The sequence below is a fragment of the Cuculus canorus genome, chromosome 1 (assembly GCF_017976375.1).
Source record: "Cuculus canorus isolate bCucCan1 chromosome 1, bCucCan1.pri, whole genome shotgun sequence".
Taxonomy (NCBI): Eukaryota; Metazoa; Chordata; class Aves; order Cuculiformes; family Cuculidae; genus Cuculus; species Cuculus canorus.
Window position 1 is genome coordinate 125438204 of NC_071401.1, and position 120625 is coordinate 125558828.

The 120625-nt window shown below is 47.9% G+C and overlaps 5 protein-coding genes across 33 annotated transcripts; all 5 read right to left on the reverse strand.

The window, feature by feature from the left end:
• Nucleotides 1–7864: 7864 nt before the first annotated feature.
• On the reverse strand, nucleotides 7865–18549 carry LPAR5 (lysophosphatidic acid receptor 5). 5 transcript variants are annotated; one of them, XM_054075888.1, is made up of 4 exons: nucleotides 18113–18253; nucleotides 16618–16715; nucleotides 14926–15082; nucleotides 7865–9725 (listed from the first exon to the last, which is right to left on the reverse strand). In XM_054075888.1, the coding sequence occupies exon 4, from the start codon at nucleotides 9422–9424 to the stop codon at nucleotides 8312–8314; it is 1113 nt and encodes a 370-aa protein (XP_053931863.1). In that variant the 5' UTR covers nucleotides 9425–9725; nucleotides 14926–15082; nucleotides 16618–16715; nucleotides 18113–18253; the 3' UTR covers nucleotides 7865–8311. The 5 variants fall into 5 exon arrangements, with proteins under 5 accessions (XP_053931863.1, XP_053931878.1, XP_053931892.1 ...); XM_054075903.1 differs by lacking the exon at nucleotides 14926–15082 and having other exon boundaries at nucleotides 18113–18549; XM_054075917.1 differs by lacking the exon at nucleotides 18113–18253 and having other exon boundaries at nucleotides 16618–18028.
• A 116-nt stretch (nucleotides 18550–18665) lies between these two features.
• ACRBP (acrosin binding protein) lies at nucleotides 18666–32555 on the reverse strand. 2 transcript variants are annotated; one of them, XM_054075948.1, is made up of 3 exons: nucleotides 32416–32555; nucleotides 31170–31378; nucleotides 18666–21236 (listed from the first exon to the last, which is right to left on the reverse strand). In XM_054075948.1, the coding sequence occupies exons 1-3, from the start codon at nucleotides 32436–32438 to the stop codon at nucleotides 21172–21174; spliced, it is 297 nt and encodes a 98-aa protein (XP_053931923.1). In that variant the 5' UTR covers nucleotides 32439–32555; the 3' UTR covers nucleotides 18666–21171. The 2 variants fall into 2 exon arrangements, with proteins under 2 accessions (XP_053931923.1, XP_053931917.1); XM_054075942.1 differs by lacking the exon at nucleotides 18666–21236 and adding an exon at nucleotides 21255–23356.
• On the reverse strand, nucleotides 31440–47159 carry ING4 (inhibitor of growth family member 4). Its single transcript, XM_054075929.1, has 8 exons — nucleotides 46880–47159; nucleotides 35232–35303; nucleotides 34707–34873; nucleotides 34400–34514; nucleotides 33982–34090; nucleotides 33524–33671; nucleotides 33065–33126; nucleotides 31440–32848 (listed from the first exon to the last, which is right to left on the reverse strand). The coding sequence occupies exons 1-8, from the start codon at nucleotides 46914–46916 to the stop codon at nucleotides 32809–32811; spliced, it is 750 nt and encodes a 249-aa protein (XP_053931904.1). The 5' UTR covers nucleotides 46917–47159; the 3' UTR covers nucleotides 31440–32808.
• Nucleotides 47160–47269: 110 nt separating this feature from the next.
• Nucleotides 47270–80589, reverse strand: ZNF384 (zinc finger protein 384). Of its 19 annotated transcripts, none has more exons than XM_054075759.1 (12): nucleotides 80405–80589; nucleotides 79940–79988; nucleotides 78983–79136; nucleotides 78708–78897; nucleotides 76028–76094; nucleotides 75640–75880; nucleotides 74978–75308; nucleotides 61211–61435; nucleotides 60377–60559; nucleotides 59478–59556; nucleotides 58496–58654; nucleotides 47274–58331 (listed from the first exon to the last, which is right to left on the reverse strand). In XM_054075759.1, exons 4-12 carry the CDS (start codon nucleotides 78758–78760, stop codon nucleotides 58056–58058), a joined length of 1614 nt encoding a protein of 537 aa, XP_053931734.1. In that variant the 5' UTR covers nucleotides 78761–78897; nucleotides 78983–79136; nucleotides 79940–79988; nucleotides 80405–80589; the 3' UTR covers nucleotides 47274–58055. The 19 variants fall into 19 exon arrangements, with proteins under 19 accessions (XP_053931849.1, XP_053931734.1, XP_053931737.1 ...); XM_054075762.1 differs by lacking the exon at nucleotides 80405–80589 and adding an exon at nucleotides 80118–80291 and having other exon boundaries at nucleotides 78983–79073; XM_054075751.1 differs by lacking the exon at nucleotides 80405–80589 and adding an exon at nucleotides 80118–80291.
• A 22392-nt stretch (nucleotides 80590–102981) lies between these two features.
• On the reverse strand, nucleotides 102982–116832 carry PIANP (PILR alpha associated neural protein). Of its 6 annotated transcripts, none has more exons than XM_054056471.1 (7): nucleotides 116583–116832; nucleotides 115776–115906; nucleotides 108935–109003; nucleotides 108220–108785; nucleotides 107983–108064; nucleotides 107502–107729; nucleotides 102982–107371 (listed from the first exon to the last, which is right to left on the reverse strand). In XM_054056471.1, exons 3-7 carry the CDS (start codon nucleotides 108949–108951, stop codon nucleotides 107350–107352), a joined length of 915 nt encoding a protein of 304 aa, XP_053912446.1. In that variant the 5' UTR covers nucleotides 108952–109003; nucleotides 115776–115906; nucleotides 116583–116832; the 3' UTR covers nucleotides 102982–107349. The 6 variants fall into 6 exon arrangements, with proteins under 6 accessions (XP_053912446.1, XP_053912448.1, XP_053912447.1 ...); XM_054056473.1 differs by having other exon boundaries at nucleotides 116538–116832; XM_054056472.1 differs by lacking the exon at nucleotides 116583–116832 and adding an exon at nucleotides 116193–116319.
• Between the last annotated feature and the right edge of the window lie 3793 nt (nucleotides 116833–120625).

Genomic DNA, 120625 nt, shown 5'->3' on the forward strand with positions numbered 1-120625 from the left:
CTTCCTAGGTGGGGAACAAAGAAGAGACTTTGTGGAGAAAGCAATCTGTCATTGCGTAACCAAGGACAACCGTGACACCTATGCACAAAGAGCCCACAAGGAGAAAACTAAGTCCGGCATTTCTGAACCCAAAGTGCAGATCTCCGAAACCTTTGTTTGGTGAGTGTTTCCATTTATCGCAGCAGTCCCTAGATGTGCCAGTTCAGCATTTGCCAGGCTCTGACCAGACAACACCCTTACAGAAGACACTGGCCCATGTGATAAGCGAGATTACTTTCAAATGCTTTTATTGTTGTTGTTTCTCTTATTCTTCATCTTGTACTGGGGTGTTCTCTCCTAACAACAGAATTAACTCACGTTCTCTCCTGACAACAGACCTAACTCCCTTTCTCCTCCGCTCCTGGGGAAGAAGCGCTCACCTTTACTTCCTTCTGGTTTACAACTTCTTCCCATAATTTCTTTTAAATTGCTTTATCCCAGAGGCTGAGGGCAGGACAGCAAGGGACAGTGCTGTGCCCTGCTGCACGGTAATGCAGGGCAATCATCCTTGGTGGCTGCAATCCCAGGAACGACCCTTCCTACCTGCAGCCATGAACAACCCGTGGACACCTCGAACCCCCTGCCAGGGCAGTGGTGAGTGATCCCAGTCCACCACCGCTACTGTGCCCTGCATGGCTCAACCAGGTGCAGCGGGTGCCGCGCTGTCCCCAGGGCCTCCCGGTGCTGCAGGGTGCTGGGAGTTGATGATCTGGGGACATGCAGGGGGAACCTCGCCTGGTGGAAAAGGACCTGGTGGTGGAGGCAGTAAGAAGGCTCACTAGGGTCCAATACATCTGAAGGGTGATGCATATTTCCAAAGGTGAATGAAGGTGTCCCATACTCTGTGCCACTGCAGGACAGGAAGAACGTAGGTCAGAAAAATAACTGGCTCAGAGTCCCTAGTCTGGCAGAAAAGGACCTGGGGGTGCTGGTCCACAGTGGGCTGAACAGGAGCCAGCAGTGGCTCAGGTGGCCAAGAAGGCCAATGGCATCTTGGCTTGTATCAGAGAGAGCATGGCCAGCAGGACCAGGGAAGTGATTGTGCCACTGTACTCAGCCCTGGTGAGGCCACACCTCGAATACTGTGTTCAGTTTTAGGCTTCTCACTACAAGAAAGACACTGAGGGGCTGGAGTGTGTCCAGAGAAGAGTGATGAAACTGGTGAAGGGTCTGGAGAGCAAGTGTTATGAGGAGTAGCTGAGGGGACTGGGGTTGTTTAGCCTGGAGAAAAGGAGGCTGAGTGCAGACCTTATTGCTCTCTACAACTACCTGAAAGGAGGGTGTAGAGAGGTGGGTGCTGGTCTCTTCTCCCAAGTGACAGGGGACAGGACAAAGAGGAATGGCCTTAAGCTGTGCCAAGGGACTTTCAAATTGAATATTAGAAAAAAAACATTTACTGGAGGAGTGGTGAAACATTGGAACAGGCTGCCCAGGGAGGTGGTGGAGTTGCCATCCCTGGAGGTATTTAAGAGATGGCCAGGTGAGGTGCTCAGGGATCTGGTTTAGTTGTGGACAGGTATGGCTGGACTCGATCTCCAAACCCTTTTCCAACCAACTGATTCCATGACTCTGACCCACAGTGGAGCTGTTGGCCATGGGAAGCTGGGCAGAAGCGTCAGCCCCTCTGCCCTCTGGCAGAGCCCTAAGGTGAGCGACTGCAGCCCATCCTGCCTACTGGGCACCGAGGACGTTTCTCCCTCTGTACCCACTGCCAACACCTGTCTGTGCTCCCATGTATGGTCACTGAAGGACACAGAGGTGTGATCACAGAGACGTAGTTCGGGATTGAGAAATTCCTTTTTGTGTTTCAGATAAAAAACTCAGCCAACCCAAAGGAGGAAGCATGCAGTAATGTCGGTCAAAATTAAATCTTTCATCTGAAAGTATTAATTTGGTGAGAGCATGCCCCCACACCCCGGCCCTGTTTCAGGTAGCCCTGGCTGTGGCTGATTCCGTGTGTTTGACCCACGCAGGCTCCCTTGGGCTCCTAGGAGGACAAAGAGTCATAGAATGGTTTGCATTGAAAAGGACCTTAAATATTATCCGTTCCAAGCTCCCTGCCACAGGAGGGACACTCCCCACTGGATCAGGTTGCTCAAAGCAAGATATTTAAAAGATGGCTAGATGAAGTGCTTAGGGATCTGATTTAGTAGTGGGCAGGTATGGTTGGACTTGATGATCTCGAAGGTCTTTTCCAACTTACGGATTCTATGATTCTTATCCACCAGCACCCCCACGTTCTTCTCCTCAGGACTGCTCTCAGTCATGTCCCTCATCCTGTATTGAAACCGTGGATTGCCCTGACCCAGATGTAGGACCTTGCACTTGGCCTTGTTGAAGCTCATGGGGTTCACAGAAGAAGAGCCTGAGACCCTACAGGTATCCCCCTGAAGCTGGGACAGGCTGTTCCAGGTGCCACACCGTGCTCAGGGTTTGCTCCTGTCATCCAAGTCCATTCCTCATGCTGTGACAGGCTGCTGTCTAGCTCAGTGATGTCTGCACTGCTTTTCTCATTTCTCTTCCCCCCCCTTTCTGGTCTTTTCTTTTTTAACCCCCAAAGTCAGAACAGCTCTTTCATAATCACTTTGTGGTGAAAATTTTCATCCTTTCTCTCCATCCCTTGCCCTCCTGGAGAAAAGTACTTTCTTGTTCCCTTGTATTTTAGGGTCTGAAGTGCAGAGTAAGTGTCTGTGCTTCAGAAGGTGGTTTTGCAGGGCAGGGAGGTTTTACAGCTAGCATGGAAGAATAGATCACCATTCCCTTGTCACTGTTACTACCTGAGTGGAATATGTTAAAGCAGGGATAGCTACATCTGCTTTAGCACATCCAGGCTCTCAAATATCCTCAAACAGAATTAGCAGGTTCTTCATTGATATTATGCTATTTCTCCTTCTTTTCTTTAGGAGCCCTTAGAGACACCATCCCAGTGTGTAAGGTGCTATGCAAACCAAGCAAAAAATGACCGATGCCCAAAGACCTCTTTGAGTGTAAGAACGGAGACAGCAGATGACATGGAAAGGTGGGGAACTGCAAAGAAACCCTGAGACGATTTTCGTCAGCAAGATGAACCATGGTATCAGCCCAGTGGCAGCCTGGCCTCTGCTGAGATTCTGTTAGCATTGCAGAACACAAGAGTTTGAAAGAAAGGCTCCAAAAGGAATTCAGCTTCGACTGATTGCTCTCAGCCACAGGATCGAGGACTTTAGTTGCGGCTGGAAGGTAGGCAGGGTGCACAAAGCATAATCCAAGTGAGAGCAGCTCTTAAAAAAGAGAATGATAATGAAGAAGCTGAAAAAGGTTTGAGACACCAGATCAGCATCCAAAACACAAGGTCAGAGAATCACACGATTCTTTAGGTTGGAAGGACCTCTGGAGGACGTGTGTTGTAATGCCCAGCGACTAAGGGAGAGCAAGAGAGAGGGGTAACCCCCCGAGTTCAAAGCAGGCACGGCTTAGGTTGCTCAGGGTATTTGTAATACGCAAGGCACGTTTCATTGGACAGATACATCGAGTGGTGGGAGTCATACAGCCAGTACATGGTGGAAGGAACACAAACGGTAAGAAAAACAATTTGAAGGTTGTGTCTGGCTTATGCTAGGACTTCTGAGACATCTCATCAAGCTGACTTACAGAATCCAGTGCATCAATGGGCTTCTAGAAAGTGTAAAATACATTTAAACTCATGATTAATAGTCACAACAGCATTATTCTATATCATCCAAATAAGGAACCATTTCCAGAAGTGACTGGCTTGTCTGTTCTGGAAATCCAAAGACTTGAAATCCTAATGTATTTCTGCATTTTTGCAGCTACCCTGTCCAGTCCATATAGAATAAGCATTCTGTGCTCCTTTACCATTTTTCTGACCTTTCACTTGTTTAATCTTACTTGATAAGAAGACATTTGTTTAATGTTCATATCTGTGAATGACAAGAAGTGCAGGGGAGCAATGAAAGGCATTTTTCGCCCCTGACATACCTAGCAAGAATACTAATTCAAGGGTTACCATGGTAGGATGTAGAGGGTCATTTATGTGGCCTTTCAATACTTAAAAGAGTCTTATAAGAAAGATAGGTAAAAATTTTTTAGCAGGACCTGTAGCAATAGGGCAAGGGGTAATGGTTTTAAACTAAAAGAAGAAAAGTTTAGATTAGATATTAGGAAGAAATTTTTCACTCTGAGAGTGGTGAAACATGGCAACAGGTTGCCCAGAGAGGTGGCGGATGCGCCATCACTGGAGCTATTCAAGGTCAGGCTGGACGGGGCTCTGGGCAACCTGTTTGAGTTGATGATGGCCCTGTTCACTGCAGGGCAGGTTGGACTGGATGACCTGTAAAGGTCCCTTCCGACCCAAACCATTCTATAATTCTATGATTCCATGATTCTATGATTTATACAAATTGAAAAGGCTCTGGTGAGTTATATTCCCATTTAACTTTCCTTTCCTGAATACCACTGCTTCATATAGTTTGTTCTTGTTGCTTTAAAAACATGCTTTGAAATTATTCTGTTTTGTAGCAATTGGTATTGTGTCACAAGCTCTTTTTAAATCAATGAGGTGGACACCACTATACCCTAGGACTTTCAGATTTGTTTGCTTTGCTTTTTTATACTTATTAAAGAGAAGCAAGGTAGCATGAGTGACTCATTTAACTGAGAGGCAGTATATGCATGTTCTCTTCTTTATGACCATGGGAAGGAATTGAAAAATCAGGCTGACAAAGGCAAAAATACAGAAGCAGAGGACCTAGCTAACGCTAATTCTCTGTGATAGATGTGAAAAACATCCCAAATCCCCTCCAGAATCCAAAACATTTAAATCCTTAAAAATGAAACAAAACTGATGAGAAATGAAAAGTATTTAAAACCCAATGGACAAAATGGCCCACACTGGGCACACTGTTGTCTCTGTATAACAGTTAAAAAAAGCCTCCATAAACTCAAAGTCAGGAAATTCTCTGCTGTGTGTGACATGGCCAGCAGCCCCCTTTATTGTTAAACCGGTTGATGAGATTCCTTAAGAGAGAGGGTTTTCAGTCATTGATAATTTTGCCGAAATATTTGAGTTAAAATTTCCTCTGCTGGAGGTGGGATATGTATAAAATGTTACAGCTAAAAAAGTTCCCTACCATTTTCAGGAATGGAACTATAAGAAAAGATGATGTTCTTTTGGGGAAGTTCTGTGTAGTGCTTGGGTGTATGTGTGTGTCTATACTGTATCTTTGGCAGAGGAGCAGCCTCCTCCAAAGGAGTGGCATCTACCACCTGACATTGCCTTCCTACTTGGCAGACTTGTCAAGAGAAGATAAACCCAGACTTTGCTCACAATGACCCTTGAAAAGCACAAGAGGTGACAGCCGTGACTTGCAACAGGGGAGATTCTGGCTGAGCATTGGGAAAACCCTCCCCCCGGAGCATGTTTCAGCACTGGCATGGGTGCCCCGAGAGGCCGAGGAACCTTCATACTTGGACGTACTCAGAAGACACCTGAACAAGGCCCTGGGAAACATGAACTAGTTCAGGGTCCTGAGTGCATCCTCCCTGCTTCCGGCACTATGTGAGCTTGGGGTGAAGTCAGAGCGCAAGTGAGGGCTGCCCCTTCCCTCTGGTAACTTCGGGAGAGTTTCCAGAAAGTTCTGCTGGAAGCCTCAGCCAGGGCAGAGCTCCTCCTCAGAAACTACTTCTAAGCTGGTGGTCTTGACCTTGGCTCCTGCTTCATCAGTCTTATCTGTGCCTGACCATGCACTGTGTTGATCTAGACCCATGGACAGGCTTTGTGGCTTGACCTCAGACCTGCCTTGTCATGATGGACTTGTCTGGCAATCACTGGACTGTGGCTCACCCTCATTACTGTCTCCAGACCTGATCCTGATGCTGACTTGACTTCTTGGTTTGACCTTGGAACTGCCTCACCATCACAGGCTTGTCTGATGATCTGCATTTTCAGCTGAACCTGGCTATCATCACCATACCCGCCTTGCTGACCTTGCTCAGGTGCTGTGGGACAAGGCATTTTCCTTTGCCTGCCTTGTTACCATGCCTGGCTCTGAGCTGCTCTTCCTTTAGGGAGCAGCCAGCCCTTGCTGCCCCAAACAACATGGTGTGAGCAGGGAATTGGGGTAGAGACCTCCAGAGGTCCCTTACCACTCAAATCTTTCTGAGAAAGGGGATGGAGATGGCTTCCCTGGGGCACATGTCTCCCAAGGCAGCCCATGCATAGAATGACTAGGTTGAAAACGTCCTTCGAGATCATCGAGTCCAACCGCACCTGTCCACTACTAAACCAGATCCCTAAGCACTTCATCTGCCCATCTTTTAAACACCTCCAGGGATAGGGACTGAACCACCTCCCTGGGCGGCCTCTGCCAGTGCTTGATAACCTTTTCAGTGGAGAATTTTTTCCTAATGTCCAATCCAAACCTCCCCTGGTACAACTCAAGGCCATTCCCTCTTGTCCTATCACTTGTTACTTGGGAGAAGAGACCAGCACCCACCTCTCTATGACTTCCCTTCAGGCAGCTATAGACAGTGATAAGGTCTCCCCTCAGCCTCCTCTTCCCCAGGCTAAAGAACCCAAGTTCCCTCAGCTGCTCCTCATAATACTTGTTCTCCAGCCCCTTCACCAGCCTCGTTGTCCTTCTCTGGACATGCTCCAGGACCTCAATGTCTTCCTTGTAATGACCGGCCCAAAACTGAACACAGCATTTGAGGTGTGGCCTCACCAGTGCTGAGTCCAGGGGCAGAATCACTTCCCTGGTCCTGCTGGCCATGCTGTTTCTGATACAAGCCAGGATGCTATTGGCCTTCTTGGCCACCTAGGCAACTTGCTGGCTCGTGTTCAGCCCACTGTGGACCAGTATCCCCAGATCCTTTTCTGCCAGGCAGCTTTCCAGCCACTCTTCCCCAAGCCTGTAGCACTGCATGGGGTTGTCGTGGCCCAAGTGCAGGACTTGGCCTTGTTGGACCTCAGCCCATTGGTCTCAGGCCATCAATCCAGCTTGTCCAGATCCTTCTGTAGAGCCTCTCTATTCTCTAGCAGATCCACACTTCCTCCCAGCTTGGTGTCATTTGCGAACCTACTAAGGGTACATTCAATCCCTTCATCCAGGTCATTCATAAAGATATTGAACAGAACTAGACCCAGCACTGAGCTCTGGGGACACCATTTGTGACCAGAATGTCTCTGTGGAGTGGCTCAGCATCTACGGGTCAGACCATCTACAGGTCTTCTCAAAGACCTGCTTCTACAGTTATGTTTAGTAAAAGAGAAGATCTTCAAAGGAGACTGGGAAGATGGTTTTAAAACCCTGTCTCTCCTAAACTGTATTGTAACACAAACCCATGATGCAGTGCAGTCCATCTATTCCTGCAACACTCATGAGGTAGCAACTTGTAATAAGATTAATCACTAATGTAGAAGCCTAAGAACCAGGCCTGTACTCTGAACAGTGTTTCTTATCACTTTCCCTCACCATTCCTTTAATGTTTCCCCAAAAAAGTCAAATATACCATAATGGACCCACCCTGGGATAGTCTGTCTGCTGGAACCACAGAATCCTGGTGACTAGCAGAAGTGAATAACTGGGGTTTCTGGCACTGCCTGTGTACAGCTGGGTATCTCACTTCTGGGGAGATATACAGGGCTTTCACAGACAGTGCAGGCTGAAAAGGGATGTATAAATAGTGCAAGCAAATTATTTCAGTGCAGCCTCATTCTGCGACATCACTTCTATTTAACAATGAAAAACACTCAGACCTGAAGTCAATCACCCTGTGGCCAAATGCAAAGCACTAAGGTCAATATGAGCTTCGGAAACGATGACAGTATCAGTATCCTCTTTTTTTCTGGGGCCATTATGAATGCCAGAGGCATTTTCAAGCATGCTTGTGTTTCTCAAACTGTTTCGCTTTAGGCAAATGTATAGCCATTACGCTGCATTATGTGTGTGTGTGTGTGCGCGCCCGTGCGCACACGTGTGTACAGCTACACAAGCACCTTTGATGTACCTCCTACCACGTTTGTTTTGTGTCCTTATTCCCCACTATGTTTCCTGTACCAAAAGAGTCAGGTGGGACCATGTCACCAAAGAATCTCTGTTTATTCAAAACATACTTGCCAACCTTTCATCCTTCAGTTTTGTATCACTGCATTCACCCACCTACAGTCTGCTGTGCTCCTTCAAACGGTTTGCTGAGTTCCCCTCAGCTGCTTTGCACATTGTTGCTGTAATTATTGAATGGGTGACTCAGCAACAGTACGACCTTTCCATGGTTATATTTCCGAGTCCTCAATAGGGCCATTCAAAAATACTGCTGTAGGAAGTGACGGCAAAGATTCATTGGGACGAATGAAGTTTTCAGCTGGGAACCGTTTTACTTTTGAGGCAGTATGGACTTGAGTTGACTTATTGTTGACAACTTGATTCTTAAGCATTCCTATATCGGAGTCCCAGGCTTGTCCCCGACGCAGTTTCTTAAAGGTGTTACGGAAACCCTCAGTACTAAAGTAGTAGATCAAGGGGTCCAGCGTGCAGTTCATGCTGGCTAACAGCATTGTCGTAATTAACACTTGGCGCACGGATGTCTGTGTTTCTTGCTCAACTTTCACCACCTGGGCCTTTATCATCCCATAAACTGCCAGGGTGGTGTTGTAGGGGACAAAGCAGATGATAAAGATGACCAGATTGACCACCAGGAGACGGACAGTCTTCTGCTGTCGCAGAGTCTTTGTCTGGCTGTCCTGGCAGAGCTCCTGAAAGATTCGTGTTGAGCAGTATGTCACACAACTGAGAGGCAAGAGAAACCCTAAGATTTCAGCCAGGACAACTAGAGGGAAAAGGTTATTCTGCCACATGTTGTCACTAAAGCTTTCAAAGCACAGATAAATCGTTTTATTCTGTACCTCACATTGGTTTTGCTTGTGGACCATGGCTGTGGGGATGGAGCCCATGAAGATCACAACCCAGACAATCAAGCAAAGGATCTTGGCCACCTTGGGGCGCCGCAGATGCCGCCAGCGAAGTGGGTGAACAATGGCAACATAACGATCCAGGTTGATGCACATAAGGAAGAGGCAGCTACCATACATGTTGATCTGGAAGACAGAGCCAGAGACCTGGCACAGGGTGTTACCAAAGAGCCAGTGGTGGTTGGAATAGTAGTAGATTCGAAGTGGCAGAGAGAGCGTGAAGGTAAGGTCGCTCACGGCCAGGTTCAACATGTAGATCATCACTACTGACTTCAGACGCAGGTACCGGATGAATATCCACAGGGCCATCACGTTCAGCAACAAACCTGTGATGAATATCAGGGTGTAGCCAGGCAGGAGGAGCTGGTGGTTGACTCTGTAATCCTTGCATGTCTGAGATACGTTGGGAGCTGACATGCCCAGTAGGGGTCGGGGAAGGGTCTTGTTGAGACAGCTGAGCCTGCTGGTGGACTAAGGAGGCACAAAGCAAAGCACTGAGAGATGTCATTCCCCTCTAGGAAGCCACATGCAGGCCATTCCCTTCATCTGCAGCTTGGAAGTAGATGGGTACATCTCTCTCCTGGCTGGTGTTGCTTTGGATTGCTCGTCAGTGGTTGGCTGGCAGGGATGGTAACATAGTCAGCAATTCTTTCCAGTGGTTATTGGGATGCTGATGCAATGGAAGGTCATCGACAGTTGTTGAATGTCAGCACAATTCCTGGTCAGAGTGGAAGAGCAAGACAGGAGAGTTAGAGGGAAATATTTTCAAAGGCAAAATCCCTCCATGACGTATTCTGCTGCAAGAACTCACAAAGAAACCAAATGACTAAGAAAAATGGACAGTAGGAAAGTGAGTAATTACGTGGCAGAAGAAGCCAGAGCTCAGCGAAGGTAATTGCTGTACAGAATCATTTATCCCTCAGCCTCAGAAAATGTATGTTGCTTTGATCACTGCTGAAAGCACATGTATCCAAGAAAGGGACAGCACAAGGGCACACAGGGAAAGTAGTGAAGCCAGCTCCAGAAACAGTGAGAGAGAGAAAGAGGGAGAGAGAGAAAGAAAAAGAAAACAGGAAGCATTTTGACAGAAAAATGCTGACTAGAAGGAACTTAAAGAAAATCCCCATGTAATATTGTTTTATGTCAGAGAAGCAGGACTTTGTACATCCATTGCAGATAAAAATAATTATACTACAGTCAGACTTTACTCCACCCTAGCTCCTTCTCCTATGTGAAACAACCCACATAAACTTCAGTTCCACCTAGCTCGAGTTCCTTATGTTGCTTATATTTTCACAGTTCCTTTGGACTGGGTGTCCTCAGATTGTTTTTCCTGCTTATAGCACCATAAAGCATGAAGCAGCCCATGTCCCACAAACACAGAGCAGCACAGCCAGGAAAAGGAGCACACAGTAACGAAGAGCGAGCCATGGGATTCATGTGGGCAAACATACCTGAGACTCCAAAGCAGTGTGAGGCTAGTGCCCACTCTAGATAATAATGGTAGCACTGCCCTGCCAAACATTGTTCGACTGTGCTATGGAAGGCTACCAAAATGGTGTGGGGGCTGGAGAACTTGACCCATGAGGAGATGCTGAGGGAACTGTGCATGTTCCCATGACTTCAGGAGACATAACAGCATCTTGCTAATACCTGCAAGGTGATTACTGGAAGAGGGCAGAGTTAGCTGTCCACAGTGGGGCATGGCACCAAAAGAAGTGTGACCAGCAGGGCAAGGGAGGTGATTCTGCTCCTCTAACGTTCTATGGTGCGACCTTGCCTGGAGTACTGCGTTCAGTTCTGGAGTCCTCAGTACAGGAAGGACACAGAGCTGTTAGGGTGAGTCCAGAGGAGGCCATGAAGATGATCAGAGGGCTGGAGCACCTCTCATACGAGGAGAGACTGAGACAGTTGAGGTTGTTCAGCCTGGAGAAGAGAAGGTTCTGGAGAGACCTTAGAGCAGCTTCCAGTAATGAAAGGGGACTTCAGGAAAGCTGGGGAGGAGCTCTGTATCAGGGAGTGCAGGGACAGCATGAGGAGGAATGGTTTTTAAGCTGAAAGAGGGGAGATTTAGATTAGATATTAGGAATAATTTTTTTTTTCCTATGAGGTTGCAGAGGCATAGGAACTGGTTGCCCAGAGAAGTCGTGGCTTCTTGACCATTCCTGGAGGTGTTTAAGGCAAAGCTGGATGCAGCCTTGGGCAGCCTGATCTAGTGGGAGGTGTCCCTCCTATGGCAGGGTGGTTGAAACTGGAAGGACTTTAAGGTCCCTTCCAGGTCCCTTCCAATACAAACCATTCTATGATTCTATGATGATGTAAATTGAAGGAGTAGATATTCAGACTGAGTAGAGGGAAAAATATTTTCAGACATTGCAATGGGTTTCCCCAAGAGGCTGTGGAGTTTACATCCTTGGGGGTTTTCAAGATGAGACTCTATGAAATACTGAGTAACCTCATCTGATCTGATAGCTGACCCTGCTTTGAGAAGGAGCTTGGGCTAGGGACTCCCTTAATTACTCTATGATCCTTAAGCTAGGCATCCACTCTCAAAGCTATCACAGGGGAGTAGGGGTTGGTAAGTATGACAGAATTCCCCATAGCTGTTGCAGGGATTAGATAGAGAATTCCTCACAGAGCCCACATAGAGTGTGATTTACTTCAAAAGCAAAGTAGGATTTTCAGTCCAGAGGAAATTTTTACGTAAGGTGAATATTACTGTAAGAGGAAGCCGCTCAGCAACTTGATAGGTATGACAAGCATGTCAGACCTTCTGGATGGCATAGTGGGGCAATGCACACATCTAGAGGGAGGATCTACAAAAGATAGAAGTGTGTGGTGGCCTCATAGGGAAGAAAAGATTATTTCTGGCAGCAATATGTTAATGGAAGTGGAGGTCCAATACAAGACAGTAGAGAGCTATCAGTTTGCCCATCCTTTTGTGTTATTGAGCAGGTTCACCACCAAGACAAGTTTCTTAGAGGAACTTCCACTGCTTCATCAAGATATAGCTCAGTAGCTTTCACCCTTCTTTGAAAATGATGGAAAAAACCTTTATGTGAAGACTTGCAGAAGTTTAAAGTACATGATAATACAACAAGACAAAGCAAACATGCAAGAATATTTCTGGATTCCAATGAAATGATTAGATGCTTCAAAAAAATCTCAAGGAAGATATGCCAACTTTTGGTAGAGCCAAGGGCTTGCAATGACTGTAGACTGAACAGACTGGTGAGACCTTCATTTTGACTGAGACAAAGTGAGTGAGACCTAGACTCTGTGAGAGACCATGCCATGCACTAATAGAAGTGCCCAGACAGGCCAAGTGTCAGGTGAAGGTGACTTGACTCCACAGACAAGCTATTTTTATCAAGAGGTATTAATAGAATCATAGAAACATTAAGGTTGGAAAAGTCCTCTAAGATCATCCAGTCCAACCGACTCCACCATGCCTACTAAACCATGCCCTGAAGTGCCACATGTACACATTTTACTAATACCTCCAGGGAATGAGACTCCACCACTTCCCTGGGCAGCCTGTGCCAATGCTTCACCACTCTTTTGGTAAATAGTTTTTTCCTCATATCCCATCTAAATATCCCTTGTCGCTACTTGGGGCCATTTCCTCTCATCCTATCACTTGTTACTTAGGAGAAGATGAGGTATTTCAATAAACAGGTTTTGAGAATATAATATGTAAGTATGGTCCATACTGTGTTAGAACAGTGGTCTATCTACAACTAGTATTCTGTCTCAAATGCTGGATGTTGGAAAAAATAGCATGTGAACAGTGCAAACGTGGTTACGTTCCCTCAAGCTCTCTTCCTGCTTCCAGCATATTGTAGCCCACTTAGCTATAAGTGACCTATTTGTATTCAGTAGTCCTCAGGGAATTTTTCTTTCCTGATTTTTTTCCAGTTGCTTTTTGAGTCCATGTAAAAGTTACCATCTACAACCCCCAGTGCCAGGAGTGCCAAGGAGCTCCACAGTTTGATTGTACCTCAGATGAAGAACCACTTCCTTGTACTCGTTTCTGAACCACCACCCGCTAGATTCAGTTCTTAGCTTTAGTAGTGGAAGAGATGGTGGAAAAAAACATTGCTATTCACCTTCACCTTATCAAAGATGATTTTATAACCATGTTCCCCCTAGATAACACTTAGTTTTGGAGGGGGGAAGCTAAATGATGCTTATCTTCATAGCTGTTCCTCACAGAGGAACGATTCTGTGCTTTTAAACATCCTTGTTGCTCTTCTCAGAACCTTTACACTTCTGTGAGCTCTGTAGTGGGGTCCGCAAGATGCACACAGTGTTGATGATGTGGGTGCACTGAGCTGAGTTGGCGTAGATCTTATTTGCAAGGGGTAATGGTCATCTCGGATTGTTTTTTTTCATCACTTCGCTAGATGAAATTTCAGCTGCTATTTTAAGGCAAATCACTCACACTTCTCTTAATCTCTGCAGTTCTTCACAGCCAACCCTCATCTTTTATGACTTGAATAATTTTATGCCTTCAACAGATTTGTGACTTCCTTATTCACCCCTCATGAATAAGTCAAACAGTCCAAGCCTCAGCACTGGTGTCTTAGAACTCCACCGAGAAAACCAGCCACCCACCCTTATTCTCTGTTGTATCTTTTAGGCACCTTTATATCCAGGTACGAACATTTTCTCTAAATTTGTTTCTCTAAATTTGTTTCTCTAATTTGTTTCTCTAAATTTGTTTAAGTTGGCAAGAGCCCTTTTGAAAGCTTTTTGGAAATCTATGTGGGCCACTGTTCACGTGCTTGTTGGTTCCTTCAAAGAATTGTGAGGCACAGCATCCCTTTATAAAATCTACGATAACTCTTCCCTGGTAATTAGATGTGACTCCATGCCATTTGATTTTTTTCCTCTGTTGTTGCTTCTACTAATCTCTGCAGCACAGTCATGAAGCTCCCTGGCCTGAAACCCCCCAAGAGCCTTTTCTCAAATTGTGTCTCCTAGTGAGCAAGTAGCTTTAAGCAAACAAATAGTTTTAAGACAATGTTTCTATACCACAGTTAGTCAGTTCTTCCACTATTCAGCTGTTTTCAGACCTCTGGGGTAAGAGCCACGTGGTTTCAGATACTGCTTAGTTCATCTTGCTACTCCCTGACTGTTCCTACCACCGTTTTGATCAGAGGCAGTGCTTTGATGATCTTCCCCATAAAGAAAGCTTTTCTGCCATGAACACCAGTGCAAGAAATCAGTTTAGTTTTTTACCCACCATCACCTTTTCTTTTGTTCTGTATACCTTACATAGCAGCTCTTCATCTTTCCAGACACCAGACAGCAGAGTTAGTTCTAAACTGGCAGCAAAGAGATCACTGAGACCGGAAAATAGGTTTTTTTTTTTTTTGTGGGGATTTTTTTTTTCTTTTGTGTGGTTGGAAACACAGACACAAGAATCCACTACAGTGGTGTTATTGAAGCTAAGCTGATAGTCTCAAATTCAAGATAACAGATACTGTAATAAAGATCTCAGAGACCTGAAACGAGATGTGTAGATGCATGATTTTTGGTAAAATGAAGCTTTGGGAACAGAACGTTTCTCTGCAGAGCTCTGGAGGAACTGTCCCTCACTGAAAAGGAAAGCTATGGGTAAAGCAAGCTGGTAGCAGAGAGGTGGAAGAGCTGAAACTGGTTGGATTATCCTTGTTGGTTAATGTCTGAAAGCCACCGGCTGTGTTCCTTGAGGCTGCCTCTAAAAGAACATCAAGTACTTATTGCTTCAAACAAAAGCTGCTGAAAGGTCTCAAGTCATCAGCTGTGCAAGGAGGCAATTGTACCGTAACTGAACAATCCTGCTCACGATGAGATGCTGTCTTAGAATCTTGGAGGAACTTTCTGTTTGGTGGCTGGCCTCCACCCAGAAGGTGGAGGAAGCATCTTCTTACCTCTCAGTGAAGATGAGCCCCTGGAGATCATCTGCTTAGACCATGGCCATTTCCCCGGCAAGGACAGAAAAGAGCAACTCAAACTACAGATGCTACCTGGGCAGAGAGTTCTTTCTGTTTTCAGGTGGAAAATGAATTTGTTGCCAGTAGTCTTGCTCTGGGAAGGGGAACAAGGGGAAAGACATAGACATGACATGCACACGTGCACACACACACACACAATGAGCAACTGTTGAGGGGTTGGAGGAGATGCTGACATGGGAAGGTAGAGGAAATACCGAGGAGGGAGGAAGAAACGCTGGTATAGGTGTGAGATAGGGACGACAGAGGAGAGGAGAGGAGAGGAGAGGAGAGGAGAGGAGAGGAGAGGAGAGGAGAGGAGAGGAGAGGAGAGGAGAGGAGAGGAGAGGAGAGGAGAGGAGAGGAGAGGAGAGGAGAGGAGAGGGAGAGGGTGTGATGCTGGGAGATGGGCAGACCCCCAAAAAACCATTTGAAAACAAACACACCATCCTCCCCTTCCAGACACTCCCTCCTGTGGCCACCTCAATTGGATAACAGCCATGTGCCTCCTCCAATGGCTCAGGAGCAGCATAGGGCTCTGGCTGGCATGAGATGAGCAGGAGGTTGGACACAAGGTGGGCACCTCTCGCTAGAGGCAGCAAACCAGCTGCTGGGCAAGAAGTCCCCCCCAGGACATGCAAAATCCGTAGGGATTTTGGGTTTTTCTTATATGGGGTGGGAAATCCTAACTGTCGTTGCATACAAGGGCTGGAGCAGGAAGGCATGGCCCGAGATGTGTGCCTGGCATCTTGCTGCCTGGTGCTAGGTGTCTTTTCTCGTGACATTATCTCACCCATAGTCACTGCCTTTTAGCACCACAAAAATGACAAAGGAGCACACTGTGGAGGGACTCAGGCTTATAGATGGGGCTGGGAAATGAGTTGGAAAAAAAAAGCTAAGCATGCCACAGGGCCAGTGTTTCCAAGAGTGACTTGTCATTTGAACCCTGGAGTGCTTTAGGGCTGCCCTGAGGATGCAGGCACAGAACGCAGCACTGGGGTGCTGAGCAGTTACCAGCTTGTTTAGTAAATCAAGAGGAAATGACAGAGAGTTCACCAAACCTCAATCCCCTTCCCCCCCTCAACTTCGTTTTAGAAATTGAAGGTATATTTTTTCATAAGTGTGTATTCTTTTTGCCTGCTTTAGGTGATATTTAAGCCCCACTTTTCACTTTTTTCTAAGCAAGAGATTAGATTATTGTGATGATTAGAACTGTGAGACGTTGAAGACTTAGGATGGCTTGTTTTAAATGAGAGATACACAACACCAAACCTGAGCTCTCCGTATTTAACTCAAGAAGTCTGATCACACTGCTACTGCCTATTCCCTAGACGTGTCACCCCCTTCATCTCCTGAGGGCCCCATGGAAGAGAACTTCCACTGTGGGCACGTTGGCAAGTAAGTTCCACAGGCTACCCATGCTTTTAGTATCACAAGATCCCAAAGAAAGCCTCCCTTTCAATAAACACTGAGATTTCCCTTGCATCTCTAGGTTCACTAGGCAACAGAAGAGGCGTAGAGACTTGCCCAGTGCCCTGCCGTCAGGTTTGTCAGCATATACGCAGCAGTTCACAGGGACCAGTGCCCAATCTACCCGGATCATTCTGCTCTCCACGTTTCCAGCTTGCTTACCTCTCTGCTGGTGAAGAGCCGAGAGTGCAGGCAGGCTTGCTGGCTTGTGATTGCTGTAGCTGCAGAGGTCTCAATTCAGGCACCAAAACTGCAAGCAGCTTGAATCAAAACAGAAGCAGGCAGGCTCTTTGGCTACTTGTTCATCAAAATCACAGCCATCCCCTACTGTGCCATGGCTGGTCCTACGTCTGTCACGCTGCTATTGTCTCCCCTCCTTTCTCACTTCCTGATGCACTTCTGACTGGCCACAAAGCCTGAACTTTGCTATCCAAAGCTGATAAGCTAAAACACATCCTATGAAAGCAAACGTAATCATGAATGAAGCACCACCCAGGTGTCCTTGCAACTGAGGAGACCTGCCCTGGGTCATAGTGCCAAGCATTTTCTCATCTTTGCTCCCACGCTAACTCAGCCACCCTGAGGACTGACAGGGGAAAATTAAAAGATTCCCCTCCCCAACATACTGCCAAATAGAAGGTAGAAGTGAAATACGGGAAGTGAGAGCAAAGTTGATTTAACCACTAGTCAGTAAAAAGACCCTGAGTTCTCTCAATCCCATGAGCTTGGGCACGTTGGGGTTGAGCCCCTTTCCAGAACCCTGGTTGCTCAATGCTGGTGTGTGGCAGGGACCCAAAAAGAAGTGAACTCTGAAGAGGTGTCTATGCCCATAGCAGGCAAAGGCGTATTTGCCACACCAAAGTCTGCAGGAGGCATGACACTAAGAAAGTGCAAGAGCTGATTTAGCAGGACATCTGTGACATAGCACCATCAAGTGTAGCTGGGAAGGAATCTGTCCTTCTGCAGAGCCCATCTGGCACTCGGTTGCTTCAAGTCCTATTCCTACTTTGCCTGTCCCAGCACACCTGGAAGAAGACATGGGTCATGGGCGCACTCCTAATCCTATCATCTTCCTTCCCCAGGAGCAGCTGCTCCGAGAAGAAGGTGCCATGACTGTGGGTTCCCTGCAGGGCTCCTTTGCCTGCTGGCTGTTGCTGGTGGTGGTTGACTTTCTCACTCCCTGCCTCCCTTGTTCTGCCATCACTGCCTCTTCATTCAGGGAGTGACACGCCAAGGGACACATGTTTCCACTGCTCATAAATCCTTGGAGGGTACAGTAGTACCTGACCACTGATCTCACCCTGATTCTTTTTAGTTCCTCTCTTTTTTTCAGTTAGACACCTTTTTTTCACTTCCTAGTTGTTGGGATCTTTGTTCTCACAGCTTTTTGTATCTCTTCAGTTCCTGTCAAGGCTCTGGTACTGATAAAGACTTGCAGATACATCATGAGGATGTCCTCCCTTTGCAAAAGGAATCTGACACCATCTGTGGGAGCTCTCCCCTCCCCTGTGGCCCCCGCTCCCGCACACATGTGCGCACACCTGGCTGAGCTGTCCTGGCTTTAACGCGTGTGTCAGAAGAGGAGGACGCAGTGGCACTTAACTTAGCCCTCAAGCCCGTGCTGCCCCACATCCCTCACCCAGCCAGGTTCACTCACCTCACCGGGTCTTGGTGCACCAGCCCGTGAAGTCCATCTACCCTGTGCCCCGTCGGACTCGCGCCTCTGCCCCTTACTGTCCCTTGGAGGCTCAGCTGGTGGGGAAGAGCAGAGCAACCCCTGGCATTTCCTCACCACTGTCTGAGTCGACAGCAGGTAAGACCAGATTACCGGGGTGTGTGTTGGAGGCTACACCCTGATGCTGCAGATCCCAACACGCCTGCCGCCCCGGAGCGCTGACTCCAGAAAGCAGGAGCAAAGACACAGCAGCAGGAGGGATGCAGGGAGCTGAGAAGGCAAGGAGAGAGGTGGAAAGCTTGTTGCAGCAGAGGGGCTGCTCAGGTTTGAAAGGATAAATCCCAGTGCTTTTCAGACCTCTTCGTGCTAGGAAAAGTGGAAGAGGACTGCAAAGGGATTAACACACATCCAAGGCCGTGGTGGAAAAACCATAGCAGCGCCAGAGCAGCTGTATTTCACTTTCTGAATGATTTAGACAGGAAAAGCAGAAACCAAATTGTCTGATGGCTGTACAGCAGAGACCATGATTCTGACACTGATGACATGAGATCCCTCTGATGAATGGCTGCCCCAGAGCCATCCAGAGCTCTCCCACGACGCTGCCCGTGTGGTAGGTAGGGAACAGCATCAAGTGGACACACTTGCAGGGCATCCTGCCAGGCTTCTGCAGGCCACCAAGTCTTCAATGCTGGCAGGCTCAGTGGAGCAGCCCATGGTCATTGCTCAGAGCAGGGACTGCTCATGCTTTGCAGTACTGTGCCAGAGCTGCTGTGAGAGTGGTTGTTTGGCAGAAGCAGTAGGAGGTCACGGAAGCACGGCTGCTGCACTGTGGCTGAAGGCAGAGTTTTGCTGAGGACAGGTTGGAGACAGTGTGGCTGTATGTGGTGCTGATCTGCAGGCAGCACATCCTTACCGTGACCTGGCTGCAAGTATGCTTTGCACTTGTAATATCTGGATTGGAAAGGTCACCTGAGGAGGTGCTGTCTCCCAAGAAAAGAGACAGATGTGTGAGAAAAGGGTGGAAGAAGGAAGCTGGGCAACCCAAAGGCTGCACATTAGGAGGGGCATCTCTGGGAGCATGAAGGGAGAGGGACGGTGAAACTGAAAAGGTACAGACCAGGATGGGAAGCAGGAATGTCCCATTTGGCACAGAGAAGAGGCGGCATATCTCCTTCTGTGCCCCATTTCTTCTCTAAAATAAATCTATAGAGCCCTAGTGCCACATAGACATGGCCTTGGCTCTAGCCCATCTGTGACTGTATCTCTTCCCCTACCCCACAGGTACCTGTCAACACAGAGCAAACTTCAGACCAAATACACATGCTTTTACAACTATTAATGTTGTGGCTAAACCTCTTCCTTATTCAGCCAGGTTTGGCTTTTTGGTCCCATCTGGACTGTTCTGGGTACCAGCACTGCAGACTGGTGGATCTTCTCTCCCATCCTGCCACCAGCCCAGCCCTTTGGAGTAACAACTCAAATTAAACCTTTTGCTCTGAGGCCACAGCCCATTTTTGTTGTGGGTCAGGGAAAAAGGATCTGCCTATGCCCCTCAAACAACACTAAATAGATTTTGCATTTGTTTTTATAGGAGGAACAATACAGTGATCTATGAGCAGGGCCTCTCTGGCTCCCAGAGACAAGATGGCAGGGTCTTCCCTGACAATCTTCTCCGTGTGAGAGTCTTAGCCTCTGACTTCCCCCAGTATGGTTTCCCTTTCACTTCCTTTGAGGGCTGCTGACTTCTCTCCCTCAATGGGACACTCAGCCCAGGAACTGAGGGTGCCAAAGCTGAGGGTGCTGAGACAGAAGAACCCCGCAGAACATCTCTCTTGCTGGCTCCAGGCCTTGGGAACTGCAGCAGTGGGTGAATATCCTGATGTTGATTTCTCCTGAGAGTCTCCATCTGAATGCATCCTTCCTGCAGGCGGTCACAGCCGCTTTCTCCCTCACTTGTGTCCCATCAGTGCCTTCCATCTCTGCAGACTGGTGCATTTCTCACCCTGCTGCAGGCACACAGGAGTCTGCTTTCATCTATGCCATCTCTGCTGCTGGTGTTGCCTTTGCCGTGACGCATGCCTGCAGCCACGGGGAGCTGGTGAAGTGTGACTGCAACCATAAGATCCAAGGAGTCGGCCCTGAAGGTGAAGGAGGAGGCCGGTGGCAGGGAGCAGGTGGTAGGGGAGAAGCTCCATGGGGGAGACTCTCACCAGGGAAGGAGACACCTCCCTTCTCCACAGCCCCCAGACCCTTGGGAACTCCTCTCAGGGCTTCATCATTTCATGGCTGCTTTCCCTGTGTGGTTTTCCAACGGTTGGGCTGCTCTGACAACCTGTCTTATGGGGCTGCCTTTTCTCAAGCCTTCATAGACAACCCTGAGAGGAGTTGTGGCATCTCCTCCAGCCAAGAGCTCATGAACCTGCACACCAACGAGGCTGTGAGGGAAAGGTAAGGGCAGGAACAAGGGCTAGGAAGCCAGGCTGGCTTCAGGAACTTCTCCTTGGCTAAGTGGAGCTGGGTCCAGCTTCCTTACCGCCGGGAGCAGTCTGGGGTAGCCACAGGTTCCTGGACCATGGTTTCCCAGAGTGGATCTGCATCCTGCTGCCTTTCCTGGCCCAGCACTGTGCCACTCTCACCGAGCTGGTTCATTGCCCTCTCAGAGTGGGGTCCCAGCCCCCACTACCCACTTTTGTGCAGAGTCTTCTTTTCCTCACAGACACCTGCTGTGATTTACCTCACTTGGCCTTTTCTTCAAAGGAAATTAGTTTCTACACAGGTTTTCTGCTCTGGAGGGCTTCCCTGCCCCTCCAGCCCCTCCTATCAGGCACCATCTTCTTCAGAGGCTGCTGTCAGATCTGGTCCCTTGACCATCCTCTGGCTCTGGGTGGATCTGTTCCCCTCACCACAACCCCGTGGGTCAGAGCAGATTCCTGTCTCTTCCTCTGCCTCAGGGAATTCTCTGGCAGACAATATAAAAGCTGGACCCTCTTGCAGTGACTTTGGAGTCGTTGCCTATGAGTGGATAAGCTGCGCAGGACCTCTCAGTTGTCAGGAGAAGGTTCACCAAAATCCACTCTGCAAGAGGGGCTCCCCAGCGACAGCAGATCTGGATTATGACAACAGGGCTATTAGTGATGGGTCTTTCTTAATTACTATACTTCTTCTCCTGTTGTAATGATTAGACACATTGCATTTGAAGCTGTTCTTGTCAACTTGTTAATCACCATTAATCACATTACCTTTCTTGGTTTAATAAGAGAAGTAAAACGTAATTACACAGAGTATTGGAGAGTTTGGGCCTTTCGTGCTGATTGCACTCTGTGCTTTGCCCACTCTGGTAAAACAGACGCTGCTCCTTTGGCTGGAGAAAATGTTTTGAGGAGGACTCCCAGTGGCTGCCAAGGCGAAATGCTGCTGAGTGAGGCTCCTGCCATGGTGTGCTGCTGATACTGGTGCAGAGCAGGTACTCCAAGGGTGACATCTGGCCCTGAGGAGCTGGCTGGCCAGCAGGGGGTCTGGGAAGAGCTGCCCAAGTCTCTCCAGGCTCTTTGCCCCACCACAGCCCCTGAGAGCCTGCCCCAGAGCCCAGCGCATCCCACACATCCTCCTGCTCTTGCCCTCCAGCCTGTTCACCACAGGATGTGGAACTCCTGGTGCCACAGCAGCACCTGCTCCTCTCCCTCCTTCTCACTCAGACCCTGGGACATCTCATTTCTCTGGCAGCTACATCGAGTCACCTGCAAGGAGAGCCTGAGTTCATAGGACCACTGCCCATCCTGCCCCCAAGGAAAGAGGATCCTCGTGATGGATGGCATCCGGAGGCCGGGATGATGGTGGCACCAGAGGGAAGAAGGGAGAACCAGCTGTGCAGAGGGAGGGAGAGCATGACAACTGTACTGTGCGTTTCCCAAGATCCATGGGCTAGAACTCTGTCATGCTCTGGTGGGTTTGGGTATTGTTAGTGCCTACAAAGCACCCAGGAGATGGGGAAGATCCTCCCCTGCAGGGAGATACAGGGATTCCCCTGTGGGAGGGAGGCTCCTCATTGCTCCTCTATCTCGCTGTCAGTGGCTGTCTCTGCTGCCCTCCCTTACAGTGTCTGTGCAAATCCCACTGCCTCAACTCCACACCAGCTGAACCTGGGTCACTCTTTGTCACCATCCCCCACAAATCCCCCAGTTCTGTCCTACTGGAGGGACAAGCAAGTGGGCCAGTGAGTCCTGCAGGGACCCAGGGCTGGCTGCGAAGGGACTGGCCGTGGAGGAGAAGGCTGTGTAAAGGGCAGTGCAGGCTGCTTCTCACCCTCTGATTGTAGATGCTCTGCTGGAGACACTGGTGGTTCTTAAAGGTGCAGTACCTGGGGTACTGAACTCTGTTCGAGTTGCAGATCTGGGGAGATGGGAATGAAGGCCAGAGAAAGAAGAAGAGAAGGGTGGGAGCATCTCCTGGGCACACACCTGCCTTGAGGCATCTCCTTCTTGGAAGGTGTTGCACTCTGCCTTCAGCCAGAGGGACACACAAGGATCCTCACAGCCCCAGTTTGCTATCCGGCTGCACCAGTGCTCCACCCTTAATTCTCCATGCCAGTGACCTGCAAGGGCTATGAGGAGCTGGTCTGCGAAGGGATAAAGAGAACCATGCTTCTCCCTGCCCTGGCCCACCACGCAACCCAGGCTCCTCCTCAGAGGTGAGCAGGACATGCAACATACTTAGTACCTTCTTGCCTGCAGCCTGGAGCTGGGCTGTGACCTGAGGGCTGATGTAGTCAGTGAAGCTGCCTGAATCACACTGAACACGGTGCAGGTTTTTATTGTTGTGACACTGCTCCATCTTCAGTGAGCAGAAAGCAGAGTGAGAGCTCATGTGCATGTAACGCCGCTCGAGGTGGATGCAGTGAGGAGGTCAGGGTGGGAAAAGGAGACTGAGGAGCTCCCATATCCCTGGCTTGGAGCTTGACTCCCTGGTCACCCAGGTCAGTTTTTGCCAAGAGGTGGCACCTGAAAGGACAGTGCTGACAAGCTCTGCCCATTCAAGCATTGTGCTCAGCACTGCAGGGAGCCCTGCATACAGCGGGCTCAAAGGTGATCATCAGCATCTTTACTGAATCTCCAAACCCAAAGATTCTTTTTTCCATCTCCTTCCAGGCCTTTATGACTGCTGATGCGAGACAGGTTTCCTTCATCACTGCAGAGCACAGGACCATCACTGCCTTGTTGTTCTTCAAGGCTAAAAGATTGACAGACAAGGAGCGGGAGGAAATCAAGCCTCATCTCTTGTCATCAGCTGAAGAGATAGACCTTTAGTTAAAAACTGGAAGTGAGGAAAAAAACCTCAAAGCACAGCAAGAAACCCTTCCCAAAGAAACTTCGGACTCTTTGCCAAACTGTGGGAATCCATAGAGCCTTTATGAGCCTGTGTAACACACAGCCTACAGAGGTGTGTGTGCATTCAGTGACTGGATGAGGAGCACAGCTTGAGGACCTTGCCCAGGGGCCCTGCAGGATCTGCTGCCTAGTTTTGTCCATCTGAGGGCACAGCAATGAGACGTTTGTTAGAGGTCTGCTGGGTGTTGACCATGGGGCAGACCCGCTTGGGTCTAGAGCATGGAACTTATTAACCTCCCTCCTGCTTGAGCCGAGAGATTTGACAGAAAGGCAAAAAATTGGTAACAATGAATGAACTGTTCATTCAGCACAACAGGAGAAGCCAGAGGTGGAAAATGTAAGGACAGTGGGATAAGGACAATAAGAATATTTTGCATCTCTTAGAAACAGTAGAAATCGTAGACATGGCACAGGAATATTATTACGCTGAGATGGTGTCAACTATCAGCAATGATGCAAGAGAGGTCGAAATGCTGATTAAATGTTTGTATCCTGTGGCTGGAAACAAAACCAGTGATAAGGAAACAAACGTTGGTCTGGCAGAATGTAAGAAGAAGATAAGAGCAGCAATTGCTTATGGTAAAAGGCTGTTCAAACCCATGCACTGGTTAAGCTGTGTGGAGGAGTTTTCCTCAGAGTAGTGAAACTTCTTGGAGACCTTCAGATTAGAATTAAAAAAAATAAGAAGACGTGGAGAACCTGGTGGAAGGAAGAGAAGATGAGATTTCCTAAGGCCTGGAAAACTTTCACCTAAAGCAAGAAGCTAATCAAGCTTTAATTAGCTGAGCAAAGACACTAGTGGGTGGCCTCTCAGTCAGTCAGACCTTTGATCAAGGTGAGGATCAGCTGGAAGGCTCTCTTTTTCAGCAGATAAAAGTGTGCTGCCTTTTGGTGACTCGAATTCGGGGTGAGATCATTCAAAGCTGAAATTAGCTGCATATGCCTGACACGAAGGGTATTTAGCATGGGAGCAGCTCATGAGGTGGTTTCTCCACAGCTTGGAGACTTCAAAAAGACACCTCAAATTTCTCTCAGGAGAAGGACCTGTAGGTAAGCCACACAATATTATTTTCCTTTGGGGCTCACCAAGCATGGCTCCACGTCCTGCGCTGCGCAGGAAGGCTGGGGTGAGTGATCAGAAGAGCTGCCAGGCTTGAAGGCTACGAGAGATCAACCTCCCTGCTGTGAGGCTCTTGCGTTGACATGGGTTGTGAAGAAATCAAGCTGTAAGGAATGGCTGGTGTTCACACCTCCCTGGCCATGGGAGAGGCAGACACCATATGCACAGGAACATGCAGACGCCTGGCATTTGCATTGGGTTTAGGTGCACGCTCACAAAGGAGAATATGGGTGAGTGTTAGGGCTACTAATAGGAAGCAGCTCTGTGCACCTCATTAAAAGATCCCTGGGCACTGCCACACACCACAGATGGAGGAGCTCACAGCACGTACACTGCACTCACAGTGGGTCAGAAACAAGTGATTCTGTACCCAAACAGTTCATGTTAACCAGCAGCAAATGAGTATGCCACGATCTCTGAAGGCACCTCTCTCCCTAAGATATTGCAAGAGAACCTGGAAAATCTTAGTGACAGAAAATGTAATGAGTGCTAGATTGTTTTTAAAGACATTACAGTCCAACTTGTTTTATGACAGTGTGGCAGATGCTGCTCTAGCAGGCATCAAGGCAAGTGAAGATGCTCTCTCAACTGTCCTGTACTGTGCTGTGGACAGGCTGAAAATGGTATCCTGTGGGTACAGACCTGTGAACAAATGACTGTGGTGCCAGCCCAGAGCACATCAACCACATTCACTGAAACACCAAGGAGAGCTGAAAACTGTCAGAGGAATCTAAGGGCCAAGATGATCAATTGCTCAAAGGCAAAAAGAAAGAACTTCAGATAAAAGCCTATCTTGCTTTAGCATCTCAAGACACAGAGCGACACATACAGAGCCTGCTTCTGTGGTGTCTCTGAAGAGTGCTGCTTAACAACATTCAGCTCTCTTTCAAGGTAATGACAAGGACTTGGGCCATTACCTTTCAGCTGCTGAACCTCCCTGACTTTGCTGGCTGTGTGAGGTGGAGAGAATACCTGAGGCAAGCAAACAAGAAGATAAGGAGCAAAGAGCAGCTTTCCAGCACTTTGTAATTTCTGTTTTAGCAGAGTTGCTGCAGGAATCTAAAACCACTAAGGAAAAAGCCATTCTTAACAACTTCAGAAAGAAAAGGAGATCTTGGCCTGCATGCCAAGAAGGGAGGCAACAGGGAACTCAATGCAGGAGCCACTGGGAGAACAGGAACGTAATGCCTGCCCAAGGGCCTGGAGGCACCAAGTGTGAGACAGGTTGCGTTTTGGAAACATATCTCTCCTGCTGACCTGCATGATATCGCTGCTCTTTTTATACCTCTGTCCCCTAGGACACTGAGAGCCCCCTGCTTTGAGAGTCCCAAAAGCCTGGGAGCATTTGAACTTCTTCTAGCCTGGTGGAGAGTAGACAACCTGCCATGTCACGACCACCCTTTCACAACTCGCCACACACAGAAGCAATATGGAGACACCAAACTGGGTCCTGGTCTTACCGAGCAGCCAAAAGACAGGCATCTGCCCCATCTCTAAGGGACAGCCAGTTCCTGAAAGCCTTGAGGATCATCAGGGGAATGGGTCCCAGCCCACACCACCAGACCAGGGCAAAAGCTAAGAAGTAATGATCCTTCAAAAAGAGTGTTGGTTTTTTTCCTTTCTGCTGACGGTATTTTTCATGAAGGATCTGGGCTTAAAGTTAAAAGTATTGGAGACGAAGTGTGTAAGCACCACAAGGACTGTTTGGAGGGGCAAAACAGGAGCAGGAGGGTGAAGCTGCTGGGAGAGCTTGGCTCAGCCTGGCTGATGAAGCTGGGCTCTCGTGAGCCATGAGCATCCGCATGCAAATACCAACAGGACAAGGTCTGTATCCAGGACAGCCTTGATGCTGAAGGAGGTGCAGGGGTCATAGCAGACAAACAAAGCAACAGCGGGAAGCCTTGGAAAAAAAGGTCAAATACAAGTCTTGTGTGCAAAGAGAAGGGCAGGGAAAGGAAGGGAGGCCGATCTCCTCCTGCACAGCCAAATGCTGAAACCCATTGCTGAACGGTACACCCAGAGCTGGAGCATGTGGATATTTGAAAGGGATACCGAAAACTGCCACACAAAATGAGTGATGCATGGGCTTACTCTTTAACTTCTTTCAAGACAGAATTAGGGTATATAGCGAACTTTGAGCAGAAGAAATACTGGGAAATAAGTAGCTCTTTAACTGTGGGGCAGAAAGAACTGTAAGGGCTAAAAATTGAAAATATAAGAGACGTTTTTTTCCCTGTTCGCAGAAAGGCCACAAAAACATGCTGCCAATTCTTCACTGTGTCCCTCTCTAAAGGTTACAGCTAGCTTCATCAGGTACTACAAAAGCTGGTAGAGCAATCAGAGCAGCTGCCACAAACAGGGCTGAGCGAGAAGAGGTGGACATCCGTCTGGACTTGAGACCATAGGGAAGGCACTCAGCCCTGCATTCAATGCCTGTCACAATCACACACCCCTTCTGTTAAACCAGATGCTGCCTGGCACCTGCGCACACTGGCCAGTGCCACCCAGCACCGCTCCTCTCGCTGGAATGGAAATGCCTCAAAGCATTTTGCACCTTTTTAAGGTCATACTTTGAAGTCCCTCTGAGAGGAGGCAGGATGTGGTGAGCAGCAAAGCCGACAGGCGTGGTCTATCTTGCCTTTTTATCCTCACTTGAGTTTAAGCTTTGCTCAACATGATTGATGGGGCTCGGCTGCCAGGTTACAGACAAACAGTCAGCATTAGTGTCTTGGAGAACTCTGCAGTAGAATAGTGAGTGTCACCTGCAATCATAGCAGTCTCTCAAGAATCCCAACAGAACTAAATCAGAGCAAGGCTCAACTTCAGAGGCAGGGAAAATGAACAGATCCCCAATGAAATGTCACGTACAGAACACCAGGAAAAATTTGCCAGGCAGTAAAAGCTTCCTACAATATTAGGAAGGAGGATGACATAAGCTACAGCCTTGCAAGAGAACATTCACAGCTTTAACAACACGATGCAATGCGTTTTTCCACACCATGCTGAAGGGGGATCTCTGGCTCAACAGGAGTATTGTGCAGTGTTTTCAATAGAAACCACAGATGTGCAGTCATGCACTAAACCTGAGCATTTACAGGAATGTCACTGGCCACGGGCAGAGTGAAACCAAAATGACTTCTCCATGACGACCACATCTAGATATTAGGTTTTTCATTGCTGGCAAGCAAAAGAATCTTTGCATCTCACTCAAAGCAAGTGGTCCTCAGCCACAAAGTGCTAAAGGATCAAGAAGTAAATTTGAGTGAAACCAGAATGATTCCTTTGCAAGTCTGTTCTGTTTGGGCTCACCAGTTCCAGCTGCCTGAGCAGGGAGGTGAATGGATCCTGGCAGCTGAGCTGAGAAGAGCTCAAGATGCTCAACAAGCTCCTAGAGCATCCCTAGGCCAGAGGAAATAAGAACAGAATGGAAAAGGATTGCAGCAGTCTGGACTGTCACAGGGCCCTGTGCAGAACTGCTGTGCAGCTGCTCTCAAAGCCAGAATGGAGAACCAGAAACCCCTTAGAGAGGGCAACACAGAGACCCAGAGTGCAGAGAGGTGCATGTACTTGAAGAGAAATAGCTGTTCTGCAGAGCTTGGAGCAAAGCTCTGTGCTCCCAGCTCTGTTCCCTAGCCAAAGCTTGCTTTTGCTTTACCTGGGTGCTGATGGAGCACCCCTTGGAGCTCTCCTCAGGTCAGATTGTTTGAAGAAACATCTGCCTCACCTTGCATGCAGAGAGGCAAGGAGCACAGCAAGACACACGTTTACTCCAGCATCTAAGGAGCTGTGTTTGCAAGGAAGCTAGTTCTGCAATGTCATCCAGGCTCCCCGGAGACATGAGCTGGGAGGATGGAGAAGCACAGAGGCGGTTGCACACTGCAGATGGTCACAGTGCGGGGACACACATGCATGGGATAAAGCCCTGCTTGCAGCTAAGGCCCAGCCTAAACGCACTGTGCTCACAGTGCAAGGACAGCAACGCTGCCAGGTGCCAGCAGTGCTGGGTCCCCTCTCTCCCTGCTCCACCCGTGCTGCAGCAGGGGGGGTCTGAGGGGCTCCCTGGGTGCAATAAGTTTAGGTATCTGACCAATTGGCCTGAGTGCAATAAGATATGGGGACATCTCAGATGGCTGTTTACAGAGTGGCTGATACAGAGCCTATCCCAGCGTTCCTGTAGCCCCCTTTCAGTACTGGAAGGCTGCTATAAGATCTCCTCAGAACCTTCTCTTCTCCAGGCTGAACAGCCTCAATTCTCTCAGCCTGTCCTTGTACGGGATGTGTTCCAGCCCTCTGGTCATCTTCATGGCCTCCTCCGGACTCGCTCTCACACATCCATGTCCTTCTTGTGCTGAGGACTCCAGAAGTGAACGCAGTACTCCAGGTGAGGTCTCACCAGAGCTTGGAAGAGGAGCATAGAGCAGAGTTGACAGGCAGAAGGGAAAGTGAAAGCTGTCTGCCCTCAAGTGGAGATCACAGCCTTATGCTATGATAGCTCCTCATTCCAGGAGACACATTCACTTTCCCTCCAAACCACCCAGCTGCTCAGTTTGTCCTTCTGTCCTTTATCACTCTGCTATCTTCCCTTTTAGAGAGACCCAAAACCTTGTCTTTCCAGGATCTGACGAGGACTCGTTATTAGTCCTCAAAAGGTTAAAAAAAAAGGCAGGTAGTGATGCAATGAGTTAAAAGATGACCAGCCCAGGCCTAGGAACACTAGAGAAAACAACCCCTTGAGAGCAAAATAATTTGATTTCAGCCATGGAGGGGATGGAAAAAAGTCCACAGGACCAAGATGCTGCTGGCAAAGCCTGTGCCTGTCCAACATAGTGCACCGTAGTCTGAACAAGCACAGGTGACCTTCCCAGCTCAAAAGCTGCAGCTCTTCCCGCAGTGAGAGCTGGGTAGCTGAGGTCATGCACAAGAGCCAAAAACCCTGGGAGACTTGGAGAGGGGGCTAATCTTGTCCTCCCTCTGCTCTGTGGGTGATATCAGAGACAGCCTTTTGTGCAGACCAAACGGGTCAAGTGCTGGCTGAGCTGGAGTAGGTTAGAACTGGAATTGCACTGTTCTCCTGGTAGCTGCCCGAGTACCATCTTTTACACTGTGCACACTTTTTCTTTTGTGCTGAGGAAAGGGATTCACCAGCAAAAGTGGAATTTGGGGGATCCACCAGGATCCCAGCCCAGAATGCCCAGCTTGTAGGGAACAAGCCAGACCCCAACTCTGTCCTTTGGGGATGGGCTATGAAATGCCTGTGAGGGGGGAACTCAGCTGCTGCACCGGACTGGGAGCTGCAGCATTTTACTGCCCCACACAGTCACTGCTTGCAAAGGAGCATCGCTGCCGTGCGGCAGGGGAGGACGCCCAATGACATTCAGCGTTAGCCTGGCTCTCCCAGGCCAGGACTTCATGCCAGCAGCGCATATCAGGCCAGGCCTGGAGTATGACAGCTTGCTGTGTCCTGTCACAAACCATTCCTTGGATACAGCAACTTTCTAATTTTTGGGTGGTGGGAGAAGAAAAGACCATTTTCATTCCAGCACCTGGGAACTTTGACACAGATAAAGTTTCCTGTGGGCTCTCTCTGCTGCTCTCTTGAGTAACACATTTTTGTATGAAAAAAATGTTCCTACTTTTTTTCCTCTGCAGAAAAACACAACAGGAGTTCTCCCAAGTTTTTCAGCTGCACCGATATAACTGTGCCACTTATGTTCTCTGATGCAGGGGTAAAGGGGAAGCAGGACTGCAGAGATTTAAAGGGTGCTGTTACTATGGTGCTTTCTGAACTAGGATGTTTCTTGGCCCCTCAAATGTTAAGACACTTAAAAAGCATCTTATCAACTCAAGGTTTCCTAAAGACCCATGAGAGACCACAAGCTAAGCTGCTGCGTTTGCCCTCAGATCAAGCTGGAAAAAGCTGCGCAGATTCTAAGATAAACTATAGGGAAGAGGTGATGAGCTTCAAAAAACTGCGGCCAGATTTTTTCTGCTGCCATCCCACCAAGGGAGCTGTGAAGAAACTGAAGAACTGAGGGAAGGGCCTCTGAAGTTGCCGTGGCTTTCAGCCCATTGCCTATGAAGAGAGGCTAGGGCAGCTATGCTTGTTCAGCTGAGTGAAGAGGAGATGGGGATGTCAGTTAACAGCAGCGCACTGGGAACTGAAGGAAAGCTACAAGCTGACAAAGTCAAACTCTTCTTGGCAGTGCCAGACAACACAAGAGGGAAAACGGTGCAAATTCCTGCTTAGGAGGTTGGGATTTGCCATTAGGAAAAGCTTCTTGTCTCCAGGAAAGCGGTGCAGCACATGAAGGGATGTCCAGCAAGGCCGCAAATGCAAACTGCCTTTGCACAAAGCCATGGTGCTACCGCAGGGAGTGTCTTGCTCCAAACCAAACTTCTGGCTAGAGACCCAAAAACAACCCATGCCACCACCATCCCTGTAATCCTGTGGCATTTCAGGGCAGAGAAACAGTCAGCTCTGCTCCAGCGGGGGTGATGGCTATCTGTGCCATTGAAGGTGGGGTGATGCCCTTACCTTTGGGGACAACGTTGTGGTTCTCCTCCTGGTCCAGCTGCAGGATGGCAGGATTGAAGCAGCCGTGTGTCTGGCGCAACTGGCAGGACACTTCTGCCTTCCGGGGGGGCCACAGGCTGATGAAGAAGGTCATGTACTCCCTGTCAGACATGGGCTGCCCGGAGCAGGGGCCACCGATGCAGCAACAGAACTGAGCAAGGTCAGCAACCCTGTGGGAAAAGGCAGGCTGTGCTTAACCTTCTGGAATGGGGCAGAACACGGGGTGGAAATCAAAGAGTATCTGGCAGGGCAGCCTGCTCTGGTCTGTGGGTGCTGAGCAGGGAACCAGGATAAGCCGGCCCTAGGTCTCCCTCCACCCCCCCTGCTTACGGGGCCCTAGGAGAACCAGGAGCAAGAAAGGTGGAAAAGAATGAAAACAAAGGAAAAAAAAAATTAAGAAATAAGAAAAAAGGCTGATCAAGATGGTCTCGTATTCACTGTCTGACAGGGGATTCTGCTCCTCATCTTAGAGCTGATGAAGTAAATGATCCAACAAAAATGTGAATGAATATCCACCCTCTCACAGAGCCATGCCTGAAGGGGCAAAGATTTTTCACAGCCGCTAGAAAGCCTAGTAACCTTTTGCAAGATTATTAGGTATATTTGAAGCCTGGCTTGGGCAGAATGTCACTTACTAACACTGTTCAGGACCGATACATGAAAAAGCTGCACCACATCCATCATGTTGATTAAAAGCAGAGCTGAGAAAGAAAGAATAACTAGAGACCAATTGCCACATTTTGCTTCCGAGGTGACACTGAGACAAGTAGATCATCTGTTTCAATGAACTTTATTTAATTCCTTATTATACAAGGGGGATCTGAATCCCCAAACTTTCCATCATCAACATAATGGAGAAGCCCCGCTGCACAAAAGGAAGGGAGAATTTGAGCCAGAAGAGAGGCTAGATCCATCCATCTCTCCCCACGTGGCCAGAAATTCTTCCTCCTTCACACAGGGTGCTTCCCAGACCAGCACGTTTACCCCAGGAATAAGAGAGACAAGCTAGCTCTAAACACTCCTCCCTCCTCCTCTTCTCCCCAACAAAAGAGGTTTCTCAATGTCAGTAGTGGAATGGTTACAGACAGGGAGTACGTTAGGGTTTCACTCTCTCAACCAACCCTATAGATTAAGAAGTGGCCTGGTTACTCCCTCTCTCCTGAAAATGATCCAGGAAAACCAAAGCCCTAAAATGGTGAAGACTTACCTCCTTTCCTTCCCCCATGCCATAGCCTTGTTCTCTAAGCAGAGAGTAGGCAATGAACTCAGTGGAAGCTGAAGGAAAGCCAAGGAAAATCAGGGGCTACCTGAATCCCTGGGAATCTGGTGGCTACCCTGGTGCCCTCATTCATTCCCTTTGAGGTTCAGAGACCTGTTTGGAATAGTACATAGAGAGGGTCTCCCTTAGGGATTCGGAAACAACCAGGGATACGGGACACACGGGAACCGCTGTGAGGTTACACACCATTCCAGGGATGGCCCAAATCACAAACAGGGCAAGACTCCCCCCCAGCCAAGGGCCCAAGGGCTGGGGGAGCTGGAACGAGGCCCTGGCAGGGAGAGGAGAGCTCCTGTAGCAGTACTGAGGCCTCACGGGATTTTACTTCTTCTTCCTCTCCTGGGAACAGCGAGGGCAGAACCTGGTAGAAAGGGAAGCAAAACGCCAGCATTTATGGCATGATATGAACGATGAACATACAGTACCAAAGGGGCTTGACTAAGGTCCCAGACAAATCCTTAGTTCAAATTTTCCTTTTTAACGGGTCTTCTAAGTCTGTATATACAGTACTCTTCCTTCTGCCACTCAGAATCTCCCCTCTCCAAAGGCCAATGGGCCCTCCAGGTTGTTCACTCACCATTTTCCTCTTGGCTTTGTTGTCAGACCCACGCAGGCAAAATGAAACCATTCAATGGAACACTGTGGGGATGGACAGCAGTAAGTTAAGAGCAGTTTTCTTTGGAAATCATTGTTTCTGGGCTACCAAAGTTACTCAACATTTCATCAGAAATTCCTAAATCCCAAGCAGCAATCGGGGAAAAAAAATTCACACCAAATCTATACATTGTCAGCAAGAACTTCCCTTCTCCCTTGCTAAGTGTAGGGGCAAGAAAACAATATGTCATTTTAAGGAAAACCCTGAGGAAAAATGCACTTAACAAGCCCTAGCAAGCCACCCCTCTGCCCTTGTAAACTCTGAGGTAAGCCCTCTTGTCACTTCTTGCTGCATCATGCCCCACCCAAGCAGGACAAAATCTTTTGTGTGAGACCCTCCCCACTCCCTCCTCCATCATTTCTATCACATGCAGGTTCTTACATCTGGGTTGTCACAGCCAATCATCTCCCCATAGGAAACCTGGTGGCACAGGCAATAAGTAGGCTCATTGGGGTCCACGGGCATATCCAACACATCCGAAGGGTGCACATTTCCAAAGGTGACCGAAGGCATCCCATACTCTGTGCTACTGCAGGACAGAAATAAGATGGTCAGCAAAATAACTCGCTCCAAGTCCTTTCATGGGTCCCAAGACAATGCACATGTTTGCCAGAGACAGATGCTTCTCCTTTTTTAGGCACACCTCCCTCCAATGAAGTGACTTGCTTTCCCCTGAAAGAATTAAAGGGTTTCCTTCCTCTTGCATCCCAAGGAGGGACGGAGGACACACCGTCTGGTCTGGGTGGGGATCAGATCCTTTGCAGGACAGGCTGGCTAGGCCTCTCTTGGTCTGATCTGCAGTGATGCTCTCCACTCCCGCAAACCTCTTAACCACTTACGTGCGGACAAGCTTCAATTTCTTTTGGGCAGTTTTTGGCGCCTCCTCATCAGAGTTCTTCCCTTTAGAGCGAGCACGGGCTGCTTTCTTCTCTTTTTGGGCTCGGCCCTCTGGCAAGAAGAGAAAAAGGTGTTCCATCTGTCACTCCATCAAAACAGACACCTGAGATACCTCTTCAGCACTACAATACTTCGGAGTGTATACTGGCTTTGGGCCATTCACCCCATCTTAATGTTATCTAGCGGCCTTGAATTTGCTCACACAAGAAGAGTCCAGGTCACCATTCTTTTACCTGTCCTTCAGATTCCAGCGTAACAGTCTTTGATCTGTACCACTCCAGTGCCTGCCTTCATCCCCACCACTTCCACAGTCACTTGTTTGCCTGCTGTATCAATCTGCAGCCCAGTAGCGGTACTCACTCTTCTTGCCCTTGCTGGAAGAACTGTCGTAGTCACTCGACTCTATCTGCTTCTCCTTCAGGTCTGCTTCAAAGCGAGCGAGATCTGTGTCCAGACGCCGGATGTGCTTATCGACCTGCAAAGACAAGAGTGACCAGGAGTTACCACAGAACAGAGCCCGGGAGGACAAAGAGGACAGGGCATGGGACTCGCTAAGAGCTGAGAAGCAAGAGTGGGTAGGGCCTAAAAAGAGAGATCAGGGCCTTTCAGGATGGAAGGCTACAGTTCAGCCTTCCATATGACAAGCACTGGACACTTCCCTTCATACCATCTCGTAGGTCTGCATAGCCAGCTGAACCTTGTCGTCCCCAAACTCCTTGCACTTCCCATAGGCTTCCTGGATTTGCTTCAGAAGCCCCAGTTTCTCCTCTGAAGACAAGGTCCGTGCGTTGCTGATATACTCCGTGGCCAACTTATCGATCTCTGATTTGAGGTCTGAAACAAGTTTACCATTAAATACATAAATACACATGTATGCACACACACACACTACAGTGACCTCCAGCTGCTCCCTGTCTCTCTTAACTCTTTCCCTTGCAGCTCTTCCTTCACCTCCCTCATTTTCTTTCCCATGGCAAGAGGAACAGTCCTTGCCCTTCTCCTATGGAGGCGTAATGGGATGGCTGCCCCTCTTCTCAGTGGATGTACTCACAAATGGACTACAGTGACTTTCATCAAGAGAGGCTGAAGGGTCAGAGCAGCTGTAGGGCTTCCTCCCCTGCCCTGAGATCCCCAGGATAAAGGCAAAGGAAAGAAAACCTGTTCAAGCTGCAAAACTATCTCTAATCCTCACCTTCTGTCCTCTGATCCAGATCTCGCATGAGCTGGAAGTTTCTCTGCAGTTCAAATGGCAGGTTCTCAATACCTGCAGGGACAGGAGGACACATGGTGAAGTCAGGGTCTTGTCCACAATGCCAAGGCAAGAACAAAGCTAACCAATACCAATCCACACAGCACGCCAGACATTCTCAACGTCCCTTCCTGCTGCACATTAGCATGCTTCCTCTTGTCAACTCCAAAGGAGAGAGACTATAAAACCATGATATCTTTAAGGCAGGAGCACAGTTCTGTAACACAGAGCAGTTAACAGAAAACTGCTGCCAGGCAGAAAGATCTACGTCAAGAAAGTAGAAACACAAACTCTGTAATGAAGCCAGTCATCATAATACAACATATCCATCCAGGAGGTCCTTTCAGTAATGAGAAAAGAACAGTACAACAGCAGGTAGATAATGCCATTTAGTTATTTCTATGCAAGGGTGTCAAAATTAAAGTTGATCAAATACTAATTCACTGAAATGCGAGTCCATTTTAGTGCATCCATTTTACAGATCAGGGTCAGGAGATGCTATGCAGAGCCAAAAAACAAGGCTGAGACAGGACAGGGAGCAGGGAACAGCAGCCTTAACCCCTGCCACATGCTCCTTGTTCTGCCTTCGACAGCATACCCTCAGTGTGGTCTGTCTAGCACCTGGAAGGATGCTATACTTTGTGAATAGTAAATGGCTGGAGGGCTCTGATGAGCAATGTGATGTTGACAGCCAATTCATTTTCAGTGTACTCTGCTACTCAACCCTTGGGCATCACCAGATGCTCAACTGACAAAGCTGAGGAAAATGGTTCTCCTTCATCCATGCCTGTCTAATCAAACCAAGATCCAGTGTCACTGCATCAACCTGAAGGCTGGGCTTGACTACTGTCACCTTTATAACTAATAAAAAAAAATACCTCTCTTGTCAAGGTGGGGGAAAAACTCTTCACAAACATGTCTGCTTCCTGAGCTCACTAAAACACAGAGAGCGTAATTGAAGGTGTGCCCCCCGCCCATCAGCAAAACTGTCCAAGACATCAGTTCCGGCAGCCACCCCTGTTTTCACAGCCACATATTCCTGCAGCAGAGACATTCCCTGAAAAGCACTCAGCCAGCAGGGAAGGGCTGCAGACGAGAGGCAGGTTTTACCAAGCACTACACATGGGCCATGAGATTCATTCCTGTAAGAGGCAAAGACAACTGTAGGCCTCAGTGTGCTTAGGTGCTGCTCCTTCACCGTATGTTTCCCCCGAAGAGAACACAGTAAGTTACACACAGCTTCCTCATAAGTAATCGAGCTATGGCTTCAATGGATTGCTGTTGCCATTTTTAACTTCAATATCTGAGAAACGCTCAGATCACGGGTGTCCTTCAGTACCCGGACATGTAATCACATGGCACACATTCATTGCTCCTCTGTGTTCAAGGACAGGTAACGGTGCAAAGCCAAATTCTCAAAAAACCAGTAAGCAGCAAAATTAAGGCTGTCTGCACATTCCTGAATCTGACCCTTCCGTGCTGGTCTGGGAGGACAGACTTCTCACAAGGCCCAAGCACCCAATGACCAGATTACATCCTCAAGCTCAAAAAACATGTCAAGAAGACAATGGGGGCACAATGCTGACACCTGTCATTGCTCACAAAGGGAACTTGCAGCAGGAATGAAATCCAGCTTGGGAATCTCAAGAACAGGACCACTTCCTGCAGTCCCCAGTCTTGTCAACTCCAAGCCTTTCAATTTGCACAGCAAATGAAACATGGGTCACACTGCAGTGTGCCACTTTTCATTTCTCTCCAAAGCATCTTCTGAAGCAGACAAGACAGGTATCCTCTAGAGGAGAGCAGCATCTGTTCTTCTGCTGCACGCACTATGTCCAAGTTACACTGAGTTTATCAGTCCTGGAAGATCATGACTCCTAAATTCTTGTCTTTGTACTTTTAAAAAAAGATTAAAGTAATTTCTTTTTCTTTTCTAAAAAAGGAAAGTCGGTAAGAGTACAAATTCCACCAGGTACAGTCAGTCTTCCCTCAGCAGGGCTAGAAACCTTTTAGATAAAGCGAGCACCTGAGCCAGCACAAAAGCCAGTAGGACGCTATTCTCTTGGCAGAACAACTCCATACTAGGCTATGGCCATGACTGAAAGCAATGTTCTAGCAGCAGGAGAAACTTGGGCAAGGGTTTGCTTCTACTCCAGAACCTGAAAGGGACCATCCTCTCATTTTTACTGTCATCACTGTAAAAATCTGCTGCCATCCATCAGTAATGCCATTGCATGCCTTGTCTGGAAAGCCTCTGTCTTTGTCCCTGCCTGCCTGGTCCGTGCCATCTGTGCTTCAGGGACTTGCTCTTCCCAGGGCCTCCTCCTCCCAGTGCCAGCCCCTCAGCCAGGCCAGTGGCTCCCCTGCCTGGCTACCGGTCTCCACACGTGCAGAGCTCTCTGCTCCCAGCAGCTCTCGTCAGTGTGGAGAGAGGGTTAACAGAAAGCACAACAACATAAAGCTGGAGCTAAGCAAGTTTTAACTGAGCAATAAACTACCTGTGTGGTCTATAGTTTAATCGAACCGTGCAGAAGTGTTCTACTGTCTGCAGTCTAGCTCAAAAAAGCTCTCATCTACCTTTAAAACAAAACAAAGTGATGCTCTTGCATCGCAGTGGGGAGAACACTTGCTGAAAGTGCTCAGACTGGGCTGTGCTGGCTATCGGGCAAAACCATCCTAACAGTCCCATTGAGTAAAATCATCTCAGGTTCAAGTTTCTGTTTCCTCATTCCTACAAACAAAACACTTTCCCTCAGCTTTTCTAAAATCATTGGCATAATTTATTTAATTTCATGTTATTTCTATGATTTCATTTCCTCATGAATTTCTCCTTTTCCCTTTACAATTTGTTTGCCCTTTCTTCTTATTGCCAGATGCACCCGAGCCTTCCATAACTGAACACTGTCTATTGTAACATATCCAAATAACTCCAACTCTGAAATGATCACAGGAAAGGAAAAACTCCCCACAGGCACCTTGGCACCAGAGAAGAGGGCAGCGAAGGGCAGCCACTCTGTCCCAGAAAGGCAACAATCTGACAAGAGAATAAAGAAAAGCCAGGGCCTCTTTCAACGCAAACGGTGTAGGGGCAAGAGAGGAAGAGGAGGATGGTAAAGATTACAGTGAAGCAAGTGCAAGCAAGGCCAGCAGCTTGCCCTACAGCATGGGCTGCCACTAATGCAACTAAATTCATCTGTGCAGCCCCACTGTGCCCCGTCCATTCCTGTCGCAGTACGATTACCCTGTACAGCATCGGAGGTGGGTCTCTCACTGAGCTTTTCCTACCCTTTCCTTTTATTGCCTTGTTTTCCTTTCTTATCATAAGTCCAAAGCCTCTATACCTACCTTTGGTTTTCCTTTCCTATATCCTTACCCTTTCACTAACCCCATTCCTCTTTCACCTCTCCCATTCTCCTCTTTCCTTCCCCATTCATTCTTCTGCAGCCACCCATAACTGTGCCATCTTGTCCTTCAAGAACCACCCACTCCCACTCTCCAAAAGTCAGAATCCACCACCTCACTCTTTCCCCTCCAATTCTTATTTTATTTCTTTCACATGGGGTGTCATGTGTGGGCAGCTGCTATTTAAACTTCAGCTGCTTAACTCCGATGTTAACTCAGACACACGCACACACACACACACAGAGCAAGTCTACAAAGCCTGGTGACTTTCCCTATGCTTCCTTTCCCCACAGCACGTCACTTACCTGTGCCAAACAATGTGTTTGTACCATGACAATGTCCAGGTTGCTAAAAAAGAAGTCCATTGCACCAAGCACTATCCAAATGCATGGAGCCTTTCCCGAGACATCTCTTGATCCACCGTGTTCAGATTCATTTATTTATCAGTTTAAATTTATTGGAAAATGTGAAAATACATTTGGAAACCTAATGACAGTCACTTTATTGAATAGCACAGATTTCAGCACTTTGTGAACACCACATTGCTGAAGAAAATATAAAAAACCCACGCTTGTGCCAGGGACTGATACAATGCGAGGGGGAGTTCTCTGGCCCCCGAGATAGGAAATTGGCTGGGATCTTGCGGGGGAAGCACACGGGACTTACCAGTACTCCGCAATTCTCATAATTCTGAAGTCTACTGCAGGACAACTGGCTGACAGCAACCTTCAAGAGCTTCCTTGCTACCTCATTAGGCAGAAGAATGTCTTTTCTATCCCTCCATCTCTTCTTTTAGAGGCTATGACCCATTCAACTGCTGTTTCTACTCTCCTCTGTGTTCTTGGCTAATTATTTATCTTCCTATGCAGTTTAATGAAATTAGTGCCCGAGCAGCATATACACCTTTCTCTCTAATTCACAGATGGCTCAGCTCTACGGCAATTTACACATCCTAACCCGTAACGTTATCCTGATGACAGCTCTGTAAGGGACAGCAGTACCTACATTTAAACAGACATGGTACTCGGGTGCATGGTAGGCTGCTTCAGCCATGGGCACCCAGGAACCCTGTGGCCATGCCCTACACCCCAGGCTCTGGGCCAGCGCACTGCACACCAGTCCACCCAAGCGCATTGGCTGCAGGCACTGTCCAAAGAAACAGATGGCAGTCAGCAACATAGGCCATGCAACAGACACAGAAACTTAATGCTTCCGCAAAGAGTGCCCCCTTTTCACAGGGAGGGGCTCTTTGTTTTTTTAGTTTTTACATTAGTTCAATGGTACAGGATTGGCAGCCAAGACAGCAGGAGATGTTGTAAAGTTTCAGAAGAAGGATCTTTATTGCTGTCTTGAAGGTCAACCTTAATTTCAGAAGCTTGGAGGATTTGGAAGACTGATGTGTCAGATGAGACTCACACCACTCCAGGCTTTTCCAGCCTGTCACAGATCTCCAAAGGCAAGGACCACCACCAAAAAGATCACAGGGCTGTTTCCCACAACGGTCACATCAGATTTCTGTTGGGTCAGTGAAGAAAGGCAGAGAAAACACAGCGTGCTTTGTCTCGGAAAGCCATCTTGTATCACCTCTGATAAAAACACAAGTCAACAACAAAATCAATTATAAATAAACCGATCCTTAACAATAATAAATGTATCAGCTTAGTGTGGGCTGCGCCAGGAGCTTTCACACAGAAACAAATGATGCCTATGAATCACCAAGTCCTCTCCCCTGCATGAGATCTTCCATAATTTTCCATAGATTATGTGTGCTGCACCTGTGATGCAACTGATCTGATGTCTCAGAAAGGTTGAAGGCATCTTTCACTACCTTGAAACGGTGCTTAATGTAGAAGCAGTTTATTAAGAGATCTGCATATCTGAAGTAGGATGCGAGAAACTGCAGGGGTAAGAAGAGGAGAGGAGAAGATATGAGTAATGACAGTAGGTAAAGGGAGAGATAAAAGAACTGCTGGGGAATCTGCAGTGCACCCAGGTAGTAACAAGACTGGGAAGGAATGAAGGGCTAGCCTACAACAAGGTCTGACATCACACCCATGGCCTGCAGGAGTGCTAAGACAGCAATACGCATCACACCCTCATTTGATGAAGCTGCACAGAGGAAACCCCAGTCAGATACTCTGAAAGAATAATCTTGTTTTACTGGGTTAACCAAGGTTATTGAGGAATGAGAGGACATTCTCTTGTCACTTGTAGGAGAAAGACGATGACTTTCAACAGGGTGCATGGTGTTCCTCTTGCTCTGTGCTTACTCTGGTGTACGTTTTTGAGTATTGACAAGTCCCGAGCTGGTGTGCCTCTGTGCCTACTGACCCAGCAAACAGAAGGAGCAAAGAAAACTTGATGCCTCCCTAATCAGTACAAAAAAGGAGAAAAACTCAAAAGAAAATGACTAAACAGTACCATGTTAACTTACCAGCTGAGGACTCCTCATCTAAGCCTACTGTCTCCAAGACAATGGAATGAATATCAAGCAGCCATCCGAGTACACAGGCCAGCGACATCCTTCTGCCTCTCAAGCTCACCAAGGTTCCTAGCCCTCTGCCTACCACTCTCCAAAGTGTTTACATCTAATTTACACCAAACGTTGGCAGAATCTCGTTCCTCAGAGGTATGCAGTGGGAAGAGATGGAAACACTTTTTATTGCTTTCTTACCATTCCTCACCAACTTTTGATGGTGACTTTTATGCAGTAACAGACCAATTCAACCATATGGAAATTTGAACGCAGGTAGGTGAGCAGAGATGCCATTTCACAATACATCCTGCCACCAGAGAGCTGAGAGGGGGGGTACAGGCTTCGGTCCTCTTGCCGTAAAAGATAAATTTGTGCGCTAGCACTAAGGATACTTACTTTATTCTCATACCCACTGGGTGGGTAAACAGGGGAGCACTGACGGCAGAAGATACACATGGTTGCACAGCAGCTCTGTCTACTATAAAGACAACCTCTGCACTCATGGCACATTCACACAGAAACAGAGAATGGTAGAAAACTATTTGGGACTGCTTTCTGAATGTGTGTGCTTCAACAATGCCCTTTACAAAGAAGCTGTGCAACCCTTCAAACGTTCTAAACATGAAGAAAAGGCAGCATTTGCATCTCATCTTCTGGAAAATCTGTATCAGTCACCCTTTCTTTCTCCCTTTCAGTCTCCACTACAGTATTCCTAACACAGTATGAGAGTAAATATCGAGCCAAGCACAGTCACTCAAGTTTGAGCAAGCACAAACTCCTCTAAAGAGTCTTCATGCACATTCAATCTCCTTATCACAAAACGCTACAGTTTCCTCTTTCTTATTCTTCCTCTGCCCCTCTCCACATCTCAAATTCCTTCGCACCCATAGTTTTTCCTATGCTAAAGCCTCACTGCTCTCTTGCCAGGAGGGAAAACACTTCAGTATCTTGCTCTCTCCACTCAGAAGTGGGCATAAAATGGTTTAGAGACCATAAACAGGGCAGTATTTGAAGAAATGGAAATCTTTCATGCTTAACTTCAGCTGCTGAAGAGAACGGAGGGAAGAGCCATGCTCAAACAAAAATACCCAGGAAGAGGAGAACCGGAACAAGAAACATTCCTCTTTTCCCTCCTTCCCTGAATCCTTAGGCTCAGTATATGACATCCAACACAAAAACCAAGACTAATCCTGTAGCTCAGGAACTACAGAGTACCTGAGTGGCATGGAAGAGACAAAGACATGGCTACAGATTAGGCTCTAACCTGTCACAGTGAGACAAGGCTCAACTCAATCGCTTCAACCAGTATGAATAGATGTGTGTTCAAATATAGTAGACATTTTCTTACCCTCGGTCAGAAAGTGTCAGTCTGCAAGAGTGACCACCGAGTTCACATCAAGACAATGTGCCAGCCCACAATGCTTTGTCTGTGGAGCATTTTTTAGCTAACAACAACATCACTGTGCTTGAGCACCCACCCTGTTCACCAGACCCAGCTCCCTCTTCCCAAAGATCAAGTCGGTGCTCAAAGGAACCCATTTTTATGTTGGCAGAAGATGTGAAAGCAAAAACAACAGGGATCCTCAAGAGCCTTTCAGAAAATGTTCTGTGGAATGGCTTTGAACGTTGGCAGCATCATATGCAGCTGTTTCTCAGCTCAGAAGGGAACCATTTTGAAGATATCTGCAAATTGATTTTCTTAATCTGATAAACAAAAAGAGGAACAGGCACTGTTCTAGGGTTTTCTGTGTCAGACCTTGTAGTCATGGAAGGGGCAGCTTCAGCAGGATGGACGAAGGAAGGTGGTTGGAGGAGACAAGGTACGAAGTCTCTCTGTCAGGATGGTCAGCACAGAAGGAATGTGTGCATTTTTCTGCTGCAAAAAAAACATCTGCAAGGAGCATAACACATTTCAGACAAGCATACTTTCAATTAACAGCTCAGAGCAAAAGCCAGGGCATGGCTAATCCTAGGTCTAAACTCAGTTTCAAATTACAGCAAGGCCTTGAAAGCTACTGTAACACCAGACCTAAGCAACTGCCAGACAACTTTTACTAAAAGAACCGTGGTTAACTTGGCTACTCCATGAAAATCTCCTGGAAGAGAACTTCAGACATCCAAAGCAGAGGACTCGGGATTTATGAACTGAAACAACTGAAGGTGCATGTACAGCTCAGCCATTTTAAGACATCGTTTTTAATTACCTGACCGCATGAGAATTTTGTACAAAGTGTTTCTCATTCCTAGTGACTGAGCAGTGAGTCCAAGTTTCATTTTGTTCTCTTTGCTCAATACAAAGTCCCTCAAACGCAATCCAAACCTTAATCTGAAAATCACCTTGGCAATCAGCTTTTCGAGGTGTTCATTATTGGGACAGTAGAATGCTTTATCACAGTGGTGCTGTGGAGTAGCCTGCTTCCCTTACCAATAAAATGAAGGTCAAGGGATTTACTGAGGCACAGGGACTAAAGGCAAGGTGGCCAGCCTTGCACCTCTTGAAACAAATGCACCTCTTGAAACGCCTCAAAATGGTACAAAGCCAGACTTTTCAGAGTTACCTGTTCAAAGCAGACTTCAGCAAAGAGCATTCCACACATCTGCTCCTCTTGCTATAAATTTGCACTCACAATTTGAGGGAAGCACAATCTATGGAAGGAGAAACTGTAAAAACCGCGACCCCCAAAACAAACACAAACCTCCAAGTCACTTTGTCAGAGTGGTATTCAGCTGCCCCAGGCACAAGGCCACCTTTTCTCCTCCTACAATCTTCAATTCATTCATCAAACACCTTCCTTTCTTGAAGTATTTGAAGAGGTCCTATGAAAAACTGCCCTCTTTCATCATACACTCCTCACACATTCCCTGAGCAGATCCAGCCAGCAAACCATAGGAAAGAGAATCTCTGTGGGAGGAAAGAAAAATTCAGCTGAAACCCATGTCTGCATTAGCGCTAACACACTAAAAGAATTCCATTCCAAGAAGTAAATGTAAATATTAGACATTTTTAGAAGAGCTGGCCAAAGCTTCTAGATTATTTATTTGTATCAATTTTCAGGAAGTTCTGAAACATTGGAGAACTACTTTAAAACTGAATGGAATGTTTCTAAAATACTAAAACAATGTAAAAACGGGGGAAAGGGGTGAGATAGAAACTGAAAGCTGTCAGCTAGGCAGGAAAAGAAATAGAACAGCTGACCTGAGATGATCTCAAAGAATTAAACAAAGGTAGAATAAGAAAAGCTAGAATAAGAAGCTAGAATCAGAAAAGCTGCAAACATAACATCTATTTAAAGTACTTTCAATGACTACATAAGGCTTTAGAATGCATTGCAGAGAACCCCCAGCAGTGGCTGCATCGCTCAGGCCAATCACACACAGTTCTTAATCCAACGGAGGAGAAGTTAATCCATTGGAAGCGAGATACAGACTAGAAGAACAAGAACAGAATGAACAATTTGGCAGCAAGAGCCAGCAAGATAACTTTTCCATCAAGTCTTATGGAGGGCCATACGTTTAGGAACAAGCAATACAGGTGATGGATAAAGGACGCTGGATGATATTCTAAGAAAAAGAAAGACTATATCATATCGATATCACGGTATCAGTTACCCAAGTGTGAGCTCCCAGATGAAACAGCCAACAACAGCCAGCAGGGATAAGGGCAGACCCAACAGAATGATAACCTGGCCTCTTTATTAAGTACTGCAAAGACAACTGGTTACTAAACAGCTGTATACATTGTCACATAGTCAGAAGTTCCAGTAGGATGTCACAAGATCAAAGCAAGCTTGGAGAAGAACAGCAGAAGCCAATTAGAAAAGTCAAAAATATGTTATCACACGCAATTTTTTAATCAATTACCATTTACACAGGGCAAAAACTTTTAATAAGGGCACATTTCAGTGTGGCAGGTAAAAGGTGTTATAGATGCAACGAGTAAATACCAGAACTGTGAAAATTAACCATAGACAAAAGTCAGAAAACCAGGGCAGGAAAGCCTATCAGCAAACTAACTTACTGAAGACCAAGATCGATGCTCTTTGACTGGAAGCGTTAACATGCGTACAACGTGCTTTTCTGAATGAAACTCTAGATTAAGCGCAGCAAGTGTCTTACAATTGACCAGCAAAGGGCAGTAAAGGAGACCTTACTGCTCTCTACAACTACCTGAAAGGAGGTTGTGGAGAGGAGGGAGCTGGCCTCTTCTCCCAAGTGACAGGGGACAGGACAAGGGGGAATGGCCTCTCAGGCTGGACATCAGGAAAAAAATTTTCACGGAAAGGGTCACTGGGCAGGCTGGAACAGGACATCAGACAAAAATGAAAAAGGCCTTAAAGAGCTCCACGAGTATGCAGAAAAAGGCTACACTACCACAGCAAAGACAGCTTTGTTCTTCTTTTAGCCAGATGTTTTTAAAGTACATTACTTCTTTTAAAGCAAGACACCTTAAAAATGACAGTCTACACCACTATCCACCTTCAACAGGATAAGAATCTCCGATTCAACCGCAGGACCACACAGTTGAGGAAGAAAATAAGCATGTCATTTTCTCTGCATGCTTCTACTAGAGGGGAAGAGAAGAACTCCAGGAGGTTCATCGATTTTAGCTGACAGTGACAACATGATCCACAAGTATTTCCCTTTGTTGGGAGCACTCTCGAGCCACCAAGCTCATCCGCAGCTTCCTTTCTCTCCCACTTGGTATCTCCCACACCTCTCCACACTCAGTGCGGCATCTTTTTCATCTTTGCCTCCCGGCTGCAAATCCCAGCCTTTCAATCCTTTATCTCCGCACTGCAGCTCTTACTCAGGACTGCGCTCTCACAGTAGGAAAACGCCACATCTTCCCTGCAACTTACTCCTTGCCCATCTGCCTCTTTCCCCTCCTGGTCAGCGCTCTTCCTCCCAACTCCTGCCAATTGCTGCTGAGGACCCTCAGTCAACTGCAGTCCTCCACAACAGAAAGAGAAAAGCAGAACATACATCTTTGCTCAACAATCCTTACTCCTAGAACTCGCTGCCCAAGCAGGTGGTTGAGTCACTATCATTGGAGGTATTCAAAGGACAGATAGATGAGGTACTTAAGGATATGGTTTAGTTGCAGATGGGTATGGTTGGACTCTATGATCTCAGAGGTCTTTTCCAAACCCGTGATTCTATGACTCTCTCTAACAGCCTGCCTCTTTACCCAACTCTTCTTCCTGGCTTTTGCACTGTCCTTCCTCACGCCGCCCCGATCTTTGCCTCTCACTTCCAACTTCTTTTTCGCTTTCACTGGAATTTATTATGCCTCTCCTCCATTTAATTCACAAGAAGTGACAAAAGGAGCACTGCAGACACAAGGAACGAGACTCTTTGTCTCCCCATCAGCTCTGTGCTGCAAGAACCATAGCATAGCGAAATTTCCCGAGAACCCCACTCCGGTCTTCCCAGGCCTATGCAAACAGGTAGCAAGAGGTTTAACCGGGCCAGGTACCGCACCGACGGGAAAACCACGTTGGTCCCAGCACAGGCTGCCGAATGCCAGCCCCGTAGCGATTCCTGCGGGAGTAACTCCTCGGATCGGCCCGCGGGGCAGCCAAATCCCCGCCCCGAGCCTCGTTCCCCCTGGTCCTCAAGGGCCGCTGCTCTCACCGCGCTCCCATCGGGCCCCTGGGAGCGCTCCCGCCAGCCCGGGCAGCGGCAGAACTCGCCCCGCCTCGGCCCCCCTTACTGTCCAGGTAGTGCTCCAGGTACATCCCCGCCGCCATCTTGGACCCCGCACCACCCCGGGAGCCGCTTTCGCCCGGCGGGGCCACCGCTTCCGCCCAGCCTTGCAGCCGCTTCCGGCCCCGCCGTGCCACCGCTTCCGCCCGGCCTTGCAGCCGCTTCCGGCACCGCCGTGCCACCGCTTCCGCCCGGCCGTGCAGTCGCTCCCGGCCCCACCGCCAGGCTGGGCTCTGCGCAGCCGTCGTGGCCGCTTCGCCCTCTGCGCCTGAGGTATCGCAGAGTGGTTTGGGTCGGAGGGGACCTACCAGCCCATCCAGTTCCACCCCCTGGACTCCTCCCACTGGATCAGGTTGCGCAAAGCCTCATCCAACCTGGTCTTCACCTCCAGGGATGGGGCAGCCATGACTTCTCTGGGCAACCGGTGCCAGTGCCTCACCACCCTCATCGTGGAGAATTTCTTCCTGTTATCTAAATCCTTCCCCTTCCCCCTCATCTTAACCCTGCACGCCCTGAAAAAAAGTCCCTCCCCAGCTTTCCTGTAGCCCCTTTCAGTTCTAGAAAGCCATTATAAGGTCTCTCTAGAGCTTTCTCTTCTCCAGGCTGAACAAGCCCAACTCTCTCAGCCTGTCCTCACACGGGAGGTGCTGTAGCCTTCAGATCATCTTTGCAGCCGTCTTCATCTCTATGAGCTGTGGGGTCTCTCCTGGTCTCGAGAGTTCCAGCAGCTCAGGTGGGCGCTGCTGTTGGGCAGCCCAGGTGAGGCAGGGCTGATGGTTTGTTACACTCTGTTCTCCCCTTTGCCATGGCATTTGCCAGTACCGCATGGTTCCTGTTGTGGTAAATGGGCTGTCCTGGCTGTAAAGTGATTTGGGTACAAACATGACACCTAACAACCCCAAACCTCAAAGATGAACTTGAGTGTGCGCCCATGCTCTCTTTGCTCCATCTTGCCAGACCCGCTTTCATGACCACAGAGCAGGAATCGCTACTAGGTCACAGACCTTGCTACAGAACTCAGGAACCCTTCCCCAGCACTTCCTTCGCCAGCGATCACACCTAACACAGTATGGTGCTGTGCTGGGCTGAGAGCGAGAAGTCACACCATGGGATTATGAAGGAACTGAGATAAAATGATCTTATTTCTTTTGGTCCTCACAGTCTATAACATTCAGGATTGTTGTTTCAAGAGGTCAGCATTAATTTACCATCGCATGCTGTTTAGGAGGCACTGGCTTTGTTTGGCAAATGTTTCATTTGCCTTTCTCCTGCTCACTCATCTATGTTACTCCGTTTTTTTCCTGACAGCCTGCATAAGGATAGTTATTGCTCAGGACTGCTTGCTGCTGGATTCTGGCCATGAGGAGAAGCAACCAGACTTTCTTTTCTTTCCTCCCAAAGATCCACCAAGGCACCATGCCTTTATTTATATGGATATACTCGGATTAAGAGTCTTCCAGCAGTCTGCAATGTAAGGCTGAGAAGCTGTTATAAAACAAATTGCAGCTGCTTGAGCTATTGACCATCTTGCTGTGACTCTATCTGATTAATTCAGAGAACAGACTGTGTTCTGCAGTGTTGTTGAAGATACAGTGTTTTCCAGTCCTATTCCTATAATCATTTAAGTTATTCATGACATATTTTTAATTATACAAAACACGTTTCTTATGCTATTCAGTTCCTGTGTGAAGCAGCTGCCTTTGGTTAGCTGAACATTATTCTGGAGCCTCACTTTGTTTTTACACTACTGCAAAATTCTCATATAAATTACTGTATGCTCTTAATTAAGGAGTTAAGGACGTGGCTGTTGCATAAAAAAAATCTGCTGCCTGTGTCCTGTCCCAGTGCTAAACCAGAACCCCCACCTATGCCCGGCATGGAGCCACCAGGCTGACTGGAGCTGAAGTTAAGCAGCAGGTGGGCTTAGACATGAATGGTTGGGTTAAGAGCCAGCCTGGGAATCCCACCTGATCCTCCACGCCAAGGTTTGGGGGATGTCAAAACACCAGAGCACTGAAATGGAAAGACAGGCTTCCTCCGGCCTCGTTGCTGCTGCTGATACAAAAGACAGGGAAAAGAAAAGACACATGCCTAAAATCTAAATGGAAAGCCTTAAGAAAGTGTATGAATGTATCTTTAACTTCCTGACCTGCCACTGTGAAGTTGCAAAACAAAGAGGAGAGGCCATTTTGTGGACCTCTGTGGTCTCACAGCAGTGGAAACTCTTCCAGTCCAGCAAAGACGAGCTCCTGAGCTCTGAATCTAGAAAATTTTGCTGTCTCTCTATTTGTGCTCTTTACAAAGCTGAGGCACTGAGGTTCACGGAGAAGTGCATCGCTCTTTGTTCCAGATGCAGCCTTGGGCGCAGATGGAGTGTTACCACGGCAGTTCTTTGCTGAGAGGTGTGATACTTTTTAGAGTAAACACTTCTGCGAGTAGAAGTCCTAGCATGGGCACAGGTGATTTCACAGGAAGATGCTTCCCCAACTGTAATATGCTGTAGGGGTACACGACTATTTACGTCTACCACCCACCCAGCTGCATATATTGGTATGCAGGTAACTGTTGTAACAAAGCCACATCTCTCACCCCAGTGGTTATCACACATCACCCCTAACTTTGTCACTTCAATCACAACCTGCTGTTAAAACTGGTAAATGCCTCCTGGTTAGATGAAGGACCTGAGTGATGACTGTGTGGACTGCTCAGAACACCTGGGCATCTCACAAAGGGAAGGTGAAGAGCCTCCTGAAGTAATCTAGAGTAGTGGTGGTTCTCAACCTTTATTGATCTACGGATGTCTGTATTTTCCCTTGGAAATGTAAACATCTGCATACCAAATTTAAGCCTCCAGCTTTTCAGTTCCCTTACAGACCTCCTAAATGTTGTCCAAGGACCACAAGGTGAAGGCCAGTGCTTGAAAGGGATCCTTATGCATATCCTAGGAGCAGGCCTATGACTTCAGAGCCCTGTTTGGTTCCCTTTTTGCTGTCAAAGTACACATTCAGCTCTCCTCACTCTTTAACATTCTCAGTTCAGAGGTCCCTGCTCTGCATTTCCTTCGCTTCAGGAATTACTGAATGCACCCACATTTCATTCTCGCAAACATCAAACAACTGATCTGCAGCACTTGCCGCCAGGGTGGTTAATCAGCTTTACAAATGAAAGCAGATGCCAAAGGCCCCACATTATAGCTGTGTCTATATTCCAAAACCATAGCCTAATTAGTAGCAAAACTAGGCATAGACTCTAGTTCTTTGGTGTCACGATTTCTTTTCTTGCAGGTTTTTTTTTCCATTCATTACATAGACGCTACATGAAATTGAAATGTTTGTTGGACCAAGTTACTACATCTCTCTATTACTTTGGTGTTCTGCTATACAGAAACAAGAAATCATGCACACAAATTTAATCTGTTGTACCTGAAATGAGGACTGAACAGGTACCTATCTTGTAGTTGAGAAAATGTACAGAGCAATTTCATTCTACGTTCTGAAACTGCACTACTAAACTGGGGCAGCCTTCAGGTACTTTACCTGCAAAATATTAGAAGAAAATCCTAAACATGATATATATTCTTTAGTTGATATAAAGATGATAAAATAATCAATAAAAATATAGAAGACAGGCAGAATCTCATAATCATATTCTCTACTAGGAAGGAAGTTGGATGATGTAAACAAAACTGTGAAGTAATAAAATATTACCTATTGCCAATGAGATCTAGGAAGATGTTCAGTTCTACCCATTAAATAAAACATCTTAGAAGTTGCATAGCTAGAAACTCACAATCAATAACTTTAGAAGAATTATCTGGCAAGCAGATGGAAGCAATGGGCTTTGTTTTCCAAACAACTTTGGAGCTGTGAATGCCTTCCAGAAGAGCGGCAAATACTTTTAATTAAGAAGTATTTGAAAAGGAAATGGGATCATCCAGGTTGGTGTAAGCCAGTTAACCGAACACTGTTTGGCAAAATCACATTTTTGATATGAGTTGCACTCACCTAATAGAAGAAACATCATGTGATTTGTTTTAATTTAAAGAAAAAGATCTTAATAGAAGAACTACATATCCTTGTATAGCAATGTAAGTTTGCTGGCTCAAGACAGCCATCTTGTACGTAGCAAGATTTATAAGAGAACACCACGCAGCGTGCTCCTTCATAAAGGAAAAAGAAAGGCAATAGATAGATAGATACTTACATGATGGAGCCAAGCGTTCGTGTGAGACACCTAAAACAACTCTAATTTAACTGTTTGGAAAGATGAACACAGTGGCTTGTCTGTAATTACAAAAGAAAAATATCTTATAGCAGAAGACTTCAATGTGCTGAACAAAGGCATAACAAGACCCTACAGATTAAAAAAAAAAAAAAAAAAAAAAAGCAGTAAAATAGAATGACAGCCTTAGTGGCAGTGATAACCAACAAAAAAACTCTATAAAGGGACGTGGCTGATTAATCATAAGGCTTTAAATTATGAGTCTTTAATCTTTCTTGAAGATTTAACTGAATTATAGACCAGCAATACTATCATTAGTCACAGCTGAGATTCAGTTATCGTTTGTGGGTGACTTAAATTATTTCCAGCCCATGTGGTATTTCCTTTTAAAGCAACAATAATTTGCAAAATCCAGCCAAGAACAGACAACTGATTCCGTAAAGAAGAAGTGCTACTGCCTTCCAGCCAAGATACAAGATGCAACCTAATCATCTGGTTTGTGACCACCTGAGGAACCTGAACATATGTAAGCCGATGGGACGTGATGAGATGCACCCCAGAGTCCTGAGGGAATGGGCTGATGGGGTGCCCAAGCCACCCTCCATGATATTTGAAAAGTCATGGCAGTCAGGAGAAGTCCCTGGTGACTGGAAGAAAGGCAACACTGTCTTCATTTTTAAGAAGAGTAGAAGAGATTACCCTGGGAAGTACCGACCTGTCAGCCTCACCTCTGTGCCTGGGAAGATCATGGAACAGATCCTCCTAGAAGCTATGCTAAAGCACATGGAGGACGGGGAGGTGATTAATGGCAGCCAGCATGGCTTCACCAGGGGCAAGTCCTGCCCGACCCACCTAGCGGCTTTCTATGATGGGGTAAACACAGCAGTGGACATGGGAAAACCAACGGATGTGATCTATCTGGACTTCTGTAAATCCTTTGACATGGTCCCCCACAACATCCTTCTCTCTAAATTGGAGAGATATGGATTTGATGGGTGGGCAGTACAGTGGATAAGAAATTGGTTGGATGGTTGCATTCAGAAAGCAGTTGTCAATTGCTCAATGTCCAGATGGAGATCAGTGACAAGTGGTGTCCCTCAGGGGTCCATACTGGGACCAGTGCTGTTTAATATCTTCATTAATGATGTAGACCCTCAGTTAGTTTGCAGATGACAGCAAGCCAAGTGTTGCAGTTGTTACATCAGAAGGATGGGATATCATCCAGAGGGACCTGGACAGGCTGGAGAAGTGGGCCTGTGCAAACCTCATGAGGTTCAACAAGGCCAAGTGCAACGTCCCACACCTGGGTCGGGGCAATCCCTAGTTTCAATAGAGGATGAGGATGATGTGATTGGGGGTGCTGGTCGACGAGAAGCTCGACGTGAGCCGGCAATGTGCGCTCGCAGCCCAGAAGGTCCTGGGCTGCATCAAAAGAAGCATGGCCAGCAGGGTGAGGAGGTGATTCACCCCCTCTGCTCTGCTCTTGTGAGACCTCACATGGAGGATTATGTCCAGTTCTGGAATCCCCAATGTAAGGAGGATATGGAACTGTTGAAACAGATCCAAAGCAGGGCTACCAAGATGTTCAGAGGGCTGGAGCACCTTCCATACAAGGACAGGCTGAGCGAGTTGGGGTTCTTCAGCCTGGAGAAGGCTCTGAGGAGACCTTATAGTGACCTTCCAGCACCTGAAGGGGCTACAGGAAAGCTGGGGAGGGGCTTTTTACAAGCCTGTGGAGTGACAGGATGAGGGGGAATGGCTTTAAATTGAAAGAGGAAAAATTTAGACTAGAAATTAGAAAGAAATTCTTCATTATGAAGGTGGTGAGGCACTGGAACAGGTTGCCCTGGGAAGTTGTGGCTGCCCTATCTCTGAAGAGTTCAAGGCCAGGTTGGACGGGGCCTAGCCTAGTAGGAGGTGTCCTTGCCCATGGCAGGGTGGTTGGAAGTGGATGATCTTTTAGGTCTCTTCCAACCCAAACCATTCTATGATTCTAATATGCAACTCCAGAGCCATTGTCAAGTCTTCCTGTACAGAAACAAATGGATTGGCATTACAAAGAAAATGCAAGGTCAAGGGATTCAGAGGGCTAAAGAGGAAGGAGAATGGGATCTTGTTAGAGAATCTTCCACTCTGTAAGTGGGAGTTAAACCGTTGTTAAAGCTTGAGTACACAAAGCTGAAAAAATGCAGAATGTGGAACCTGAGGCTTCATCTCAACAGGGAAGAATTTTTTATAGACCTTACATTTTGCATCCCACAGGTAGCAATAATGCTTTTTAAACCACCTGAAGCACCTTAAATATGTTAAACAGCCCTGGGAGTCCAAAGAGGAAGACCTAATCCAACTACAAGTAAGTGATAAAGATAATGAGAGTAAGGTATCATCAATTATTTCTATACCAGCAATAAGACTCTGAGTAAACAGAGAAATAAGAAATTCTCACTAAGAAGTGAAAAAAGACACCTGGAATAAAGTGGCATTTCTGAAACTTGATGGGAAAGTCCCTTAGTAAAAAATCATTAGCTTCTTCCTGAGCATCAGTTAAAAGCTCTAGGAGCAGCAGGAAACTGCACAAACACAAACAATAACACCTTGATATAACTGATAACACAGGAATTGTACAGCCTTAAATCCATATGGATCTCTATGCTAAGTAATCAGATTCCAAAAAGGGGAAGGAGAGCAGGTATTAGAAACCAGGGAGCAGGAAAGGCGATTTCAAGGACCTGAACATATAAAATTAAGAACCACTGCAAGGAATTCTAACTTGTAAGACATTCCCCAGGAAATTCAACCAGTTGGCAAAACATCTTTCCAACATCCAAAACTCTAGCTTTCTTAATACAAGACACTGCACAGAAAAAAAGACAAATTTTCAGACTTCAAGGTGATGCATACAAGACAGGATAATAACTTCAGTGAAACTGCCACATTTTGCCCTGTTCATATGGAATATGGGCATCCAGAGAAGAACCACAGGTAGTTACAAACCTGTGCTGTGTCTGTGCTAATTTCCAAGGTGAGCAAAACTATGAAGTGAGAAAAAAGAAAGAAGGCAGAAAAACGTGAATGAAACTCTGCTGTAAGAAAAATGTACTATGTGGCCGAAAAAGCCCTAATTCCACAAGCAAGAACGAGGAAAACTTTTGGTAAGAGCCCATCTTGGGTTCAGTGAGAAGTCTGTGAGCAAGAATAAACAATTAACTCCCCCACCCGAAAGGTAACACATGGAAAAAAGCAAGGCCAGACAGCAATTGACATAAATTAGACATTATAAAATAGAAAAAATTGGCAAGGAAAGCTTTGTGGCTGGCAAAAATACTGGTAATAGGAAAGGGATTTGGGATCTTTAATTCCTTTCTTTAAAGGAAAAGGAATTGTTAAATTTTTAAACAAAAAAATAAACAAGAAATCCTACAGCCAGATAATAGTACTGCTAGATAAGAACGGTGAACATGCTATTGACACAGAACTGGGGCAATCAGTCAAATACTTCCAGTTCCACATTCAGAAAGAAACACGATGCAGTAGTTGTATGAAAATACCAAATTCTATCCAGTACCTTAGTATCAGAGGAGATCAGACAGTGTCAGTGAGGAATGTGTACTCTTAAGTCAGCAAAGAAACAAGAGTCCTGAAAGAGTTCACTAATGAGCACCCTAGCCCACCGATTCCAATTTTAATTAAACTTGGGATATTAGAGAAATACCTTACAACATTCATGACAGTATTCCCAAAAGGCAAGCAAAGTGACTTGATGTCAAAATTATGGAAAAGCTGTAGAGATGACAAATTAATGAATGCCAAATAAAGCCTATACGCCAAAGGGGTTTATGAAATATTGATTTTGTAGGAAAAAAAATGAAAGAAAGCCCCAAATCTTAAATTTCATTCTTAGATGACATCATTATACATTAAGTTTAACAAAAGGGACTGCATAGGTGCAACATACTTAAAATTTTTGTAAGGCATTGACCTGGCACCATGAGTCAAAAAGATTTACCGTACATAATCACATCCTAAGAGGATTAAGAAATGCCTTGACTGCATGTCTTAAAAAGAAGCTAATAAAAAGTTGCACTGCATGATGCTTTTCAAGTGTAAGTCAGATGCAATATAACATTTTCAGCCTGGGTCTATAAGTAAAAAATAACAACTGAAACAGTTTGTGGGTGACAAAACTGGGAAAGCAGCAAGTAACATGGACAGTCAGAAAAGCCAGGTCCATTCACACAAACTGGACTTCAATACAGCCTCCCGTTAAGTATGCAGGAAATAAGAACTCAGACCACACCTAAAGAAAGGGGAAACACCACTGTGGGAAGCTGAGACCTGGGATGATTGATCTAGGGCTCAAACCAGACAAGCAGCTGATGTGAGCTCCCGTATAATGCTGCAAAGAAAGGGCGATGGCAATCTTCTGCAGGCTTAAGGCAAAGGGCTGGGGGACCATGTCCACAGCACCCGGGCTTGAACACTCAATTCCAAAAACTGGACAAGATGTAGAAAGAAAACACAAGAATAACTCATGGGCTGGAGGAAGTTCCTTACGGTGGAAGATTTAAGGAGTTCCATCTATTTACTTTGTCAAACAGTGGACCGAGAAGGGATATTACAGTGTTTAAATACCAGTCCAGGGGAAAATGCCCCACTGTGCTCTCTAAATGAGCAGCATGGATGGATCCAGAACCAGTAACTGGAAACCAAAGGCAAACAGATCCAAAAGAGAAATCAGGCTAAATATTTAAACAGTGAGAACACAAAGGCCTTGCAGCAGGCTACCCATGAAAGGGATTCTCTGCGTCCCAGTGCCTCAGAATCAAGCCAATGCATTTTGTGAACACATACTTCAAATACACCTTAGTTCTTGGGGCTCAATACAAGACAAATGGGTTGAAATGACACCTGTGAAATGCAAGAGTCAAGTCAGACAGCTTCTGCTAGCCTAACTTATGAATCTACAAAACACCCCGCCTGTTCACAGCCAACCTTGGTGACTAAACGCAGAGAAAAAGGCTTCTCCACAGGCGCAGAGCACAGAGGGCAGAGGTGATCCTTGTGAACCGCAAGGCTGCCCAAAGGCTGAGATGCGCTACCCTGATGCCCGCCTGGCCACTCGGGACTCACAGCAGGAAGATGCTCATGCAGTGGTCTGGTGCAGGGGGAAGGAACACACGTCACAGGGGCAGGGTGCTCACAGCAGCACCTTCAAGAGCCTTTTATACCAATTTATTTCTATACAGGGTGTTTTTTTAAAAAAAAAAAAAAAAAAAAAAAAAGAAGCCCCAATTAGTTGTTCATATAGAAGTCTGGGATTCTATAGGCTTCGGGAGGATGATTGATTTTAAATCCCAACAACACATGCTTTCTCCCTCGCCTTCTCATTCTCTTCCGAGTCAGCCTCCATGATGCAAAGAAACTAACAAGTGACGCACAAGACTAGTAGTCATGTGGACCAATAAAAAAAATAAAAGGGAAGGAGAATTGAAGACGAAGAGAAAGGGAAAAACAAACAAAGATTGAAAATAAAAATTCGCCAGGATAATGCGTTTTATAAACACAGAGATAGAAACAGTTACAGCAAGGACAGAGCGGGCTAGGGGTGGGAATAGATATTTATATATATATATATATAAATTCAAGGGGCCTTCAGTTTATTCTTGTTGGCTCCCCCTTCTCATTAGATTGGTCTCTCTCTGGGGATCTTCATCCCCTTCTCTCCACTGTCCACCTTTTGGGGATTCTCTCCCAAGATCAGGGTCCAGAATAGGCCACCACTGCCATGTGAGTCCAGCCCGTCTTGGCAAGAGGGAGCCTGGGAGAGTACTCTGATGGGAGGCAGGCAGGAGAAGCTAGCCTTTCCCTGCCTCCTGCCGGCTCCTTGAAAAGACTGGTCTATTCCTCCTCCTCCTTCCCTTTGGGAAACTGGGAGCAGGATGGGCATGTGAGAGTCAGAACTGCTGTCGTTCCCACTTTTCAGGAAACGGAGTAGAGAGAAGGGTGATGATAATTTTGGCAGTCTCTTACCCTCCCTCCAGTTGCTTTTTGGTTTGTTGTTGATGCCTGCAGGCTTTTTTTTGAGGGGGGGAAGCAGGAGGGAGAGGAGGAGGATTACAAGCTGCTAGGACATCATCCACAACGGCCAGGAAGAGCAATGAGCAGGAATCCACATTCCTATGGGGCCTTGGCCATCACACTGCTCAGACAGCTCGGAGAGAGGCAGCAGCCAGTTCAGACCAACTCCTCTCTATTGCTCTCCACCAGGGGACGAGAAAGTGTGCAATACTCCACAGCCCTCAGGCAGCGTAGGCACCTGTGCGGCCCAGAGAACACACCTCACCCCTCCCCTCTGCCACTGGTCTCACCTTCCACTGGGGAGAAGGAGGTTTCTCCCATCTAGTCCTTGGGGCAGGACGAGCGACCCCTCCTCCCTTTCACAAGCAGAAGGGACAGGAATGGGTATTTATCTCTTAGACACTCAAGGAAATCCTCAGAGAACCCCATCCAGCTGTGAACCCTGCCACATTCTTCTGTAGCCTGCTGAGAACATGTGTCCGAGCCCCTGTACGTACAAGGACTGTCTCTCCATCCTATCCACCATGCATGTCTCAACATGTATCCCCCCCTTCATACTCATCTTACAGCGAGAGAAGGCAAAATGGGGGCCTTTCTTTGGGTTTCAAAGGAGGGGCTCTTGCATGAGGAATTCATCCCAGCACAGGAAGGGGCTCTTGCACAAGGAAGCATCCTCCTACCAGGCAGGCTGTTGCACAGAAGGAGCACCCCCTTGAGACAGGCTGTTGTTCAAGGGGCTGCCATGAACAGGGTTACACGGCCAGAAGAGGCTGTTGCAGGAGGAGAGGCCAGAGACTGTTGCACAAGGAGGGCCGCCGCACAAGCGGTGCCCCTGGGCGCAGGCTATGCACAAGAGGCTTTCTGCTCCCTGGGCTGAGGTCTCTCTAGGAGCTGGAGAGGTGCTCCACTTGGATGGCGCTGGTGCTGACAGTGAGGCAGATGTCCTTATGATGCTCTGAAGTCTTGTAAGGAGTCAGGTCAAAGGAGCACTGGGGGGGTGGGTTGGGTTGGTTAGTGTCTCCAGAAGGGCCCCCTGCTGCCCCCCCGCCCTGCGGCTGGAAGTGCTGCTGCTGCTGAGAGGCCTGGGCTTGCGCCTGAACCACCTGCTGCTGTGGGTCAGGGATGTTGTGTTTCCGCATGTGCTTCATCAGGTACGTCTCCTGCAACAGGAAGAACGGCGTGAGAGGAGGGGACGACGCTCACAAAAGCACCAGCTAACAGGGAAGCACAGAACAGCTCGGGGGCTACTCTTGTTGGATCTAAAGGAACTACTCCCTGGGAAGCGTGTCCACCTCTGCTACCCCCCAGGGCAGCCAACACTCACCGAGGTGTAGGCCCGGCTGCAGATGGAGCAGGTGTAGACCTTGGCGTGTTTCACCGTGTGTGTAGCCAGGTGTACCTCCAATGAGGCGGCATCCGTGTACGCACGGTGGCAGTTGTGGCACTTGAAAGGTTTGTCTTTGTTGTGCTGCCGTCTGTGGGACTGCGAGGGGCGGCAACGTCGTGGAGGGAAGGAAGCAAGTATTAATAATGGAGGTTTTCCCTCTGGCATCTCTTTCCAGCCAGGCTCCAAACTCCCCAGGCCTCTGTCTGCTGAGGGAGTTTGGAGCCTGGCTCCTAGTATAAGGGACAGACCTTCTCCCTTCAGCCCACTGGTTCTTCCCTACAGAAGCCCTTTTTTCTCAGGCACACTATGTATTTGAAGAGCAGTCTCCAAACTCTCCACAAACCCCATCTTAGTCTTCACGCAACACCTTTTGTCTTTTCCTCTTCTCTTCTGCCTCGTTATACATTTGCTCCCTGCGTCCATCACTGCCTTTCAGGGCAGGATCTGCTTTAACTGCTCACAAGCATTTACAGCTCTTTGCCATTTGGCCTACCCTACAGTTCCCCTCCTCCAAGACACTGCAACAGAACACACCACCTCTGCTTCCCTAAATCCCTTCTCTTATGCCCATTCAGATAACCAGACTTCATTCTGTGAGTGACATCTAGCAAAATTCTTGCTCCAGCTAAGTTAGAAAACTGCAGAACAGATGGGAGAAACTTGACCAAGGTCTCACTGCTTTCAAGTCAATTTACAGTTCTACAGAATGTGATTGTTTACATGACTTCTTTAAGTCGTTGGTGCCCCTGAAGCCAGGAATCTCTCCCCAGCCCAGGGCTTCAACAGCTTTTCTGTATTCTTTCCTCCCAGCTGCTCCCATTTCTGTGTCTCCTCCATCACAGGCAAGCAGTCTCTCCTCTCCACTTGACAGCCACCCTCACCACCCCCACTGCTGAGCAGGACAAGCCCAGCCCCTTACCTGCAGGTTGGAAAGCTGGGTGAAAGCCTTTTCACACCCAGGGTGAGCGCATTTGTAGGGTCGGTCCCCGGTGTGGATACTGTTTGAGGAGGAAGAGCACAAACGGGAGGCAGTGAGCAGGCAAGCAGGGCAGACTGCCAGGGCCTGATGCTGTGATCAAATCTCACAGCCACTCAAGAGAGCAGAGAAGAGGATGATGTTGCCTCCAGATGCTGTTCTATCTGGGCAAAGAGAGCTCTGCCCAGCTCTTGAGTCCAGGTAGAAGTCAGAGAAGATAAGCAGTGAATCAGATTTTAGAGAGTGACTAGGACTAAGGAGCGAGAGCTTATGAATGCCCGTCCAGCTTGGCATGTGGGCCACCTGATAATGGTTGGGAAGGGCTCTGGAGAACCAGGCTCCCGGCTCCATGCTCAGGAGTCCCATATGACAAAGTTTGTTCTCCTTCCACAGTACTAAGAAAACAGCTCTGCTCCTTCTCAGGACACTCTTCAACACTTCTCCTTTTACATTATCAGGCTGAGATCACCTACAGTGTTCATCTGTCCCTGTCCCCCTGCAATGCCAGGAGAAGCTTCCACACACTCAGTCCAACCCCCATGGTGCCAGGCTGGGATCCCCTACGGCCAATGCCTCTCTCTCTACCGCTCTCTCTCTCTGTGCCCCCCACGGTGCAAGACCAAGGATCCCCAGGGACAGCACGTGCCCACCTCAGCCCTGACGTGGTCAGTGTCTCCTGCGCAGCCTCCACTCCGTCCACTCTGGTGGGTCACCTCCTTCTGTGGGTGCAGCCGGCCGCATCCCCCGCCCGCCCCCCGCATGCTTGGCGCGCGTGCTCCACAGGTGCATGCCGGCAGCGCGGGGGGGCCAGGGCCAGGCCCCCAGCCTCCTCTGGCCCTTACCGTGTGTGCTGCTGCAGGTGGGAGAGCTGGCGGAAGGCCTTCTGGCAGTAGCGGCAGGTGTAGGGCTTGGCCCCCGAGTGGATGCGGAGGTGCTGGGCCAGGTAGGATGTGTTGGCGAAGCTCTTGGAGCAGTGAGGACACTTGTGCGGCTTGACAATCGCCGTGTGGAGCTTGGAGTGGATCCTGCCGAAGAGGAGGAGGAGCAGCAGCAGTTGGACACGACCGCCATCTGGCTAGTGCTGATGGAATGAGGGCACAAAGGGGGTGGGACAGCACCACGCTATCTGCTACACAGAGGAACTCCAAACACGGCAGGAGCTCACTTGGTCTTAAACTGTGCTCCCCTTGGATTCAAGAGACCATGGTCTGTCTGCACCGGGGGAGGATCCAGAGAGAGGAACTATAGAGTTCAGACTGAGGGGCATTGGCAGAGCTGTGTGTGGGAAGCCTACGGCTGAAAGAGCAGGGGGCCTGCAAGCCCGGACTGAGACGTTTGGCAGAACTATGCTAGGGTAACAAGGAACAGTCCTCCTACGCCCACTTTACTCTCACTCTGACATAGCCAGTCCTACCTTCTGTCAGAAAACATCGCTCCATTGCAGACGCCCCTCAGGGTGAGCAGTGCTAACCTCTGCACACACCCAGCCCCTCACAACAAGTGACAAGTCTCATACGTCAGATAACACCGCTACCGGTTTGTAATGTACAAGATCTGACCAGCCTGTGGAAAACAGCAAGGTCTCCCCAGGCAGTTGCCCACTGAGGGTTCTCACAGCATGCTGGGATGACGGCAACATGCAGTGCGGAGGGCCCCCAGCCTCCTCTGGCCCTTACCGTGTGTGCTGCTGCAGGTGGGAGAGCTGGCGGAAGGCCTTCTGGCAGTAGCTGCACGTGTAGGGCTTGGCCCCTGAGTGGATGCGAATGTGCTGGGCCAGGTAGGAGCTGTTGGCGAAGCTCTTGGAGCAGTGAGGACACTTGTGTGGCTTTGTCTCCGTATGGGACTTGGAGTGGATCTGCATCTCCGACTTGGAGTAGAAGGTCAGCGAACACATCCGGCACCTAGGACCGGGGCGAGGGGAAGAGACAGTGTCACACCGGGGCAAGCCCCAATATGTATCAGCTCTAACTGGGATGGGGTCTTCCATGATGAGTGACCAAGGGACGTTTTCTCACTCTGTGGAGGTTTCACCCGGGACACTGTGCTCGGCTGCGAGTGCTCCAGCCCCGGGGGGACAAACTTAAGCTAGGAACTCGCAAAAGAGACCAAACAATACCTTGCAGCCAAACAAATAAAGGTCTTGGAAGAGTCAAAGAGGTTAATTTATAAGGCTTACAAGGGAGACAGGGCAGCCCTTTGGAACTTTTCCAACAGTAATCTGAAAGGGGCAGGAATAATAATTCCCAGACAAAAAACCACTTTGTTCATCTATGATTTATTTCAGTCAAAAAGGCTGGAAAACCTCTAAATCCCAGGTTAAGGTTCATCTTCGTAATAAAGTTAATTCCATGTACTGCAAAGTCTGCAAAAGCAGTTATGACCAAACCCATTTAACTCTGCTCCCATTTTTGGAGAAGACAAGTACTTGAGTATTTAGAATACAAATTGCTGAAAATAACAACAGTGCTGCTTTCCTAGCAGGTCTCACAAAGATGCTCTGCATCTCAAGTGTGGTATTTCACTGGTCTAATGGGCTTTCATAATTTCTACCTTACTGATGTGATGCAAAATGTTTTGTCTAGGAGTTTGGACCCATCTGTTCCCATAATGATCAGAAATGTATTTGGTAACACACAGACTCTTTGAACAGGAAGCAGCAGTTGGCATCTATCTGCTACGGATGCTGCTGTTAAAAACTGTTCCTCCATTGTGACACCAGGCTGTTAAGAGAAGCTTGCACTGTTATACAAATCAAGATGGTAAAAGCTTTTTTGTAGTTGACAATTTGACAAAGATAGAGGTGGCACCTGACTTTCTTGACTTTTTTTTTATTTTTTAAATGTGTGCCAACCAAGGGGCAGAGTTCAGGTTTCTCTGAACTTAAGTTTTTCCATCTGCAGACTTCTAAATTAAACAAGACAAAATTGAACCTGCACTTGGAACTTCCAGGGTCACATTTGAGAGAAAAAATGCTACGCAGAAGAAATCAGTCTAACGTGAATTCAACCTTCACAGCAGGTTGACTTATGTTTTTGTCTGGGAATTTCCTTAACTTTTACAAGTGTTTACAAATCCACTCAGTGACAAAACTCTCTGCAGGTATTACCAGCCACAGAGAGTTGAGCCTGCTCTTCCCTATATCCATCTCCTCCCAGGAGGATACTTCATTGCATCTACTACTGTGACTACTGATGTTGGAGCCAGGACCTTTACGAGTGTGCAGTCCGATTAGCGTGTGTAATGTAGGCAATATTTATCCAGTACCTACCTTAACTTCCACAGGCCCTTCCAAGACACATTGTGATTTTAAGCTGTTTAACTGGAAGCAACGCCTCCCTAGCAAGTGCTCCACCACACACCTGCCGTAACATTTTTTTCCTCTCCGCCTTTGTTCTTTTACATTCATTATCATCTCTAACAGTTGTTTCCTACCTTCATCTTTCTCTTAATCCACTTTAATTGCACACCTTAACAGAACACACAAGCTAATCACATCTTTACATAAATCCCGCCTCATATACACAACGATCCCTTCTGGAATCAACAAACAGAAGCAATTTGGCTGTTTATCCCAAGCTCTATTAGAGATAGGAGCAGTAAAAAGGAACATCAGATTCATCTTTTTTTAGAAAGCAGCTCTTGGTTTATAAACCCAGCTATCTCCAAACACTTGTGCAGTTTGTTCCAGACTTTCAGCTAGACTTGAATATAGCACATGCATTTTGCACTTATCAAGTCGTACTTACAGGATGAGGATTCTATCTTTGAAAGCAGCAATGCTAGAAAGAACTTTGAGGTGAATACTGAACTGAATAATACCTCTGAGTTGCCAAGTCCAGTTCCCAGCTAATTCAAGTGATTATGACATAATCTCATGCATGGCTTCTATCAAGAAACTCCTCAGCAGGTGCTTACTTCCATTAACTTCAGTTAAACTCTGTTGCACAATATCAGCCCTCTGGTAAGGAACCATTCAATTGAGAACAAGCTCCCAGTACAATGCTATGTTAATATGGCTTACGAAACCAAAGGGGAATAGTGGGCATCATTTTTGTAAACAGGTGCGACTGTTCTTGCAACAGCACATGTAATTCTGAAGTCCACATAGTCAATGATTACTGAAAAACTCAGACACATTCAGCAAACTTAAAGAACGACGGCATGTGGAAAATCAGCTTCACAGTAAGAGATTCACTGAGCTCAGTCTACCTAGGTTTGGAGAAAAGCTTGGTCAATACCCGTATAAACTGATGCAGGGAGAGCAATATCAGTTACAAGGGGCCGGTTTATGAGCAAAGAAAGGTAGAACGAGAAACAGTAACTGAGAGTAGTAGTTAAAAAAAAATTGAAGAAGAAATAGAATCTTTCCAATCATGGGAATAATGCAACTTTGGAACAATGCTGGGAGGCTACAAAACGGTCTCAATCACTTGGCCCCTACAACCTTACAAGGAGCGGCTGAGGGAACTTTAGTCTGGAGAAGAGGAGGCTGAGGGGACACCTTATGGCTCTCTATGCCTGCCTGGAAGGAGGTTTTAGAGACGTGGGTGTTGGTCTCTTCTCCCAAGTCATAGGTGATAGGACAAGAGGGAATGCCCTTAAGCTGCATCAGGGGAAGTTTAGATTGGACATTAGGAAAAATTTCTTCACAGAAAGGGTCATTAAGCACTGGCGCAGGCTGCCCAGGGAGGTGGTTGAGTCCCTATCCCTGGAGATATTTAAAAGGCAGTTGGATAAAGTGCTTAGGGATATGATTTAGTATTGGACACATATGGTTGGATTTGATGATCTTGGAGGTCTTTTCCAACCTAATGATTCTATGATACAATCAGCATCTTGAGAATCCAGCTCCTGTTCTGGAATTAATATCTTTCTAAAAGTTTTCCTCTAGTTTAAATACAATGATGGGTACTAATCTCTTCTGTGCATTACTGTATTTTAAGCAACTTATTCCATTCTGAAAAATTAATGAACTTTGTCATCAAGTCTAAGTAGTCCCATACATTAAATGTGTAGTGCCATAAAGCTGTCTATGTCATTTTCCTTCACTTATTTGCTTTGTCATGTATCTGCCTTTAGGTCAGAAATTCCCTAGAATAAACTTTAATAAAGAGAAACAGACTTAACATAATTTCCATTTTCAAAATAAAATTATCAAAAAGGTATTTCAAAACTCTACGGCACTTGCATAAAACCAGGAAATAAATAGCATAAACACCCTTTCATAGAATCATTAGAATAGTTTGGGTTGGGAGGGACCTTAAGGATCATTCAGTTCCAACTCCCCTGCCATAGGCAGGGACACATTCCACTGGATCAGGCTGCCCAAGGCCCATCCAACCTGGCTTTCAACACCTCCAGGGATGGGGCAGCCACAACTTCCCCGGGCAACCTGTGCCAGTGCCTCACCACTCTCATTGTGAAGAGATTCCTCCTTATGTCTAGTCTGAATCTGCCCCTCTCCAGTTGATACCCATTGCCCCTTGTCCTATCACTGCAAGCCTTTGTAAACAGTCCCTCTCCAGCTTTCCTGTAGCCCCTTCAGGAACTGGAAGGTCACTACAAGGTCTCCTCTGAGCCTTCTCTTCTCCAAGCTGAACAAGCCTGTCCTCATATGGGAGGTGCTCCAGCCCTCTGAACATCTTTGTAGCCCTCCTCTGGACCCGTTCCAACAGCCTCATCTCCTTCTTATGTTGAGGATTCCACAACTGGACACAATACTCCAAATGAGGCCTGACAAGGGAGGAAGAGGGGCAGAATCACCTCCTTCAACGTGCTGGCCATGCTACTTTTGATGCAGCCCAGGACACGGTTGGCCTTCTGGGCTGTGAGCGCACATTACCAGCTCATGTCAAGCTTCTCGTTGACCAGCACCCCCAAGTCCTTCTCTGCAGGGCTGCTCTCACACCATTCCCTCATCCTGAACTGAAATCATGGATTGCCCCCATCCAGGTGCAGGACGTTGCACTTGGCCTTGTTGAACCTCATGGGGTTCTCACAGGCCCACTTCTCCAGCCTGTCCAGGTACCTCTGTATGATATCCTGTCCTTCCACTGTGGCAACTGCACCACTCCACTTGGTGTCATCTGCAAACTTTCCCCAAAAGTCAAACCACTCTTCTCTGAATTTAGCAGCTATAGACATTCCAGTGTTGTTTTTCAAACAACATTTAAAAAGAAAGTCTTGCAAGGACCTATTTTCTTATCATCTAATCAGCACTAGCCCTGAAAGGGCATGAATGCGATGTAGCATTAAGAAATTCATGAGTCTCATAAGTTGACAAAAGCCCCAGAATACAGCAGAAAGCTACATGTCAGAGTTTCCTATTGTGTGCTATCAGGCATTTTCAAGAGAACAAATGATCCATTTAATTAAGGGCTTCACATTCTGCCTCAGACAACATCAAATATTAAAGGGGAAGACGCAATCAGCCCTCTAGTGGGCAAATATGGATTAAAAGGAAATGTCTTATCTCTGTGGGTAATGAGAACATCACATCTGACACTAACAGCGTTTCAGTATTCTACTCCAGTGAAATTCTTCTGGCTGGCAAGAGGAAAAGTTGGGGGTGCTAGTTGCTAAGCATAAGCAAAACACTATATAAAATAATTGATTTTTTTCCTCTTTTTAATATCCATTTTTCATCTTTTCTCCCCATTGTACTTCTAAACTACCATTACTTCCACTGTATTCTTTCTGGGAGCAAATAACAGAAATTACTGCAGCATTCCTATTGATGATGGGACACAACATCCCTACCGCTGCTTGTTATGGCTCTGCAAATTTAGACAGCCTAGGAGAACGTAGTCTTAATAACACAAGGGTGTACCCCTTCATATAAATAGTTAACAGCTAATTTAGTACCCAGTCATATGCCAGAGATCGAAAGTAACCCCTTTCAGTGCTTATAATCCTTTGTTTTTACAGGGAATCTACAGGGAAATAAAGAAAAACATTCAGAGAACATTCACGTTAGACAGAAACACCCTCAAAAATCATGAAATGCCAATAAAAGGTGGATGCACAATTCTAATTATGCTCCTACATGAAAGTCATCATGATGAGTCATGAACAAAATGATGCTTATAGGAACTAGACTACAACTCTGGCACACAGTGCCATGTTTTTTTTCACTTTCCATAGAATGTTCTCCCTCATTCATACCTCAAACACTGTTATGATATAAAAGCGAACCTGAAATACCAGCTCATAGTAAAATTTGCCTAATATGGATTAACAGTATTTTTCAATCAAGTGCTCAATTAATCAGTATCACAGTTGTGAAAACTATACAAGCTTTTATACATCTTTGAGAACTCAAATTCCTAGTATCTACAGAGATTAGTCTTAGAAGTTAATTGAGCCCTTGCTCCTTCTGTTAGGCTACAAATGCCAGTTAGACCACAAATTAATAAAAAAAAAAAAATCAAATCAAGAATGTCTGAAGTTAAACTGGATGATAAGAGCAAGCTTAGGCTGCCAGAGCCAGGCACTCACTTCAGCGAGGAAAGAGATGGAGTGCTTTTGCAATGCAGGGTTAATGGAGTAACTAATGCAAGCATAGCATGATAATCGATGCACAGCTCACAATAATCACTAATTTAACCCTCTCGTTTCCCCTTTTTTTTTAAAAAGCTGAATTTAAACATTTTCTTGCTAACATTTTGTAAGAAGCAGAGGAAAGGAGATAGAACATTGAAGACGCAAATCTAGAAAACTCAGATAAGACCTAAATAAAATCAGCCAGTATGAAAATGCCAAGTGAAAGCATACGAACTGTATCTCTCCTTTGGCACTTCTACACCCAGCATCAACTCCTACTCAAAAGTCACCATTACAATTCCATTTACCAGTTTACACTACCAGCATGCATACTACCAAATCTATCAGATATGCTCAGAGATATAGTCAAATAATTTCTGCAGTGCTTCAGTCACACAGTGGCTTGATAAGGCTACAGAAAATCAAACTCTCCTTGCACGGCAGCAAGTGTTTGCAAATGCTCTCATCACACAGCACTTTTCTAGTTTTCAGGTTTCTGGGGGTATTCCTGCATTTTATCCATTTTTCTAAATGATCTTTTAAAAATACCAGACCTAGAATTTTGTGGTATTTCAGTATGCTTCACAAGTTGCCTGACTTCTTTTCAGTGAGTCCAGCATTTATGCCTTCAACAGTTGCATTTACCCTCTTCTGTCACAGCCTCACACTGGGAGCTCACTTGACATCACTTAATTCCTAAAAGTCTTAGTCGTAGTCATTGCTTTCCAGGATACCGTTTCCCCACATTCCTTATCTTTAGATAAAAGACATTCAGTAGTATGCATCGGGACAGTTCTGTCAGATTTTGCTTTCCACTGTGCCCAAACACCAAGGCCTCAGTCCCTGACTGCTGGAGAAGTCACACAAAAGGCTAAGTTGTGCATTGGGCTGCATGAAAATAGATTTTGTATGAACAGTTCCAGTTTATCAATCACAGAATGCTTTCATATTATTTTAAGCTATCCACCAGCATTGCTTCTAACTGTGAGTGATCAGCCATGACTTTCTGTTGACCTCCAAATCATTGAACAGCAGGCCTAAGACCTTCTCTACCAATTTCTGAAATCAGCCATCATTAGCAAAAAGACCAGCAAAACAATGAAACCTAACAAGGGGGTTTCCTGGTATATCGATAATGTGCAAAAGCTAAAATTAAATGAACACAAAAGGCTGATGAGAAAGCACTAGCAAATTTGGAAGTGCCACAATTAAGGTCATCTATGTCACCATAATTTGGCTCCGCAATGCAGGTGCTTTCCAATACAGCCTTATTGACTGTTCCCACAGAATTGCATCTTTATTATGTTGCAGACAGATACTTAACAAGCAAGTGCTCAGTTTTTCCATCACCCTGTATACAGCCTCAAGCCTCGTCAACCACAGGCAATTCCAACTTCATGAAGCAGAATCACTCATCTGTTTTACCCACTACAGAAGTATCAGTGCTCCATAATAACTCACAGAATCACCAGGTTGGAAAAGACCTCTTGGATCATCGAGTCCAACCATAGCTATCTGCCACTAAACCTTAAGTACCTTGTCTACCCATCTTTTAAATACCTCCAGGGATGCGGACTCAATCATTTCCCTGGGCAGCCTCTACAGTGCCTGATGACCCTTTTCGTGAAAAATTTTTCCCCATGTCCAATCTGAACCTCTCCTGGCACAGCTTGAGGCTATTCCCCTTTGTCCTATCACTTGTCACTTGGGAGAAGAGACCAGCACTCACCTCTCTACAACCTCCTTTGAGGTAGTTGTAGGCAGTGATAAAGTCTCCCCTCAGCATCCTCTTCTCCAGGCTAAACCACCTCAGGTCCCTCAGCTACTCCTCATAACACTTGCTCATCTATCTCTATCCCCACAAAGTCCCTGCTTTATTTTTTCTAAGGGAGGAGAGTGACAAAAGACAAAGGAGTGAAATACAGTAAGACAGCTGTACCCCCTAATTCCAAGTGGTTAAACTGTTACCTGTGACTCCTTCTTAAAAGGAAACAATCATACTATACACATTCCAAGCACAGCTCCTACAGATTTTTATGCTATAGCTATGTCATGTGATGGTTGTGCAAAGCAATACAGGGTCTGACATGTAGCAGATGACTACTCAATGATACTTAAGAAGAGATGATGGTTTTGGGAACACCAAATGTTAATTATTTCAAGATAACTGTCTGTGGTCACTTTTAGCCTGCAGCAAATGCAAATCCACTGCAGACTAGACCTAACTCATATTTGCACACGCTTCAAGGCAAGATTATCCGCAGGCCTGAACCACATGGCTGTAGGATACCATAACAAATTCACAGCAGAGGCAAGCGTCATCTGCAGTTCTTCTATTAACAGTCAACTGCCTTCCCCAAACTGTCCTTCTCAATTCTGCAACCACATATCCCAATATCTTAATTTTATTTTCTTTTAAACCACTCATTTCAGGTTCTCTAAGTAAGCATGCTGGACTCTGACAGGCCATTGCATACACAATAACTATAATCACATAATCAAGGATGGTATCAAAGTGCATTAACTCCACAGGGCCAAATTAAGGTGTGATAGATAAGATGTACAACAGAATAGTTTCGAAATTCTCTCTCCCCAGCTGAAATCGTAACTGCCCCCCTCATTCCCTTGTACACACTCATTTCATTTACACAAAAGTAACATTCGCTACAGTCCAAACTCATGACTGCAGAACCTTTGCTGTTAATTCCTTCTGCTTGGCACTGTGAAGGACTGAAAGCACACTTGCACACATACAGTTACAAAATCTCAGCAAAAGGGAAAGAACACCACTTTTTACCTTATTATATCCTGAAGCATGGTGGTCGGTCCTAATTCTGACACTTCCTAACCTCCAAGCACAGCATTCACATAATGTGTACAAACTGCCTATGTATAAATGGACGTGCCTGTACACCTGTCCTCCTTAAGAGTTTTGAGATCGTCAATTTCTACTAAATCTGAAAAAGGAGTAAAGATCTTAAAGTCACTACAAGTCTAAAAAATACGCAGCTGGAGAAGGAAGAGAGACTCTCTTGGAACCTCCTGCTAAGAGGAAGGCTTGTAAGCTCATCCTTGATTAAGCATCAGAGAATCCACACAAGAGAGAGCTGCTGGAAAGCAGGCTTCATTAATTCCACTGCTCATGGAACTACTTGTTGAAAAAACCCAACAGAAATTCCAACATGTGGCATCATACCGACACTGCTCACCAGCAATCTTAAGATCCACTGCACAGACCTCTGCCACTGCAGCCAGGATGATAAATGACAGCAATGGCAGTTTGTCACCTTATTCTGGCCTCAGAGGGGGATGAGTTTCTTTGCCAGAGATCATGTTCTTGTGCTGACACCAGAGGCATGGCAAAATTTAGAAATATTTGGTTTAATATTTCTAGGCTTTGAAGGGAATGTGATCAAACACTGCCTGACAATCAAACTTCATTTCCCCTTTGCCCTTAGTCTTCTAGCCTGATGCAATGCCCCCTCTTCTGCCTCAAGACCCCAGCCCAACCTCCCACATTCCCCAGCCTGTTTATACTCTATTAAAGAAGCTCTTCCGTATTTAATTCCCTCAATTACCTAACATTTACAGTCCTCCAGTCTTCTAGGTTGGAAGACCTTTAAGATCATCATGTCCAACCCTTAACCTTGTGCAGCCAAGTCAGCACTAAATCATGTCCCTCTCCTCTCTCTCCCATGTTTCTGTTTGTGTGTCCACACCCACATTCTTGTCCCCATTCTGTTCTGCTAAGTCTAGGTATCACCTCATTTTCCAGACCCTAGCAGATCTGATTCATTCTTCCTTCCCTCAGTCTTGGCCCTTCACAGCTTGTCTCTGTGCCATCCCACCCTTGTAAATAGACTCCCCATCACATCTTCTGTTAAATTCCCTAGTTTGTAGACTCTTGTCTTTTCTCTCTCCTCCTTTCTGATTCTCATCTCCACTCTACCAAGTTTACAGACTTCCCAGACACAACCAGCTCCTGGTCCTGCCCATATCTCATTCTTGTCTCTACCACATTCAAACCAAGCAATGTCTTCTCACACCTTGCCTTTGTGTCCATCAGAGAGGGAGGTTATGGTCAACACTGTGCACAAAAGATCCCCTTCTGAAGCAGAAGGAGCAGTTGTGACAGAAAGAAAAGCATGCTTGGCCCTTCAGCACTAGTCTAACAGATGCATATCACTGCAAAGTACACATGTAGCCCAGCCTCATACAGAAACTGAGAGAGGTTAGAGTGCGTTTATCTACTCTGTGGAGATAAGACAGTCTGGTCAGTGCCTGCAAGGCCATGCAAACCTCAGGAAACATCAAAGAGGATATAATCTTCACATATTTCAACCACCAAACTATAAAGCATTTCAGAGCACGTTTAACAGATTTTGATTCACAGTCCCTAACTTCCTCAATAAAGCAGGCCTCCATCCATCTTCTTCACCTTCTACAACTCGACTCTGCTTCTTGTTAAGCCTTCTGTGCTTTTTTTTTTTCCCCACCCTGGACTCACTTCAGAAGCTTCCTGTGTCCTTCAGCTGCTTATTGTCTCCCAGACCCAACCCTTCTGCTGTTCCCACAACCTGGTGAACGTAGAAACTCAGAACTAGCAGTGGGGAACAGAGAGTTTGTTGGTTACAGTATGATGGCAAAGGCCCTTCTCAAGCCCACCCCTTTCCTGTTGGTGCCCTAGGCTCCAAAACACAACTCACAAAATTTTCAAGACCATGAATTGATATTTGGCCCAGCCTTTACAAAATTAACAGTGCAAGCATGCAACGCCTATAAAGAACTCTCTTCTGCTTGAAAATAAGAAAATACTTAGAGAAATGTTTGTCAGAGAGGGAGAACTGATCACCTGGCCCAGACAGGCTGAACCACTTCATCAGTCTTGTTCACTGATCACATCACACTGCAGACTTCTAGAAGTGCACAGTACTGTTTCAGAGCCTGTGCCTAAGAAACACGACTGCCTCCAGGACCTATGCTCACTCTCTCTTCCTCAGCACCTTTTAAAGCACTGATAAGAAGCCATGTTCTTCACACTGCCAGCATCTTACTAGAAAGACTTTTGATGTTGATCCCATTATCCATGGGGAAAAAAGTAAACCCTACAAAAATGCCAGGGAAGACTAACGAACAGCTGACAATGAATCCAGACAAGACTGAAGTGACATTACTCATGTAGGAAAATGCTTCACAAGACTGGGTTAGATGCTGTTCCCTGCAGGTGCAAGCATTCTTCTAAGAGCACAAAGTGAAGCGCCAAGGATTCTGCCAGACTAATCCTAAGGCTAGATGTCCAAGATCTGCAAGGAACATGATCATTAGCAAAAGCCTCACACCTCTTCTTACACAGAAAAACCTACCCACAAAGATTCTTGCATCACTTTCACAGCTGGCTACTAGTTCACTTCTAGAGATGATACAGCAGCAAACTAACTGACATTTGCTGGAGTAGGAATCTCTACTTTCAGTAGAGAATAGGATGAGGTGCAACACAAGTTGGATCTTTGTGTTCCAATTCCTTCCAAGTTTGCCTTGCCATGCTGCCCATTCAAGTCTTACTGTCTCCACCAATATACTAGGTATCAGGAATTATGGAAATCAGCCATCTGCCCAGGCACTCAGGACAAAAGACCTCATAGAGCTCAAAAAAATTTAGAACAAAACAAAAAAATATTTAAACTTAAAAAATAATCCCAAGCTTTAGGAATTAGGTGTCAACAAAAAAACCCCAAGTCATAATGATCAACACAATAAAACTCCTTTCAGGCGTCTGACTAGACTGTCCTCAGCGTGTCACCATCAGAATCAGTGAAATCATACAAATGTAGACATACGAATACCACAAGCAACTCCTCCTCCAGCCTCAGAAGGGAGCAGGAGTAGGTGAACCTCTCCCGCAGCCTTGGTTTAACTAGGATACACGTGCATATCGCAGTAATGGGAACTACCCAAATCATCCTCTAGAACGCAGAAGGAACCCAGGGGTCCTCAAAGTTTAAGCTTGCAAGTCTATGCACATGGCTGTTATGGAGAAACAATTTTACTGTATTTCTCGATGGTTTTCTCTCCCACAGCTTCAAGAGAAGATAGCATTTTCCTTTATATCAAAAATAATTTTTAGTTCAAATTTGCACGAGGAAAGCATCGCCCAAAGAAGAGATCCCAAGGAAGGCAGAAGTACTCCTTGGTGGTTTTCAATAAATCTCAATTTAGCTACCTTGCACCTTAGCACTGCTCAGAGGGAGGCCCGCCTGGGATGGAGGCTGGAGGAAGATGCAGAGGGATCACACTCAGATTAAACATGAAGACAGGAAATCTTCCTTATTACACGCTCCTACATATAAACTCTTCTGCTTTTTTCCTGCAAAGTCTTTTTCATGGGCTGTTACGCAGACTCTGCGTGTTCATAAAGTTTCTGCTGAGTCACTCCACCTGGTCTTGGGCATTTTTTTCCAAACTTACAAGTAAACAAGCAGCTATAATTAAAGCCTTAGTTCAGCTTTAATTCTAGTGTTCACTGCCAATTGTGTCCCCTGTAAATACATATTTAACAACCTAATTAGCAACCCAGACTGTAAGCAGCTTGAGTAGTGTGGAATTGTGGCTAAGGCCCAAAATAAATGGTGGGATTACAAATAGCGAGCTACCCAACACTCCCACCCCTCTTCACCACACGCAAATTTTCAAAGTGGAAGAACTGGGACACTGGGTAAGAGAATATAAAGGCTGATCCAAGCTCTGGTTTCATACCCTTTTAACTGTATTGACTTAAAAATGTAAAAAGTTTTTAAATGCGATAGTTAAAAGTGAAACAGTGCCTAGGGTGGATGCACTGTGTCTGTGTAAATGTCTTCATACTGTCATGACTTAATTCCTGAAACATAACTTCCAAAATAAAAAAGTCTAAGGTGGTTGAAGGGAAGCTGTTGGAGATGGTTTTACGGGCATGTAGTAGGAAATGACACAACCAAGGGACCACCTCCTGTTTCTGTTTCCATCTGGCTGCTACTTGGCTCCTTATTCATCTCAATCATCCCTCGGAAACATCCATCACTATAACATCCATACATGCTCCTTCCTCACAACCCACAAAGGCCATCACACTTCCTCCCTAGCACTCGACTACTCTGTCCATTTCCCACCTTCTTTAAAACGTCCCTGCTCCTTACCCTCCAGTTTAAGTATTCCCTCCTAGTTAACCTTGTCCTTTCCCACCACTCACTTGTAAACAGAATCCACATTCCTCCAAGCTCAGAAATTCAACCTCAGGGCTCAAAACTCTCCCTCCTCTTATCTGATACCTTTAGAGCTGAGAAACACACTTACACACAATTCAGAAATACTTTTTTTCTGTTTTGTTTGGAATGCTGAAATTGAAGGATATAACAGGGGGCAATACACACAGGAGCAGACACTATCACTACACTTCACTTCCTGCTCTGTGTGCCTCCAGTTTGTAGTCTTTACACTGGACAGACTGGAGTCCTAATTCAGGGGCACTCGGGTACAAGGGTCTCACTGACACCAGAAGTGCTGCAGCTGCACCACACAGTACTGGATTCTGGAGTACACCAGCCATACTGTCCGACATCAAGGATATGGCTCAGCCTCCACAACATCCTGCGCATTAACTAACCCAATAACATTAATATCTGTATTTTCAGGAAATTAAAGCTGTCCGCTAAGGAGGAGATCCCTAGTTTTGAGTCAATCCACCAGCCTGCAAACACTCCCAATCAGATAGAAAACTCAACGCTTTCTACAGCTGAAGGATTCTCTACTAAGAGACCCTACAGGGAAAAGGCAGAGATCGCTTCTTCACCATGTAACCCTCTGAAGGGTTAAATACACCCCATCCCCATGCAATGTTACAGTCAAGGTTTAACCCCGCTCCCCACCTGTATGTCTTGCCATCCTTGTGCTGGTCCTCATCATCCTCATTTGTCAGCACAAAGGGGTCGCTCATCTCTGGCAGCCCCGACTCCTGCAATCGTTTCTTCTTCCGGCCCCGGGGTGGTTTGGGGGCAACTCCCCCACCCCCTCCTCCCCCACCACTTTCGGAGAGGGTGGTTGTCCCTTTCTTGGACAGGTCAGGAACGACCTGGAGGGCTGCTTGGGAGCCAGGGGGTAGTGCAGAGACGATCATGGGAGCCGAGATGGGAAAGGTTTGGGCAGAGGAAGCTGTGGTCACCAAGGAACCTGACGGGGAAGTTATCACCAGACCGGGACCTGCAAAGAAAGAAAGATAGAGGAAGTCAGTAATTATATCTCTAATTACAACCAATCTCTTAATCCCACAGAAGCAAGCTTTACACACCTACTTTTGACTACAATGCAAACAGAGCAGTAGCCTACACATTCCTCGTCTCCACTGCTGGAAGTTAAACTTCCATCAAGAAGGTGGATGCATGAAGTGCCTAGAGATTCACAGTGAAACCTTGCAAAGGCAATCTACACCATTAGCAAGTCTAGGAATAATTTGCAGTCCAAAAACAATTCTCCAGGATCCCTCACCCCCTGATCTCAGGGTCTTGTTGCCCAAGTCTTTGAAGTCCCCTACCTGCTGTCATGAGTCCAGCAGACTGCACTGGTACCACGGTGATGTTCTGAGTCACAGGGGCTTGGCTGTGTGGTGTCAGCTGCTCTGGCTTGGTGTCCGAGTCCATGGAGATACCAGTGGGAAGGGCCACAGAGGTGGGGACTGTCAGCAAGGCAGGGTAGTGGGGAGGAGCCAGGCTGCAGCCCTTCTCTGTGGGCAAGAGCTGCTCCTTCATCTTGTTAATAAACATGGTGTTCTCAATCTAAACAGGTGGGAAGAGCAGCTTTTAGAATACCCTGGCACAGCTTCTCTCAGCAGTTGGCTGAGCAAGAATGCAACAGAAACTTATGCACTGATTTCTCAAGAAGCAGCAAGATCAGCATGATAGGATGGAACACAAAGATCTTACCTGTCCCGAGACGGTGGGCACTGCTGGCCAGAAGTACGGGGAGGAGTTGAAATGAGATTCTTCCATCCTAGCTGGGCACAGAGGGGAACAGGAATGGGGAAAGGAAGAGGAATGGAGGAGAAGGAAGACAGACAGACAGACATACACATAAAAAGAACATTAAACCCAAAGAGACTCTAACATGGAACTGACTCAGTCTAACACTGTGACAGTCCCTTAATCTCCCCTTTCTCACTTGAGCAACCTCTCCCCAGTTTTGAGCTATCTGCCCAAATCCAAAAATTATTTTCAGGAGGAAGAGGCATCTGCTATTCCCACAGGCTTGGGTCCACCTCAAACACCTCTTGCCTGGTAGTCCTCCATGCAAAAGACAGACTGACTACAAACCCAAAACACCTCCGAAATTTCCCAATTATCATCCACCCAAGTATATGGCATAAATGATGAAGTCTTTGTATCTGCAACCAGGCAAATACAGCCGAAACCCATTTTTCACTGTCATAGACAGCCTGACCCCATAAGCAGTGAAAATTTTGGACCCTGCCTGTCCCTCCACCCCAGCCCAACATTGGGGACCCAGATGCAGCAAGGGGACATTAGCACTGTGTTACATAGGAAGAAAGACAGGCAGAGAGAGGGAAACAGACTTGCCCAAGATAATAGGCAGCTACAGCAGACCAAGAAATCAAACTCAGGAGTCCTAACTTCCTTCTGACCACCCACTCTCTGAAGAAACCTGGAAGTATCACTCAATACTCCTGGCAGACAAGATTCTCTGCTGTCATCCAATGAGATCAGGCAGCCATAAAATAAACTGACTGCACTGCTCCTAAGATACCCTATTTTGAGTTGAGATCATGTCATGGTTCTCTATCACCTATTTCATTCCCACCTTTGGGAAAAGATTCTGTAGGACTCTGTCCCCAGTCAAGTGCCCACTGCTCCATCTCCACTGTCCATGAAGTTGGAGGACCAGTGAGACACCAAAAGTTAGCCCTCTGAAGACAGAGGAGCAATCTCTTTAGAAACACCCAGGTGAAGAAGCCCTTTCCATTCTAATCCTTTCATTCCTCTGTGTAAAAGCATTAGCAGACAAAGTTTGTTACAGTCATGAAACTAAAGAAATCCACAAAAAAAAAATTTTCTGAAGCAGAAGATACACCTACTCCTGAACAAATACAGCAAAACTGGTAGATGTGACAAAAATTATGCTCAGAGAACATCTGGCAGAGCAAGCTGCTTAGAGAAAGCAAGCACTGTAGGTTTCTCATGCAGCTACCTGCAAATTGTGCCACTCTAGTTTCTGTCATGATGTGGCAGTAGGCTAATTAATCAGCATCATTTCTGAAGGACCTACCTCAATCATCAGATAAGCTGATGTGCTCCAAGTAGCATGAAACACTTTTCAGAAGCATATTAGGGCAGAATAAATACACATGGAATTGCTGCCTGTGAGCCAAAATGCAAAGATAATTTTCCTCTATGTACTGAAGCAGTATTTAAATGAACCAAATTACCTAATAATTTTGTTTTTATGAATTGCTCATGCAGCAGCAAAGGCAAGTATTCCTGCCTCACTCACTCCAAAACAACCAATAAACACACTTAAGAGCAAACTTTTTACCTTGCATTGGCAGCACACAGTCAGACTGCTAGCTGCCTGACTGAATTACTCTGGATTTACATTGTTGTCATTCAATCAGAGTCTGATGGGGCAAGACTCTAACCTTCCTTCCTCTGCTTTCCTTTCTTAGCCAAATTAAGTACACCGCCCACGGCAAGGCCCTACGTATGTAATGTTTAATTACATGACTTTTTTCTGCCACAGAATGGATGTGAAGATATAACGCATTCCTGGCAACTGAGCACCATCTGAATCAAGAGGGGTTTTTTTGTCTGCAATGTCAAGTTTGGGGTTTTGGGGAGTTTTATTTGTTTCTGTTTTTAAAATAAGTAAGCCTTTATTTGCTTACTTTCTACATTAAAAACATCAAAGTGAACCCGATTACGTAAAAACAAACTCTCATATAATCACCAGATGCATTTTCCAAGTAAACTTTGTAACTGTCCAAGACTCCTTCGCATTTAGCTGCAAACTTTAGGAGTTAAACAAAAAGATGTCAATTTAAACAAAAATCTCTCAACGTTTTTCTCATTTGAAAAGTACAAGGCACGAAAAGCAACTCCTTCTTCATATTCTAAAATCCAGACAAGCATGAGTGAGGGCACTCAGTGGTTGCCTGTCTCCAGAACTTTACAGAGCACTTAACTTTTGTTTGCTCAATTTACAAAGCGTACAAGTCAAAATAAAGCTCTTTTTGATTCTCAAAAGATGACTACACTGTTCTTGTCAAACTCTCTTAGGATCCACCTCCCCATCCATAAATCTTCATGTTTGAGTGGATATCAGGCCTCAAAACTTTTGGCTTGAAAGGCTGAAGTGTGATGAAGTTATAAGAATGTGAAGGAAAAGGAGAAACAGTGTAAGAGTTGAAGTTTTCATGCAATCTCACTAGCAAGCCACTATTCCAAAGTGAGAAAACAAAGATAAGATTCCTTCACCAAACTCCTTCCCTAATACCCACAGCTGTCCCTCCCCTACCCAGCTTTTAGGCTAAAGGATATTTTGAAAACATGCACCCCTATTCACAGCCCCCACTTTAATGCTGCTCACACTTACTTTACCAGAACTCTGCACGCAACCCTTCCAATCGCTCTATAACTACCAGACATGGGCTGGAGCGTCAACCCTGTACCACAGCACGTTCCCACTGCGGTGCCTTCATCATCCCAGCTTCCACAAACAGGCCAGAGATGGGACCTTCTTCCTATTCACCAGTCTAGCATTAGACAGATGTCAACGTACCCTCCTGATATAAACCAAAAACACCTTCTATGTACAGACCACAAATGTACATACACCAAATAAACAACTGAGCGAACCAGAGAACTCACAAGGGACAAGGAATCTGGAGTTTAGATCTCAGAGTACTTCACAGAATCACGTACTTAACATGCTGGACTTATACTTCTTTGCAGGTCATCACTTTAATCATAGACAGATACATAAAAGCACGTGTAAGTATACGGTGAGGTAGAGGCTGTGTTTCTGGAAGGCATAATCAAGGTTGGATATACAGATATTTAGAGGTTGACTTTTAACATCGTTTTCTTTATTCTCCAGATACCTAGCTTTTAATTTCCATTTGGTGTAGAGTTTTCAGTTGACAAAAGGCCCTGAATATGACACTCAAAAATTATTTACAATGTTGTTTAATATCTGCCTGAGATCTTTGTTCAATAACAGGGCGTTTTTAAGGTTAATTGCTGCAAAATACTAAGGATGCTGAAGGCCACGCAGGCTGCTAAATCAAATGCAAAAATGCTTCCATGAAGCTCATAAGCACCAAAGAAGTTCAAGCGCTGCTACGTCTTTAGAACAAGCACATCTGGACGCACATCAGGAATACCCCAAACATGCCAGACAGAGTCCTGAATCCGAAACCCGCACACCAGAGCTAGAAGAACTTTGGTGCCCTCCTGCAACACGTGTGCAACCCCCCCAGAATGATCGAACCTCTGCTGGAACAGAAGCCTGGCAGGGGTTGCACCCTGCACCTTAGCTCCTTCCAGGCAGTCAGGCCCCTCTCCTGCACCACAAGTGACTTTGCATTTGGACAATGCCCCCGGACACATGGTGTGAACGCTAGGGTTGTCCTACACAGGGATAGGAATTGGACTCGATGACCCTTGCAGGTCACTTCCAACTCACACCATTCTACGATTCTAGGACGACTCCGAGCCCCCCAATCTGCGGCCCATCCCATCCCATCCCGGCCCGGCCCGGCCCACGGTGCAGCAGGAGGCAGTCCTGGGGCGGGGGTCACTCACGCGGCTCCGGGAGCTCCTTACCCCTCTCACTCTCCCTCCTCTTGCATGTCTCCTCCTTCCAGGGCCGTCTCTGCAAACAAACCGCCAGGGTTTACTGGGCTGTCCGCGATACAGCTCGAACCGGGGGACCCCGTACCCGCCGGCCACGACCAGACCCGGGGGGGGTTGGGGGGGGTCGAGAAGGGGGAACCGGAGCTACCTCCCCCTGCTGTCCTCCACACGGCGGACACCGGGGCGTGGAGGGGGTGATCGAGCAGGCAGGCAGGCGGACAGGCAGGTGGACAGACAGGCAGACAAGCAGACCGACAAGCAGACAGACAGGCAGACAGCCCCCCTCCGTTTCCGCTTCCGGATCGCTTCGGCTCCGGCAGCCCCGCTGCCCCCTCGCCCCCCCGGCACAGACGCCCCCCGGCGGGTTACCGGGTACCCATTCCCCCCTCCCCTCAGCGGCAACCCCGACCCCGGCGGCGGCAGCGGCCTCCTCACCGGAAAGAGGAGCGGCTGAGTCGCTTCCGGATCGAGGGGGCGGAGCCTCGGATCAACTCTTCCGGGGGCGCCGGCCGAGGCGGAACGGCGTCATCGGCGCCTTCCCTTCAAGAACAAGCGGCGGCAGTAGCGGCCGCCGGTGTAGGACTGATTCCCTACTCCTCCCGCCGGCTCCAGCGGCCGCGGTGGCCGAGGCGGGGTGGGGGGGTGGGGGGGTGGCGCGCGCGCCCACCGGAAGTGCGGGGGTGCCAGCGGCGTGAAGGAAGGGCGGAAGTAGCGGCTGTGCCCGCGGCGTGAGCGCGCCCGGCCGCAGAGCTGCTTCCGGCCGGGGCGCTCTCGCTCTGTCCCACTCCCTCCCCCCACCGCGGGGGGTGACGCGCGCGGTGGGGCGCGAGGGCAGGCGCTCCCCTGCCATCAATATGCATGAGCGCTCATGAATAATGAATAAGGGAGGGAGGGGCGTGCAGCGCGGCAGGAGGCGCCGCGGCGCTCCCAGCCTGGCCCATCGCCGGGCGCTGCCCGAGCCGGGCGCTTTCGCCCTGCTGAGAGGGCTTGGTCACAAGTGGTGTCCCCCAGGGCTCAGTGCTGCGTACGGTTCTGTTCAATATGTTCATCAACGACCTGGGTGAAGGCATCAAGTGCACCCTTAGCAAATTTGCAGAGGACACTAAGCTGGGAGGAAGTGTGGATCTGCTGGAGGTGGGGAGGCTCCAAAGGGGTCTGAACAGGGTGGACCGCTGGGCTGAGACCAATGGCATGAGGTTTAACAAGGCCAAATTCTGGGTCCTGCACTTGAGGCACAACAACCCTGTGCAGTGCTACAGACTAGGGGAAAAGTGGCTAGAAAGCTGCAAGGTACCAGAAGGATGTTGAGGCTCTGAAGTGTGTCCAGGGAAGAGCAACGAAGCTGGTGAAGGGGCTGGAGAACGAACAAGTCTTACAAGGAGTGGCTGAGGGAACTGAGGTGGTTTAGCCTTGAGAAGAGGAGGCTGAGGGGAGACCTTATGGCTCTCTACCTCAGAGGAGGTTGTGGTAAGGTGGGTGCTGGTCTCTTCTCCCAAGTAACAGGTGATAGGACAAAGAGGAATGACCTCAAGCTGCACCAGGGGAGATTCAGATTGGACATCAGGAAAATATTTTTCACAGAAAGAGTCATTGGGCACTGGCAGAGGCTGCCCAAGGAGGTGGTGGAATCACCATACCCGGAGCTATTTAAAAGATGGGTAGACGAGGTGCTCAGAGACATGGTTTAGTGGCAGATGGGAATGGTTGGACTCGATGATCCAAGAGGTCTTTTCCAACCTGGTGATTCTATGATTCTATAATTCTTGGGGCAAGCTGCACTTCCTGCCAGGTCACCACACTGGCCTGTGTCAGTCCCAGGAGAGTGAGGCCAGGGCACCCCTCTCCCTGCAGCTGCAGCCCCGGGTCTCAGTGGTACCACACCAAAAGGGTAATAATTTGGCTTTTATTTGCAACCACTCACAACCTGACCCCTGACTCCTCACTAATTGAGAAGGCTAGGTTGGATAAGGCTTTGAGCAACCTGATCTAGTGAGAGGTGTCCCTGCCCATCACAGGGAGGTTGGTACTAGATGATCTTTAAGGTCCCTTCCAATCCAAACTATTCTATGATTCTATGAGAATTCAGCTTTGCAGGTTTCAACCCACCTAAGTGGGCAAGCCAGTTACCTGCCGTCTCTCACGTGTTGGCACCAAGTGAGTTGCACGGTGCAACCTTGCTGTGCTGAGCCCTGAGCCTCAGAAGTGGCATGGGAGAAGGCACGAGGCTGCTCCTAGGGGAGAAGACACAAACAGCCCATGAGATAGCTAAAGCCAAGCTGGCTGGTACCCCCACCCCAAATTGGAGACACCCCACAAAATAGTTCAGCCAGGCTGGCTGTTGCAACTCTGCGCTGCCTTTGACCTAACAATTTAGGTGAAAAGAGACCTCTGGATAGCATCTACTTTATTCCACTGCTTGTAACGGCGCTAACTTTAGCACCGGACCCACCTACCCAGTTGGGTTAGGTTACCTTCCTCACCATTGGTGTTCCTCACTGGGCTCTCAGCTGAGCTGTTTCAGTGCTCTGACTTGGGTGAAACCCTTTTTTTAATTGTTGCATGAGTTTTCTGCCAGCTTGGCATGCTGGTACGGCTCTTCAGAGACAGCATGAGTAAGAGGGTGGGACCAGGGAGAGCACAACTCTGGCAGCCAGCGGTTACGTTGGCTCAGGTGATCATGAAACCGCAACATCCGTAGCAGCGGGCAAAGGGGAATCTCCTGGTGGCTTTGAGGCAGGCAGCCAAAGCCGCAGCGCCTGCCTATCCCCAAAAGGTGCTGGGGCATTGGTCATCCCAGGCAGTGCAAAACTTCCTCCTGGGAGGAGCCAGAATTAGCTCTGCGTTCTTCAGCAGGAGTCACATGAAGGCAATTGTTGATTTATTTAAATAAAAGGAGTTGGCAGCCTAATCAGTTTGGAAATTAATTTCCTTGTTAATTTGGGGGGTTGACTTGCTCATGAATATTCACAAATGCTCATATCTATTTTTTTTTATTCTCCTTCTCTATGTAATTTATTTTTGTGATTGTCAGATCACCTCTGAAGGTGACATTTCTCATTCTGCAACGCAGCAAATATATTCAATCATATGCCTTGGAAGAGGAACTCTGGCCTGGCGCTGACATCTCTTTCACCTTCTCTTTGCCTCAGAGTCCCCGGTAGCCACTCGGCTCTCCTCCTTCCTCTCCGCATGCTGCCCAGAAAGAAGAACGACTGCAAGTCTCCAAGAAGAGGGCTGGCCTATGGTTGGTAACTGGAAGGGCTGGTCAAAATGCCCTATGCTGCACAAGGAAAAGTCATAATTGCCAGCTGAGGAATGGGGCAAAGTGGTTATTTTTGTCTTACCAAGCCAAGAGTTTTCTGCTTCCCCCTCCTACCCTGCACTGCCGAGCACCCTTCAGGAGCACGTGAGGCAGCGTGACTAACATCTGTCACAGGCACTTGATTTGTCTTATCTCCTTTCCTTCAGAGGAGGTAAAAAATCAGGGAAATAGGGATGTGAATCTCTGGAGAGTAGAGCTGATCTCCTTGTCCTCTTTCCCAGCTCTCTGTTGCACCCCTTTACTTATCCTGCCTGCCCTTGTTCCTTCTCTGCATCAAGGAGGAGCATCCTGGCTGCTACTGTAGGTTTATCCCTAGTGAGGTGTGCCCATATCCCATGTGTGTGCTTAGGGCTTCTGACATTTCATAATCTACCAGCTGTGCTAACTAGGGGTTGCAGTGGTTAAAAGCCCATGTCTAATCACAGATGCTGGGGGTGTGAGAAGCAGAGCAGAGGCAGCAGAGGGGTGAGGAGGTGCCATCCTCATCCATGCTCACACACATGGGCTAGCTTGGCCAAGAGCTGACCCCTGGGCAAGTAGCATGGTGCACGTAGCAGAGACTGTCAGGCCCAGTGGCTGCTACCACATTGGATCATTTCTTTATAAAACTCTGCTTTGGTACAGTCTCCTTCTATACAAGTCCTTGTCATTTAGAGTATGCCATCTCAGGGCTCTGAGCAGTGCGAGGAGAGGTGACCACACTGTCCCCGCTGTGGGGTTTGGCCAGCGGCGCTGCCAGCCCAGGCTGATAGAATCGTAGAATCATAGAATAGCTAGGGCTGGAAGGGACCTTAAAGATCACCTTGTTCCACCCCCCCTGCCATGGGCAGAAACATCCCACTAAATCAGGATAGTTGGAAGGGGGGTGACTGGAGAAGTTTACAGTTGTGCAGCAAGAAAATAAGCCGGCAGCAATGTAAAAGCAACTCCAGGAGGTAACAGCCCTGGAGAGGGTGGTAGGTGGAGGTTAGTGGGGCTCTTGGGAGCAGAAGCATGCAAGCAGCACAGCTGGGTGCCCACCTCCTGCTGAGGGCATCAGCTACCAATGAGCTCAGAAAAGAAAATGTGTAGAGAAAACAATCTGAGCCCAAAGTTACCATGGCAGTTGCTCTTACAACCTTTGTAACAAGCTCTTCTACCCAGCTTTGACCCAGGAGGGTGGCAAACACACACCTCCATGCTGGCTGCCTGTTTCATTTCCCGTCCTTGTTCACTCCTCCACAGTCACATCTGACTGTCACGTTCCCACTTCAGCTCTTCCCTTCTTTTTCAGCTCACCTGATTTCTTTCTCTCTCTTCTTCCTCACCACCCTAACACAAGGCATCCAGCCTAGACCTTCAGTAATGACTAGATACCTGCTTTCATTGCCACTGTATGCTTTATTCTTGAAAACCTTTAGTCTGCTGTCTCTGTGTGAACTGTGCTGTTCATGATGGCCATCTCATTAATATAGGTGGTACTTTATGTCATGGGGTCCTGCTTGGTTGGCTTCTAGGGCTGTTAGACCTGTCCTGACATTTCCAGTGGTACCTGCATTAGCTGGGGCTAACTGAGCAGTAGGCAGAGGTGTACAGATGGGCTTGGAAGGTGTGATGATGTAGTGACACATTTTAAGGATGGAGTCTGTTCATTCTTGCCCAGATTTTCATCTGCTTGTGGGACAATATTAGGTTTATCCTGAAGTTGGTATTTTAATCATGCGAGTACATTTCTCAGCAAGTCGTGTTGTCTTCACTCTTTCAGGGAACTGACATCTCTTTGGCAATCAGCTGATTAAATCCCCTGGCAGCGCACAACAGAGAGCATTTCAGTACTTCATTCCTGCCTTTTTTTTTCCACTGCATGGAAATAAATTGTGCCTTCCCCTGCTTGGTAACTTCTCTAGTTAGTGTTGATTAAGGTTTGAGGAATACACAATAACAGAGAGTTACGGTGTGTGTTGTCCTGCACGTGCTTGCTCGCCCGAATCATTGAATTTTAGTGGCCTCTACTCTCCTTATTGGCAAGGAGCAGAAACCACACACTTGGGATATACTTTGGAATTAGAAGCATACATGGCAACAATCCACTGCTTTTTTTTTTTGCTGGAAGAAGTAGGTTGCTCTGGATGTGGGGCTGTGGGAGTCTGTGTTGGGCAGGAACGTCATGACCTGGGATTGATCAACCTTAGCTACAGACTGAGTTCATTTAGCCGTTCTAGTACGGGCAATTAGTTACCGAACCTTCTGGCCAACGTGCCGTGAATACAAACCCCATAATTTGGAAGGAGGAAAAAGTATCACTGGATGTGTCAAGACAGCCAGAGGGGCTGTGACTGAGGACCTTCAGCACCAGTCTGAAATCACAGTCACATCAGAAGGGCCTGAGGAGGATCGCTCTTGCAAGCTCACAGCCAAAGCACACCACACATGCACAGGCAAAACCTGTTCCAGTGGGGTGATATCTTCCCTGTGGTGATAACCTCGACAGGCCTAAACCAAAATGGATTTTATTAGATTGCCACAAAAAGTCTCTAGAAGCATTTTGAACATGATTCAGTGGTGAACCCTTTAAGCAATGAAGGATCCCTGCAGCTTAGGCTGCATTAGCAAAAGTGTAGCCAGCAGATCAAGGGAATTTATTATTCCCATCCACTTGAGAGCTGTGAGTCCCCACCTGGAAGATTACGCCCAGGGCTGTCTCCTCAGTATGAGGCAGATGTTGACAAACAGCAGCATGGTCAGCAAAAGGGCCCCACAGCGGAGAGCTGGAGCACACAGTGTGCAAGGAAAAGGCTGGGGAACTGGGTTTGTTTAAGAGAGAATGCCAAGGGGTTCTCTAATCACTGTGTGCTCCTACCTAACGGAAAGTTGTAGAGAAGATGGAGCCAGACTGTGAGAAGGGGGCACAGTGAAAGGACAAGAAACAATGGATACAAGTTGCAACAAAGGATATTCTGAACAGGTGTAGGGGAAAGTTTCTTCCCCTTGAGAGCAGTTCAGCAGTGGAATGTGTGCCTGGGGAATCTACACCCTTGGAGATGTTCAGAAGTTGTGTGAGCAAGGCCCTGAGCAGCCTGGTCTGGCTTTGAAGTTACCCGGCTGTGAGCCGGTGATTGGACTAGAGAATTCTGGAGGTCCTTTCCCATTTGATTTTTCCTGTGGATAGGTGGTTTTGTGTTACTGATCTGCCGTGAGCCAATGTTCAGTGTCTTCATGATGTTGGAAGACAGAAGGGTAGCATGCTTCTTGGTCCTGTGAAAATGCATCTATTTTGACAGGAGCCTTAGCATCTGTGAAGCTCTTCCACATGAACATCTCTTCTCCAGCTGGCTTTCCACCTTCTGTAGCCTTACTTGAACCATCTTACTGTTCTAAGTACAGGTGACTCTCCTAGCAGTGGAACCCATTTGCTTTGGGGGTGACTTCCTAAGCTATGGCATCCGTGTTCTTCTAAACAGCAGCACAGACCAAAATGTCATCGGAAACTACATTGCAGGATCTAGGAGTTTTTTCCCTCACCACTACCTTCACCTTTTCAGAAGGAGAGAAACATTAATAACCCCTATTCATTCTCGTTTTAGGCGTCTGCATGTTTCTATATGGTCAGAGAATGTGTAATGAGTTTAGGGGGATCTCTGTTCTCATTCAGAGGTTATATAGTCACTTCACAAATTCCCCATTTTTCAGAAACGTGCACATCTGTTAGCCTAAATTGTAGCATTTAATCCACCAGGAGAGGTGGGTGCTTTGCTGATGCACTCCTCATGCCACCTTCAGTGCTCACCACAGTGCTGCTAAAGCACCTCTGGGTCTTTACAGCTGCCTTGTATAATTTCTCAATAAGAAGAATGATGCTGAAAAAGATGGGAGAGGAGGATAGAAAGGATAGAGAACAGTGAATTATTGTATTAAGGCAGAAGCAGAACTCGTGAAGCTCTATCACAGCAAGACATGAACCTAGAGGTTTTTTCCAACCTTAATGATTCTATGATTCTATAAGACTGGAGCTCACCAGCTCACCTCTGTATTTGTGTTTTTTTCAAAAATGGCCGAGGAAACTGCAGGTTTGGGAGCAAAGATTTGCAGCATATCCATCAAATAAAGGCTAAGCATGCCAGGGCTGGGAAAAGGGAGCTATATTTCAGGAAGAGAGAAAACAAAGTACCCTGGGCAGCTGCAAGCCCATTAGTCTAGTCTCAATAGAGCATAAGGTTAAGAACAAATTACAGAAGGAAAACAAAATTAAAGCTACAGCAGTAAGTGGAAAATGGAATCAAATACAGAATGGGTTTATCAACAAAAGCACTGTGTGCCCTTAACTTGATCCTTTCCTTTACCTCCTTTGCCTTACCTGGGTGAAAACAAATAAATTGGTAAGTAATCTAGCTGGATTTCAGTAGGGCGTTTGATACAGTAAAAGGCTGGAAGACAGCTGGATAAGCTAAAGTGAAATGAATTAGTAGGAGAATTTTAGGTGGGTAAAATGCTGGGGAAAGGCAGATGACATGGGAAGTCGAAAGGGAACCGCCACCATGGAGGAATGTTACTGGCCTTCGGAATAATTCTGCTTGCAGTGGTGACTCTAGCTCAGCAAAAAAAAAGCAGCCTGAAAAGGAAGTTTGCTGATTAAAGGCATTTAGAGGAATTACTCACAGTCTGGAGCAGAGAAGTGTGAGGTCCAGTTCTTTGCTCCTGCTAACAGGAGTGTCTTTTACACACACAGATTCACAGGTTAGAAATGACAGGAGAAAAGACAGATCTGGGTGCATTCCTCATTCACAAGATGATTATGGAGACCCAAAGTGACGTGATCACAAAGACAACAGCCTTAAAGAGATCATTACACTAATCTTATTTAGGATGCCATATACAATTTGTCACCCATATTGGGAAGTAGGCTTGGGGCTGGCAGCAGTGTCAGGGAGCCAGAATAATACAGTCTGTCTCCGTGCCTCCCCCTTCTCTCTGTGTGAACAAACATGGAGAGGGGTTGGCTTGTTTAGCTTAGTGAAAGGCTGAGACGGGTGAGCTTTCTAGAAATCCATTTTATATAAGGGGATGTGCCCAGAAAAATGAGCCATTATAGAACGGAAGGAGCTCAGCCATGATTGAGGCAAGCAGTCCTTTTCTCTTCAGAGTTTGGCTCATTTTAAGGCTGCACAGATCTACCTCTCCCTGCAATTTGCTGTTCTTCCTTGGCAGGCAGAGCAGGTTAGCACAAGTGCAGCATTATAAGAAAAGAGGTGCTGAGCACAGGCCCACAAGCTCACATTTCCCTGCTCCATTTCACTGCTCCATCCCCCAAAGAGTTTTTCCTTAAAGGGTAAGAGAGCACTCCAAAGCCTTGTGTTCTCTGTGCAGGCAACTGCTCGGTGTTTCTCCCACATAACGCCTGCTCCCATAAGCCCTCTGAGGAAGGAAATTAAAAACTCAGCATCTCCGAAAAGGGTCAGTTCTTTAGAGAAATACACAAAAGCCCATCTGAACTAAATGCACGACACATGTCTGTGCAGACAGCTGTGCCAAAAGGGTTTCATCGTGCTGGTTCTCAGCATCGGGGAGACAAGTCCTTATTGGTCCCCAGCCTGGTTTCCACTTGGACAGGGTTAGTGCTGGTCTAACACCCGACGTGGGGGGATGCAGTGAGTACAGCTTGCTTTTGCCAATGATTTCTGAGGTTTATTTAATTTAATTGGGGAAAATGAAATTGGGACAAGACCTCAGGCAATCATCTAAGTCATCCTCCTGACCCAGTGACAAGATTAAGTAAGCACAACTCATCCCTGACAGGTATTTGTTGAACAAGTTCTGAACAGCCTCAAGTGACAGGGCTCCCTGGCCACTCCAGTCTGGAATTGTATTGCTTGCTACTTAAAAAGCTTTTCCTACCACACAGCTTGAGCTTTCATTGACAAAAACGAATCTGTTGATTTGCACAGCCTCGTTGGAAAGTGCCTTTCCACTTTGACAGTGCAATCTCCCCAAACCGGTTATGTATACTTATTGGCTATTGCGTGCGTCTTTTGGCAATTCTGATTGTAGTTTTTTTTCCATAGTTTGTTTATGAGACCATCATGCTTTTCACTGCATCAGAAGCCTTGAAGTCAAGACATATCACATCTACAACATTCCCCCAGTCCAGGAGGCCAGTTGGGCTGTCAGAGATTGAGGTTCATGGGCTTGATGTGATCTTCCTGATGAATTGACGTTGGAGATTTTTTTCAGCCTCGAAGCACACATTGGAGGGGGAGCCAGTTCATATGTGCAGCTGCTGCCTGACAGGGATGAGAAGAGGCTGGGAGACAGGGACTTGGGGCTGTGGCAAGCTGAAGGGGCAAAACCAGCCAGGATAAAATGCAGTGCCGGACAAGTAGTCTGCTGTTGGATTCTAAGCATAACAGGGTCTGCCAGGAGCCCCTTGGGTAAGTGCCAAAAGCCTGGAAAGGCAGTCTGCTACAAGTGTTTTAACAGTCTGTAACATCAGGAATGCATCAAGTCTGTGCACCGTGAACCCCTCTGGAATTCATTACAGACTCAGAAACACTGAGAGGTTTTCAGAGTAACGGGCTTGGGCTGCATCACTCTGGGCAGCTTTTCAGGTTTTAGTAGCCCTTGCCCGTTTATTGTATCCCCGAGCTTTTCCAGTGTCTGGAGCAGATCCCTCTGGGCAGAGCTCCAACATTTCAGGTAAACATAATGTTCAGGGAAGTAATCTTTTTTTGATGTGTTTACAACATCCTCACGAAAACTCACCAGCTGTCTTGCTTCCTCTCACTGTACGGTGGACAGTCCATCTCCCAGGAATACTTCATTGTCCTCCTCATGTTGTAGCTCCCAAAGAGCTAAGCTCAGCAGCAGTAGTATTACCCAGTCACAGCACATCTTGCAAGCTTTCCACTGTTTCTCGACCTGTATCGCATACCTGGACACTTCTTTTTTCACAGCAGGCAAGACATATAGCCATTTGGTGGGAGGGAACAATTCCTGAAGAGAAGCAGAGCAAGATGCAGGCAGTTTCCCTGCCGTCCTGTCTTTCCCTACACCAGCACTACCCTTCCTTCATTATACCTCCATCTGGGATGGGTAAGTCACCCTGCCCTTGCTGCAAGAAGACGCAACTGTGGACAGCCTCAGCCTGCCATCTACTAAGGTGGTCTTCCAGAAGCCGTGACTGTGTTTGTGCTACAGAGTACACAGCTGCAGGACACAGGGCTGAGGGGGATCTGAAAACACCCATTTTGTCACAACACTGCTGCAGTTTTGGCTCAATCCAGCTATTACTGCTACTACCTGAGACAAATCCTGGGCATGGCTGGGGGTGGCACATTTTGGTGACCATTCCCAGTGAGTGATTTCACAGAATATCAGAGTAGTTGAGGTTGGAAGAAACCTCTGGAAGACATCTGGTACAACCCACTGCTCAACAGGTCCTTGACACAGCTGCGTCCGGATGGGTTTTGAGTATCTCCATGGAGGGAGACTGCACAACCTCTCTCGATAACCTGCTCTGGTACTCAATTACCCTCACACTAAAAAAGGATTTTCTGGTGTTCAGAGGCAATTTCCTGTAGTTCAGTTTGTGCCCATGGCCTCTGGGGCTGTCACTGGGCATCACTCAAAAGAGCCTGGCTCTGTCTGCTTTGCATTCTCCCTTCAGGTGTTCAGATGCATTGATGAGATCCTTTGAACCCTCTCTGTTTCAGGACGAGCCGTGCCAGCTCTCTCAGCCTTTGCTCATAGGAGAGATGCTCTAATACCTTAATCATCTTAGCAGCTCTCTCCAGTGTGTCCATGTCTTTTTTCTACTGGACAGACCAGAACCGGGCAGCGAACACCAGAGCTCAGTAGAGGAGAAGGATCACCTCCCTCTGGCTGTTTGCAATACTTGGTCTAATGCAGCCCAGGATACCATTTGCCTTCTTTGAGACAAGGGTGTATTGCTGTCTCATGTTCAACTTGGTGCCCACCAGTACCCTCAGGTCCTTTTCTGCAAAGCTGCTGCTCAACTGGGTGGCCCCCAGCATATATTGGTGCATGGGGTTGTTCCTCCCCAGGTGCAGGACTCTGCACTTCTTGCTCAACTTCATGAAGTTCCTGCCAGCTCATTTCTCCAGCTTGTTGAGGTCCCTCTGGATGGCAGCACAACCCTCTGGCATGTCTGCTACTCCTTACAGTTTGGTGTCATCAGCAAACTTGTTGAGGGTGCACTCTGCCCCATCATCCAGATTGTTAATGAAGATGTTGAATAGGACTAGACCCAGTATTGACCCCTGTGTTGCAGAAGGTCAGTCCTAGGTACTGGTCTCCAACTAGATTTTACACCGCTGCTCACCACTACCTGGCCCAGCTATTCAGCCATGTTTCAACCCGCCTCACTGTGTGCTTGTCCAGCCCGTACATCAGCAGCTTGTCTGTGAGGGTGTGCTGCGAGATGCTGTCAAAGGCCCTACTGAAGCTGAGGTAAGCAATATCCACAGCTTTCCCCTTGTCTATGAGGCCAGTCACTTCATCATAGAAGGTTATCAAGTTGGTCAAGCATGACTTCCCCTTGGTGAATCCGTGCCAACTATTCCTGAGGATTTGCTTGTCATTCATGGGCCTGCAAATGTTTTCCAGGATTAACTGCTCCGCCACCTTCCCAGGGATCGAGGTCAGGTTGACTGGCCTGTAAATTCTCTGGGTCTTTCTTCTTGCCCTTCTTGAAGATAGAAGTGAGGTTTGTTTTCCTCCAGTCTTCAGGTGCTTCTCCCAGTTGCTATGATCAATCAAAGATTATTGAGAGTGGCCTTGCAATGACATCTGCCAGCTCCCTCTGCATTTGTGGGTTCATCCCCTCAGGATTTGATGTGGTGGTTCTGTTTTGCAGGCAAGCAGGTCCAGCTGCCTGTATCTTTGAATGTGTTCTATCTGATAGAGAACTGTTCTTTTCTCTTTTTGTACACTCCACCTTTATGTTCCTCAGACTCCACAGTGCAGTCTGGCTTCTAGGTAGTTTTCCACTGTTCAAGCTGAGCACGTTATAGTTGTGAGCTTATTCCTAGGGCCTCTCTATAAACCCAAAAGCTGAGCTCCTGGATTTTTTACTGTTCCTCCAGGTGGAAGCACCTCTAACTTTAAATACAGATTTAGAGAATCTAGAAGTTGCCAGGTTTTCCAGCCAGAGGAAAACATGTTTCCTGCCCAATTCCTCCTTAGAAGCGGCAAGTCTGGACGTATTCCAGAGGGACCTGGACAGGCTGGAGATGTGGGCTTGTGCGAACCTCATCAGGTTCAACAAGGCCAAATGCAAGGTCCTACACCTGAGTTGGGGCAATCTGCAGTTTAAATGCAGGATGTGACTGAGAGCAGCCCTGCAGATAAGGACTTGGGGGTGCTGGTCGATGAGAAGCTTGACATGAGCCGGTAATGTGTGCTCACAGCCCAGAAGGCCAACCGTATCCTGGGCTGCATCTAAAGAAGCACGGCCAGCAGGTCGAAGAAGGGGGTTCTGACCCTCTATTCCTCTCTTGTGAGACCTCATCTGGGGTATTGTGTCCAGTTCTGGAATTCTTAACATAAGAAGGACATGAAACTGTTGCAATGGGTCCAGAGGAGGGCTACAAGGGTGATCCGAGGGCTGGAGCATCTCCCACGTGAGGACAGGCTGAGAGAGTTGGGGTTGTTCAGCCTGGAGAAGAGAAAGCTCTGAGGAGACCTACCTTATAGCAGCCTTCCAGTACCTGAAGGGGGCTACAAGAAAGCTGGGGGGGAACTGCTCACAAAGGCTTGTAGTGATAGGATGAGGGGCAATGGGTATAAACTGGAGAGGAGCAAGTTTAGACTAGACATTAGGAAGAATTTATTCTCCATGAGGGTGGTGAGACACTGGCACAGGTTGCCGAGGGAAGCTGTGGCTGCCCCATCTCTGGAGGTGTTCAAGGCCAGGTTAGATGGTGCCTTGGGCAGCCTGCTGTAGTGGGAGGTGTCCCTGCCCACGGCAGGAGGGATGGAACTGGATGATCTTTAAGGTCCCTTCCAACCCAAATTATTCTATGATCCTATGATTCTATTAAGTCCTTGGGTCAGAGCAGGTGAGTTCAGAGCTGAAGCAGGTAGCACTCTGCTGGTTCAAGTGTCTACTTCCCACTCAGCTAGCTGAGCTCCTCCTCTCAGACAGGAGGCACAATAATCTCTACATCCTCAGGGCAGTTCTCAGTCTCACTCTCAAGAGTTCCTAGAAAATCTTCTGCATCATTGCTGGGCCTCATTTTAGCAAGGATGATTGTGTTTTCCAGGGGCTCCCTCAGCACTGCGGTCACCTGGGGCTTTGTTTCCTCCAGCCTCACAAGGCAGAATGAGCATCCGTCATAGAAGCCTTTGACTCTGTCTGGGGAGCAGCTGCCACCTGGGGAATAGATACATGCTCATTACCTCTCTCCTTTTTCTGGAGTGGAGCCCTTCAGACCTGCCAGTTGACAGTCCCGGCTTCTTTTAGGTCAGCTCCTGCCATCTGCATCTATTTGCCATGGCAGGCGTGGCCACCTGTCCTTCTAGGTCAGCAAAGGGCCCATTCTAGGCAGAGGGCAGGTCCTACACATGTAAACAACTATGGAAAGTAGGCAATAAATTTAAGAAATGCTGCTTGACACCCCAAAACTGCTGGAGATCAGGAGCCCAGCACAAAGCCTGGCTAGACAGGACACTGAGCAGCCTGTCTAGGGCAGGACCTGGTTTGTGGCTGCACTTCGTACTGAAGCTCCTGCAAGGCACTGCTTAGGAAATACGTACTCAGCAGAAAAGACTGTTAGAAACCTTTATAAACATCAGGAGTTTCTAAAGCAGTGATGGTTTAATGCAGTGAGGAAGGTGAGCTGGAAATGGCAGCAGCACGGATAATCTGGAAGTAGTATAGAGAGGGAGTCCCTATACCTATTCTTTGCTTATGCGCTTGAAGCTTCTGCAATCGCGTGTATTAAATCTGCTAAAATTTTCACCCCTGGCCCACCATGAGTTTCAGTGGTCCTGCTGGCAATTCTGCCTTGAATGCCCTGCTCTTAATATTGAGAGCCATGGTTGCCATTGAGAGCTGAAGCTCATGGCAACCTCCTAGCATCCTTCCCCTTAGGCACAGCAGACTCTGTGGCAAAGCAGCATGACTGTGACTGCACGAAAGGGCAAACAGCTTGCTGCTACCAGGAACTGCTCAAGTTCTCCCCAGTGGTGGTAGAACTGAATCTACTGGACTAAGTAAACTTGCTGCTGAAGATGGCTCTCTCCCCAAGCCCGGTGACTCTGCAGTACACGCTCTAAGTGAACACTGATGTTCTTCTCGCAGGACTGATGCCACCACCACAGAACTGTGTTTTTATGAGTTCACTACTACCAGAAAGTTTTTCCTTTCTGTGTTGTTGTAGAGTGGAGAGTGCCTGGTGAAATCTTTACCTCAGGATGTCCTAATCATATCTTCTTCGGTCCTTGAAAGTGCTGCACTGAAAAGGCCTGGGAATCCCACGGGCAGAAACACTTTGCCTTTCTTCACAGAGATGGGAGCCAGGCATTCCCCCTTATCTGCTCCCAAAGGACTGACTCTCCCCTTCTTGCTTACCCCCTCCAGTGCTCACAGTCCAGCAACGTGCCCCAGGTAATGGTCCCTCTGGTCATTGCTGAATGCTTTATATTTGACGCAGTGAATGCAGATGGAGAGCTGGCGGTTCCTCTGGCAGCTGCCAGCTGAGAAGGAGCAGGATTGAGGTTGTCTGGGCATGTACTTTAACTCTAAATGTCCTGTTTTTCCACAGGTTTGAGTTTTGATGAACGTAATGTTCTGGGAAGGAATGAGCTATCACCAAGCAACATTAACTCTGTGTTAACAAAGGGTTTTGACATTGAATTCAAGCCTGAGGACAATACTGGCGCAAGAATGAATTATGACAGGCTGGGCCATGGGTTCGCTGAGGTTGAAATTAGTAGGAGTTTCCTACCTGCCAGTGCAAGGATCTGGAACAGCCTTTCAACAGCAGCAATGAGGGCAGAGACTGAACTTGTTTTGGGATTGGAAGTCTCTGAGCAAGAATATGCAGTGGGGCTGCCTGCCACAGGCCAGGAGCTCTCTGCCAGTCCTCTCTTCTTATGCAATTGCAGGACATTTACATAATGACTTTGCTTTTAATGCAGCATAAGCCAAGCTGGGTGCCCAAGACTTGTCTGGAAACATGCTGGTGTTTGGGACTGTAAGGATGGTGTCCTGGGGACACTGCAGACAGTGCTGTAGGGCTGTAATTACCCAGGGAGTGCAGGATGTGCATCCTGGCCACCTCCGGCATGTCAAGAGCTAGCACGGAAATTGGAGGGGACAACATGTGACAGGCAGGCCCAGGACCAATTGCCTTGGGTGACAGCTGGATGTCTTGGAGATCTGAGGGGACTTCTGATGAACAGAAGAAAGCTTCTCCACACTGTAGCCCAGGGGATGAAGCGCCCTTGTAAGCTGGACACTTATGGCTTTGAGGCCAACTCCTCTACTGTTCTTAGCTCATCTCCATTAATTGTGGCTTAGTACCCAGCCTGGGCCAAGACCCATCATTCCCCTCTTTTTCTGAGAGGGTGGTCATTTGGATGAGACCAGCTTGGCACAGGTTGGCAAAAACGGATGAGAGAAGGGGGTGCCCGAAGAGCAGCTGTCAAGGGGAAAGACTGCAGCAACTTTTCCAGGGCAGCTGCAGGCTGGATGCTTCTGTGAACTAGTGGCATCTGCCTTGGAGCACCTCCTGCCTCCCTCCCTCCTGCCGCCAGCCCAGAACACCAGCAGCCCTGGGACACGGCACACAGCTCCCAGACACCCCTGCCTCTCCGTACCCGACTGCGCTTAGCTGCTCAAAGCAGAAATCCTTTCATGAAATACTTCACTGCCAGCTCACAGTGGATTATATGAGCTGGGGATAAAATGAGAGTTACAGCAAACTCGGTGGTTGACTGTCGCTTTTCTGTTTTATAATAGAAGATTAAGGCATTGGCAGAGTGACGTCTGCATCTTCCTCAGTGATGAAGGTTAGGGGTTTCAAGCCTTGCTGCTGACTCATAACCAGGCAGAAGAGAAAAGGGAAAATTAGCATGAAGAACGTTGCTGGAATGGCTTGTATCTGTTCAGAGATTAGTGTAGTTACTGTACCACTGCATCCATATTGTGTTATGGCTGATGTGTCTAGTAAATATTTTTAATGGAATCTGATCTTTTCAAGAAGGTGGGGCACCTGTATGTAGAGCATTTGCCTGTATCTGCAGATCCACTGCTGTAAAGGGCAGATCAAGAAATAGGCTTCTCCAGAAAGCAACTTTAATTCCAGGGGTTGCAACATCAGTGATTTTTTTTCTAAGCCTAGATGACTTTGACCATCTTAGTGAGCTATTGAACCGCTGGATGACATGTCACTGTCCAAAGTCTGGCCTGGCTCTGCAGGGATTAAAAATCGTTCCCTGTGAGTGCACGTCTGTGGACCCTTCTGGGACACAAGTCTGGTGTCTCAGCTTCCCCGTTAAATACTCACTCTCTGACTGCACCAATTGGCAAACTCAGCAGAGGCCTGAAATATGACCTTCATCTAAGCTGTGTCACCTCCAGCACACGTTGCCTCTGGATCAAGACTGAGGCAGGCGGGGGAGGCTCAGGCTGCTGCTCCTGAGATAACTGGAAGGATCAGAGGAGCTGGGTAAGGGCTCAGCCTAAACAATGGCTTCAGAGTCAGAGTTGTGATCGTACTCAAATTAATTTCAAATATGCACGGTAACACAAGAAGCAATTTGCATAAGACGTCACATGGAGTTGCATACAATTTTGCATATTTAAACAAAATACAATAAAGCATAGCTCAGGCGGGTATGTGAAATCATTTGTGCAGCGAACCATGCAGAGAAACAACGTACAATTATCACAGAAGAAGAAAACAAATGGCAGCAACCACCCAGGATGCAAAGTCAGCTCAGAAGTTGTGAAACACCAGCCTCTTCCTTCATCCACCATCCTGATAGATGTTTCTCATTACATGGTCATGCGCAGCTTTTCCACCAGACCCTTCTGGTGCAGAGGATGGTGCTCGCTGTATCATGTCACTACTCACTCCTTCACATTTGCATCCTTGGCTTCATCTTTGCAAAACACTTTCCCTATGCGTCATTCTCTCTGGGCTTCCTAGTGCATTCATCTTCGAGACTGAGGGACTCCTCTCTCATCATGTACCACTCCATGAGTTCTTGCCCATTAGTGGGAATGGCCAAAGGCCAAAATAGTGGTTCTGGGACCCCTCAGGCAGACACCAACAGTCTAATTACTGGTGGTCTCAGTGCTGTGTCTGTTCAGAGTACAATCTCTATGGCTCAGTTCTTTGTGCCCTTGTAGGTCAGAGGATGTGGCCTCCATCTCAGCTCCTGGAAAATGATGACTGAAGGATTACCATAAGAAAAGGAAGCTGGCAAGAAAAGGGAACAACATCTCTTAAGTGGGAATGCATCAACCTTCAGAGGGCTGAGACCTTTAAACCTGCAAGAGGGACTTTCACCCCCTGACCTACATTTTACGGCAATCCTGCATCTCTGACACGTGGACTGGGTCCATGCTACAGCAATGAGGCTTAGCTCTGAGGGCTAAGCCAGGGGCATGTACAATCATGGCTGCTTTCCCTTTTTTCCCCAGGAGGCAGGCGGTGGGGGGCTCTGGTTGCTGCTCCTGAGACAGCTGGAAGGATCAGTGGGGCTGGGACACAGGGATCAGGCTAAACAAAGGCTTCAGCATCAGCAGCACCGTGATACACCTGACCTCCCAGACCCCTACCTCTCCCATCTTGTCTTTGTTTACCCAGCTCTTTTAAACCTCCCTAGCTCTAAATTTCCATTCAGATCCCTTCTTCTGACCCTAGTTCACCTTCTTGCCCCAACTTTTTTAGTCCTAGCCACAATTTCTGGTTCTGTCCTTTCTTTCCTCATTGTGCCTTTTCCCATCCTCCCTCGTGTTTGTGCTACCTCATAACTCTCTTTAAGGCCTGTGCTCAACAGCATCAGCTCCTTATATTTTAGTTAGGCAGTTTGTTTCTCTCCACAGGGTTGCCTGAGCATCAGAAAAGAACTGTCACCAACGCCCTAGAAGAGGCAGTGTTATGCTTAGTCACACCATTTTGTCCCAGCTCTCCTCTAACTTGCAGGTGCCAGGGGAAAATCTCTCTCGTCTTCATTTACTGCACTTAGAATTACTGCACTGTGTCATTAGCTACAGGTAAGATGGACAACATGAGTAGCTACAAGAAGCCCCCATTTAGCCAGAATTTTTTTGGTCTTCAGTTTTGCCATAGAGGTGCTGATGCTTGGAATAAGGTAAATCTCTTCCACCTCTTACAACTTTTGCTGTGGATCCAGCCAACGCAGTGTAACACCAAGCCAAGCCTCAGACCTCATTTGCGTGAAGTTCACTCACACACAATATGTCACAGAAGAAGGGAATTGGCAAAGCAGAAAAAGGCATCAGATAGAAACCATTTCAGGCTTAACTAACTCATCCTGGTATCACCAAATGGGTCTGAATCAATGTAATGAGGATGCACCAGCCTCCACTGTAGGTGTGTTTAAGCGCTGCACTCATGTTTTAGCTAATGAACACATTCAACCAAACCTGTGTGTGTTCACAGCGCACTAGCCTAGCTAGACTGATTCTCCTGGCACAAACAAAGGACACTCACCACTGACTGCCCCTTGATTTAGGAAGCATTCGATTTCTCGTCTTGATGTTTCCCGAGAGAATCACGTATGCCTGTTCAACCACCCTTCCTTAGGCAAACTAACTGGGAAACCAACCATCTCTTCAGCCAGGCCAGGCTGTAGTGCAGATTTGACCAGTGCATACTGTAGGCATCACGCTATGTTCCTCTGACATTCACAAAATGAGTCACCCCAGGCTTGTTTGTTTGTTTGTTTGCTGAACCCTCATGGTGTGCCCAGCTGTTGAGGAAGTCTAAGGCTTCAAACTAGGCTGGCTGCCCTAAAGCTCTCCTGCCACTGGAGATCTAACTAGGAGCCACAGAGATGCAGAACAAGTCCCTGGAGCAGAGACTGGCATTTGTTTCTCTGCCAGATCCCTTGTGGGGACTGATCTGAAGTTGATGCTGGTTTTGCTTGTATTCTGGTCACTTCTAGAGAAAGCCAGGATTCGGATCAATATGGAATGTGTCACTGAATGGTCTGTTATTCACTGACTGTAATGTGTACTGAGGGACTATGATGGGTTGACCCTCTCTGGGATCCACGCGCCCACCAAAGCTGCTTTATAACTCCCCCAAGCTGGACAGGGGAGGGAAAATACAGTAAAGGGCTCATGGGTCAAGATAAGGACAGGGAGATCATTCAGCAATTACCATGATGGGCAAGACAGACTTGATTCAGGGAAAATTTAATTTAATTTATTACCAATAAGATCAGAGGATGATGATGAGAAATAAAACTAAATATTAAAAACACCTTTCTCTCCCCCTTCCCTTCTTCCTGGGCTTAAGTTCACTCCTGAGTTCTCTACTTCCTTCCCCCAGACTGCGGCACAAGGGAATGGAGGTTTCAGTCAGTTCATCACATTTTCTCAGCCAATCCTTCTCCTCAGGGCGAGGACTTCTCACATTCTTCTCCTGCTCCAGCACGGGGTCCCCGGATTGGAGACAGTCCTTCATGAACTGCTCTATCAGGGGTCCCTTCCATGGGGTGCAGTCCTTCAGGAACAAACTGCTTCTGCCTAGGTCCCCCATGGGATCACAAGTCCTGCTAGAAAGGCTGCTCCAGTGTAGGGTCTTCTCCCCATGAGTCCACAGGTCCCACTAGGAGCCTGTTCTGGCATAGGCTTACCATGGGGTCTCCATCAGATGCACCTGCCTGATCCAGCACGGGGTCCTCCATGGGCCGCAGGTAGATATCTGCTCCACCGTTAACCTCCATGGGCTGCAGGCAGACAGCCTGCCTTACCATGATTTTCACCACAGGCTGGAGGGGAATCTCTGCTCTGGTGCCTGGAGTACCTCCTCCCTCACCTTCTTCACTGATCTCGGTCGGTGCAGAGTTTGTCTCATGAATTCTCACTCCACTCTCCAGCCGCAATTGCTGTTGCCCAGGAGTATTTTCCCTCTTCTTAAATATATATTCCCAGAGATGCTACCACCATTACTGATTCACTCAGCCTTGACCAGCAGCAGGTCCATGTTGGAGCCAGCTGGCATTGGCTCTGTCAGACACAGGGGAAGCTTCTAGCAGTTTCTCACAGAAGCCACCCCTGTAGCCTCCCCACTACCAAAGCCTTGCCACACAAACCTAAACCAGAGACACAGCAGCCCTAGATAAAGACTCAATACTGCCTCTGAGAATCAAAGCAGGAATGAACCAAGGGAACTGCTCGATTCCTTTACCCGGTGCTGCAAAGGGTAGTTGCTTCTTTCAGGGCGATTCATCGTGGCAGTTTCAAGTTGTGTGTTGCTCCTATTTAAACGGGTATCTACACAGCCACATCCCTTTAGTGGAGTGCAGTGACATCTCTAACGTAAGCTGTCCGTCCCCTCTGCACCAAGGTTTACGCTTGAGTTGGCACAGCTCATCCATGCTGCCGTGCCCATTCCACACCATGGCTCCAAGGAGCACAGTGGTGCCTGCAGCTCCACAGGAGCCCTTGGTGCCCATGGCATCAGGCTGACTCTCTCAGAGGGTGTTCTGTGACGGCACACAAAGTGGTGACAACCAACAGGACAGGCCTGGGCAGGAGGGCAGAGCTGGAGAACACGGAGGCCTAACTTCCAGCACCAGCTTAGGAGAAGTTCCTTGAGCAGAGGAGGCAAGCAAGCGCTTTAGCTCGCTGCCAAATCCCTGCATTGACAGGCACTTCCAGCTGACAGTTGCCTGATTTTTATTTTTTTTTTTTCTATAATGGGATAATTTATTGCAGGTTCTAGAAGGCACTCAGCTGGAGGGAATCGCAGCTTTGGGGGATGTTTTCATAATGCTTTTCTGAAGTACTATGTTTCCCAGGAAATCACAGTGGTCAGCAATACTTCATGCTTGGTTTTGACCACTTATTGGGGAGCTTTTCATGTGTCTTGATGTGGTTGTACAGCTTTTAGTTGTTCTTCTTTGATTTAAATGATTGCATCCATTCCTTACATCTCTGCCATTGTCACGCAGCACACAGCTCCTCATTCTAGATCCCTGTCAGAGAGCAGGATACTGAGGAGATGCCAGGGAAGGAGGCAGGGATGAGACCAGACTGAAAGAGTGGGAAGTCAACGTGGAGAAGTGGTCAGGAGTGATATGATGGGGAGCCATGATGGAAAAGGGACTAGGCTGGGGAGTCTGTTATTAAAAAGCCAGAAGAAAAAGGGACAGCTCATGGAGCTTCTCTTGTGAGGTAGAGCGTGAATCTGGTGAATAAAGGGAACATTTGACTGAGCACCTGCAGCCTCAGTCTGCACTGAGAGGAAAAACATCTGATGACAGAGGAGTCAGCAGGAAGGGATGAAGCTCTGGCTGGAAGGAGACGAGGTTTGTGCTAGATATTTCACTGCTCCGATGAGTACGTGGGTCTGTAATTTCAGCACAGTGAGAATCTACCACCTCTTCAGTCAAGCTCTTCAGCCTGCCCAGCCCCAGAGCCACAGCACACGGTTGACTGGAGAGGATCAGCACCGTCGGCAAGTGATCGCCCACCTAAAGCAACAGGAGCGAGGGACTCCCTCCTCCCACACTTGGCACAGGGGCAGAAGACGTGCTGTTCAGCCTTTCATGCATACATGCCCTGGAACAGCCACCACAGGCATGTGTCTGCTCTATGATGGGCCACCTCTAGCCCACAGGGATCCTGTCCAGGGCACAGGGTGCCATGTCCTGGGTCCATCCAGTGGGCAAAGACCCCAGGACAGAGTCTGAGGTCAGGTCTGCTCTGGGGAAGCTGCTCCTTCCTCCAACAGTAAAGCAGCAGCTCTGGCACTCCTTCGGTGCCTGAAGAACTTGCGTAGCACTGGCAGAGAGAGCAGGGGCTGAGGACCATCCTCCATACCCAGAAGTCTTACCCACTTCGGAGTGGCCACCGTGTCTGATGCTGATGTCCAGCACCCCCTCCACGCCCACCCCAGCACCGATCGATCGCTGCCGAAGCTTGCAAAGTGGGGGATTTGCAGGAGACAAGGATGCTTAATTACAGAGCAGCCCTGGAAACCAGCAACGGCAGCGGCACTGTGGCCAGGAGGGGAGGCAGCGGGGCTGTAAATAGAAATTGCGGAGGCAGCTGCGGGGAACAGAGTGAGAAAGGCTTCTATGCCTGCATCGCTCTGTCTCCTTCCTTTCCCTGCAGCTTCTCTCACCTCTCCTGGCCACCCTGGCTCCTAGCACAAACTGATGTGTGACAGGCAGACCCAAGGGATGGCTGGGATGCAGCAGTTCTGGACTCAAAACAGCCACTCCCAGCAGAGAGGTGGGTGCGTGAGGCCCCAGTAGCCTCCTCCATCAGAAGGCACCTCCTGTGGAAATGCATAAGGAAGGTCAGAGGACCACTCATCCAGTGAGAAGATCAAGGTGAGACGGATGCGAGGCCAAATCACCCCCTCTACCCAAGGACACAGGATGCCAGTTGTCTGAGCCCCCATCCCAGTGGGTTCTGCCCAGGGTGAAGTCTCTCTCATGCCATGCTGAGATCAACATTGCAGCTTCTTTCCCAGCAGCAAGAGCTCTGCTTTCAGTATTTTGCAAAGGTTTATTTAAAAATGTTGAAACTAACATCCCACAAGAATTGAATATTTCACCACAAGGAGAAGAGAAATCCTACAAAAATATATATCACAGCACACAAGGGCAGGGAAGGGGGAAGAGCGAGACTGAGCCGAGGAGCAGGAGGGAGGACAGAGGAAAGGATGGGAGCTGCAGCGGAACGAGACCAAATGGCAAAGGGAGAACAGAGAGGAGTGGGGAGAGCGAAACAGCAGGAGGGGAGAGATAACTAGGAGGGAGACTGTGGTACAGGACAGGAGTGGGAAGCGGGAGAACAGCGGGAGAGGGAAAACAACAGGAAAAAAGGAGTAGAGAGCCGGCAGTTGGTGAAGGAAGGGTGCCACCCTCTGTGGTCTTGCCAAGGCAGGGCCAGGACTACAGTGAGACATCAGCAGGGATGCAATCAGGAGCTGGAGTTTGGCCCAGGGCTTTTATGTTGCAGGACTTGGCTCTAAGGCTGTGCCATAGATGTGGTTTGTCAAAGTGAAAAAAAACTGAAACCACAGTTTAATTCAGAACAGTCTGAAGGTGATCATGTTTGAGAACTTGCAGGGAATGAACAAACTGCTCCTTTCCAAGCATTTTTCCTTATTGGGAAAGGGACTCGGGAATGAAGGGACCAGATTTGCAAGGGCACTTCGGCGCCATTGAGAAAGAGGTAGATAGCCCTCTCTGAAGTCATGGGATGTTTGGCTGGATGCGAGTCCCTGGAATATGGACTGGAGGAATATGGAGCGGTGAGGAAGCACATGCTAGAGATCTGCTACCCTGCCTACCAGCCACAACCAACCAGATGGGAAAGCCCAAATAGGATTTGGCCTTGTGGTCATGCTATTCTGCTGGGTAAATAGAGGGAGATCCAGTTTCTGCTCCAAAACAATACAGGGCAGAAGGGAGAGATCATCCCCCAGCTCTTCCTTCTTTCCTGCTGCACTCACAGAGAGACCATCCCTGCATTAGCAAAGCCCCCCAGGAGCTCAGAAGAGGCTCGGTTCCTTCAACCCATGCAACCTACCTGGATATTTCCTTTTAACTGCACGAGATGTTGAGCACATTCAGCCCAAGGCTACAAACCATTTCAGTCAGTTTTCCCACACACCTTTTCTCTCTGTAAAATTTCCACTGGAAAACCTTAGTCCAAATCTTTCTCCTCCAGATACCTAGAAGACTGGGAAACCTGAAGAGCTGTGACTGAGAAGGGACTGGCCTCTGCTCTGGCTTGGTACTTGGTGCTGTCAAGCTGTCCCTGTGCACATCTGGCAGAATATCAGCTTGGGTCAGGGAAGAAACAGCACACATGCTCTGGCTCCAGTCTGCATAGGGGAAGATGGTTTATAAGGCTCCAGCCAAACCCAGTGAGATTATTTAATGACTGGATGAAGCTTGTATGGCTGCATGTGTGTTTTGAATGTTTTGTTTGGGGAAGAAATATAGCAATGAAAGTTGTGGCAGGACAATGAAGTTGTTTCCCATATTAACCAGTTTGTGTGAGAGAGTCAGTGACTGTGATAAAAACATATTTGACTAGAAAAATTGGTCTTGGAAAAGATGTTCAGCTTATCCAAACTTCTGTCATCACAGGATTTTTCTTTACTGCATTCTCCATCTCCTCCCTTACCACAGCATCTGTGAAAGGTTTCATGCCCTGGAGGTACTTTTAACAGAAACAGACATGCTATAGGAAGGAAAAGAAAAGCGCCAAAACAGTGAATTCTGATTTGTTACAGAGTTTACAAAAGCCTGGCTAGCAGAGCCCAGGGCTTCCTCGCATCAAGTGCTGCAAAATGTTTCCACTATGCCTCCTTGCAGTGCCCTGCCACTTTCTTATAGACCTTCTCTCCACGCAGCATATGGAAAGAGAAAGTCCAAGAACAGCCCTTGAAGTGGTAGAGTCTAAACTCTGGCTTTGTTTCAAGAAGCGCTATTGATCAAATTGCAATCTAATTAATCTGGTCTGGAAGACTACTTAAACCAGTTGGAGGCATTCTATCGTAAACTGCCAGCAATAAGCTGTGCCGCCTTTTGCAGGTTGTGTGCAGATGTCCTTCCTCAGCACCAGATGTGCCAGCGAGAGGTGGAACAGCCCAGAGATGCCCTCAGCTTGCAGGGGCAGTGGTGAGCAGGGCAGTAGGCAGGAGCACCCACCTGCCCCCATCGCTATCCTGTCCATCCACAGCTTGATTGTCTGCTAAAGCCTTGAATAGGGCCTGAATAAGGAAAAGGCTGGGTAATATATTGATCAACAGTAAAGCAATAATAACCCCTGCTATACACAGAGACTCAACTGTGCTTAGATTAGAGACCTCCAGAGTCCTTTTCCACCTACATCTTTCAGCCATTCTGGGCTTTTAATAAGTCTGTAATTTTATTTGACCTGTCATTTTCTCCAAATCTCTACTGTTTTTTTGTGAAGCTTATTGTAATTCACCTTCTTATTTAAATGCCCTTCACGGTGAGTCAGATGGGACCTGAGATCACCTAATAGTTCCGCTGGGTATATGGGCAGAACCGGGCATCTTATGAAACTCCCTGTGCTTTGTCCTATAAAGAATAGGCTTCTACTGCAGAGAAAAAGAATGAAAGGGCCACTTTTTTCCCCTCCCAAATGACTTTTGTCAGAGACCTTGTCTGGTGCATTAGGGCCTTCAAATTATGGGTGATTTTTCTGTTTCTGGACACATCCGTACAGCAGCTGAAGGTGTTTGTACAGTATAGGGGCAACCTTGCCTAAATTTCAGCATGGTGGCTGTCAATGTGAGGGTCTGTGCATTATTTTGAAGGTGTCCGCAAAAGCCAAGGGACAGGAACTACTGAAATTAGACTGAAATTTGCCATTTCACACTTCCTCAGAGTGACACTGTGGGTCCACACATAGGAAGAGGTTGAGATGCACTGATCTTTCTCAATCGAGTAGTTGATGGTGTGGCTGCCCGCCCTACAGACCACCACAACCCTAAAGCAAATGCTCAGACAACTGATTTGCACTGATACCTGTGCCACTGGTTTCAGCTGACTGGTTGGGGTCCCCAGCCAGCCTCCAAGCCACTGATAAAATCTGGCACCCCAGATATTCCCTCTCTCATGGCCTTGGTAAGCAACACCTCATGGGTCTCTGGTCAACTTGCACTCCAGGAGAGGCCTACCAGCACCACATGGCAACCCTCCAAATCTTTCCAAGGTCAGGTCTAAATGGTTCTTTGTCATCCCGGGTACAGAGAGTCACATCTGCTGCTTGTTGCCTGCATCGTGAGTGTCTGAAAGGAATTCCCTACCTCAGCCTGGAAAAACTCAAGATGTCCATGCTCAGATATATCTGCATGCCATGCTTTAGCCGCTCTGGCACTATCCCAATGTACAGGACACTAGCTAAATAATTAACAGGCAGAGGGCTTCACCTCAGGTTTTCTGAAGAACTTCACCATAGAGTGATGTTCTTCAGAAAAACCTTGCTGAAAGATGATGGAGGGGGACAGCAAAGAGGTTTCCAAGAGATCAAAATATTTGAAAAGCTAAAGGAACTTTTTCCAGCTTTAACTGGCGAGAGAAGGGGTGGGAGGAGGAGCTGAGAGAAAAAATTGGGAGTGGGGGATGAACAAGGATACAAGCTGAAGAGAAAAAACAGAGGAGTGTTAGGCAGAAAGAAAATGGAAAGATGTGTCTTCCATCTGGGGAAGGAGGTAATGTTTCCTTCAAAGAAATGGGTTGCTGAGGTGGGGCCAGTTCGTGCTGTGTAAGCTTCTACCGCCCAAGCTTCACCCACCCTTAGGACCCTTGGGAGGACTAAAGCCTTGGGAAAAGAAGAACCTGCCACTACCTGAGCCCTGGCCCAGATGAGACCAAGCCCCAAACTGACAATCCTGCAGCCACTGAACTCCAGACATTCACTTCAAAGAACACGACAGGGGAAGGGACACACAGAGGGGTTAGGGCTTATGGGGACAGGGGTACGCCTTTCCACCTCACCTACCCCCGATGTCTGGCATGCACTGGTGAGGGAGTCACGGAGTCCAAGTGTGTGTGTGTGTGTGTATGTGTGCGTGTGAGTGTGTGTGTGTCACCAGCTGTATTCCTTCCCACCATCCTGCTCTCTCATCACCCTGTCCTGTGTGGGTGGAGAGGTCCCCAACGTTCCCCCAGCAGGATGCTAAGGAGGCCCAGCTTGTCTGTTTGCCCAGGCATCTCCTGGTGGAATTATTTAACAATGGTGGTGGCGGGCCGTGGCACAAGGAGGTCATTTTTGTCCTGGGGTAGCAGAGGCGGCGGGAATCTGCACTCGCTGGCTGTGACAGGAGGCTGGGGAAAGCCGGCTCTGCCTCTCCCACGATCATCACAGATTCACCAGTGGGATTCTGGGGGAGAAAGGCAATGAGAAATTAATTAGTGATGGGTGCTTACGCTGCCCCACCACCCCTGCTAAAAGACCAGTGCCTTTGCCCTGTCCCTGCCGCCCCCTCCCACCCCAGCTCACCAGCCACTCACCGGTTGAGCTGGAAGGCCATGGTCTTCCCATGACCCCCCAGTTTCTCCACACACTCCTGGCCCTGCCTGGACTCCTCTGCCTCAGGTGTGGGGGTCAGGGAGTCACTGTAGGGCCCCAGGATGCTGACGGCGGTGGGGGAGAGGTCTGTGAGGGGCTGCTGGCTCTCCTGTTGCCTCCCACTGCTTTGCTGCCCCGAGTGGCGCCGTCGTTTCTGATTACGGTCCCAGCTTTGGAGAGAGATGAGGGGTGAGATGAAGAATGCCTTTTCAGGCAAGCCCTGGCCCTTTATGACAGAGAGATTCATGGGAACCTGCTGTTCTCAGTGTTAGAGCCCAGAGTAGCCGCACGCCAAACGTCCCGAGGGCTTCCAGGATCACATCCGCACCCCTGGGACAAATGAGTTCCAAATCTACTTGTCCTGCCCACCCACCTGCAGACACTGCCATGGTGACAGCCTCCATCGGCCCAAACCCCACTCACCAGAACTTGAATATGATCCCAGTGGCAACCAGGACAATGATGATGGAGATGGTGATGGTGACGTACAGCTGGGGATCCACACCTGTGAGACAGAAGGGGAGAGGTGGGTGTGACGGCCACCCCCGCCTCAGTCCCTGAAGAGCAGCAGTACAAGGGGAGGCTCATGCTGGGATCCTGCATTTTGCAGGACCTGCTCCTGCAGGGATGGGGGGCAAAAGAAGCAAAGGCCAGATTTACCTTCCCCCCGGGGGCCAAACAAGAAGGGCCGCAGGGTGGCTGGTGTCTCACGCAGGTTGAGCCCCGCATTGTGCAGGAGCGAGTGGGAGTTGGGCTGAGCTGTTGCCATCCCATGTGGTGAGACAAAGGTGTATCCCAGTGGTGGAAAGCCAGGGTTGGCCGAGTTGGTGTCCCCTCCATCCTCATCTGACACCGTGGGACCCCAGACGATTGCCCAGGGATACTGGGAGGAGGGCATGCCGTCCTCAAATCCAGACGGGGTGGCGGGACGGGCTCCTGCCGCCTGGCGCCTGAGCCGCACGACGTGCCGCAGGTCTGTCCCCCGGGGTGCCAGGGCCCGCTGGCGCGGTGAGGCAAAGCGAGAATCCCTCTCTGGCAGTGAGGTCCTGTCCCAGATGCAAATGGGCCGTGATGCCGAGGGGCTTCGACGGGCACAAAGAGGTCGAGTGGCCGCCGGGCCCCGAGAGCGAAGAGACCAGACGCTAGGAGGAGGGACAGCCGAGACCAGGAGGATAAGATGCCAAAGCTGTAGGGAGTGGATGCAGGAGAGGAGCGGAGGCATCCTGCTGTGGGGTGGGGAGGAGGAAGAAGAGACCCTTAGCTGAAATGCCCCTCCTGTTGAAAGACCAAGCCCGGAGAAGCCGGGAGCAGCCCACTGCCTATGCTTCGACCGTCTTCCTGCATTGCCAGCAAACGTGGGAAGCTGTGAACCTACCAGGCACTGGGCTCCATCTCAGATGCAACAGCGTCTTTGTTCAGCAAGGAGCTTGTGTCATCTTCTTCACTGGGAACCAAAAGGGAGGGGTGTTATTGTGCCCTCACCCAAGAGTGAGCACCCATGCGTGCACCCAGCTCATGCTCCCTCATGCCCACATGCTCTCCTGCAGAGAGGTGCATCATCCCCCAACGCCAGTGCCTCCCAGAAACATGCACGTTAGCATATGCATGTGAAAGCAAGGAGCAGTCTCTGGAGTACACGTGCAGAGGAACATGCACAGCTTCCCCAGGGACTCTCCTGTCTGAGGGCCGAGAGGGGGATTCGGCATCTTTGTTTGCTTATCACTGGAACAAGTTGGAATCTTAATTCCTGTGTTTATTTATAGTGCAGAGCGTGTAATCCATTTATTAAAAAAGAGCCTCTTCATTGTGTGCTAGAGTGAGGGAGCAAGAAGGGAAGCATGAGAATGATAAACCGAGAAGATTGAGAAAGAGAGAGTGAATCAACGAGAAAAGTCCAGCCTTACTAAAGAATTTAAGAGGAAAAAAATATGCCTATCAAATATTTAGTATTTACTTTCCTCTTAGCTAACATGGAATTACTTTCCCACACTCCTTGTCCAAGTGTCCTCTTTGCCGTCCCATCCCTCCCTTTCTCCCTTGTTCCTCTCCTTTCTTTCCTGCCTCCCATGGCCAAGCAGCACTAGTTAGCAGTGGTAACAGGGAGTAAGGGTTGCTCCCCCCCCCCGCCATCCCGATGGATTTCTGCAGTGGCCACACACCACCCTCTGGCATCAGTCAGGTGACAGCAAGGCTGCCCTTCATGCAGTCTGCCCCTTCCCTTGGCTGGGCACAGTGCAGCGCTGGCCCTTCCCTGAGGAGCTGTGATGTGCCTGACCCAGGACCGTTTCCGCAACAAAGACTGCACACACGCATGCAGGCAAACACACACACACACACACACACACACAAAATCATTCAAGATATTCAGCTCGCTCTTTCATCATGAAGGGGAAAAGCATGAATGCCGACAACCCACGGTCATGCTGCCAGGATGGAGAAATGAGGACGCTTGGCTGAGGCAGTCAGTGCAGAGGCCAGCCCCGCACCTCTAGCCCTGAACCAGATGTGATGCACCTCCTGACTCCCAAGGGATTACTGTCATCCTCTCCTGCCCAGCCCACGCCCTGAACTAAAACCGCAGCCCCTCATGAATGGGAGGCTTCTGCTTGCTGAGGAAGAGCCAGGTGCCGGCTGTGGTAAGGGACTCACTCCCTTGATGTACCCTGGAGGAGAGGGGCTGGGAAGAAGGGCACCAAGAGTGAGTAGGTCTCTAGCTCCTGCTGCATTAACTGGGGATATTTTTAGTTTCCTTCTGTTAAATATTTAAACAAAGTTCACAGAAAAAAAAGGAATTGTCGGCTAATGTGCCCTGCCCTTCCCTCCAGGGCAAGATCAGTCTCCGGAGGGATCCTGAGATGAAGATGAGGAGAAAAGAGCAGCTATTCTCAGCATTTCTTTGTACTTTGCTCCTGAAACTCTAAGCCTTGCAGGGGACTCAGTATTAAAATGCAGTTCTGCAGAGAAGCAGCAGAACAGAGCAAATTTCTTCCAAAGCCAGAGGCTGGCGAGATCTTGGCCATCTGGATTATGATCACGATGCCGTGGAGGATCATGTCTGGCAACACAAATCCGTGACAGAATTTATTTTGGACTTTGGAAAGGCAGGGAATCCCAACAATTGGGGACCTCCCTGTGTGAGTCCTTGGGTGAGGGCACACAAACCATCCAGGTGGTTTCAAGGTGGTCTGGAGTGCCTGGGGCCATGTCCAGGACTCGCCATGGCATAGTAGTTCCCTGGGGTGAAAAGCCTGCTCAGTTTGTCAAACAGCATTCTCAGTTACAGCTCTGGTCTTCAGGGATGGGGGGGCTGTTTTACGCCACGCAGCAGAAGGTGTGGATCTGGACAGTGCCACCCCAGGAGTGGGGCAGGTGCAGGTAGACCTCAGCACCAGTCCCACAGAGGAATGTTGTAAGTGCTCCAGCCTTCCCATACAAGGAAAGGCTGAGAGAGTTCGAGTTGTTCAGCCTGGAGAAGAGAAGGCTCCGAGAAGACCTTATAGCAACCTTCCAGTAGCTGAAAGGAGCCTACAAGAAAGCTGAGGAGGGACTGTTTACAAAGGCTTGTAGTGATAGGACTAGGCGGAATGGCTATAAATTGGAGGGGGTAATATTTAGACTAGACATAAAGAAGAAATTCTTCATGATGAGGGTGGTGAGGCACTGGCACAGGTTGCCCAGGAAAGCTGTGGATGCCCCATCCCTGGAGGTGTTCAAGGCCAGGTTGGATGAGTCCTTGAGCAGCATGATCTAGTGGGAGGTGTCCTTGCCCATGGCTGGGGGGGTTGGAACCAGATGATCTTTAAGGTCCCATCCAATTCAAACCATTCTATGATTCTATGATAAGTTAGGCATCCACGTGTAACTGCTAGCAGTCCTCCTATCATGGACGGCTCTACCAGCAGAAATGTGCCTGGGTGTAGGTGCACAGTCTAATGGGTCACCCAGCTCACTGCACTCTTCTTGCTTGTTAGGATGTCTTATAACAGAGACGTCTCTCTCGGCTGAGATTGTGAGCTCCAGCAACAGCATCCCATTCTAAACCCTAGGAATAACAAACCCCGCAGAGCCAAATCCTGAATTGCTTTCACATCTGGTAGTCTGAATTTCAGCCCTATGGAGCAGGTAATAGCTGTAACTGGAGCTGAGGGGAAAAAGGGAGCCCCAGCACTGGCTTCCTCTTGTACACATGATGCTGTGGAAGTGACGGACCGGACATCGGGTGTAAGCCTTAGACCTGAGGCACTGCTGTGCACAGGTCCTGGTAAAGAGCGGGTGACTTCTGGTGCCTCTGAGGTGGCTCCTGGTGAGTGCAGGACTGAGGCGATGTCAGCTGGTCTCAGTCAACACGTTCTGGTTGGCTAAGCATATCAGGGCCGGAGACTGAGAGTGTGCCCTGCACTAGCCACTCCAGGCAGGGTTATGGAGCTGAGAGAAGCATGGAAGCATAGTTCATCCCATTCATCCCACAACATGAATGCCATGAGAGCAAAGGAAGGTTTCAGGTGGAAATGCCAGCCAGTGAGGGCTCGACTCCACTGCACGTGGAACACTCATGTTCAAAGCAGAGCATGGATGTCCCTGTGGCTTATTGACAAAGCAGCAGACAAAGCACGTCTGGGGCACTCTGCAGTTAACCACCAGCAGGGGAGATTATGTCCTGGGCACAGCCCCTGCTGCATTGGAGGGCAAGTGTAATAAATATCTTTCATTCAGGTCCGTATGCAGCTCCCAGTGTGGATGCTGAATAAACTGGTAGATCTTCAGAGGGGAGGAGGGGATGTTAATGTTCTTACCACCTGGATGTATAAATCACAGTATTCATGCATCTTACACCATCCAAGAGGCCTTCGTGTGCCAGAGCAGAGAGACTGGGTTTCTGCACCAGTGCCACGTGGCACGACTTTTGCTTTCAGATCTGTCTCCTAGGTCGAATTGTGGTAAAAATGGAGAGGGCAACTCCCAGGGTCCAAAGATGGACTGGTATATATATATTTTCATTTCAGGTACAGAGCCCTCATCACAGTATTCCAGTCCTGTGATGCACAGATGACAAAGTGTGAATGACAAAGCTATTTCCCCAGGGCACTTCATTGAGCTCAGTTTGTGAATCTTGGTGCTTGAAAGCTGTGAGTAATAATTACACTGCTTTTTGCTACTGCCTACGGACCCCACTACTGGTCCAGACCAGACATCCCTGGGGCTAATCTATCGGGAGCTGCTCTCACTGCATTTGCAGGATGGAAGCACAAATCCTGCTGCTGTTCCTCAGTGTCAGGGACCCAGCAGTGTTTCCTCCCTTTTTATAAGTTTCCCACAGCACGGACCCACGCTGCTGGGACATGAGAGAGCAGCTCTCGGTAGCCATACCCCAAAGCACGTATCCCAGTTCACCAAGGGGGCTGGGAATTTATATCCTAACTAATGGCTAGGAGCAAAGCCGGCTGCACTCCTGCTCTGACCAGGGAGTACAGACTAAACCCTGAATACGACACCCTGAGCTCCAGAGTTCAGCTGCTACTGTGCCCTGGGGAAGCCCTAGGATTTGCTGCCAGTAACTCCTTCTCCATGTCCAGGACTCCTATAAACCATGGTCCCAAAGATAAATCCTATCCAAATATAAAAGCTGTCAGAGGAATAGAAGAGATGAGGAGCCAGCCGTTTGCAAGCAATAGCCGTGCTGTAGCTCCCTCGCATCAAATGCAATCTCTAACCTTCTGTTACAAAATGCTGAAGTATGACAAATTCAAATGAGGAACAATACTATTAATAAAGAGGGTCACACACTAGCACAATTCACCTAGGCAGGTGGTGTATTCCCCTACTGCCTGGAGCCTCAGCATTGCCATATTTCTAAGAGAGAGGCTACAGTTCAATCAGAAGTTATGGGCTTGATGCAGGAAAGGAAATTGGTGAAAAGCTCTGGCCTGTGCTCTGCTGTAGGTCAGACTCAACGATCAAAATGGTCCCTCTGGCCTTAAAATCTGAGAATCTCACAGCTTTCTCAATACCTAGCCGAGATCAGCTCTGACTGAAGAGCAATTGGATGAAGCCGAGCACACACAAGCTGTGTTAGTGAGAAGCGGGTAGTCTCCCTCCATCCGGGGATGGGAAAGGAGCTGCACCCGATTCTGTCTGGCTCAGCTGCCAGATGATGATCTATCTGTATTTTTGTAACATCTCGAGCTTGACTGCTGTGATACTGTGCCTCTAGGAATGAAGCCGTCTGCTCTCAGAGCTCTCCAGCTAGTTCAGAATGCAGCAGACTGTTTGCTCGGCGACTCAAGCTGCCAGGAATGCACCACCGTGCCCCTCTGCACACCACATCACCTCGCCTTTGAGCACAGAGTCCTGTTCAAGGTCTCCAAACCAGCATTCAAAGCCCAGCATGGGACAGGCCCCAGTGACCTAAGCAATCAATCACCTCTCCTTATGCAGCGATGACCTCACATGACGGATATATTCCACTGGAACAATGAAATTGCCAACCAGTTTGGGGAGAGAGGGAAGGGATGGAAGAAGGGGAAAGAGGCTCACGACCCTGAAGAACAGGACATCCACCGGAGCTGGGCCAAGATTATGAAACTTACTGCCAGCTGAAATAGCGCTCGCCATTAGCAACCCCGCAGCACAGAGAGCTTCATGCAAATCCTTTCTTTGCCCAGCTCCCCCACAGCAACGATCTCACTCAAAATAGTGGCAAAAAAAATTAAAACAAACCTGAGGAGGACCCAGCCCTCTTCGCAGAGAAAGAACACTAGGTTGGCTGTCATTTTCTAACTCACAGCCAGCATTAAAGACTACGGTGACAGCTATCAATACAAGACTGTGATCTGGGACCATGGAACCTATCTCCAAGTATCGAGCAGAGCGAGTTCAGGCATTGTCAGTGAGACCTATACACACACTATCTGGTGTCTCGGGTGCCTCACACCTATATTTTTCTCAGTGGCCGTGAACATCCCAGAGTTCATGGTCCAAGAGGCAGAGATGCAGTCACTGCTCATTTGGCAGCAGGACGCATGAACCTGGCTGCTGGTGAAAAAGGGTTTTATTCAGCTGGGTGGGGATGGGGAAAGGAAGGAAGGAATCCTAGAGCAGCTGCCCTAGGGAGGTAATTCTGCTGCACTCAGAGGAGTTTCGGCAGCTGGGAGCATGAATCCAAATGCTGGTACCTTGGGAGATGCCAAGCTCATCTGGGGAAGGAGCTCCTGCTGTGTGCAGGGCTAGGGGCGACAGCTTGCAGAGCAGGCTGAATCTGGGGCCTGACAGCCTGAATGCAGTGGCCCACATCAGGCTGGTCTACCTGGTGTCTGGGGCTGAGAGGGTTGGTGGGAACACTCAGAAGGATCTGGCAGGCACTGCTGGAGGGACTAACATGGCTTGCCCTGTGTTAGTGCAGGTCCTGCAGCGCTCAGTGACTGCCAGGGGAATTCCTGTGCCAGGGTAGCAGGGCAAGCACTTATGGCTGGGGTATGGAAATCGTAGGCTGGGGGAGAAGCCAGGGCTGGAAAGGAGATAGTGCATTAGGACCTTTCAATAGCTAGGGAATGGGTGTGTGAAGCTCCTCAGCGGTCCTCTGATCTCAAGTCTCCCTGCATTTGCGAACTGTGAGTGCGGCCCCATTCCAAGGAGCACTCTAGGATGCCGGTCCCCTGCCATCTAGTGCCTGCCTGCAATACATGTCATGAGTCTGCCAATCTTCTGCCTCACAGTTTCCTACTGTTCCCGGGCATCCGAGGGCTTCAGGTGCTGAGTCTCCATCCCCGAATTGCTCTCTCTTGCACGGTGCACCCTTGGCCAAGCAGGAAGAGGGACTGACCCCTCTATTTCCTTCCTCCAGCTGCGCCAATTTGGCTGAAGTTGCTTTCCTCAGCGCAGGCTCCAGTGCTCCAGCACAACAGGTCTGTGATGGAGCCTAGACCTGGAGGGCAAGAGGCAGCGATTCCTTGGCTGTGCCCTCTCCCTCCCAGCCCCTCGGGCATCCCCTGCCCCAGGCTGAAAGAGGAGGAGAAGAAGATGGGGGGGGAGGAGACAATCAGCTAGAAAGAGACAGGGCACCTAGAGAGGGAGAGGGGGAAAAGAAGGGGGAGAAAGGACACAGGGAAGGAGACAGGGAGAGATGACTTGGAGGCAAACACGCATTCCTTCCTGCCCCTCTCCCCTGCAGCCCCATTCCCACCCTGTCCCCCAAGCCCGGAGTGCGAGGATGAACTTACCTTGCGGGGAGACGAGTGGGGCGCAGCCAGGCTGGCGGAGCGGGGGGCTGTGGGGGCACAGCTGCTGCCGCCGGTGCCTCTCATGGCCAGGACGAAGGAAGGAGAGGAGGAAGGTTTTATGAGGCTGAGCCCTGGCAGAGGGAGAGGGAGCGAGAGATGCCTTGAAATAAACAGCTGCCGAGGACTGGTCCAGCCCCTCTTTCTCTCTCTCTGTCTCCGTCTCTCTCGCTCGCTGTCTCCCGTTAACCCCATGGCTGCTGGCACCGGCACCGTGTCCCCCGCCGCAGCCCGCGGGGAGCGCCGGGAGGGAGCCGGGAGGGAGCCCCGCGTGTCCCCCCGGCCCGGGACCCCCGGGACCCGGTCCCGGCTGGGTGCGGAGCCCTCCCCGCCGCCCGCAGCCCCACAGCCTCGCCGGACCTGCCCCCGCCGCCCGCTCCGCTCCCCCAGCTCCGCGGTTATTTCGGGATCTTCACAGGAAGCGATCGGGTTGCCATGGAGAGAGGTGTCTCCAAGGGACCCGTCGCTCCAGCTCCCTCCGGCGAATGCCACCCCCAGACGGGTCCGTCCCCCGAAGCCCCCCTCCCACGGGCTCCCCGCACCGGTCCCCGAGGGGAAATGCCACCGCGCATCCCCGCACCCCCGTATCCAGCATCCCCGCATCTATCATCCCCGCATCCAGCATCCCCGCATCCAGCATCCCCCCATCCAGCATCTCCTCATCCAGCATCCCCGCATCCAGCGTCCCCTGGCCCACCGCGGTACCGGGAGGCAGGCGGGAGCTCCCGGTGGGGCTCAGTCGAGGCTTACAAGGCGCCGCGTGGGATGCCCGGGTGCTGTGGGAGCAGGGAGCAGGGGGCTGTCCGAGGTGGTGTCCCTCCGTGGAGGAATCAGCCTGGTCGTCTGAACGTGTTTCCAAAGCGCGTTTCTGCTGGAGATCGATGGGATGCGTCTGGAAATGGTAGGGATGTGACAGCAGAATGAAAGAAAGAAGCCAATGTGCCTTTTGAGGGGCTGGGTGTTTTACAGGGATAATCTCCATCCACCATCAAGTACCAAACAGAAAGCGCAGCCCAAATCAGAAGGGAGCGGCGCACAAGAGAAGAAAGTCAATGACAGAAAGACAGTTTCCACTCCAGGGTCTGAAATATGAGGAAACAAGAAAGCAATTTCCTCAGATCCTCAGAAACAATCAAACTTTTCATCATAAAGCGATGAGGAAAGACTGTGGCTGACCCTGGGAAGGAAAAAAACCCAGAAAGAAATAGTAGAGACACCACCAAGCTGTAAAGCAACCTGCTGCCGTGCTAGGAATGAATATGGATGACAAATGGACACACAGTACCAAACTCCTGCACAGCAGGATGCCCGGAACAGGTCGTGCCAACTTTGGCCAGACACCTGAGGAGGTTGGGTCCATTGTTCTTCGTCAGGCCTTCCATCAGCATTCACACTAACGAACTATGCTGATCCGAGCTTTCCCTCGTCAGGACATTTGAGTCTTGCCTGTGTTTTTCTAAGCATGTTTGGGAGAATCAACAGGTTTTTCATGTGTTTGGGATTAATGCCTCTGTGTGTTTGGATATATCGGCACAGGGATGCGGTTGTGTTAAGGCTTATGATTACTGTGAGGTCGAGGTGTGGCAGGATGGTGCTGCCTGGGTAGATGTCACGGTCTGGGTTTGTGTGATACACAGTGCCATTGTGCGTCAACAGGCATGCACGCATTCGAGCCCCCTGCCTTTTGTCCCCCTTATGTAAATGGGACTTTATGTCAGAGATTATCCAGACTTCTGTCACATTTACGAGCCATTTCACCTCCAGCCCTCTCAGGATTTGTACGAATGGTCTGTGCAAACCTTGGTCAGCAATCCCGCACACACTCACCCCAAGCAGTCACCCATACAGACACAGCAAGGAACATGGTGGTGTGGCATGAGCCAACAATTAGCTTGTCTTGCTCTCTTACACTTCTCCCCCTGCCTTCTCACCTGGGGGTAGCAGAGGGTAGAAAGCTCTGGAAGGGGCTGCATTAGCCACACAGGCTCTTTCTGACCTTTCCAAATCCTGACGAATGTGTTTAGTGTAATTGGGAAGCACAAAACAGATGAGAAAATTCAAACGGGGAAAGGTCAGTTAAAGGGCAAAAATCCAAATGACGCAAACACTGAAAATCCCCCTGAAGAGCAAAATTACAGAAGGAAGCAAAAGGAGCCAGAAATTTGAGAGAGAACAAGGAGGAGGATGTTGTAAGCACCAAGGAAACCCCTAGGAGATGTAGGGGGGAGTAAGGAAAGCCATCAAGGTAATGGGAACAATGAAAACTAAGGCTGATGTCACTCTTACATCACTCTTACGTGATATAAAGGGACTGGCTTGTCTGGTTTGGAGCACAGGTTTGGACAAGCAGAGTGACAACTGGAGGTGCTCTGGGTGGGGTGGGCTCAAAGGAGAACTAACATCAAATTACATGGAAATTTGAAGGGAGCAATGGAATCAGGTGGGCTGATGGAGGAGCAGTTGGGTAGCTGTGGAAAGAAGATATGAGAGTAGCACTAAGTATGAATCTTTAAAGGTGTTAAAGCGAGGGTTATATGGTGATGGATGGAAAGAAGATGGAAATGTAAAAGTTACCTCTGTTTGGCTAGGATTTGGACCAGGATTGGTGTATGTTATGTGACAAGATTGGTATGTTATTGTGACTTCCCTGTCCCACCATACCTGGGAAGGATATGAGGCTGTTATTTCTGTCCGGTGGAGTCACTTTTAAATCATCACATACAGATCATTTACACCCAAGAATTCTGAAGTTAAGGGCTGCTTTTAGCATTGTTTCCTAAGGGCAGAGAGACCCACGTGGTTGTCCTGCTAGCTGCTGAAGTTCATCTGTCTGTTTGCCTATTAGTTGCCATGGGTTTGACAAAAGAACCAAAGTCTAAAATGTAAATAAGCTCTAATAAGTTGTACGCAAACTGGCAGCCTGACAGAGGAGAGAGACACTATTGGTGCCTATGCTGGAAGAAAGCCCATAGCCATGCTGCTGGGCAAAATCCCACAGGTCCGAGCAGTCCAGCCAGCAGGCCAAAGGAATTAAGCAGAAAATACTGGGAAAGCTGTGTACGTAAGAGAGTGGTGGAGAGGGAGCCCAGTGACAGACTATAAACCAAAAGGAAAGAACTTGGAGATGTGACAGATTGTAGGAAGAGTGTCTCATGATACCTTAGTTGAAGATATGGTAGTGGGAAATATAGAACGTACAGGAAAGACATCCATAGATAACCCAGTTTCCTCAGCCTTCTTGCTCACCAAACAGTTGGTTAATAAGCTCCAGAATATCAGAGACATCCCAGAAGACTGGAAGAGACCTGTGTCCTGCCAGTATTTGTAAAGTGCAAACAGAATACCTGAAAGTTTCTAGGCAAAGCGACAAAAAGCTGATGTGAAATTCTCCACTTAGTAGCAATCAGCCTGATTTGGAGGGAACTGATCTCGTTGCATAAACTTGTTTTGTTCTTGTCAGTCTTTGATGTGACTACAGGTTTGTTTGGAAAAGGTGATGTCTTAGATCTAACCAGGTTTCTGGGAACATTAATATCCAAAGCATGCTGATGAGAAAAAATAGCATTATGCAATATTAACAGAGCAGGAGGCTAAGTGAGCTGGTTAACTCCATTTAACAATGTGCAAATGCAAAGGAGGTCACCCCTGGAAGCCCACCGTTGAGTGGCAGTGTTGCTTGCGTGGATGCCCAGTAACAAGTCTTGGGTCAGGTATGACTCACCGCTTTATTCAGTGTTTGGTGAGCAGATACAGTTCATTCCAACACAATTTACTGAGGACACAAATATTGTTAGAGTGTTAAAAGTAATGAGGATGGGACGAGCGCAGAATGACCCACTGCACTCGGCAAGGCAGCCATTCTCATAAAACTTTCTATAAGACATTCAAGAGCAAATTGTATAGCCATGAAAAGGAAAAAAATATCCATATCTACAGAGAACAACTTCCAGTCCTTTAAAAAGGTGATTTGAAAAGGATTTAGGGATCGTAACAGGCCAAAAACCCAACGCAAACCCAGCAGGCCAGGCTGCAACAATAGAGCTGACATGATCCCTCACCGTGCAAAGACAGAAGGAACAGAAGTAAGGAGATAGTAAAACCTCTCTCAGTGTCTAGGTGAGATGTTGCTGGAAAACCGTACCCTGCTTCACAGTTCTTATTTTAAAAATAACTTTGAATCAAAGGTGATCCAAAGGCTGAAGATCTCAGTAATTTAAAGAGGTCAACCTGTTTAATGGATCAAAAAGCAGAACAAGACACGACTTGCTTGCATTATCATTTCCTTCCTGGGGAAAATCTACCAGGTATTCTGGCAGAGAATAACAAGAGCTGGTCACGGGAGAGTGATTAATCTCAGAAACAAAGTACCAAGCAAAGTGAAAGATCTTCTCTCTTCTGGAGTCTTTGAATCACTACCAAAGACCTGTCTGGAAGCCAGGTCCTAATCTGCAAAATCCTGAGCTGTGAGAGCAGATCAGAGGAAGAGTAACTGTGCAGTTACCCTCCTTTTTAATTCCCCTGTAAGCAGCTGATATTGGGCTGCCTTTAGATGCAACTAGGTCTGAAGATCGTGTGTGCTTTAGCCCAGTGCAAATTATAGGGTTAAAAGCCTTCTGGATCATGTTGGTAGCCAAGCAATTCACTCCAGCCTCCTTTGCCCTAACAGCATTTTTGTCCTGTAGTCTGTGTTACATGCAGTTGTGAAAAATCGTCTCAGAAGATGTGACCCTAGCTATGTTTGGAGAAGGACTGGGGAAAAAAATATCATCAGCATTTTGACAAGTTGTATGGAT

Excerpts from the sequence above, each read along its gene's own strand:
- LPAR5 (XM_054075903.1), bottom strand. The coding sequence starts at position 9,424 with ATGTCAGCTCCCAACGTATCTCAGACATGCAAGGATTACAGAGTCAAC.
- ACRBP (XM_054075942.1), bottom strand. The coding sequence starts at position 32,438 with ATGGCATGGGGGAAGGAAAGGAG. Across the intron at positions 31,379-32,415 it reads GCATGGGGGAAGGAAAGGAG|GGTTGCTGACCTTGCTCAGT; the intron begins GTAAGTCTTCAC and ends CTTTTCCCACAG. Across the intron at positions 23,357-31,169 it reads CCACAACGTTGTCCCCAAAG|CCTTGAAGAACAACAAGGCA; the intron begins GTAAGGGCATCA and ends TCAATCTTTTAG.
- ING4 (XM_054075929.1), bottom strand. The coding sequence starts at position 46,916 with ATGGCGGCGGGGATGTACCTGGAGCACTACCTGGACA. Across the intron at positions 34,874-35,231 it reads TCTGGATCAGAGGACAGAAG|ACCTCAAATCAGAGATCGAT; the intron begins GTGAGGATTAGA and ends AACTTGTTTCAG. Across the intron at positions 33,672-33,981 it reads AAATTGAAGCTTGTCCGCAC|TAGCACAGAGTATGGGATGC; the intron begins GTAAGTGGTTAA and ends TCTGTCCTGCAG.
- ZNF384 (XM_054075759.1), bottom strand. The coding sequence starts at position 78,760 with ATGTCTGGTAGTTATAGAGCGATTGGAAGGGTTGCGTGCAGAGTTCTG. Across the intron at positions 75,881-76,027 it reads TGCCCACCGTCTCGGGACAG|ATTGAGAACACCATGTTTAT; the intron begins GTAAGATCTTTG and ends CCACCTGTTTAG. Across the intron at positions 61,436-74,977 it reads AAGGATGGCAAGACATACAG|GTGCCGGATGTGTTCGCTGA; the intron begins GTGGGGAGCGGG and ends CCCCGGTCCTAG.
- PIANP (XM_054056471.1), bottom strand. Across the intron at positions 107,730-107,982 it reads GGGATCATATTCAAGTTCTG|CTGGGACCGTAATCAGAAAC; the intron begins GTGAGTGGGGTT and ends CTCTCTCCAAAG. Across the intron at positions 107,372-107,501 it reads ATGGCCTTCCAGCTCAACCG|AATCCCACTGGTGAATCTGT; the intron begins GTGAGTGGCTGG and ends TTTCTCCCCCAG.